The sequence below is a fragment of the Salmo salar genome, chromosome ssa26 (assembly GCF_905237065.1).
Source record: "Salmo salar chromosome ssa26, Ssal_v3.1, whole genome shotgun sequence".
In the NCBI taxonomy this organism is placed as follows: domain Eukaryota; kingdom Metazoa; phylum Chordata; class Actinopteri; order Salmoniformes; family Salmonidae; genus Salmo; species Salmo salar.
In genome coordinates, this window is record NC_059467.1 from 455,576 (window position 1) to 599,754 (window position 144,179).

General features: G+C 40.8%; 1 protein-coding gene and 2 long non-coding RNA genes across 5 annotated transcripts; 2 read left to right on the forward strand and 1 right to left on the reverse strand.

Annotated features, from left to right (window-relative positions):
- The first annotated feature begins 37,052 nt into the window (after positions 1 to 37,052).
- On the forward strand, positions 37,053 to 38,025 carry LOC106603754 (uncharacterized). The gene is made up of 3 exons (XR_001328493.2): positions 37,053 to 37,248; positions 37,354 to 37,452; positions 37,541 to 38,025. It is a non-coding gene; the product is annotated as an uncharacterized lncRNA (long non-coding RNA).
- Positions 38,026 to 39,942: 1,917 nt separating this feature from the next.
- LOC106603688 (uncharacterized) lies at positions 39,943 to 83,590 on the reverse strand. 3 transcript variants are annotated; one of them, XR_006762178.1, is made up of 6 exons: positions 83,342 to 83,590; positions 82,359 to 82,463; positions 77,387 to 77,450; positions 76,034 to 76,101; positions 74,869 to 75,029; positions 66,229 to 67,013 (listed from the first exon to the last, which is right to left on the reverse strand). It is a non-coding gene; the product is annotated as an uncharacterized lncRNA (long non-coding RNA). The 3 variants fall into 3 exon arrangements; XR_006762177.1 differs by lacking the exons at positions 66,229 to 67,013; positions 82,359 to 82,463; positions 83,342 to 83,590 and adding exons at positions 39,943 to 40,823; positions 77,597 to 77,743; XR_001328471.2 differs by lacking the exons at positions 82,359 to 82,463; positions 83,342 to 83,590 and adding an exon at positions 77,597 to 77,741 and having other exon boundaries at positions 66,230 to 67,013.
- On the forward strand, positions 83,543 to 88,186 carry LOC106603687 (heparin cofactor 2). Its single transcript, XM_014197663.2, has 6 exons — positions 83,543 to 83,829; positions 84,028 to 84,671; positions 84,937 to 85,085; positions 85,272 to 85,396; positions 87,169 to 87,313; positions 87,477 to 88,186. The coding sequence occupies exons 1-6, from the start codon at positions 83,543 to 83,545 to the stop codon at positions 87,666 to 87,668; spliced, it is 1,542 nt and encodes a 513-aa protein (XP_014053138.1). The 3' UTR covers positions 87,669 to 88,186.
- Positions 88,187 to 144,179: the final 55,993 nt, after the last annotated feature.

Below are 144,179 nucleotides of genomic sequence, written 5' to 3' on the forward strand. Positions count from 1 at the left end.
AAGGCTGCTATGATTCAAAGGGGTTGGGTTAAATGCGGAAGACACATTTCAAAGAAAATTTTACTAGTCACATGCTCCGAATACAACAGGTGTAGACCTTACAGTGAAATGCTTACTTACGAGCCCCTAACCAACAGTGCAGTTTAAAAAAATACAGATAAGATTACCCTCTATGGGCTAATGCAAGCGTCCCACCTACTCAACAGCCAGTTGAATCCTGTGGCGCGTTATTCAAATCCTTAGATATGCTAAAACTAAAATTTTTCAAAAATATGACTATTTTAAACCATTTTAAAGATAAGACTCTCGTTAATCTAACCACACTGTCCGATTTCAAAAAGGCTTTACAACGAAAGCAAAACATTAGATTATGTCAGCAGAGTACCGAGCCAGAAATAATCAGACACCCATTTTTCAAGCTAGCATTAGCCCATAGAGGGTAATAAGCCAGTTGAATCCCGTGGCGCGTTATTCAAATACCTTAGAAATGCTATTACTTCAATTTCTCAAACATATGACTATTTTACAGCATTTTAAAGACAAGACTCTCGTTAATCTAACCACACTGTCCGATTTCAAAAAGGCTTTACAACGAAAGCAAAACATTAGATTATGTCAGCAGAGTACCCAGCCAGAAATAATCAGACACCCATTTTTCAAGCTAGCATATAATGTCACATAAACCCAAACCACAGCTAAATGCAGCACTAACCTTTGATGATCTTCATCAGATGACAATCTTAGGACATTATGTTATACAATACATGCATGTCTGTTCAATCAAGTTCATATTTATATCAAAAAACAGCTTTTTACATTAGCAGGTGACTAGCATGTGACTAGCATTCCCACCGAACACTTCCGGTGAATTTACTAAATTACTCACGATAAATGTTCACAAAAAACATAACAATTATTTTAAGAATTATAGATACAGAACTCCTCTATGCACTCGATATGTCCGATTTTAAAATAGCTTTTCGGTGAAAGCACATTTTGCAATATTCTCAGTAGATAGCCCGGCATCACAGGGCTAGCTATTTAGACACCCAGCAAGTTTAGCCCTGACCAAAGTCAGATTTATAAGAAAAATGTTATTACCTTTGCTGTTCTTCGTCAGAATGCACTCCCAGGACTTCTACTTCAATAACAAATGTTGGTTTGGTCCCAAATAATCCATTGTTATATCCAAATAGCGGCGTTTTGTTCGTGCGTTCAAGACACTATCCGAAAGGGTAAATAAGGGTGACGAGCACGACGCATTTCGTGACCAAAAAATTCTAAATATTCCATTACCGTACTTCGAAGCATGTCAACCGCTGTTTAAAATCTATTTTTATGCCATTTTATGCCATAATATTCCGACCGGGAAATCGTTTTTTAATACAAAGAGAGTGAAAGTAAAAGCATGCTATCCCCTCATGCACGAGCCTCAGTCTGATGGCCCTCTGATAGAGCACTTGCTAAACGCGCTAATGTGTTTCAGCCTGGGGATGGAATTACATCATTCAGCTTTTTCCCGCCTTCTGAGAGCCCATGGGAGCCGTAGGAAGTGTCACGTAACAGCAGAGATCCCCTGTTTTGGATAGAGATGATCAAGGATGGCAAGAAATGGTCAGACAGGCCACTTCCTGTAAGGAATCTTCTCAGGTTTTTGCCTGCCATATGAGTTCTGTTATACTCACAGACACCATTCAAACAGTTTTGGAAACTTTAGGGTGTTTTCTATCCAAAGCCCATAATTATATGCATATTCTAGTTACTGGGCAGGAGTAGTAACCAGATTAAATCGGGTACGTTTTTTATCCGGCCGTGCAAATACTGCCCCCTATCCCCAACAGGTTAACACCCACCAGCTTAACCAATGTGTTAGAGGAAATACCGTTCAACTGGCAACCAGAGTCAGCCTGCAGGTACCCGGCCCACCTCAAGGAGTTGCTAGAGTGCGATAAGCCAAGTAAAGCCCCACCGGCCAAACCCTCCCCTAACCCGGACGACGCTGTGCCAATTGTGCACAGTCCTATTGGAATCCTGGCCATGACTGGTTGTGGCACAGCCCGGGAATGAACCCAGGTCTGTTGTAACACCTCCAGTGCCTTAGACCGCTGGGCCACTCGGGAAGCCCACTTTTGTAGTTGTTGATGGCTAATGTTCTATCTTTCAAAAACAGCACAGTAGAAAGGGCTATCAACACATACTGAACAGCTCAAGTTACAGGATTGGTATGCTACATGGCATACCAATCCAAACTCATCTCCCCGCATGTCCAGTCCATCCATTATCTCAACCAATCATGGCTAGTGGGAAGGTTCCTTTTCTTTTTCTGTGGCTAAACCAACTAGACTCATAATTTAACAATTTTATTCATATTTATGGATGGAATACAAGTTTGTTATTAAGGCACATGAAAGTTCACATGTTCCAGAAGGCATTTCTGCAAAGAAATGCATTTTGATAAAAAAGAAATGTTTACGTTCAAAGGCTTCTCCTGTGACGTAGTGACGTGAGACATACACCTAGTTTCTTGAAACAATATAAATTCAACATGTAAAGTGCTGGTACCATGTTTCATGAACTGAAATAAAAGATCTCAGAAATGTTACATACACACAAAAAGCTTATTTCTTTCAAATGATGTGCACAAATTTATTTTCATCACTGTTAGTGAGCATGCTGGGTGCTGAGGAAAATTTCTGTCAGTAATAAAGCCCTTTTATGGGGAAAAACTCATTCTGATTGGCTTGGCATTGCTCCCCAGTGGGTGGGCCTGGCTCCCAAGTGGGTGGGCCTATGCCCTCCCATGGCTGCGCCCCCTGAATTTATTTAAATTGACTGATTTCCCTACATGAACTGTAACTCAGCAAAATCTTTGAAATTGTTGCATGTTACATTTAGATTTTTGTTCAGTATAAAACAATTGTAATTTATATTTACAATCCCCTCATCCAAATGGCTTACTCATTTACCTATTTCTTATCAATAGCTCTTATCAATTTGTAAATTACAGTGGAGAATGGTGATATTTCTATCAGAAAAAATACAGTTTGTTCCACTTGGAACCAACATGTTGCTTGACCTTATTAGACACACCTCCGCCATACCTTGATTTTTTCAATCTCCACCCCAAACGAATAGCGTGTGAATTGCATGCTATTCTCATGCTTAAATTCATGGTCAGAATACGAGTAGAGAGAAAAGTGCATGAAAAGGGAATTATGTTCCATTTACACACACTTAACTTGGGTCTGAATTCCACCCTAAATGAATACATTTCTCTAATAAGGCTGATTTAGCATGATGCTATTTATTTAAAGGGCTGAAAGCTGGAATGTATTGGTCAAAATAGGTGGTTAAGCGCTGATCGATGTCACAGGAGGTTGGTGGCACCTTAATTGGGGAGGACGGGCTCGTGGTAATGACTGGAGTAGAATGAGTGGAATGGTATCAAATATATCATTCCATTCGCTCCGTTCTAGCCATTATCATGAACTGTCCTCCCCTCAGCAACCTCCACTGATCAATGTTTGCAGCGAACAAAGTTTCCTATATTTTCAATTCCACTTTTTTAACCTCTCTGGGCCAGTGGGACGCTTGCGTCCCACCTACTCAACAGCCAGTGTAATCCCGTGGCGCGATATTCAAATACCTTAGAAATGCTATTACTTCAATTTCTCAAACATATGACTATTTTACAGCATTTTAAAGACAAGACTCTCGTTAATCTAACCACACTGTCCGATTTCAAAAAGGCTTTACAACGAAAGCAAAACATTAGATTATGTCAGCAGAGTACCCAGCCAGAAATAATCAGACACCCATTTTTCAAGCTAGCATATAATGTCACATAAACCCAAACCACAGCTGAATGCAGCACTAACCTTTGATGATCTTCATCAGATGACAATCCTAGGACATTATGTTATACAATACATGCATGTTTTGTTCAATCAAGTTCATATTTATATCAAAAACCTGCTTTTTACATTAGCATGTGACTAGCATATGACTAGCATTCCCACCGAACACTTCCGGTGAATTTACTAAATTACTCACGATAAACGTTCACAAAAAACATAACAATTATTTTAAGAATTATAGATACAGAACTCCTTTATGCACTCGCTATGTCCGATTTTAAAATAGCTTTTCGGTGAAAGCACATTTTGCAATCTTCTGAGTAGATAGCCCGGCCATCACAGGCTAGCTATTTTGACACCCACCAAGTGTGGTACTCACCAAACTCCGATTTACTATTAGAAAAGTTTGATTACCTTTGCTGTCTTCGTCAGAATGCACTCCCAGGACTTCTACTTCAATAACAAATGTTGGTTTGGTTCCAAATAATCCATAGTTATATCCAAATAGCGGCGTTTTGTTCGTGCGTTCAAGACACTATCCGATGGGTAAAGAAGGGTGACGCGCCCGACGCGTTTCGTGACAAAAAATGTCAAAATTTTCCATTACCGTACTTCGAAGCATGTCAACCGCTGTTTAAAATCAATTTTTATGCTATTTTTCTCGTAAAAAAGCGATAATATTCCGACCGGGAGTCGTTGTTTTCGTTCAAAGAGAGAGAAAGTAAACATGGTGTCGGCTCGTGCACGCGCCTCCAGTCTCATTGTCCTCAGATCGACCACTTACAAAATGCGCTAATGTTTTTCAGCCAGGGCCTGTAAAGCCACCATTCATCTTTCTGGCGCCTTCTGAGAGCCTATGGGAGCGTTAGAAAATGTCACTTCATGCCAGAGATCCCCTGTTTTGGTTAGAGATGATCAAGAAGGCCATGAAATGGTCAGTGAGAGCGCTTCCTGTTTGGAATCTTCTCAGGTTTTGGCCTGCCAAATGAGTTCTGTTATACTCACAGACACCATTCAAACAGTTTTAGAAACTTTAGGGTGTTTTCTATCCAAATCAAACAATTACATGCATATTCTAGTTACTGGGCAGGAGTAGTAACCAGATTAAATAGGGTACGTTTTTTATCCGGCCGTGCAAATACTGCCCCCTATCCCCAACAGGTTAATGCTTGCGCAAATAAAACAGTTGTGTAAATGGCGTTTACGTGCGTTGACCCTTTCCTACACAACTGGTTGCAAGACAGAGCTGGAGATGGAGAGAAAGGTAGAGCTTTAGCCTATTTGAGTTGCAGACACAACTCAACTTCACCAAACCATATGATAAGCACATGGATAGTGTGTTTGTTTGTATGACTATTTATGTATGTCTATGTGCGTGTGTCAGGGGTGTTGATCTCTATGATGTCATAGAGGCGTCAGACACTCACCCGTCCCTGTATAGATAGACAGCAGGATAAAACATGCTAACAGCTGCCGTGGTGGCAACACACATAAACACACACATCAAACAATACCACACCCCCACACTCCCTACCTCAAAACCCATCTGTCCCCCTCAAATCATGCTGGTGCTGAGCACAGGGCTCTGTGTACGTGTGTACATATGTGGATGTGTGTGGACACGTGTGTGTGAAAATTAGAGTCATTGTCGGGACACAGCAGGACTCCTGTCACAACATAGAAAATCTGCAATGGGGGAGAGGGGTTGGAGGGGAGGAGAGGAGTAACAGGAGGGAATGGAGGTTCAAGGCATTACCGGTGAGAAGGTGGGGCTGGGGGGGCAGGGAGGGGAGCGCATCCTAATCCAACTTGACATTGATTAATATCCACACACTCGTACACTCGTACACAAACATTCCCCCCATTTCCCCCGCCCCAGACACACCAACCATAACTACATCCACAACTCTTTATTCCCAGAATCTAGCATACATAAAGACTCATCAACAATACGAAGCCTATTAGTCTATGGGAATTACAGTAGTTTCATTTAGTACAATTATTGTAGTTTTACTTAATCATTATTACAATCATTTTCTGATTCCATAACTCAAGGGTATAGACACAAACCCCCATATTGGCCCCTTCACCTCTCTCTCTGTCATCTCTGTTGATGAATGTGTCCTTGCGTGTAGATTTTAATTACTGTTTGGTTGAGGGATCTGTTCAAAAATAGTGAACTACATAGGGAATAGTGTGCCATTTGCAACGCAAATGCATTCATCTTCTTGTCCTCTATCCTCCTCTCGCTATCTTTACCCCTCCTCCTCTTGTTATCTTTACCCCCTTCTCTCTCCCTCTCTCTTCTCTCGCTCTCTCCTCCTCTCTCTTCTTCTTCTTCATTATTCCTCTGCACTATGAAATGATCTTAACAATCATACCTTTATTTTAATATCTAAAAAGTGAATAGTCACTCTAATCACTCTATACTCCTTCCCTTCCCAGTACTCCCCCCATCACTCTCTCTCTTTCCGCACTCCCCTCCTCTCTGTTGGTATTTTAATGGAGTGTTGGCAGGGGGCCAGGGCTAGCCTTGCTCTTGGTCTCCTTGGCAGAGCTCCCAGAGCTCACACACACACAGACATAAAAACAGAAGCATAGGCTACTGGACAATCCTCAAAAAAGGCTTTTGTTTTTGATATACCCTTACCCGAGGTATAACAAAGCTTACCCGAGGTATAACAATGTTTTTCTATATCTCTAAGGTCTCCCATGTATTAAATGGATGGTTGTATGCAAATATTTTACATAAAAAGTGGTTAAATTGATAGATATTTTGAGACACAAAATCACAATGAGCTCATGCAACCCAAAATGTCAAGGTTTGATATTGCAAAAACACATCAAGTAGTCAGTTGTCTGCCCTACGTACACAAACAAACAACATTAGGATATCTTAATGCATATTGGAAATACAGAACTGTAAACATACAGATACAATATTTGGAAATATCAACTATGAATATTTATAATGCATGTAAACTTCACTTTTTGGTAGCTGTTCAATAGACAACTTTCCAAGTCAAATTTCCTCTCATTCAGTACTGTAATAAAAATAAAAATGTATTTAACCTTTATTTAACTAGGCAAGTCAGTTAAGAACAAATTCTTATTTACAATGACGGCCTACACTGGCCAAACCCAGACGACACTGGGCCAATTGTGCGCCACCCTATGGGACTCCTAATCACTGCTGGTTGTGATGCAGCCTGGATTCAAAACAGTGACATCTCTAGCACTGAGATGCAGTGCCTTAGAATGCTGCGCCACTAAGGAGCCCCATGGCCCCATGATATGGTCCTGCCTGACAAAAGTGCATACAGTTACACAAGCTTTTTTAATGTTTATTTTAATCGGCTCTAAGGTAAGTGGGCTCAGACACTGAACTGGTTAGCAGTGGAGGCTCCTCAGAGGAGGAAGGGCAGGACCATCCTCCTCAGTGAATTAAAAAAAAATTAAATAGTGAAACATTAAAAGAGTTATCCTTTTTATATAAAACTATACAAAAAATATTCACGTCACCAAATAATTGATGAAAATACAATGTTTTGCAATGAAGGTCAACAGTAGCCTCAGCAGCACTCTGTAGGGTAGCACCACAGTTTAGCCAGAGGACAGCTAGCTTCTATCCTCCTCTGGGTACATCGACTTCAATACAAAACCTAGGAGACTCACCCCCTTCCATAGACGTTACACAGTAATTAAGACAACTTCTGGAAGACGTCCTCCAACCTATCAAAGCTCTTGCAGCATGAACTGACATGTTGTCCACAAAATCAAAGGATCAGAGAATGAATCTAGTACTGAAAGCATAGCTACAGCTAGCTAGCACTGCAGTGCATAAAACATGCTGAGTAGTTGACTCAAAGAGAGATAAAGACAATAGTTGAACAGTTTTGAACAAATTCATTTCTTCCAAATGAGATGCGAGAGAGAGAGAGAGAGAGAGCAATATTTGCAAATAAAAATAAAAATGAAATATTACATTTAGCAGCGATTACAGCGTCAAGTCTTCTTGGGTATGACGATACAAGCTTGGCACACCTGTACTTGGGGAGTTTATCCCATTCTTCTCTGCAGATCCTCTCAAGCTCTGTCAGGTTGGATGGGGAGCGTCGTATCACAGCAATTTTCAGGTCTCTCCAGAGATGTTTGATTGGATTCAAGTCCGGGCTCTGGCTGGGACACTCAAGGACATTCAGAGACATGTCCCAAAGCCACTCTTGCATTGTCTTGGCTGTGTGCTTAGAGTCATTGTCCTGTTGGAAGGTGAATCTGAGTGCTCTGGAGCAGGTTTTCATCAAGTATCTCTGGGAACTTTGCTTCATTCATCTTTCCCTTGGTCCTGATTAGTCTCCCAGTCCCTGCCGCTGAAAAACATCCCACAGCATGATGCTGCCATAAGCATGCTTCCCTGTAGGGATGGTATTGGCTAGGTGATGAGCGGTGCCTGGTTTTCTCCAGACGTGACGCTTGGCATTCAGGCCAAAGAGTTCAATCAGCAGACCAGAGAATCTTGTTTCTCATGGTCTTGCAGTTCTTTAGGTGCCTTTTGGCAAACTCCAAGCGGGATGTCATGTGCCATGTGGCCAATCTACCATAAAGGCCTGATTGGTGGACTGCTACAAAGACAGTTGTCTTTCTGGAAGGTTCTCCCGTCTCCACAAAAAAACTCTGGAGCTCTGTCAGAGTGACAATCGGGTTCTTGGTCACCTCCCTGACCAAGGCCCTTCTCCCCCGATTACTTAGTTTAGCCAGGCGGCCAGCTGTAGGAAGAGTCTTGGTGCATCCAAACTTCTTCCATTTAAGAATGATGGAGGCCACTGTGTTCTTGAGGACCTTCAATCTCGCAGATCTTTTTCAGTAACCTTCCCCAGATCTGTGACTTAAAACAATCCTGTCTCGGAGCTCTACGACAATTCTTTTGACCTCATAGCTTGGTTTTTGCTCTGACATGCACTGTCAACTGTGAGAACTTATATAAACAGGTGTGTGCCTTTCCAAATCATGTCGAATCAATTGAATTTACCACAGGTGGACTCCAATCAAGTTGTTGAAACATCTCAAGGATGATCAATGGAAACGGCATGCAACTGAGCTCAATTTCGAGTTTCATAGCAAAGGTCTGAAAACTTATGTAAATAAGGTATTTCTGTTTTTGTTTTATCATTATGGGGTATTGTGTGTATATTGATGAGGAAAACATTTTACTTAACCCATTTTAGAACAAATGTGGAAAAAGTGAAGGGGTCTGTAAAGCCACCGGGGCTCGCCGGTGTAACTGCTAAACTGCTTTCTGGTAGTACGTCGTCTGAAGAGGAGGAGTCATCGGACCAAAACGCAGCGTGGTAAGTGTTCTTGCTTTATTTAATAAACTGAACACTAAAACAAAAATAACAAAGAGAAGAACCGAAACAGTTCCGTAAGGTGCAAAACACTAAACAGAAATTAACTACCCACAAAAACCCTGTGGGAAAAGGCTACCTAAGTATGGTTCCCAATCAGAGACAACAATAGACAGCTGTCCCTGATTGAGAACCATACCCGGCCAAAACAAAGAAATACACAAAACATAGAAAAGGGCACATAGAATGCCCACCCTAGTCACACCCTGGCCTAACCAAAATAGAGAACAAAACCCTCTCTATGGCCAGGGCGTGACACCCTCTTATGATTTCCATGTGCCATATATTTTTCCACTGTGCTTTGATGTTTCAGATAAATTCTTAACCTGTCTAATTGCATAGTATCTACAGATTGTAAGATAAAGATAAATATTTTTACTAAAAGTATTATTATATTGTTGATTGATTGACTATGGTTTTCCATATCTCCCAACAGTGCTATTTGTAGGGTTAATTTTGGATAAATGTTGTGATTTTTCAGCCATTCCTGAACCTGTGACCAGAAACAAGCTACATAGGGGCAATACCAAAATAAGTCTTCTAATGATTCTCTCTCTTCATAGCAAAATCTGCAGAGTTGAGATGAGTTATGCCCCATATACATTTTACATTTTTACATTTTAGTCATTTAGCAGACGCTCTTATCCAGAGCGACTTACAGTAGTGAATGCATACATTTCATATATTTTTTCTCCATACTGGTCCCCTGTGGGAATCGCACCCACAACCCTGGCGCTGCAAACACCATGCTCTACCAACTGAGCCACACGGGACCTATATACTTAAAATTCTGTTTGTGGCAAGAATTTTGTATAATAATTTCAATTGATAAACTAAGTTTTGAATCAAGCGTTGTTTTGCTATTCAGTTCATAAACCATGTGCCATGGAATCTGCAATTTTTTAATTTTTTTTATCAATTAGTATATTTGAATTTAGCCATATTATTTATGGTGATATTTGTTCTGTCTTTTCTGGAGTATGAAACTGGAATTGCTACCAGCTTTGTATGGCTTGTTTTAGAAAAGGTGATATTTTGAAAAAGGTTCTACTTTCAATTAACTGAAAGTGAAAGGTTGTAATCTGGATAAATGGAAAAAGGCATTTTTTTAACAAAGGATGAGCCATTTTTACTAATCTACTCGAGAACCAGTTCGGGTCTAAGTATAACTTGTATGAAATATGCTTTTAGTGAGAGGTGAATTTTGCCCCCGGAACTCACATTCCTTATATAAATTAGCACATTTATTTTGTCTGGCTTGCCATTCCAGAAAAGTGAAAGATCTTTTGCTCAAATATTTTAAAAGACAAATCGTTCGGAGTAGGCAGGGCCATAAAGTGAATAGGTAAACTGATAAGACTAAAGAATTAATCAGGGAGATTTTTTCACAAATAGACAGGTATTTACCTTTCCGTGGAAGCAAGATCTTTTCTATTTTTGCTAACCCGCTGTAAAAATGTGTTGTAATAAGTTCCTTTATTTCATTAGGGATATGAATAAAGAGTATGTCCACTGAATAAAGAGTACGTCCACCATCAGACCATTTTATACATAAACTACACGTTAATGTAAAAGTTAAAAAAATTGCAATGCAATGCATAATACAGTCCTCACTCAAAGGCTAGACAAAATATGTAACAAAGACATTTTCTTATGCGTAATATGCAGTAAAATGTTGCCTAACGGTGACTTTTAAAAGCATGATAATTTTTGATAAGTATTTGATGTGATTTTCGATTTCATTTGCATTGATGTGGTTAAAGGGACAATAGAGCACTGAGTCCCAGGCCATTAGCCCATCGTTTGCAAGTTGGGTACTACCAACGCATGTCCAGAGTGCATAAGAGGAGATTACCATGACTCCACGGTCAAGTGAAATTTGACTGCTGTCATGACTCATGACTGCCGGTGTGGCAGAAATGCAGTTATCGCAACAGCCCTAGCTATAATTCAGAAATGGTCCTGGATGTTATCAGAGTTCCATGGTTCTTTTGCTTTTAAATGCTTCATGTTGATGCTATAGAAATATAATTACTTGTACTAGTTCTAGCTGAAACCAAAAGGGTTCTACCTGGAACCAGAAAGGGTTCTTCAAAGGGTTCTCCTATAGGGACAGCCTAAGAACAATTTTTTACACATTCTCTCATGAACCGGTGCAGTCTGCAGGACTCAGTGCAGACTATCCTGTCCACTGGCATTCTTCTACAGCTGACCTGCTCCTCTCCCCATTGTGTGTATGTCTGTGTGCACATGCACATGACTGGGAGTGTATGTCTGCATGCCCATGCATGTGACAGGGAGAATGTAAGTCTATCTGAGTTTGTAAATGTGGATGACCATGTGAGTGCAGGGGAACTGATTGACTGTGTGTGTGTGTGTGTGTGTGTGTGTGTGTGTGTGTGTGTGTGTGTGTGTGTGTGTGTGTGTGTGTGTGTGTGTGTGTGTGTGGACACACACGCATGAGTGTATAGAGTTGAAGTCGGAAGTTTACATATACGGGCTGGAGTCATTAAAACTCAATTTTCAACCACTCAACAAATTTCTTGTTAACAAACTATAGTTTTGGCAAGTCGGTTAGGACATTTACTTTGTGCATGACACAAGTAATTTTTCCAACAATCGTTTACAGACAGAATATTTAACTTATAATTCACTGTATCACAATTCCAGTGAGTCAGAAGTTTACATACACTAACTTGACTGTCTTTAAACAGCTTGGAAAATTCCAGAAAATTATGTCATGGCTTTAGAAGCTACTGGCTAATTGACATCATTTGAGTCAATTGGAGGTGTACCTGTGGATGTATTTCAAGGCCTACCTTCAAACTCAGTGCCCTTTGCTTGACATCATGGGCAAATCAAAATAAATCATCCATGACCTCAGAAAAAAAATTGTAGACCTCCACAATCTGGTTCATCCTTGGGAACAATTTCCAAACACCTGAAAGTACCATGTTCATCTGTACAAACAATAGTACACAAGTATAAACACCATGGGACCACGCAGCCGTCAAACTGCTCAGGAAGGAGACGCGTTCTGTCTCCTAGAGATGAACGTACTTTGGTGCAAAACGTGCAAATCAATCCCAAAACAACAGCAAAGGACCTTCTGAAGATGCTTGAGGAAACAGGTACAAAAGTATCTATATCCACATTAAAACGAGTCCTATATCGACATAACCTGAAAGGCCGTTCAGCAAGGAAGAAGCCACTGCTCCAAAAACGCCATAAAATAGCAAGACTACGGTTTGCAACTGCACATGAGGACAAAGATCATACTTTTTGGAGAAATGTCCTCTGGTCTGATGAAACAAAAATAGAACTGTTTGGCCATAATGACAATCGTTATGTTTGGAGGAAAAAGGGGGAGGCTTGCAAGCCGAAGAACACCATCCCAACCGTGAAGCACGGGGGTGGCAGCATCATGTCGTGAGGGTGCTTTGCTGCAGGAGGGAGAGTCTTCCAAATGGACATTGACCCCAAGCATACTTCCAAAGTTGTGGAAAAATGGCTTAAGGACAACAGAGTCAAGGTATTGGAGTGGCCATTACAAAGCCCTGACCTCAATCCTATAGAAAATGTGTGGGCAGAACTGAAAAAGCGTGTGTGATCAAGGAGGCCTATAAACCTGACTCAGTTACATCAGCTCTGTCAGGAGGAATGGGTCAAAATTCACCCATCTTATTGTGGGAAGCTTGTGGAAGGCTACCAGAAATGTTTGACCCAAGTTAAACAATTTAAAGGCAATGCTACCAAGTACTAACTGAGCGTATGTAAAGTTCTGACTTCAACTGTAAGTGTGTATTGCAGGATTGCTAAAAAGGCAGGATGGAACTGTAGCATGTTCATTGTATCCTCTCTCTCACACACACACACACACACACACACACACACACACACACACACACACACACACACACAACACACAAACACACAAACACTTACAATTCCTCTGCCCCATTTTCTCTCATCAGCATAAATACTTCACTGGACTGCCATGGCAACGGGCCAACCAGCTCTGCATGTTAAAGAGAGCGGAGGGGGAGAGGGAAAGAGTGGAATTAAAGCAAAGTAAAGTGAGAGAAAGTTAGAGTGTAGCAGTTAGATGTCCCAGAGAGAGAAATTTGTTCTTAGCATATCCCACTCCCCCTGAGACACACCCAAATTGTGGGGTCACGGCCAGGGATCCACCATTATTGACAGCGACCCTGGAGCAATTTGAGTTAAGTGCCTTTCTTAAGGGAACATCAATAGTTTTTTTTCACCTAGTTGGCTCAGGGATTCAAACCAGCAACCGGTTTCGGTTAGTGGCCCAAGGCTACCTACAGCCGCACTAGGCTACCTGTCGCCGAAGTTCTAATTCAATTATCTACCTAAAAAGAGTCTACAACGGAAAGCCATTAGCCTTAGCAAGTAGGCAAAAGTTTCCATTTTAACCACTGATTCTGGTTCAGATAATTTTCAACTACTTTACTCTTCACAGAGTGGTCTGATCCTAGATCTGTGTTTTTGTATTTTACCTTTATTGAACCAGATTAGTCTCGTTGAAATAAAAATATATTTTTCAAGAGAGACATGGGCTTGTTAGCGCACAGATCCCGATGAAGGGATCAAAATCGACAACATCCTGTGAAGCTGAAGTGCGCCAAATTCAAATGACAATATCATAATATTAACCTGTTGGGTCTAGGGGGCAGCATTTGCACGTCTGGATAAAAAAAATGTACCCGATTTAATCTGGTTACTAATCCTACCCAGTAACTAGAATATGCATATACTTATTATATATGGATAGAAAACACTCTAAAGTTTCCAAAACTGTTTGAATGGTGTCTGTGAGTATAACAGAACTCATTTGGCAGGCAAAACCCTGAGACATTTTCTGACAGGAAGTGGATACCTGATGTGTTGTATTGATTTTAAACCTATCCCATTGAAAAACACAGGGGTTTAGGAATATTTTGGCACTTCCTATTGCTTCCACTAGATGTCACCAGCCTTTACAAAGTGTTTTGAGTCTTCTGGAGGGAGATCTGACCGAACAAGAGCCATGGAACGGTGATGTCCCATTAGACACCTGGCGCGCTACTTCATGTTGGGTACCCTCGTTCCAATACGTTATAAAAGGCTATGCATTCGTCCACCTTGAATATTATTCATGTTCTGGTTAAAAAGGCCCTAATGATTTATGCTATACAACGTTTGACATGTTTGAACGAACGGAAATATATTTTTTCCCCTCGTTCATGACGAGAAGTCCGGCTGGCTTACATCATGTGCTAACGAGACGGAGATTTTTGGACATAAATGATGAGCTTTTTTGAACAAAACTACATTCGTTATGGACCTGTGATACCTGGAAGTGACATCTGATGAAGAGAATCAAAGGTAATGGATTATTTACATAGTATTTTCGATTTTAGATCTCCCCAACATGACGTCTAGTCTGTATCGCAACGCGTATTTTTCTGGGCACAGTGCTCAGATTATTGCAAAGTGTGATTTCCCAGTAAGGTTATTTTTAAATCTGGCAAGTTGATTGCGTTCAAAAGATGTAAATCTATAATTCTTTAAATGACAATATAATATTTTACCAATGTTTTCTAATTTTAATTATTTAATTTGTGACGCTGACTTGACTGCCGGTTATTGGAGGGAAACGATTTCCTCAACATCAATGCCATAGTAAAACGCTGTTTTTGTATATAAATATGAACTTGATAGAACTAAAAATGCATGCATTGTCTAACATAATGTCCTAGGAGTGTCATCTGATGGAGATTGTAAAAGGTTAGTGTATCATTTTAGCTGGTTTTATGGTTTTGGTGACCCTGTCTTTGACTTGACAAAACATTACACACAACTCTTGTAAATGTACTGTCCTAACATACTCTAAATTTATGCTTTCGCCGTAAAACCTTTTTGAAATCGTAAAACGTGGTTAGATTAAGGAGATGTTTATCTTTCAAATGGTGTAACATAGTTGTATTTTTGAAAAATTTGAATTTTGACATTTATTTGGATTCAAATTTGCCGCTCTTGAAATGCACCTGCTGTTGATGGAGTGCACCACAGGTGGCACGCTAGCGTCCCACCTAGCCCCAAGAGGTTAACCTCTATGGGCTAGGCGGGACGAATTCGTCCCACCTACGTAACAGCCACTTGTATCCAGTGGCGCGATTTTTGAATCGTTTGAAATACTATTACTTCAATTTCTCAAACATATGACTATTTTACAGCTATTTAAAGACAAGACTCTCGTTTATCTAACCACACTGTCCGATTTCAAAAAGGCTTTACAACGAAAGCAAAACATTAGATTATGTCAGCAGAGTACCCAGCCAGAAATAATCAGACACCCATTTTTCAAGCTAGCATATAATATAACATAAACCCAAACCACAGCTAAATGCAGCACTAACCTTTTATGATCTTCATCAGATGACACACCTATGACATTATGTTATACAATACATGCATGTCTGTTCAATCAAGTTCATATTTATATCAAAAAACAGCTTTTTACATTAGCATGTGACGTTCAGAAAAAGCATACCCCCGCAAACTTCCGGGGAATTTACTAACAGTTTGCTAAATTACTCACGATAAACGTTCACAAAAAGCATAACAATTATTTTAAGAATTATAGATACATTACTCCTCTATGCACTCGATATGTCCGATTTTAAAATAGCTTTTCGGATGAAGCACATTTTGCAATATTCTAACCTGTTAGGGCTAGGGGGCAGTATTGACACGGCTGGATAAAAAACATACCCGATTTAATCTGGTTACCACTCCTACCCAGTAACTAGAATATGCATATACTTATTACATATGGATAGAAAACACCCAAAATTTTCTAAAACTGTTTGAATGGTGTCTGTGAGTATAACAGAAATCAAATGGCAGGTCAAAACCTGAGAGATTCCTTTACAGGAAGTGGCCTGTCTGACCATTTCTTGAACTTGTTTTCCATCTCTATCATTTACTAAGGATCTCTGCTCTAACGTGACACTTCCCACGTCGTCCATAGGCGCTCAGAGCCCGGGAAAAAACAGAATGTCGTCATTCCAGCCCCAGGCTGAAACACATTATCGCCTTTCTCAAGTGGCCGATCAAGGGACACTGGGCTTATGCGCATGACCCGACCGCCCCCGCCTTTGGGATTTTTTCCTCTGTTTGCCGAAAAGGAGATTCCCTGTCGGAATATTATCGCTTTTCTACGAGAAAAATGTCGTAAAAATTGATTTTAAACAGCGGTTGACATGCTTCGAAGTACGGTAATGGAATATTTAGAATTTTATTGTCACGAATTGCGCCATGCGCGCGACACTTCTTTACTATTTCGGATAGTGTCTGGAACGCACAAACAAAACGCCGCTATTCGGATATAACAATGGATTATTTTGGACCAAACCAACATTTGTTATTGAAGTAGCAGTCCTGGGTGTGCATTCTGACGAAGACAACAAAAGGTAATCAAACTTTTATAATAGTAAATATGATTATGGTGAGTGCTAAACTTGCCGGGTGTCTAAATAGCGAGCCCGTGATGCCTGGGCTATGTACTTAGAATATTGCAAAATGTGCTTTCACCAAAAAGCTATTTTAAAATCGGACATATCGAGTGCATAGAGGAGGTCTGTATCTATAATTCCTAAAATAATTGTTATGTTTTTTGTGAACGTTTATCGTGAGTAATTTAGTAAATTCACCGGAAGTGTTCGGTGGGAATGCTAGTTCTGAAAGTCACATGCTAATGTAAAAAGCTGGTTTTTGATATAAATATGAACTTGATTGAACAAAACATGCATGTATTCTATAACATAATGTCCTAGGCGTGTCATCTGATGAAGATCATCAAAGGTTAGTGCTGCATTTAGCTGTGGTTTTGTTTTTGTGACATTATATGCTAGCTTGAAAAATGGGTGTCTGATTATTTCTGGCTGGGTACTCTGCTGACATAATCTAATGTTTTGCTTTCGCTGTAAAGCCTTTTTGAAATCGGACAGTGTGGTTAGATTAAGGAGATGTTTATCATTTAAATTGTGTAAAATAGTTGATTGTTTGAGGAACCTGTTGGGGCTACAGGTTAGCAATGAACCCCGAGCCGGGATTGCTAACAAGGCTGGAAATTCAAAACATCAAAAATCTAATAATTTCAATTTCTCAAACAATCAACTATTTTACACAATTTAAATGATAAACATCTCCTTAATCTAACCACATTGTTCGATTTTCAAAGAGGCTTTACGGCAAAAGCATAAAGTTAGATTATGTTAGGACAGTACATAGCCACAAAAGTACAAACATCCATTTTCAATTCAAGGTCAGGCGTCACCAAAAGCAGAAACCAGCTTGAATTATGCACTAACTTTTGTCAATCTCCATCAGATGACACTCCTAGGACCATATGTTATACAATACATGCATTTTTTGTTCCATCAAGTTCATATTTATATCCAAAAACAGCATTTTACAGTAGCGTGAAATTCAGATTTTTTTCTTCTCTGAAATGCTTCCGGTGAACATAACAAAATTACTATTCGAAAACATTGGTAAATTATAATATTGTCATTCAAAGAATAATATATTATCATCTCGTAATTGCTACCGAATGGCCAGATCTCAAAATAACTTTACTGGGAAATCACATTTTGCAATAAACGGGGTGCTATGCTAAGAACAACAGGCTATGCTATACAGTTAGCATCATCTAAAATCGATAATAACATTGTAAATATCCCCTTACCTTTGATTATCTCCATCAGAAGGCAGGCATCCCAGGTCCGGAAGGCATCCCAGGTCCGGAACAAATGTGGTTTCTTTTGACAAAGTTCATAATTTATGTCCAAATAACACCAAGTACTTAGCGTTCATTATGCTCCCACAAAACGTGGTGGGGGGACTGTAAAATCACGCCGAAAAGCTAAAAAAACTAGTAAATAATCTATTTATGTTCGTTCAAACATGTCAAATGTTGTTTAGCATTAATCTTTTGGTCCATTTTTAACGTTAAACATCAGTAATATTTTCACACAACCTATCCTATGTCTAGATAAACAATGAAGACAAAACTCACGTTTCTCAGATTTATGCGCAGGCGCAAAAAAATGAAGTGATGACATGTTAACTTCCTTGGATTCTAATTTGCTCTCTGTTTATCATAGACGCTTCAAACAACTTTATAAAGATCGTTGACATCTAGTGGAAGCCGTAGGTGTTGCGAAATGAATCCTTTCTCACTATGGTATCTATAAAACAATGACACTAAATAGTACAGTCACAAAATTCACATTTTTTTTAAAATCTATTTTTCACAGGTTTTTGCCTGCAATATGAGTTTTGTTATACTTACAGACACCATTCAAACTGTTTTAGAAAATTCAGAGTGTTTTCTATCCGAATGTGTTAATAATATGCATATCCTAGCTTCTGAGTTGGTGTAGGAGGCAGTTAAAAATGGGCACATATTCTTTTCAAAATGTCTCAATACTGCCCCCGAGCCCCAACAGGATAAAGGAGAGTCTTGTCTTTAAAATGCTGTGAAATAGTCATATGTTTGAAAAATTGAAGTTTTTGTATTTTTGAGGAATTTGTAATTCGCGCCACGCCTATCATTGGATACTGGAGCAGGTGTTCCGCTAGCGGAACGTCTAGATGTAAGAGGTTTAAGGAGGTTAAACTGATGCTAGATCTGTGTCTAAGTGCAGCATGTCTACACAGCGCATTAAATGTGCAGTGCTAACTCTAGAAGGAGATAAAGAGGATTAGACAGAGATAATGTCAATAAAAGTGACCAGGAACTACACACGGCCCACTGGGCTCCCAGTACAATCCCAGACACACTTTCTCAAGAATCTGGAGATGTGTGATGAGGCTTGTTTGTGCTGGGTTGGAATAAAAGCCTGCCCTCCTTGTATCGCTCCAGGAGCAAGGCTGGCGACCACCCCTCTAATCACACATACTAGCCTACTGCTCCAATCATGTCATTCACTTCCATTTGATACTGTACACTTCCTCAATAGTCTGGAGATTCATGGAGAAACCCTGACGGTTTGTCCTAAATGCTGAACTGATCAGTCAGTTGATCACATCTGGTTACATAGGTGATCAATGAATCAGTATCTGATTAGAAGACAAGGAAAGGAAAACCAGCGAACACTGATTCCTCGAGAACCGGACTTGGTCCACTGTGTTAGCACTGGGCTGGAGCAAAAGCCTACCCACCCTGTACTGTACCTCTCGGGGACTAGTGTTGGTGACCACTGCTGTAATCCCTCTTCATCTCATCCCAGGTCTCACCCAGCTCATGATTCGTCCCTGTGGTGGCGTAACCCAATCAATAGCAATATGCTTAAACCAACTGGGTCACTTGCAACTAACATGGAAACAAGATCATCTACAAGTGATCCTAGTCTTCAGGTTTAGGAGTGACAATCTGCCACACTTTTCCTTCTCGTCTTCCTGTCTCCCTCTTTCTCATTCACCACAAGCATATTTCCTCTCTTCTTTCCACTTCCTCCATCTCCTTCTATAACATGTACACTACATTATATGCCTTTTCTCTTTTCTTTTTTCCTCCTGCTCTCCCTATATCCCCAAAATCCCTACTCACCATTACGGTCTCTCCCCTATTCATTGAAATGAATATACTCTGCAAATTTGCTCTTTCCCTCTTTTGTTTTCTATGCAGGACGGTAAATCACTCTTCTGTGAATGTACTGGACTTAGGGCTACCTGGGTAACCTGCAGCCCAGATTACCCTCACGTGCACGCACAACTGACCAGAGCTGCATGTGAGCAGATACACTGAGTATACCAACAATTAGGAACCCCCCCTGATTATCAGTGATTATCCCCTTTGTATGTACAGAGGGCAACAGCACACGTACACATACTGTACAGTGCCTTAAGAAAGTATTCACACCCCTTAACTGTTTCCACATAGTATTTCTTTGTCAATGATCTACACAAAATACTTTGTCATGTCAAAGTGTGATAAAAAATCTAACATTTGTGTATAAAAAACATTTAAAAAACAATAATATATTTTGATTATATAAGTATTCAACTACCTGAGTCAATACATGTTAGAATCACCTTTGGCAGCAATTACCGCTGTGAGTCTTTCTGGGTAAGTCTCTATGAGCTTTACACACCTGGAGTGTACAATATTTACACATAATTTTTTTTTTAATTCTTCAAGCTCTGTCAAGTTGGTTGTTGATCATTTTCAAGTCTTGCCATAGATTATGAAGCCAATTTAAGTCATAATTGTAACTAGGCCACGCAAGAACATTCAATGTCATCTTGGTAAGCAACTACAGTGTATGTTTGGCCTTGTGTTTTAGGTTATTGTCCTGTTGAAAGGTGAATCTGTCTCCCAGTGTCTGTTGGAAAGCAGACTGAAATAGGCTTTCCTATATAATTTTGCCTGTGCTCATTGGCCTCATGGTGAAATCCCTGAGCGGTTTCCTTCCTCTCTGGCCTGTTCATTGTAGTGACTGGGTGTACTGAAACACCGTCCAAAGTGTAATTATAACTTCACCATGCTCAAAGGGATATTCAATGTCTGCTTTCTTTTTTACCCATCTATCAATATGTGCACTTCTTTGCGAGGCATTGGAAAGCCTCCCTGGTCTTTGTGGTTGAATCTGTGTTTGAATTTCACTGCTCGATTTAGGGACCTTACAGATAATTCTATATGTCGGGTACAGAGATGAGGTAGTCATTAAAAAATAATGTTAAACACTTGTATTCTACACAGTGTGTCCATGTAACTTATTATGTGACTTGTTAAGCGCATTTTTACTCCTGAACTTATTTAGGCTTGCCATAACAAAGGGGTTCAATACTTATTGACTCAAGATATTTCAGCTTTAATTCGTTTGTAAAAATGTCTAAAAACATAATTCCAGTTTGACATTATGGGTATTGTGTGTAGGCCAGTGACACAAAATCTCAATTTAATCAATTTTAGATTTGGGCTGTAACAAAGCAAAATGTGGAAAAATTCAAGGGGTGTGAATACTTTCTGAAGGCACTGTATGTACAGCCCCATGCATACTATAACAACTAGACTATGGTCTCTGTTCAATCTGTATCGTGTAAGTTCAGCATTACAGCGTGATTGAAATTTAAAGGCAATGTTCCAGCGTTAGCGAAGACTGCATTCACGGTAAACGCTGCATGTGTCAATCGGAAAATAGCTTAACATTTCTAGCGTGCAATCTGTAACACTTCAGCGATACAGATTAAATAAGGCCCTTATAAAAACATGCATGCATTTTCTTACAGAAACTGCGTGTTGGCGTAAGATAGTAGTTTATATGTTTACATACGAATGTATGTATCTACTGATGTCGGTAAAATTTATTTAACAGGAGAATCATTGTCAAAAACTTCCACCGGCCATTATTTTCTCAAAGCCCCCACAATGGCCCAATTATATTATTATCATAATATCTGTATCATCATCATAAATGTAATTCTGCGCAAAACCCGGGATAAACCTGCAATTTAGAAAGGCCCACTGAGCTAAAGATCGACCAGCCAGAAATCCCCTATGGCCAGTCCATTTCTGCCTTCCAGTAGTGCAATGTGTCAGGTATGAATAAATCTAGTTGGGTTTAGAATGTAACGGCTAAAGGCCCAATAATTTCTGGGTAACAATTAAGCACCTTACTGTGATTGTTTTCAATGAAAATTGTCCAAAATAAAAAATAATAGGTTCTTAGCAAATCATTTTTCTGTCTGGGAGTGGTCTGAGCCAGGGGCCTAATTGGACGAACCTAATGGGAGGAATATGTAACCTCAAAATTAGCTGTTATTGGCAGATACATTTGAAACTCTATTTGTTATTGGTCTATTAATTTAGGGCTCTATTTATTCAGATTCGCTTGACATCCGTATAGTGTTTGTTTTGGTGGTGTCGGAGGTGGAACTGCATTAGAGCTGTCAAATCCACAAATACCTAAAGTAGCCATTGCCATTGGCTGTACGGAGTCACATTAAGAGAAATCCCATGCAGCCTTGTTTACAAGTTTGAACACTGGAATGCAGTTAGGCTGATAGATTTGAAATTTGAGCATCATTATTTCTAAATAGCCTCCACTTTCTCATTCTGAACTTCTAACATGAGTGGGACGGGTGTGGCTTTGTGACAATGATCAAGAGCAGCTGCTCACTGATTTGACAGCTGCAACGCAGTTACCACTCCGACACCGCCAAAACATCAGCTATGCGAGTGTTGGCTATTGCCGGTTAACACTTCTGATTGAATCTAGGCCTTATGTTACCAGGCAGGCCAAAACTCCATCCCACCAAAACTGGCTGAAATTACAGTCTTTTCAAACAGCTCATACACTAAAACAGCATTATCATAATTTTTTTAATTTCACAGTATTATTCCAACCAATATGTGGAAAGATATATAAAACACAGAAAAATCTAGTTTTGGACTGCGCTGGGCCTTTAAGTCCTGTTGCATTCTGTGCATCTAAAGTGGTGAGGTTTGTTATGACAATAGCTGCTTTTCACACACACACACACACACACACACACACACACACACACACTTGCTCTTGTTCTGGGATTGATTTGCACTTTTCGCAACAAAGTACATTCATCTCTAGGAGACAGAACGCGTCTCCTTCCTGAGCGATATGACGGCTGCGTGGTCCCATGGTGTTTATACTTGCATACTATTGTTTGTAAAGATGAACGTGGTACCTTCAGGAATTTGGAAATTGCTCCCAAGGATGAACCAGACTTGTCTTCAATTTTTTTTCTGAGGTCATGGCTGATTTCTTTTGATTTTACCAGGATGTCAAGCAGAGGCACTGAGTTTGAAGGTAGGCCTTGAAATACATCCACAGGTACACATCCAATTGACTCAAATGATGTCAATTAGCCTATCAGAACCTTCTAAAGCCATTACATAATTTTCTGGAATTTTCCAAGCTGTTTAAAGGCTCAGTCATCTTAGTGTATGTAAACTTCTGACCCACTGGAATTGTGATACAGTGAATTATAAGGGAAATAATCTGTCTGTAATCAATTGTTGGAAAAATTTAGTTTTAAGTTTTAATGACTCCAACCTGTGTGTATGTAAACTTCCTACTTCAACTGTATATTGTTCCGATATATTTACAACATACATGTTGGTGTACTGTAATCAAAATAAACAAGTTAAATTATTGAAAGAAACATACAATTTAGCAGGCACTAGCTTGCATCAAGCCTGACTCTCATAGGCATCGCAGTCAATGTCATCATTGTTATGCACCTGGGGAAAAACCTTTTGCTAATCCAAGCCTGACATAGGCATCCATGCAATGACATACACCTTCCACCTGTATTGTAATCATGTATTGTGCTTTAAGGTATTGTATTGTAACTATGTATTATAGTGGTCCTGTGTGGCTAAGTTAGTAAGAGCATGGCACTAGCATCACCAGAGTGGTGGATTCAATTCCAACTGGGGTCACATACAAACATGTGTGGACTCACTAGCCCCGTTTACACCTGGTTTTAACTTCTGTCCTTTGTCCTGATCATGACCAGATTCTGATTGTGCCCACATTTTTAGACAGGTGTAGACAACCAAAATACCTGTTTTTGCTTGGAAATGTTGATACTGGAGACTGTTATAAGAAGAAACTGTGTAACCATAGCATTTATAGTGGCTAAGAAATGCATTGGATGTCACAATGGATGGCAGAAATGTGAAGTTATGTATCACTACATGTGATTTATTACAAGATTAAGGGTATACTGTGCAACTTGCATAGGGTCTGGGTGCCTTATATGGAATACTATATGACAAAAGGGGTCTGTATTGAAAACATTAGATTTTTTTGGTCTGTTAATTCACATAATTTCTAATCTGCAATGTTTATTTGGTTACGGGACTTTCTGTTAATGCATTCAATATATTATTATTACATTAATTTACTGTTTCATTGTCAGAGTGGACATGTGTTTTGCAGAACTCACAACCTATATTTTGCAGAACTCACACTTGTGAGTAAGAAGTTTTTGTTTATTTCATTTCATTTACGAGTTCTCTGAATTTATTAATCGTCTTTTGTTTGAAATGCTCTTATCAATGTTGAGTAAGAATGCACACCTGATTACACATATCGAAGTAGGACTAGTCTACCTGGCCTGCACGCAAATGTTGGCATATAAATGTGCCCATTTGGGGATGTCTGATACTATTTGTGATTGTCAACTCACCACCACTAATGAGCTGTGGAGCTTCTCAAAGTATTTGTTCTTCACTTCAAACAGCAAGTAAACAAAGTCTGTTTTTAGAATAAATTCAGAATGATAATAGATAATAGCAAAGTTCTCCTTCAACAGGGTGTTCAAATTAAGATCCTCTATCAATACACACACATGTACACATACAGGGGTCACTTTCAGTCAAAAGGCCTGTGGTCCCTGAAGGCCAGTAGTGGTCTCACGGCCCGATGGTGCTGTGCTGGTGGTAGGGAGGTAATCTATATTCATTGGTCAGATTTGGAGGGGGCCTGCTGTCATGGCCTCCCCACCCCCATGACAGGCCAGACCAAGGGACCACTGTGAGTGTGTCTGTGTATGTGTGTGTGCACGTGTGTGTGTGCACCAGTAGTAATGCCGGCTGACTAAGATTAATGGTTGTGGGCCGCTAGGCTACAGAGACCATGGCTCACAGTGCAAAGACAGGAGGAGGGTGGTCATCTCCATATAGAGGGGGCGAAAGAGAAGGAGAGATGGAGGATGGGTAAAGAGAAAGACAAAGAGAGAGAGAGAGGACAGGGGAGAGAGGAGGATGGGAAAAGAGAGAGAGAGAGGATGGAGACAGACTAGGATAAATCAATGAAGGTTCAAGCTGAAGGAACCAGGGCCTATGGAGGACAGATGGGAAGGAAAGACACTGGGGAAGAGAGAAGAATAGTGGGGTATTGGGGGAAATTATAGATAAAGAAAGGGGGTTAGAGATATGAAAGTAAGAGTAAGGGGGAGGGTTATGAATACGGGTGAGCGAGGATCGAGATAGTGGGAGCGAGGGAACCACAGGAGGGATGGATAGAAGGATAGAGAAAGGGGGAAGGTACCATTAATATTAATCAAACATTGGTGACAGGTTCTAATGAAAGTTTCATCTGGAGGGTTCGTCATGGTTATTCATGACTGAAAGCTGCCAGAGTGCGTGGGGACATTGCTTGCATCCGCTATGACAGGCTCATTGTCCACCCTCCCTCCCAAAAGCCCGGAAGGGATGAGAGAGCCGAGCCTATGGGTTCGTAGCGTCAACCCCACAGCACACACACACACACACACACACACACACACACACACACACACACACACACACACACACACACACACACTGATTAACTTCTCTAGGGCCGGGGGGACGAAATCGTCCCACCTACATAACAGCCAGAGGAATCCTGTGGCGCGTTATTCAAATACCTTAGAAATGCTATTACTTCAATTTCTCAAACATATGACTATTTTACACCATTTTAAAGACAAGACTCTCGTTAATCTAACCACACTGTCCGATTTCAAAAAGGCTTTACAACGAAAGCAAAACATTAGATTATGTCAGCAGAGTACCCAGCCAGAAATAATCAGACACCCATTTTTCAAGCTAGCATATAATGTCACATAAACCCAGAAGACAGCTAAATGCAGCACTAACCTTTGATGATCTTCATCAGATGACACACCTAGGACATTATGTTATACAATACATGCATGTTTTGTTCAATCAAGTTCATATTTATATCAAAAACCAGCTTTTTACATTAGCATGTGATGTTCAGAACTAGCATACCCCCCGCAAACTTCCGGTGAATTTACTAAATTACTCACGATAAACGTTCACAAAAAGCATAACAATTATTTAAGAATTATAGATACAGAACTCCTCTATGCACTCGATATGTCCGATTTTAAAATAGCTTTTCGGTGAAAGCACATTTTGCAATATTCTCAGTAGATAGCCCGGCATCACAGTGCTAGCTATTTAGACACCCAGCAAGTTTAGCACTCACCAAAGTCAGATTTACTATAAGAAAAATGTTATTACCTTTGGTGTTCTTCGTCAGAATGCACTCCCAGGACTTCTACTTCAATAACAAATGTTGGTTTGGTTCAAAATAATCCATCGTTATATCCAAATAGCGGCGTTTTGTTCGTGCGTTCAAGACACTATCCGAAAGGGTAAATAAGGGTTACGAGCATGGCGCATTTCGTGACAAAAAAATTCTAAATATTCCATTACCGTACTTCGAAGCATGTCAACCGCTGTTTAAAATCAATTTTTATGCCATTTTTCTCGTAAAAAAACAATAATATTCCGACCGGGAATCTGCGTTTATGTAAACAGACGAAAGAAAATAAAGCATGGGGTCGACTCGGGCACGAGCCTAAGCCCATAGTACTCTGATCGGCCACTTGCCAAAAGCGATAATGTGTTTCAGCCAGAGGCTGCCTCGATATCGTTCAGCTTTTTCCCGGGCTCTGAGAGCCTATGGGAGCCGTAGGAAGTGTCACGTTACAGCAAAGATCCTCAGTGTTCAATAAAAAGAGCCCAGATGAACAACAACTTGTCAGACAGGCCACTTCCCATATAGAATCCTCTCAGGTTTTTGCCTGCCATATGAGTTCTGTTATACTCACAGACACCATTCAAACAGTTTTAGAAACTTTAGGGTATTTTCTATCCCAAGCCAATAATTATATGCATATTCTAGTTACTGGGCAGGAGTAGTAACCAGATTAAATCGGGTACGTTTTTTATCCGGCCGTGTCAATACTGCCCCCTACCCCCAACAGGTTAATGGACTGCTGAATTATTACATTTACCTTTACATTTTAGTCATTTAGCAGACGCTCTTATCCAGAGCGACTTACAGTAGTGAATGCATACATTTCATACATAAAAAAAAATAAAAATAATTGTACTGGCCCCCCGTGGGAATCGAACCCACAACTCTGGCGTTGCACACACCTGTGGCTCTACAAACTGAGCCACAGGTAAGACTTGCCCTGGAGGTAGGTTGGCATTTATTGTCATGAATCTTGCCCTGGAGGCAGGTTGGCATTTATTGTCATGAATCTTGCCCTGGAGGCAGTTCAGCAAAGCGGTTACTAGCCGGCACAGGCAGAAAGTAATACAATCAGATTTTAATCCTAACCTCAACCCTAACCACACTGCTAATCCTTCCCTTAACCTGTTAGGGCTAGGGGGCAGCATTTGCACGTCTGGATAAAAAAAAATTACCCGATTTAATCTGGTTACTAATCCTACCCAGTAACTAGAATATGCATATACTTATTATGTATGGATAGAAAACACTCTAAAGTTTCTAAAACTGTTTGAATGGTGTCTGTGAGTATAACAGAACTCATTTGGCAGGCAAAACCCTGAGACATTTTCTGACAGGAAGTGGATACCTGATGTGTTGTATTACCTTTAAACCTATCCCATTGAAAAACAAAGGGGCTGAGGAATATTTTGGCACTTCCAATTGCTTCCACTAGATGTCACCAGCCTTTACAAAGTGTTTTGAGTCTTCTGGAGGGAGATCTGACCGAACAAGAGCCATGGAACGATGATGTCCCATTAGACACCTGGCGCGCGAGTTCATGTTGGGTACCCTCGTTCCAATATGTTATAAAAGAGTATGCATTCGTCCACCTTGAATATTATTCATGTTCTGGTTAAAAAAGGCCCTAATGATTTATGCTATACAACGTTTGACATGTTTGAACGAACGTAAATATATTTTTTCCCCTCGTTCATGACGAGAAGTCCGGCTGGCTTAGATCATGTGCTAACAAGACGGAGATTTTTGGACATAAATGATGAGCTTTTTTGAACAAAACTACATTCGTTATGGACCTGTGATACCTGGAAGTGACATCTGATGAAGAGAATCAAAGGTAATGGATTATTTACATAGTATTTTCGATTTTAGATCTCCCCAACATGACGTCTAGTCTGTATCGCAACGCGTATTTTTCTGGGCGCAGTGCTCAGATTATTGCAAAGTGTGATTTCCCAGTAAGGTTATTTTTAAATCTGGCAAGTTGATTGCGTTCAAGAGATGTAAATCTATAATTCTTTAAATGACAATATAATATTTTACCAATGTTTTCTCATTTTAATTATTTAATTTGTGACGCTGACTTGACTGCCGGTTATTGGAGGGAAACGATTTCCTCAACATCAATGCCATAGTAAAACGCTGTTTTTGGATATAAATATGAACTTGATAGAACTAAAAATGCATGCATTGTCTAACATAATGTCCTAGGAGTGTCATCTGATGGAGATTGTAAAAGGTTAGTGCATCATTTTAGCTGGTTTTATGGTTTTGGTGACCCTGTCTTTGAATTGACAAAACATTACACACAACTCTTGTAAATGTACTGTCCTAACATACTCTAAATTTATGCTTTCGCCGTAAAACCTTTTTGAAATCGTAAAACGTGGTTAGATTAAGGAGATGTTTATCTTTCAAAGGGTGTAAAATAGTTGTATGTTTGAAAAATTTGAATTTTGACATTTATTTGGATTCAAATTTGCCGCTCTTGAAATGCACCTGCTGTTGATGGAGTGCACCACGGGTGGCACGCTAGCGTCCCACCTAGCCCATAGAGGTTAAATTAAGACCATAAAACAACATTTTCCACAGCCAATTCTGACTTTGCAGCTGACATATCTAGAGGAAATCGCACAGTTCTGCCTCCAGGTCATTATTAATATATATATATAATATATATAATATAAATTATTATAATATATTTCTTGCTTTGTTTGTTCTTTCCATGTTATGTCTATCTCTGAGAAGCTACCCAGGAAAGGGCTGAAAATATTAATATATGTAGCCTTAGAAATAACATTCATGAAATCAATAACTTGCTTATATCAGATAACATTCATATGTTAGCCATCTCTGAGACTCACTAAGCTACTGTAATTCCTTTGATGATACAGCAGTAGCAATGCAAGGATATAGCATTTATAGAAGAGACAGGAAAGTTTATGGGGAAGGCGTTATATATTTAGAGCCATATCCCTGTAATGCATATAGAAGATCTCATGTCAAGTGTTATTGAAGTGCTGTGGTTGCAGGTTCACCTTCTAGATTAAAAGCCTATAATTTTAGGTTGTTTCTAAATGCCACCAAGTGCTAGTAGTCAGAATCTAAATAATTTCTGTGAAATGTTTGATTGTGTATGTGTTGTAAACAGAGAGGTCTACTTTCTTGGGGACCTGAATATTGACTGGTTATCATCAAACTGTCCACTCAAAAGTAAGCTTTTCACTGTAATCTGTCCATCTCTCTAAAAACAAGTCTCTCACCGTTGCCGCCTGCTATAGACCACCCTCTGCCCCCAGCTGTGCTCTGGACACCATATGTGAACTGATTGCACCCATCTATCTTCAGAGCTCGTGCTGCTAGGTGACCTAAACTGGGACATGCTTAACACCCCAGCCATCCTACAATCTAAGCTTGATGCCCTCAATCTCACACAAATTATCAATGAACCTATCAGGTACCACCCCAAAACCGTAAACACGGGCACCCTCATAGATATCATCCTAACCAACTTGCCCTCTAAATACACCTCTGCTGTTTTCAGTCAAGATCTCAGCGATCACTGCCTCATTGCCTGCATCCGTAATGAGTCAGTGGTCAAACGACCTCCACTCATCACAGTCAAACGCTCCCTGAAACACTTCAGCGAGCAAGCCTTTCTAATCGACCTGACCTGGGTATCCTGGAAGGACATTGACCTCATCCCATCAGTAGAGGATGCCTGGTTATTATTTTTAAATTCCTTCCTCACCATCTTAAATAAGCATGCCCCATTCAAGAAATTTAGAACCAGGAACAGATATAGACCTTGGTTCTCTCCAGACCTGAATGCCCTTAACCAACACAAAAACATCCTGTGGCGTTCTGCATTAGCATCGAACAGCCCCCGTGATTGGCAACTTTTCAGGGAAGTTAGAAACCAATATACACAGGCAGTTAGAAAAGCCAAGGCTAGCTTTTTCAAGCAGACATTTGCTTCCTGCAACACAAACTCAAAAAAGTTCTGGAACACTGTAAAGTCCATGGAGAATAAGAACACCTCCTCACAGCTGCCCACTGCACTGAGGATAGGAAACTCTGTCACCACCGATAAATCCACTATAATTGAGAATTTCAATGAGCATTTTTTTACGGCTGGCCATGCTTTCCACCTGGCTACCCCTACCTCGGTCAACAGCACTGCACCCCCCACAGCTACTCGCCCAAGCCTTCCCATTTCTCCTTCTCCCAAATCCAGTCAGCTGATGTTCTGAAAGAGCTGCAAAATCTGGGCCCCAACAAATCTGCCGGGCCAGACAATCTGGACCCTTTCTTTCTAAAATCATCTGCCGAAATTGTTGCAACCCCTATTACTAGCTGGTTCAACCTCCCTTTCGTGTCGTCAGAGATTCCCAAAGATTGGAAAGCAGCTGCGGTCATAACCCTCTTCAAAGGGGGAGACACTCGTGACTCAAACTGCTACAGACCTATATCTATCCTACCCTGCCTTTCTAAGGTCTTCGAAAGCCAAGTCAACAAACTGATTACCGACCATTTCGAATCCCACCGCACCTTCTCCGCTATGCAATCTGGTTTCAGAGCTGGTCAGGTGCACCTCAGCCACGCTCAAGGTCCTAAACGATATCGTAACCGCCATCGATAAGAAACAATACAGTGCTGCCGTATTCATTGACCTAGCCAAGGCTTTCGACTCTGTCAATCACCACATCCTCATCGGCAGACTCAACAGCGTTGGTTTCTCAAATGATTGTCTTGCCTGGTTCACCAACTACTTCTCTGATAGAGTTCAATGTATCAAATCGGATGGCCTGTTGTCCGGGCCTCTGGCAGTGTCTATGGGGGTGCCACAGGGTTCAATTCTTGGGCCAACTCTTTTCTCTGTATACATCAATGATGTCGCTCTTGCTGCTGGTGAGTCTCTGATCCACCTCTACGCAGACGACACTATTCTGTATACTTCTGGCCCTTCTTTGGACACTGTGTTAACAACCCTCCAGACGAGCTTCAATGCCATACAACTCTCCTTCCGTGGCCTCCAACTGCTCTTAAATACAAGTAAAACTAAATGTATGCTCTTCAACCAATTGCTGCCTGCACCTGCCCGCCCGTCCAGCATCACTACTCTGGACGGTTCTGACTTAGAATATGTGGACAACTACAAATACCAAGGTGTCTGGTTAGACTGTAAACTCTCCTTCCAGACTCACATCAAACATCTCCAATCCAAAGTTAAATCTAGAATTGGCTTCCTATTTCACAACAAAGCATCCTTCACCCATGCTGCCAAACATACCCTCGTAAAACTGACCATACTACCAATCCTCGACTTCGGCGATGTAATTTACAAAATAGCCTCCAATACCCGACTCAATAAACTGGATGCAGTCTATCACAGTGCCATCCGTTTTGTCACCAAAGCCCCATATACTACCCACCACTGCGACCTGTACGCTCTCGTTGGCTGGCCCTCGCTTCATACTCGTCGCCAAACAGACTGGCTCCAGGTCATCTATAAGACCCTGCTAGACCCTGCTAGGTAAGACCCTGCTAAGTTCCCCCTTATCTCAGCTCACTGGTCACCATAGCAGCACCCACCTGTAGCACGCAAGTAAAACACCTGCTCCAGCAGGTATATCTCTCTGGTCACCCCCAAAGCCAATTCCTCCTTTGGCCGTCTCTCCTTTCAGTTCTCTGCTGCCAATGACTGGAACGAACTACAAAAATCTCTGAAACTGGAAACACTTATCTCCCTCACTAGCTTTAAGCACCAGCTGTCAGAGCAGCTCACAGATCACTGCACCTGTACATAGCCCATCTATAATTTAGCCCAAACAACTACCTCGTCCCCTACTGTATTTATTTATTTATTTATTTTGCTCCTTTGCACCCCATTATTTCTATTTCTACTTTGCACTTTCTTCCACTACAAATCTACCATTCCAGTGTTTTACTTGCTATATTGTACTTACTTTACCACCATGGTCTTTTTTGCCTTTACCTCCCTTATCTCACCTCATTTGCTCACGTTGTATATAGACTTATTTTTCTACTGTATTATTGACTGAATGTTTGTTTTACTCCATGTGTAACTCTGTGTTGTTGTATGTGTCGAACTGCTTTGCTTTATCTTGGCCAGGTCGCAATTGTAAAGGAGAACTTGTTCTCAACTTGCCTACCTGGTTAAATAAAGGTGAAATAAAATTTTTTAATAAAAACTGTGTGACCTTACATAGACAGGTGTGTCCCTTTTCCAAATCATGTCTAATCAATTGAATCTACCACAGGTGGACTCCAATGAAGTTGTAGAAATCTCAAGGATGATCAATGGAAACAGGATGCACCTGAGCTCAATTTCGAGTCTCATAGCAAAGAGTCTGAATACTTATGTAAATAAGGTATTTGTTTTTTACCCCAACCACTACCACCCTTAACCTGTCTGGGAACGTGGGACGCTTGCGTCGTGCGAAATACAAAACCTCATAAATGCTATAACTTCAATTTCTCAAACATATGACTATTTTACACCATTTTATAGATGCACCTCTCCTGAATCGAACCACGTTGTCCGATTTCAAAAAGGCTTTACAGCAAAAGCAAAATATTAGATTATGTTAGGAGAGTACCCTGCCAGAAATAATCAAACTGCCATTTTCAAAGCAACTAGCATGCATCACAAATACCCAAAACACAGCTAAATGCAGCACTAACCTTTGACAATCTTCATCAGATGACACTCCTAGGACATCATGTTACACAATACGTGCATTTTTTGTTCGATAAAGTTCATATTTATATATAAAAACAGCATTTTACATCGGCGCGTGACGTTCAGAAAATATTTTCCCTCAAATGCTTCCGGTGGATCAGCGCTACAATTTACAAAATTACTATTCGAAATCATTGTTAAAATGTAATATTGTCATTCAAAGAATTATAGATTAACATCTCGTGAATGCAACCGCATTGCCAGATTTAAAAATAACTTTACTGGGAAATCACACTTTGCAATAAACGACGTGGTATGCTCAGAAAAATAGGCTAGGCGATACATGTTAGCGCCATCTTGGAACCATCTAAAATCAAATATACTATTGTAAATATTCCCTTACCTTTGATTATCTTCATCAGAAGGCACTTCCAGGCATTCCAGGTCCACAACAAATGTAGTTTTGTTCAAAAAAGTTAATAATTTATGTCCCAATAGTTCCTTCTTGTTAGTGAGTTCTGAAGGCTACTCATAATGTACTGAAGCACGCGGGACTTGTCGTCACGAATGTGCAAAAAAAGTATATTTATGTTCGTTCAAATATGTCAAACGTTGTATAACAAATCTTTAGGGCCTTTTTCAACCAGAGCTTCAATAATATTCAAGGCGGACGATTGCATTGTCTTACTAAACGTTTCGAACAAAAGGGTTCCCATGGGCGCCGCGTCATAGTAGTAATGGCCCTCCCCCTGTGACCAACTTCCCAAGCCTCTCTTTGAGTCAGTTTCTACCATAGAAGACTCAAACCACTTTGTAAAACTGTTGACATCTAGTGGAAGCCTTAGGAAGTGCTAAATGATTAATAAGTCCCTGTGTGTTTCAATGGCAAAAGTTTGAAGTGATTCCACACATCAGATTTCCACTTCCTGTTAGGATTTGTCTCAGGGTTTTGACTGCCATATGAGTTCTGTTATACTCACAGACACCATTCAAACAGTTTTAGAAACTTTACAGTGTTTTCTATCCAAATCGACTAATTATATGCATATTCTAGTTACTGGGCAGGAGTAGTAACCAGATTAAATCGGGTACGTTTTTTATCCGGCCGTGCAAATACTGCCCCCTATCCCCAACAGGTTAAACTATTTCCGTTACCATTACCCTACTACCCTTATGACAACTATTTTAAATAATAATCACGGCAATAATAACAATAACAACAACAACAATAGTAATAATAGCAAGTGTTACTGCTTATTGATATTTTATTAGTTACTCAATGACTCTCAGGCTATTGCAGGCAAATACAGTATACAAATACATATTGTTGCTCCTTCACCTCTGGGTTTAATAATGAAAAATGATTAATAAATGTAGCAATTTCTTTGAAGAAAGACTCTCTTGATGAAGAATATTTTTGCAAAGGAGGAGGAAGTGCATCTCTGTCGTGCAGTGACCACACACACACTCCTCTTTGTGTAGCAATGTCTTTTTCATGTCTCCCTTTTTCTATAGCCAATTGGTGGTCACGGAGCCTGTATTTGGGCAGGATCAGTCTCTGTTTTGTATCTCTGACAGAGTAGAATTTTTTTGTTTATTTTGTGTATTTTTTGTTAATTTTCCCAATTTGTCAAATATGAGGTTTTAATTGTAATCTCTCTCTCTCAGCCAACACCACCACACACATACACACACTCACATCCACAGGGTAGCTCTGGCGGCGGTTCTAGTGTGTTCATGCAGCATATGCACCATGCTGTTTACCATTATAGCCATGCGGCTCCCTCTGTCTCCTCCAGTCATCGCGATTACCACTAACACGTCACACTAATGGACAGGGAGAGATAGAGAGGAAAGGGATAGAAAGTGGGAGAGAGAGAAGGGAGGAAAGAGAGAGGGAGAAAGAAGGAGAGAGTGGGGGGGAGAAAGGAAAGACAGAGGGTAGCGAAGGAACGAGAGAGAGAAGAGAGCGAGAGGTTTACTGGAGAGGCAGAGAGAGAAAGAGGCGAAGAGAGAGCAAGGCAGAGAGAATAAGAGATGTATGAGAGAGAGAGAGAGAGAATGATGGAGAGAAGGAGGTAAAGAGAGAGGGCTTATTATGGAGGCTGGAGGTGTGTCAGGGTTCACTCAGTTCCCCTGGTCTCCCAGTTGGTAGTGGTTACGATAGCGGCAGGGGGGCTCACCCCTGTGTTGTGAGGAGCATCCATGTTTCCAAACCTGCATGTCAGAGGGCCAGCGGAGGACAGGGAGGGAAGAGAGGAGAACCATACTGTATATACAGTAGATCAAAAATATAAATATCCTCCATGGTTGGTTACAAATTCCGCAACAATGACACTTCACAAGAATGTGATTTAGAATGAAATCTACTGTACACATTTTGATACATACACTACAAGCATTTCGCTACACCTGCAATAAAATCTGATAAACACATGTATGTGACCAATAAAATTTGATTTGATTTGCTTGCTAAGATTCTAAATGGAATTCCAACGGGCTTGTGGTGTTGGCATTCCGTGTTCTTCGATGAAAGAGAGAACCCCAGCACTTGAAATATGCCTGTGTGTTTAAACAGCAAACTAATGCATGTACAATGTCAAATTTGACCACATCATGCATTTATGTTTGTGAATGATGATCAGTAATAATTCCATCAGCCATTTATAAATAATTTACTCCCGCTCCTCGCTCTCCAGCCAAGATTACTAGATTCAATTGGTGAGATGGGGGCAGGGGGGGATGGAAAACGATCACCAAGGTAACACTAGCCGTGGCACTCAGTAAGACAGTGGGGCTGCCTAGGTTAGCTGTGCCAACATTTATAAATTATCCCTGGATTTACCCCAGGAAATTAGGCGGTGTGTGTATGATGCACACTTGAATAATGACAACGACTATCAAGCATATAGAAGTGAAGAACGCTGACTTTTCTTTTCTGAAATCACAAGACATACATGGGACATCAGACATGCTGTCTATCATCACTAGTCCTCGTTCTGCTGACGGTCAATAATCTCTGTTTCACAAATATGTACATTCTCATAAATGAAATAAACTTGTACAAAACACTTCCCTTACATGAACAAACAAACACTTATTTTAGCTGTTCCAGACACATGTGCAGTCATTTCTCATTCACCCTATCTTGGCACTGTTCCAGCTCCATACTCTCTGTGTGCATGCTCCCCCTTTTCCTGCGGAGATCACACGACCACTGTCAATCAAGATCCAGTTACATTTTTAGCTGCTACGGGCAAAAAATGTGTCTAATGTTTTGCTTTCGTTGTAAAGCCTTTTTGAAATCGGACAGTGTGGTTAGATTAACGAGAGTCTTGTCTTTAAGCACACCTGGACTTCATCACCACCCTGATTACTTCCCCTTCATATATCCCTTTCATATAGGCCTCAACAATCTCAGTCATCAGGCAGCAGAATCATGCAAATCAAGAAATACTGAGATAAAAGCAGAGAGCTAAGAAAAATGACCTCCAAGATACACAATTAAGACTACCCCAAAGAGAAGTACTTCTGAGAAATTCATTCAAGTAATGCTTCTGTTTGAAGAAATCTGAGTGTGTTTGAATTATATTGATATTTACCACTTGGTTCCTGTTTCAGTAATAATGAAATCAGACTTTATTGTTGAGTATCTGATAATCTACCATTTTAAAGGTGTGGTTAAAACATGCGAATAACGGTCCTTTTAGTACATCAAAAAGGTTTGGTATACCTCAACTGATATACCATCCAGCCCAGTTCCTCCATATGTTTGAGAAATTGAAGTAATAGTATTTCAAAAGATTCAAAAATCGCGCCACTGAATTCAGGTGGCTGTTACGTAGGTGGGACGAATTCGTCCCGCCTTGCCCATAGAGGTTAACCGTGTGTGCTCGCTTGTTTTGTACTGTTCCTTAGTTTTGACCCAATGATTCGTCTGACAAACAAAGACCTTGCATCCTGCAGGCCCAGGCATGGATCAAAGCTGGCGAGACGTTCAATGAGCCATCATCGCAGACGAATCAACCGTGGCCCTTGAGCAATTAGCTCAAAATTGCTACAGAAAAAAGTAAGATCAAGCAAGCCAAGTCTCAAGCATCCCTTCAAACTCCATGTGTGGGGGGCAATTTCTCGCCAGGGACCAGGCCCATTTTTTATGTTTGATGGTAAGTTTAGCTATTTACAAATCAAAATGTGCATAAAATATTGAAGCCTACACCTCACAGACGGCTATGTGTTCCACAATAATTCACTGTTGCCTTATTTTTCAGGTATCACGGCTCAAGATTTCTTTGAGGAAGAAATCTTCAATAGGTATACTTAACCCTATGTCAGAGAGGTGTTTCTGGGACCACATCGTTTCTTTCAAGGTAGGATTATAGCAATATTGTATATTTCTGGTATTGTACCTAATGTTAGCTGTTAGACTAAATGTATTTTTTTCTTCTTCAAATGCAGACAATGACCCAAACCAAATTGAGGGACAACACTGGGCCAATTGTGTGCCACCATATGGGTCTCTCAATCACAGTTGGATGAGATACAGTCTGGATTCAAACCAGGGACTCTAGTGATGCCTCTTGCACTGAGATGCAATGTCTTAGACCACTGCGCCACTCGGGAGCCATGACCAATAGGACCAATATATATTCTCCAGCTAATAGCCCATCCTAGAAACATGCTCGTGCTATGCTTGTGAAAAACATGGTTAATAATAATAATACTTTTTCCCCCTTCCACTTGTTAAAGTTTCCAATTGATAAAGTTTTTTTTAATCAATTAGTATATTTGAGTTTAACCACAATATTTGTTGTATTATTTGTTCTGTCTTTTCTGGTGGATTAAACCAACTTTCTATGGCTTGTTTTAAAAAATAACAATATTTCGGAGAATATTTTATTTTCAAAAAACCTAAAGTGAGCGAGAAAAATGCCATTCTTGAACATGGGGTGAGACATTGTTACTAATTTGTAAAAAAAAGCCAGTTTGTTATTTAGAATGATTTTTTTTCTGTTTATATTTTATTTATTTATTCATTTTTTACCCCTTTTTCTCCCCAATTTCGTGGTATCCAATTGGTAGTTACAGTCCTGTCCCATCGCTGCAACTCTCGTACGGACATGGGAGAGGCGAAGGTCGAGAGCCGTGCGTCCTCTGAAACACAACCCAGCCAAGCCACTCTGCTTCTTGGCAACTGTATCAGCGTGCATTGCACCCAGCCCGCCACAGGAGTCACTAGTGCGTGATGGGACAGGAACATCCCTGCTGGCAAAAACGTTCCATAACCCGGACGACGCTTGGCCAATTGTGCGTAGTCCCATGGGTCTCCCGGGTGCGACAGAGCCTGGACTCAAACCAGGATCTCTAGTGACACATCTAGCACTGTGATGCAGTGTTTATTTCTGTTTTTAAAGGGAGAGAAACCAAAAGCCTACTGTTGTCTCATGGGTCTCAGCTGGCACGGGTATCAAACCAGCATCTGTAGCAACTCAGTTTGCACTGCGTTTGCACTGAGATGCAGTGCCTTAGACCGCTGCGCCACATGGGCGCTGTACAATGTGACAGGTTGGGAGTAGGCTACAGTACTACAGTAAGAGAAAAAATCATCCTAACATTTCCACTCCCTAATTGTAGTCTAAGTTTCTCTTAGAATAAAAACCTTAGTGTAACAACAGTTTTAGTAAGTAATACTGATGAGTAGTATCAAAAAAAGAAGTGTATTTTTTTCAGGTGCGCGTGCAGGACATAGGAATAGCAATTCTTACACTATTGTTCTAAATTCAGTCACCTTCTTCATCCTCATCATTCAGTTCATTAAAATTCAATAAAAATGTCATAATGAAATCATATCACTGTGGAGTAAGCAACTTTTACCAAACCTGTTTTGCAAGACCTAGGCCTTCACCAGTGCCTGCTAATGTTTTTACATAGACTAGCAGAAACATGTAAGCACAGGTAAGCCGCCATTCACATTCACCAGACATTTGTAGGCTACTTCAAAAGCATAGAGAGAGTGTGCGAGAGTGAGAGAGCATTGTTTTCTGTTTGGTTTCATGTTAGGTTTAACAGGTGTAACTTTATGGCTTTTCCCCCTCCTTTTAGCGCTCTGAGTCGGGACCTACTAAATCCAGCTAGTGTTTGAAGAATCATTCTGATATCCTTTTCAGCACCATTATAGTCTCACCTATCAACAGACCATTTTAATTTTAAAAAGTGTTTATTTATTTATTTTTATTGCTGCTTCAGCATGTCTTTCTTTTAATGTAGTGTTTGTGTGCCTGAGACCATAGGGTCTTTCTCTGAGAATGGTGATAGAGTATGTTGTGATGTGTGCTGCTACCTGCTGGTGAAAAAGTGAATTCATCTCATGTTTCATCTTGGCAGTTTTTAAATTCTGTTTTGACCTTCCAAATTAACAAAACCATACTGCAAGCAAATTAATTATACAATATTAACAAGAATGACAAATAGTTATTTAATTGAATAGATCTTTATTTGATTTCATATCCTAGACATTCACATACAAAAGGAATGAAGATCGAAAAGGGGACAGAAAATGCATCATAGATATAAATACAATGCCTTCAGAAGAATTCACACCCCTTACCCTTTTTCACATTTTGTTGTCTTACAGTTGTCTTTAAAATTGATTAAATTTAGATTTTGTGTCACTGGCCTACACACAATGCCCCATAATGTCAAAGTGAAATTATGTTTTTTTAAATCTTTAAAAATGAATTTAATATTCAAATCTGAAATGTCTTGAGTCTATAAATATTCAACCCCCTTGTCATGGCAAGCCTAAATAAGTTCAGGAGTAAAAATGTGCTTGACAAGTCACGTAATAAGTTTCATGGACTCATGTTTGTGCAATAATAGTGTTTAACATAATTTTTGAATGACTACCTCATCTCTGTACCCCACACATACAATTAACTGTATGTCCCCTCAGTCGAACAGTGAATTTCAAACAGATTCAACCACAAAGACCAGGGAGGTTTTCCAATGCTCTGCAAAGAAGATACAGATGACGTCGAAGTAACAACAGTTTATTAATAAAACAGGGGCAGGCAGAAGGCAGGTCAAGGGCAGGCAGAGATCAGTTATCCAGATTGGTGGGGCAACAGTACAGGACAGCAGGCAGGCTCAGGTCAGGCAAAGGTCAGTAATCCAGAAAGGTGGGGCAAAGGTACAGGATGGCAGGCAGGGTCAGGGCAGGCAGAATGGTCAACACCAGGAAAACTAGGAAACAGGAGCAATTGAGATACAGGAGCAGAGGGATAACCGCTGGTAGGCTTGATGAAACAAAACGAACTGGCAACAGACAAACAGAGAACACAGGCATAAATACACAGGGGATAATGGGGAAGATGGGTGACACCTGGAGGGGGTAGAGACAATCACAAAGACAGATGAAACAGATTAAGGTGCGACAAATACAGAATACAATGGGAATGGAATGAGCTGGCACTTCACGCTCTATTCCGCAGTGGACTGCGCGAAGAGGTCCAGACGGACTTGGCATGTCGGGATAACCTTCTTCGGGAGCATCGGTGTCCACCTTGCCACTCACCTCCCTCCTTTGGCTGTCCTGAGGCAGAGCCTGAACCCATGGAGGTAGGGGTCACATACCTCTCCGCGGCAGAGCGGTGTCACCGGAGACAGCTTGGGCTCTATCCCTATTGCAGCCAGGAGGGGCACCAGCTTCAGTGGTGTCCGGTGCGTCCTAACCTGGGGTCCACTAGAACAGAGAGACAGGGTAGGCATGAGTATCCATTGTCATCGTTTTCCGCCAAACCCTTTCTGGTTCCCATTTCACCGGCTGGCTGTCCCTCAAGTGTTGTCTCTACAGCTCTAGTGGACTCTGGTGCCGTGGGGAACTTTATCAACCAGGCCCTCACCTCCTCCATGAACGTCACCGGTCTACTAACCACCGGACCTGGCAACCTACATTGCGCACAGCTGGCAACCATCTGTAAAGGTCTGGCTGTAGCTGGTGCAGAGGAGTCAGGCGCAGGACAGTAGAGATGAGTAATAAAAGTAACTTTACTCAATAATATACATTCCATGAAGTAAATACCAAGCCCACACAAAAGGACCAAAATACACAAAACAAACACGCACAAAAACCATGGGGAAAACAGAGGGTTAAATAATAAACACGTAATTGGGGAATTGAAATCAGGTGTGTAAAACAAAGACAAAACAAATAGAAAATGAAAAGTGGATCGGCGATAGCTAGAAGGCTGGTGACGTCGACCGCCGAACGTCGCCCGAACAAGGAGAGGAACCGACTTCGGTGGAAGTTGTGACACCATCGTTGCACACATGGAGCAACTTGCTGAAAAGTGTCCACAGTGTTCCTATCATCTAGTTTAAACAGTACTGCAAAAAAATTACTTACAGAGTGCATCAAACATGATTTAGACCTTGTTTATGGAAAACTGTTTATTTCTGTATTTCATGTTTGCAACTTAATGAAAAGTGTCCACAGTGTTCCTATCATCTAGTTTAAACAGTACTGCAAAATGTTTACTTACAGAGTGCATCAAACATGATTTACAGAGTCATTAAGCACACCTGTACTTCATCACCACCCTGATTACTCCCCCTTCATATAGCCCTCACCAACCTCAGTCATCAGGCAGTATTGGTTCATGTCCTGACAGTTCTCTTGATTTGTACTCTTCATGTTTGTTATTATTAAACTCAACATCTGCACCTGCTTACTGACTCCCTGCGTCTACGTTACACTGGGAGAAAAATTCCCCTTTCAGCAGGACAATAACCTCAACCCTTGTGTAGTCTTAACATTCTGTGTACTCCCTTTGTCCTAAGCGTCAAAAATTACCTGCCTTCACTAAACCCCTAAAATAAAGCGTCTTAATTGAATTGTATATATTTTTTGCATGACACAACAACCTGTCATTCTTCACAAACTTTGTGAATATCTGGGTTTTCCCTCTTCACAATGCAGAAAGACTGCATTTAATCAGTGGACACCACTTGTTTTTATTACAACACACCTGTCATAATTGTTTTCTTTACTAAAGTAGAGGTTTATTATTATTATTATTATTGAAGGAACTGCACAGGTGTAAACATATATTTTTTAGCAAGAGATAGCACTTGTGTTGGCTTAAGAAAGTAGCAGAAATCTGCAGAAAGTAATTTTGAATGCACTTTATTCAAGGGAAACATTAACAGTCTTGAACATTTTTGGCAACACAGTGATATGTTATTATATACTGTACAATGAGAAATTCAACTACAAAATACTGGACTTCTCCCATTTTTTGAACCAGTGCCCCCACCCACAAGGTGTATAAACAACAATAAATAAGAATAAAATAATATAATAGATACAAAACAAAAATGTGAAGAATATAAATCAAGCAACTTGAATTAGCACATGTAGGACAGTATTCAAGCTGTGCATGGACTTTGCAGATGTATTTCTCACATGTGCAGCACATAGTATTTGTTTTACAGTCCTTCTTAGGGGGCAGAATTGGAATCTCCTCCTCTTGCCTGCCCCAGCTACAGCCTCAGGTGGATCAGGACAAGATTCAGCCCCCTGAACAGCTTTCACAAGTGCTGCAGAGGCTGCTGTGCAGGGGAGGCACTCACTTCTTTGAATGTGTGTTGTTACAAGTGCCTTTCCCAGCTGCTCCAGGAACACCCTCCTCTTGTTCTGCTTATCAGGCATCCAGGTAGGGCTCCATATCACAAAGGCATTGTATGAGGACACATCAATGATGTTATGGAAGATGACCAGGGGCCAGCGGGCAGTCATCCTCCTGCAGCTGTAAGTTCCAATCATCTTGTCCAGGTTGTCCACACCTCCTTTGTTGTGGTTGTAGTCGAGGATGATGGCTGGCTTTCTGTCCTCATGATCACTGATCTCAGCCGTTTTTTGCAGTATTCTCAGGAGGACCACATTCTTGTTCCTCTTTGGGAGGTAAGAAACTAGAATGGTGGTCGGGGTGTAGGCAACTTTGATGAGAAGGCCTCTCTCCCCCTTGTTGTGAGGAGTGCAGGGGGAGCTCAGGCTTGTTCTTTCTAACTGTGCCAACCATGGTGATCTTCCTCTTCAGGAGCTGCTGGCTGAGGTCATGAGAGGTGAAGAAATTGTCACACGTGACATTGTGCCCCCTCAGTCCATCTGTCACATCAAGCACTACCCGCATCCCCTGGTTCTTCTCCGGACCTCCACTGGTCGGCTTCCCTGTGTAGACTTACATCTTACAAGCGTAGCTGGATTGTGCGTCACAGGTCACCCATATTTGATGCCATACTTTGCTGGCTTGCTGGGCATATACTGCCGTGAAGAACAGCAACCTTTTGACAAAAGAGATTACTATCAGTAATTAACCTCTTACATCTAGACATTCCGCTAGCGGAACACCTGCTCCAATATCCAATGATAGGCGTGGCGCGAAATACAAACTCCTCAAAAATACAAAAACTTCCATTTTTCAAACATATGACTATTTTACAGCATTTTAAAGACAAGACTCTCGTTAATCTAACCACACTGTCCGATTTCAAAAAGGCTTTACAACGAAAGCAAAACATTACATTATGTCAGCAGAGTACCCAGCCAGAAATAATCACACACCCATTTTTCAAGCTAGCATATAATGTCACAAAAAACAAAACCACAGCTAAATGCAGCACTAACCTTTGATTATCTTCATCAGATGACAACCCTAGGACATTATGTTATACAATGCATGCATGTTTTGTTCAATCAAGTTCATATTTATATCAAAAAACAGCTTTTTTACATTAGCATGTGACGTTCAGAACTAGCATACCCCCCGCAAACATCCGGTGAATTTACTAAATTATTCACGATAAACGTTCACAAAAATTATTTTAAGAATTATAGATACAGAACTCCTCTATGCACTCGATATGTCCGATTTTAAAATAGCTTTTCGGTGAAAGCACATTTTGCAATATTCTCAGTAGATAGCCCAGCCATCACGGCTAGCTATTTAGACACCGACCAAGTTTAGCCCTGACCAAACTCCGATTTACTATTACAAAAGTTTGATTACCTTTGTTGTCTTCGTCAGAATGCACTCCCAGGACTGCTACTTCAATAACAAATGTTGGTTTGGTCCAAAATAATCCATCGTTATATCCAAATAGCGGCGTTTTGTTCGTGCGTTCTAGACACTATCCGAAGTGTAAATAAGGGTTACGAGCATGGCGCAATTCGTGACAAAAGATTTCTAAATATTCCATTACCGTACTTCGAAGCATGTCAACCGCTGTTTAAAATCAATTTTTATGCCATTTTTCTCGTAACAAAGCGATAATATTCCAACCGGGAATCTGCGTTTAGGTAAACTGAGGAAAGAAAACAAAGCATTCTGTCGACGCGGGCACGCGCCTGAGTCTCACAGTACTGTAACCAGCCACTACCCAGACGCGCTACTTTTTTTCAGCCAGAGCCTGCAAAGCCACGATTCAGCTTTTTCCCGCCTTCTGAGAGACCATGTGAGCCGTAGGAAGTGTCACGTAACAGCAGAGATCCTCTGTAATGGATAGAGATGGCAAAGAAGGCCAAGAAATGGTCAGACAGGGTACTTCCTGTACAGAATCTTCTCAGGTTTTGGCCTGCCAAATGAGTTCTGTTATACTCACAGACACCATTCAAACAGTTTTAGAAACTTTGGAGTGTTTTCTATCCAAAGCTAATAATTATATGCATATTCTAGTTTCTGGGCAGGAGTAATAATCAGATTAAATCGGGTACGTTTTTTATCCGGCTGTGAAAATACTGCCCCCTATCCATAACAGGTTAGTATCAGTGTCACAGAAAACAGTCACATAAATTAATGATATTACAGTAATACATAATAAAATGAACAGTAAAAATCGCTTACATTACAGATATGAAAATACAAATTTACCTCTGAATGGTACATTCAGATGCTCATCCACTGTTACTTCAGTCCCAGGGTTGTAGAGGTATGGCAGATGCTCCACCCACTTCTCCAAGACCTCTCTTATGGCCGCCAGTTTGTCTCTCACACATCTTGCAGGTCTTGACTCACGGTTATCAAATCGTAGCATTCTTGAGAAAGTGTGAAAGACTTTCAGTGGCATCGTGCCATGGAAAATCGCCCTTCCACTCTCTGCATCCCATGTTGCCTCGCCTCGGGACCTATACACACCCGCTAAGATTAGCAGCCCTATGTAGACATGCAGGTAAATCCCATCCATCATTTTCCAGTTGTCTCCATATTTACAAAAACCCTCAAAATTTGACATCTCCAGAATGATTTTTTTGATGACTGGTGTGATGAACATGTAGAATGTGGGCATGGGCATGGGCAACTGCATGTCTTGTGGGCCCTGGGGTCATCCTTATGACATTTTGTGCTACCATTCTGCCCTGGTTGTCATATGCTGACAAGGACCATGTTATTTTGCTGTTCTTTGACAAAAATGTCTCTCTTTCAGCTTGGGGGATTTCTTCTTCATCTGAAGATGATGCATCATGCTTTGGGTTGAATTCTTCCCCATCTTCTTCTTCAGATACCTCCTCCTCTTTTAAATCATTGTTCCCTTGTACCTCCTGGACATTTGAAAAAATCTGATCTACGACCTGTTGGGCACTAAAACGTGCACTCATGGCTTCAGCAAAGAGAGAACTGGGGGGACTGTCATCTGCAGCACCTTTATAGCCTCTGACTGCATTCCCCGTTAGTAAACAATGCTTTCAAGAAATGTTTATTTTGTCTGAAATTGTTTTTCATTTGTCTGTGAACTTGAGTCATGTGTGGTGTCGTGGAGGGGAGATGCTGCACATGTACAAGAACGTTTAGTTTTGTCTGAGTTCAATCAGTAGCACAGATCATCAACATTTTTCATTGTGTATGTGTGTGTGTGTCTTTGTGGTTTTTGTGGTGAGTAAATTATTTTATATCTGCCGGTTCAAAAATGACCCTAAGACAATATTTGTACCCTGGTGGTGTACAGCTTTCATGGAAATATGAACAAAGACAATGTTTCATTTTTTCTAATGCTGGGGTCACTCTAGGAAAAGTCATCAAATTTCAAGTTGAAAAAATATCATTTAGGGGGTTTTCTCTACTGTTAAACATAGTGGCGGTGTCACGGCTGTCGTAGGAAGAAGAGGACCAAAGTGCAGTGTGTGTGTCGTTCCACATTTTATTTATACTGTGAAACTATGCAATACATAAATACACTGAATGAAAAAACAACAAACCGTGACGCAGAGATGAACACATACACAACTCAAAATGAATCACCTACATAACCCAGGTGAACCCCTACTTAAGTATGATCTCCAATTAGAGACAACAAGGACCAGCTGCCTCTAATTGGAGATCATCCCAAACAAAACCCCAATATAGAAATACAAAACTAGAACCTAAACATAGAAATAGAAAACATAGAAGAAGAAAAAACTGTCACGCCCTGACCTACTCTACCATAGAAAATAACATCTTTCTATGGTCAGGACGTGACAGGCGGGTCATTTTTTACCTTTAAGAAAACACAAGGGTTAAACAAAAGGCCCAATATACACTGGAGTTGCTTACCAAGATGATGTTGAATGTTTTTGAGTGGCCTAGTTAAAGTTTTGACTTAAATCGGCTTAAAAATCTATGGCAAGACTTAAAAAATGGCTGTCTAGAAATGATCAACAACCAGTTTGACAGAGCCTAATGTGCAAATATTGTACAATCCAGGTGTGCAAAGTTCTTAGGGACTTACCTACAAAGACTCAGCTGTAATCGCTACCAAAGGTGATTCTAATATCTAATAGGGGTGTCAATATTTATGTTTTTTAAAACATGTTCACTTTGTCGTTATGAGGTATTTTGTATTTATTTAATCCATTTTGAATTCAGGCTGTAACACAACCTGAACACAATAAGTCAAGGGATACTTTAAATACTTTCTGAAGGCACTGTATAAAGTACAAAGAGAAGGATTTAACCAAGGCTGGGTCTACCCCTATAGACATGGATGGCCATATGGATAAAACTTTTAAACTAACACTATGTAACATGCGTCGTATAGAGGGGACCAAGGCGCGGCGTGTTGAGTGCTCATGATATGCTTTAAATGAAAACTAAACACTTTTACAAAGAAACAAAATGACAGCAAACAGTTCCATCAGGCAACAAAACGGAAAAACAACTACCCACAAACACAATAGAAAAAACCCCAACTTAAATATGATCTCCAATTAGAGGCAACGAGGACCAGCTGCCTCCAATTGGAGATCAACCCAAAAAACAACATAGAAATAGAAACCTAGAATATAACATAGAAATAGAAAACATAGAAAACCACCCAAAAACACACCCTGTCACACCCTGAACTACTCTACTATAGAAAATGACATCTTACAAGGGTCAGGACGTGACACACTAAGATTAAGATTACTTCATTAGTCAATTGCACAAAAGGGCCACCCGAAATCTGACTTACGCTTTTAACCCAACCACTCCGAAAGACATACACATACACAAAAGACATACACATACAGTGCCTTCAGAAAGTATTCATACCCCTTGACTTATTTCACATTGCGTTGTGTTACAGCCTGAATTCAACATGGATAAATATACTTTTTTTCTCACCCACCTACACACAATACCATAATAACAAAGTGAAAACATGTTTTTTAAATCTCATTTACATAAGTATTCACACCCCTTTGCTATGAAACCAAATTGAGCTCAGGTGCATCCAATTTCCTTTGATCCTCATTGAGATGTCACTACAAATTGATTGGAGTCCACCTGTGGCAATTGTTTGGACATGATTTAGAAAGAAACGCACCTGTCTATTTAAGGTCCCACAGTTGACAGTGAATGTCAGAGGCTTAATCTGGCCTGGTTTTTCATTTGGAGCGTGAAATCTGGTGGAGGTGGTTGAGCAACAATGGGCTGTGACTGGAGCAGAGATGGATAGAAATATAGGGGATTAGTAGTTGAGGAGGACAGGATGGAGCGTAGTGGTGGAGTGGAAAAAGGTGGAGGTAGAGTAGTGACGAGGGAGGTTCGGTTTGCAGTGTTGTATTAAAAAAAGTGGAGTTCACTGTGTTGGGGAAATTTAAGGACGTGGGTGGAGTCACAGCGGCGAGTCCGATCACGTTGACTAGGGATTTGGAGAGTAAAGTAGGAGAGGTTGTGTCTGCTAAAGTTCTTAGTGTTGTAAATTTGGTGGTGGTGTGTATCAATGCTAAACAGTATGAGGCACTCAAACTCAAACATTCAAAAAGGCACTCAAACTCAAGCAGGTATGTACACGTGTGGTTGATAGTAGCATGCCGGATCAAACTAGACGGCAGTGGGTGAAGGGAGTTATTACAGGAGTTCCGGAAATTGTGATGACACGAGATGGGGAAAAAGGTGGATATCCTGTCAGTGCTACTAAACTTTGAGGATCTGGTACTGACAAAAAAAGTTAGGATTGATTATATGAGTTACTATGTGCGAGCTTATGTTCCAAAGCCATTGCATTGCTGTAACTGTGTTATAAAGGTTTGGGCATGTGGAGGCGGTGTGTGAATACAAAAGGAGATGTGAGAAGTGTGGGGGAGAACATGCATATGAGGAATGTGGAGACGGGGTCCAAACCTCTTACATCTAGATGTTCCGCTAGCGGAACACCGCTCCAATATCCAATGATAGGGCGTGGCGCGAATTACAAACACCTCAGAAATCCAAAAACTTCCATTTTTCAAACATATGACTATTTTACACCATTTTAAAGACAATACTCTCCACATTGTCCGATTTCAAAAAGGCTTTACAACGAAAGCAAAACATTAGATTTTGTCAGGAGAGTACCCAGCCAGAAATAATCACACACCCATTTTTCAAGCTAACATATAATGTCACAAAAACCAAAACCACAGCTAAATGCAGCACTAACCTTTGATGATCTTCATCAGATGACACTCCTAGGACATTATGTTATACAATACATGCATGTTTTGTTCAATCAAGTTCATATTTATATAAAAAAACAGCTTTTTACATTAGCATGTGACGTTCAGAACTAGCATACCCACCGAAACTTCCGGTGAATTTACTAAATTACTCACGATAAACATTCACAAAAAAAAACATAACAATTATTTTAAGAATTATAGATACACAACTCCTTTATGCAATCGCGGTGTCAGATTTTAAAATAGCTTTTCGGTGAAAGCACATTTTGCAATATTCTGAGTAGATAGCCCGGCCATCATGGCTAGCTATTTTGACACCCACCAAGTTTGGCACTCACCAAACTCAGATTTACTATAAGAAAAACTGGATTACCTTTGCTGTTCTTCGTCAGAATGCACTCCCAGGACTTCTAGTTTACACCCAATGTTGTTTTGGTTCCAAATAATCCATAGTTATATCCAAATAGCGGCGTTTTGTTCTTGCGTTCAAGACACTATCCGAAGGGTGACGCGCCGGCGCATATCGTGACAAAAAAATTCTAAATATTCCATTACCGTACTTCGAAGCATGTCAAACGCTGTTTAAAATCAATTTTTATGCAATTTTTCTCGTAAAATAGCGAATCTTCCGACCGGGAGACGTCGTTTTCGTTCAAAGACTGAAAATGTAAAATGGACTCTTCACGTGCACGCGCGCACCCATTTCATTGTATCTCTGATCGACCACTATCCAAATGCGCTACTGTTTTTCAGCCAGGGACTGCAGAGTCATCATTCCCCGTTCTGGCACCTTCTGAGAGCCTATGGGAGCCTTGGAAAATGTCACGTTACAGCAGAGATCCTCTATTTTCCATAAAGAGGCTATAGAAGGCCAAGAAATGGTCAGAGAGGGCACTTCCTGTATGCAATCTTCTCAGGTTTTGGCCTGCCATATGAGTTCTGCTACTCACAGACACCATTCAAACAGTTTTAGAAACTTTAGGGTGTTTTCTATCCAAATCAAACAATTATATGCATATTCTAGTTTCTGGGCAGTAGTAATAACCAGATTAAATCGGGTACGTTTTTTATCCGGCCGTGCAAATACTGCCCCCTACCCTAGAGAGGTTAAGACGGAATATACTGTGTTTTCAATAGCGGATAAAAACAACGTGTAGCGAGCTCCAGGTTGTGCGCAAAACACAATAGAGTCCACATGGCTTGACACTCACATTGAACAGCCGTACTTCTTCATTTCTCAAAAGAAAAACATCAACCAATTTCTAAAGACTGTTGACATCTAGTGAAAGCCATAGGAACTGCAACCAGGTGCCTCAAATCTAGTTTCCCATAGAAATCAAATTGAAAGCACAGTGACCTCAAATTGTTTTTTTCCTGGATGGTTTGTCCTCGGGTTTTGCCTGCCAAATAAGTTCTGTTATACTCACAGACATAATTCTAACAGTTTTAGATACTTTAGAGTGTTTTCTAACCACATTTACCAATTATATGCGTATCCTAGCTTCTGGGCTTGAGATGCAGGCAGTTTACTCTGGGCACACTTTTCATCCGGATGTGAAAATAGTTCCTGCTAGCACAAAGAGGTTTTAAAGAACACAATCTGTGTTCTGTTAGACAAGTAACTCTTTATCCACATTATAGCAGGGGGGGTAAAGCCATAACACATACGTTTTTCCAGCAGTAAACTATGATCAATAATGTCAAAAGCTGCACTGAAGTCGAACAAGACAACCCCCACAATCATTTTATCAACGTTTTCCTTCAGCCAATCATCAGTCATTTGTGTAAGCTCTTTGCTTGTTGAGTGTCCTTCCCTATAAGCATGCTGAAATTATGTTGTCAATTTGTTTACTGTAAAATAGCATTGTATCTGGTCAAACCCAATTTTTTCCATAAGTTTACTACGGGTTGGTAACAGGCTGATTGTTCGGCTATTTGAGCCAGTAAAGGGGGCTTTACTATTCTTGGGTAGCGGAATGACTTTAGCTTCCCTCAACGCCCGAGGGCACACGCTTTCTAGTAGGCTTAAATTGAAGATGTGACAAATAGGAGTGGCAGTATTGTCTGATATTATCCTCAGTAATTTTCCATCTAGATTGTCAGACCCTCATGGCTTGTCATTGTTGATAGACAAAAAAAGAATTCACCTCTTCCTCACTGACTTTACGGAATTCAAAAGTACAATTCTTGTCTTTTATAATTTGGTCAGATATACTTGGATGTGTAGTGTCAGCGTTTCTTGCTGGCATGTCATCCCTAAGTTTGCTTATCTTGCCAATGAAAAAGTCATTAAAGTAGTTTGCAATATCAGTGGGCTTTGTGATGAATGCGCCATCAGATTCAATAAATGAAGGAGACGAGTTGGCTTGTTTTCCCAAAATTTCATTTAAGGTGCCCCAAAGATTTTTACTATCATTCTTTATATAATTTGTCTCATAGTGTAGTTTCTTCTTCTTTTTATTTAGTTGAGTCACATGATTTCTTAATTTGCAGTGTGTTTTCCAATCAGTTGGGCTGCCAGACTTAATTGCCATACCCTTTGTCTCATCCCTCTCAACCATACCATTTTTAAATTCCTCATCAATCCAAGGGGATTCAACTATTTTTTACAGTCATTTTCTAAATGGGTGCATGCTTATTAGTAACTGGAATTAGTAGTTTCATAAATACTTCTGGCTGCTTCTCATTACACACCACAGACCAGCAAATATTCTTTACATCATCAACATATGAATCAATACAAAACTTATTCTATGACCTCTTATACACTATATTAGGCCCAGCCTTTAGAACTTTAGTTTTTCTAGATATGACTATTATATTGTGATCACTACATCCTATGGATTTGGATACTGCTTTAAAGCAAATATCTGCAGCGTTAGGAAAAATATGATTTAATTCCTGTGCTGTTTTTAAATACCCTGGTAGGTTGACTGACAACCTGATCCAGGTTGCAGGCACTGGTTACAGTTTGACATTTTTTCCTGAGTGGGCAGCTTGATGATAGCATGTGAAAATTTAAATCACCCAGAAAATATACTTCTCTGTTGATATCACATACATTATCAAGCATTTCACACATATTATCCACATACTGACTGTTAGCACTTGGTCTATAGCAGCTTCCCACAAGAATGGGCTTTAGGTGAGGCAGATGAACCTGTAGCCATATTACTTTAACGGTATTTAACATTAGATCGTCTCTAAGCTTTACAGGAATGTGGTTCTGAATATAGACCACAACACCACCTCCGTTGGCATTTCTGTCTTTTCGGAAGATGTTATAACCATGTATTGCTACCACTGAATAATCAAAGGTATTATCTAAGTGAGTTTCAGAGATAGAATATGAATGTCATTTGTTACAAGCAAGTTATTGACTTCATGGTCCTTGTTTCTTAGGCTACATATTTTAATATGGGCAATTTTTTTGCACTTTTCTGAGTTACTTGATTGTTTTTAATGCTTTACTGGGAAGCTTATCAGAGGTAGACTTACTCATGTTATTTACATTGGAGCTGACAGTGCAGGTTGAGCTACAGAAAGTGGTCTTCCTACTATTGTACAGCCAGTTGAATCCTGTGGCGCGTTATTCAAATCCTTAGATATGCTATTACTTCAATTTTTCAAAAATATGACTATTTTACACCATTTTAAAGATAAGACTCTCGTTAATCTAACCACACTGTCCGATTTCAAAAAGGCTTTACAACGAAAGCAAAACATTAGATTATGTCAGCAGATTACCGAGCCAGAAATAATCAGACACCCATTTTTCAAGCTAGCATATAATGTCACATAAACCCAAACCACAGCTAAATGTAGCACTAACCTTTGATGATCTTCATCAGATGACAACCCTAGGACATTATGTTATACAATACATGCATGTTTTGTTCAATCAAGTTCATATTTATATAAAAAACAGCTTTTTACATTAGCATGTGACTAGCATGTGACTAGCATTCCCACCGAACACTGCCGGTGAATTTACTAAATTACTCACGATAAACGTTCACAAAAAGCATAACAATTATTTTAAGAATTATAGATACAGAACTCCTCTATGCACTCGATATGTCCGATTTTAAAATAGCTTTTCGGTGAAAGCACATTTTGCAATATTCTCAGTAGATAGCCCGGCATCACAGGGCTAGCTATTTAGACACCCAGCAGGTTTGCGGGGGGTATGCTAGTTCTGAACGTCACATGCTAATGTAAAAAAGCTGGTTTTTGATATAAATATGAACTTGATTGAACAAAACATGCATGCATTGTCTAACATAATGTCATAGGGTTGTCATCTGATGAAGATCATCAAAGGTTAGTGCTGCATTTAGCTGTCTTCTGGGTTTTTGTGACATTATATGCTAGCTTGAAAAATGGGTGTCTGATTATTTCTGGCTTGGTAATCTGCTGACATAATCTAATGTTTTGCTTTCGTTGTAAAGCCTTTTTGAAATCGGACAGTGTGGTTAGATTAACGAGAGTCTTGTCTTTAAATAGCTGTAAAATAGTCATATGTTTGAGAAATTGAAGTAATAGCATTTCAAAGGTTTTGAAAATCGCGCCACAGGATTCAACTGGCTGTTACGTAGGTGGGACGCTTGCGTCCCACCCTAATCAACAGCCAGTGGAATCGCGTCGCACGAAATGCAAAACCTCATAAATGCTATAACTTCAATTTCTCAAACATATTACTATTTTACACCGTTTTATAGATACACCTCTCCTGAATCGAACCACGTTGTCCGATTTCAAAAAGGCTTTACAGCAAAAGCAAAACATTAGATTATGTTAGGAGAGAACCCAGCCAGAAATAATCACACAGCCATTTTCAAAGCAACTAGATGCATCACAAATACTCAAAACACAGCTAAATGCAGCACTAACCTTCGACAATCTTCATCAGATGACAATCTTAGGACATCATGTTACACAATACATGCATTTTTTGTTCGATAAAGTTCATATTTATATATAAAAACAGCATTTTACATCGGCGCGTGACATTCAGAAAATCTTTTCCCTCAAATGCTTCCGATGAATCAGCACTACAATTTACAAAATTACTATTCGAAAACATTGTTAAAATGTAATATTGTCATTCAAAGACTTATAGATTAACATGTCTTGAATGCCACTGCTTTGCCAGATTTAAAAATAACTTTACTGGGAAATCACACTTTGCAATAAACGACGTGGTATACCCAGCAAAATAGGCTAGGCTATACATGTTGGAGCCATCTCGGAACGATCAACCATCAAAAATACTATTGTAAATAAAACCTTACCTTTGATTATCTTTATCAGAAAGCACTTCCAGGAATCCCAGGTCCTTAACAAATGTAGTTTTGTTCGAAAAAGTTAATCATTCATGTCCCAATTGTTAGCGCGCTCCGAAGGCTACTGAAAATGTACCGTGCTGAGTAGGACTTGTCGTCACGAATGTAAAAAAAAATAATATTTAAGTTCGTTCAAACATGTCAAACGTTGTATAACATAAATCTTTAGGGCCAGAGCTTCAATAATATTCCATGGGGACGTTTGCATTGTCTTTCAAAACGTTTCGAAAGGGGAGGGTAGCCATGGGCGGCCGCGTCATAATGGTAAATGGCCCTCCACCTGTGACCACTTTCCACAGCCTCTCTTTCAGTCAGTTTTGATAGTAGGAGACTCAAACGACTTTGTAAAGACTGGGGACATCTAGTGGAAGCCTTAGGAAGTGCTAAATGATTCATAAGCCCCTGTGTGTTTCAATGGCAAATGTTTGAAGTGATATCCACACATCAGATTTCAGTTTCCTGTCAGGATTTGTCTCAGGGTTTTGACTGCCATATGAGTTCTGTTATACTCACAGACACCATTCAAACTTTAGGGTGTTTTCTATCCAAATCAAACAATTATATGCATATTCTAGTTACTGGGCAGGAGTAGTAACCAGATTAAATCGGGTACGTTTTTATCCGGCCGTGCAAATACTGCCCCCTATCCCCAACAGGTTTTAAAACATAAAAGTACAAGATGGAGATTAAAAATATGAAAATAAACTTCTATAAGAAAAACGCACACTCACAGTTTATAATAAAAAGTTAATGTAATGTGCATTTAAACTGTCTTACCGGCACCAAAACATTTAACTGGAGTTCTCTCTGCAATTAATTCCAGGAGTGTGGAGCATGATATTCAAATGCCGTTTTGCTTAATTATCTCAGAGTGAATCTCTAGCACTAGCATGTCCTGTGACCGAGTCTGATAAATACTGTTTGAACACTGGATTTTTGAGGTAAGATAATTAGGAAGTTTCTGTAAGTGTCACAGAAATAGCCGTGTTGAAGTGACCAAATCGCAGGCGGGATGTGAATACTCATCTTTTAATGGTAAAGAATCAAGCAAACACGAAAAAACAATAAACAAGAACGACTCAAGACAGGCTATACTTACAAAAATAGCAGTGCTAACGAAAACAACCCACAACCCCAAGAGAAAAACACACACCTAATATATGACTCCCAATCAGGAACAACAATATCCAGCTGTTCCTGATCGGGAGCCACACAGACTAACACAGAAACAGAACAACTAGAAACTACATACAACACACAACCTCTGCCACGTCCTGACCAATACTAAACAACACTCCCTCTGCTGGTCAGGACGTGACAGTAAGACAGCGTTATAGACAAATATCAACCAGTGTCTGGCCTTCTAAAAGTCAGGGAGTCCCAGCCAACCGAAGTGTACAAAAAAGGCAATGATGTGTGCAAAAGTTTGCACCAGTAACAAAGTGCAACGCTGCATGATACACTGCATCCAAATTCTTCAGTACTGATGTTGATTCATGCATATATAAAACATCACCACAATCAAGCACTGACATAAAAGTGGCCTGTACAATTTCCTTTCTGTGCTGTGATGACAGACAAGATTTTTTTCTATAAAAAAAGAACATTTTCAATTCCAGCTTCTTTACCAGCTCAGTTATATGAGTTTTAAAAGAGAGATTATCATCTAACCAAATTCCAAGGTATTTATAGGTGGGAACACGTTACAAAAGAGAGCCATCATGGGTAGTAATGTTCAGGTTTTCCAATTGTATAATTTTGGATCGTGAAAATACCATACACTTAGTTTTACTTGAATTAAGCACCAGCCTAACACGGAACCCAAACCGTCTGCGCACGTGCGCCATCGTGCATAAATTTATTTTGTCCCCCCACACCAAATGCGATCACGACACCAAGGTTAAAATATCAAAACAAACTCTGAACCAATTACATTAATTTGGGGACAGGTCGAAAAGCATTAAACATGTTGGCAATTTAGCTAGCTAGCTTGCACTTGCTAGCTAATTTGTCCTGGGATATAAACATTGAGTTGTTATTTACCTGAAATGCACAAGGTCCTCTACTCCAACAATTAATCCACAAATAAAACGGTCAACCGAATCGTTTCTAGTCATCTCTCCTCCTTCCTGGCTTTTTCTTCTCTGGACTTTGTTGTGATTGGCAACTTTCATAAATTAGGTGCATTACTGCCACCGACCTCATTCGTCTTCCAGTCACCCACGTGGGTATAACCAATGAGGAGATGGCACGTGGGTACTTGTTTCTATAAACCAATAAGGAGATGGGAGAGGCAGGACTTGCAGCGCGATCTGCGTCACAAATAGAACTGACTTCTATTTTAGCCCTCGGCAACGCAGATGCTTGTTGGCGCATGTGAGCAGTGTGGGTACAATAATTGAATAACATAGATTTCTAAATGTATTTTGTAATGCTCGCGCACAAGATGCGAGCGGTGTAGTCAGGGTATAAGATCTACAAGTGCATCTTGAAACAATTGAAAGTCAAACTGCAGGAATGCTTGAGCGAGTGATGGGGTTGTGACATATAGTACTGTGTCATCAGCATATAAATTAAGTTCCTTTTTTTCACTGAGTTAGAGATATAATTTATGTATATAGTGAATAATAAAGGACCTAAAATCAAACCTTGTGGAACTCCTTTGTGAACAGTGACATCTGATTTGACTCCATGTGCAATAATAGCCTGAGATCTATAACTGAGATAATTCTGAAACCACAAACATATATCGGAGGCCAACCCCAGTGAGGTCAGTCTCTTCAGCAGAAGAGAATGATCAATGGTACCGAAAGCCTTTGACAGGTCAACAAACAAAGCAACACAGTTCAACTTCTTATCCAAAGCTCTTACAATATCATTTACAACCAGTGTGGTGGCTGTAATAGTACTGTGCCCAGGTCTAAAAGCGGACTGAAATTTGTTCAGTGTGCATATGTCAGACAAGAAAGAGCGCAGCTGTACATTGACAAATGACTAACATTTTTGCAAGACAAGACAGCTTAGAGATTGGTCAATAATTATCAAGGTCACCAGTATCCCAGCACATAGGCAGTGTTCCAAATCTTAGGTATGACCCCAGATGTCAACGTGAGTTAAAAATATGAGTAAGAACACCAGAGGTAAGTGGTGCAGCTCTAGCCAGCAACCCTGGGTCAAGTTTGTCAGCCCCTGTTGTTTTCTTAGTGTCTATGGCTAGCAAGGCATAAATAACTTTCTCCTCTGTGAAGAGGCTTAGTGAGAAACCCTGACCATCAGCATCAGCATACTCATGCATAATACCTTCATATGCATCTTTTCTTCCTTCTCCCTCCATCATATATTTTGATTTGTTTAACCCTTTTGGTTACTACATGATTCCATATGTGTTATTTCACAGTTTTGATGTCTTCACTATTATTCTACAATGTATTATTCGACAATGTAGAAAATAGTAAAAATAAAATAAAAACCCTTGAATGAGTAGGTGTTCTAAAACTTTTGACTGGTAATGTAGATAATTGTATCCCCCAGGGAAGTGTCATTAGTCATTTGTTGTTCTCCATTATGATTGACGACGTATGTCTCTTTTGCCTGATCAGTGTTTGTAGCTGAAAAGCTTTTGGTGGATTTTTGTCTCCAATTACCTTTGTTTCATCTGGCTGTGAAACATTGGACAATAGTGAAATATTGCATACAGAGTTTTTAAGGAGTCATTCAAAACAGGTCTACTGAAACTCTTGACGCCTACTTGGATATACCTGGGTACCAGTGGAGGCTCCTCAGAGGAGGAAGAGGAGGACCATCCTCCTTTTTTTAAATTGTAAAACATTTAAGAAGTTATCCTTTTTAGATAAAACTACTAAATATAATCACGTCACCAAATAATTGATTAAAACACACTATTTTTCAAAGAAGGTCTACAGTAGCCTCAACAGCACTCTGTAGGGTAGCACCATAGTGTAAACTTACACAGTAATTATGACAACTTCCGAAGGACGTTCTCCAACCTAACAGAGCTCTTGCAGCATGAACTGACATGTTGTCCACCCAATCAAAGGATTAGAGAATGAATCTAGTACTGAAAGCTTAAGCTATAGCCGGCTAGCACTGCAGTTCATAGGATGAGGTGAGTAGTTTACTCAAAGAGAGAGAAAAAGAGTAGTTGAACAGTTTTGAACTAATGCATTTCTTCCTAAGTGAAGGAGAAGCAAGCAAGAAATATATATATAGAGAGATTGTAATTTTTTTCCAGTTTCACTTAGCTAGTTTAGCCTAACGTTACTGAAATACACCTGCTCAAGCAGAGGGATGCTATGTTAGCCAGTTGGCTATGACTATCCAACACAACACTGGAACTCTTCCAAGTCAAGGTAAGCTTTTGGTTTTAGTCATTTATTGCCACCGGAGCCCGCCAGTGTAACTGCTTATTGACTGTACACTGTTCTATTAGCTATGCTGACTATGACATTACTTTAGCTAATATAGTGACAACGATGTAGGCTGTGTGTAGCGGTTTGTCTTGGAAATATTTTTTTGCCTGGTCGTATACAGCTGCTGTGTTGTGCATTGAAGTCCACAAGCGAAGGGAAGAGGTGAGAGGAGAAGAGTGCATAGATGCGAGAAGGAATACAATGTGGCTGTGTTTCTAAAACCTCTACAGGATCGGTGTCCCCCCCCGCGGGACAGTTGAGCTAACATGTGCTAATGTGATTGGCATGAGGTTGTAAGTAACAAGAACATTTCCCAGGATGTAGACATATCTGTTATAGGCAGAAAGCTTAAATTCTTGTTAATCTAACGGCACTGTCCAATTTACAGTAGCTATTACAGTGGAAGAATACCATGCTATTGTTTGAGGAGAGTGCACAGTTATGAACTTGAACATGTATTAATAAACCAATGAGGCACATTTGGGCAGACTTGATACAACCTTTTGAACGGGAATGCAATGGTTCATTGGATGAGTCTAAAACTTTGCACATACACTGCTGCCATCTAGTGGTCAAAATCTAAATTGTGCCTAAGCTGGAATAATACAATGTGGCCTTTCTCTTGCATTTCAAAGCTGATGGAAAAAAAAACATTAATTTCACATTTCCACAAACTTCAAAGTGTTTCCTTACAAATGATATTAAGAATATGTATATCCTTGCTTCAGGTCCTGAGCTGAGCAAATCCTTAGATTTGAGTATGTCATTTTAGGTGAAAATTGAAAAGGGTCCGATCCTTAAGAGGTTTTAAGCGTGATCAGGGGTGTATTCATTCCGCCGATTCTGTTGAAAAACGTTTCTTAACATCTGTCACTGTCTGTCACCTCAAATTTGTCTGTCAACCTATGTGCACCTACTTGAATGGAATATGAATGAGAGTCATCCAATATGTTGTAATAGAAATAAGGCCATGCTCATGAAAAAAAATCTGTCCTCCCTCATCTTAAACGGCACTGACCACCACTGCTGGGCACCCTACTTTGCACTGGGGCCTGCACTGGGGTATTACCTGAGCAGACGCCTACCTACTGTTGCTTTTATCCTTCCACTTGACATTGTGCCTTGGACATTTTTGGACTACTGCCAAACTTGAACTCCACTTGGATTTACTCTTTTTGGACTTTCCACCGGCCTGTACTGGAAACTACATCCCCTCAAAGGTGTTTCTCTCCTGGCTATCCTACTGGTAACACGGCCTCCGTTACGTTGCTTTTTTGATGGGTCTCAGCATTTAATCGCATTGAGCAAGTCACCACTCTCTCCTTGCTGTTATGTTGGCCAATTTTGTGCCTTGGTTGTGTTAATTGTGGGTCCTAGTGCTGGCTGGTTTCTAGTCTGTGGTTGGGTTATAGCTTGCTGTTGTGGTCCAACAAACTGTGTGATTCAGTCTTACTATCACACTGTGTGGATTGATAGAATTTTAGCTGATTCCTCGACAACCTATTTTATTGGATTTTAACTGAATTTTTCCAAAATGGCGTCTACCACTTTCCTCCAAACTGACTTTTTCCAGATAGGCCGGCCAAATTTCCAATGTGGTAACTGTCAGTTTATTGAAGAATATATGTCTGAGTTGGACGTCCAGAGTAATCAAATAGAGACATTAAAGTGTATCCTGGATAGGTCCCACTCTAAGACCTTTTCTACTCCTCAGCTTGGTCATCGTACCACTGCACCACACGCTACCGTGTTGCCACTCTCTGAACGACTGGCCAGAGCTGCCCTGCAGAGACCCCTCCCTAGTGCAGTCTCCTCTCCCCTGCCATCTCAACTGTCCTTCACATCCTACCCCAACCTCTCATCCCGCTGTCGCTGTTGGCATAACTTTTATTGACAATTTAGATACTTTTTGGAAACAAAAGATGCTCTACAGGGATGATGGACTCCACCCAAACCATCCAGGAGACTGGACCCTCTCTTCCTACAGTATTTCAAGGCTGAGTTAAGATATTGACTCAGAGACAGACCAAGCCCTGCTCAGGTAATATCTCTAATCCACTCCACTAAGCGTTATTGTCAATACTGTATTTCACTGCCAGGGGTGTTTTCAGTTGTAATGTTGTACCCGCTCATTTGAACTCCACTCTTAGATCTGCTCTTCTTAGCTCAAATGAGGAGCCCACTGTGGTCTGCTCACCCAGTGCTTTTAGTCCAAATGTGAATTACATTCAATTTAACACCCCGGTTTTCAAATCACGTAGAGTGCTTAGGCTGTTGCATGATAGCAACCAAAGCCCATGGAAGTCAGTTTATAACATTCTATCATTGCTTACTCTGGGAGTTCCTCATATTGGCATTGGCTGCGGCCTCAGGTCCTATGGTGTTAACCTTGGAAAAGTAATCTCAATTTCCTCTCCTTTGTCTTTTACTAATAGGGATACACCAAATGGTGCAGTTCTATGCAGTCTTAAAGCCATACGGTCACACTCTGACCTAGGAGAGCTGTGTTTTCTCTGTTTAGTTTAGGTCGGGGTGTGATAGGTGGGTGAGCATTCTATGTTTTTTGTGTCTATGTTTAGTTCTTGTTTTTCTATGTCTATGTTGAGTTTTGGGATGATCTCCAACTAGAGGCAGCTGGTTCGTGTTGTCTCTAATTGGAAATCATATTTAAGTTGGGGTTTGTCTATGGGGTTTTGTGGGTAGTTGTTTTCTGTTTTGTTCCTTGTAACCTGACGGAACTGTTGACGGTCGTTTTGTTGTTTTGATTTAGTGTTTTCATTAAAGTAAAATATGAGCACTTTACACGCCGCGCCTTGGTCCCCTTTGTGTAACTCCCTCCAGTAACCACGAGCACAACCGTTCCTTGATTTTAACTGGCGGCTTTATTCTGTAGTTTAGTCAGAATTATCACCTTCCTTGAGAACTATAAAGTAAATGAAAATACAGTTTAAGCACACTCTTACACCTTCTTGTCTTATGAGTGACTTATTAGCTTGGTATAACTCTAAAGTAATTACATACATAAACAGTGACTTATTAGCTTGGTATAACTCTGAAGTAATTACATACATAAACAGTTTAGCCGGAGCTATAACAGTATCAGATTGAGCACACGAATAAAGGAAAAAATACCTCATTGGCTGCTTATTACAGAAGGGAGGAAATCAAACTTCACACTTATATTCCTGGCATGAATTCACGCTTCATCCTAACATACACATATCAACCTTTACGAACTACACCCGGTAACATGAAAACTTAGCTAACATCGCACGGGAAAGCCTTCACCCCCAAAGATGTGTTGCTACGATAATGATCCCCGTTACAACAGTTATTAGCCACGTAGTTCCACCTGTCTTATCATTTCCCCCGTATGGCGAACACGTAAACAATTCAAACAAAAAACAACGACATAGTCTTACAGATTAACTGTCAGTTACACTTTGTACGACCCTTGTTACAGAACTACCCACCATGACTGGTTCAAGCGGCGTGCCCGGGCAGAGATGGACACCTGGTCACACATGGAATGGATGGAGAGAAGAAACTGGACTTGGGGGCAACTCATTGACAGATATCGGAGCCTACCGGGGAAGAACGAGAGGCAGCCCCCCAAATTTCTTTTGGGGGGGGGCACACGGGTAGTTTGGCTGGGCCAAGGGGTGAGCCCTGAGCCAACTCCCTGTGCTTATTGTGGTGAGCATGTGCTTTGAGCACTCGGTCCTCAGTGCGACTCCCCAGTCGGGTGAGACCGATTCAAGCTCCCCGTAGGAACCCTCCGGTGTTAATCCATAGAGAAGAGGCTGGGGATGCTGTGGATGGCCCACCTGATGGGGTTTCAGGATCAACAGCCGGTGAAATTGCAGGGCGCCAAATTCAAACAGAAATCCCATAATTAAAATTCCTCAAACATACAAGTATTATATACCATTTTAAAGATACATTTCCTGTTAATCCAGCCGCTGTTTCAGATTTCAAAAAGGCTTTACGGCGAAAGCACACCTTGTGATTATGTTAGGACAGCGCCTAGCCACAAAACACCATACAGACATTTTCCAGCCAAGGAGAGGACTCACAAAAGTCAGAAATAACGATTAAATTAATCACTTACCTTTGAGCTTCATCTGGTGGCACTCCCTGGACTCCATGTTACACAATAAATTTTCGTTTTGTTCGATAATGTCCCTCTTTATGTCCAAAAACCTCAGTTTTGTTGGTGCGTTTAGTTCAGTAACCCAAAGGCAAAAAGCGCCCTCTCAACATCCAGACGGCAAGTCAAAAAAGTCCAATAAAAGTTTGTAGAAACATGTCAAACGATGTATAAAATCAATCCTCAGGTTGTTTTTGTAATGAATAATCAATAATATTTCAACCGGACAAAAGCTTCGTCAATAGAAAAGGACAAACAAGAAAGGCGCATTCCCGATCACGCGCTGGACTCGTCTGGAAATTTCCACTATCCACTCATTGGAAGTGCTGTATCTCCCTAATTTTTCAGAATAAAAGCCTGAAACAACGCCTAAAGACTGGCCACATGTAGAAGAAGCCATAGAGATCGTGAACTGGGTCCTAAGTCTTTGTATGGTGGATAGGCTTTCAATGGAAAAACAGCCTTTCAAAATAATAGTCTTCCTGGATGGATTTTCCTCAGGTTTTCGCATGCCATATCAGTTCTGTTATACACAGACATTATTTTAACAGTTTTGGAAACTTTAGAGTGTTTTCTATCCAAATCTACCAATTATATGCATATCCTAGTAGCAGGCAGTTTAATTTGGGCATGCTTTTCATCCAAAATTCTTGTTAAGTTAAAGCGAATGAAACAAAATGAATAAATACACACAAAAATATATACAAAATATAGCTACCACGCCTTAATAATCTAATATGACTATGTCCACTGTCTTCGCTAAATGACTCTATCATGGCATTGTCTCTATTGTCATATCTAAGGTGATCCTACTTGAAGGTGGGTAGTTAAGGCACTCTCTAAAATGGCACCCTGAATGACAAAGCTTACATTGGAGACACTACAGGGCTGACCTAGGGAACTCTGGAGAAGAGGCTGGGGATGCTGTGGATGGCCCACCTGATGGGGTTTCAGGATCTATTGCCAACTTAGTTAGAGTCCACATTAACAGGTTAGGGGTAAAATAGAAATCTGGATTGTGTTCCTGATAGGCTACAACTGGGGGTGTAGCGATTTTCACATGGGTGCTGTCACGCCAAAACCGTACGTTTATAATCGTTTTCAATCTATAGATATTCTCCAGTTCAACAACCGGCTGTGTCAGTAAAAATCCCACAGTTCGGTCATTACAGCTGCCAAAAAATGGGTTCTTCTGTCGTTGTCCACGGTTTCTCCTGGCAGGCCAAAACAACTGAAAACGTGGTTGAGCAAAAGAACGGCTGTGGTTTCCGCTGTGTCATTGGTTGTGGGCAGGCACTCCAACCAGTTTGTGAATTCGCAAGTCACTGTGAGGAGATACTTGTTGCCTCTTGCTGACCTGGCAACTGGGCCTACCCAGTCAATCAGGGTCAGCCCAGTTGGTTGGGTCGGCGCTGCAAGGGTGCTTTGTGAAGTGGCTTGGAGGGTTGAAACTGGCAGCAAACTAGACACCCCGCACGCATTGTGCCACTTCTTGTTCCATGTGAGGCCAGTGCAACGTTTCACATGTGGCCTTGACCCCCCTTATGGGGTACACATGGCTTGTCATGGGTATGAGCTATCATTACACCCCTCTGTGTTTTATGAACCACCCAGCTTTGTGTGGCGTCGGTTTCTGAAACATAAACCAGTAGGTCATCTACAAGTGTGAGGTGCTGTTTAGTTGCATACAGCGAACGCAATTCGTGTGAGCCTGCCAAACCCAGCTCATACACTGGATGATTGACAGGATCAGACAAGAAAGCCATCAAAGTGGCAAGGGACTCATCTTGGTGTTGCTTAGTATAAATGATAATACAATAATATACTGCTCAAAAAATTAAAGGGAACACTTAAACAACACAATGTAACTCCAAGTCAATCACACTTCTGTGAAACCAAACTGTCCACTTAGGAAGCAACACTGATTGATAATAAATTTCACATGCTGTTGTGCAAATGGAATAGACAACAGGTGGAAATTATAGGCAATAAGCAAGACACCCCCAATAAAGGAGTGGTTCTGCAGGTGGGGACCACAGACCACTTCTCAGTTCCTATGCTTCCTGGCTGATGTTTTGGTCACTTCTGAATGCTGGCGGTGCTTTCACTCTAGTGGTAGCATGAGACGGAGTCTACAACCCACACAAGTGGCTCAGGTAGTGCAGCTCATCCAGGATGGCACATCAATGCGAGCTGTAGCAAGAAGGTTTGCTGTGTCTGTCAGCGTAGTGTCCAGAGCATGGAGGCGCTACCAGGAGACAGGCCAGTACATCAGGAGACGTGGAGGAGGCCGTAGGAGGGCAACAACCCAGCAGCAGGACCGCTACCTCCACCTTTGTGCAAGGAGGAGCAGGAGAAGCACTGCCAGAGCCCTGCAAAATGACCTCCAGCAGGCCACAAATGTGCATGTGTCTGCTCAAACGGTCAGAAACAGACTCCATAAGGGTGGTATGAGGGCCCGACGTCCACAGGTGGGGGTTGTGCTTACAGCCCAACACCGTGCAGGAAGTTTGGCATTTGCCAAAGAACACCAAGATTGGCAAATTCGCCACTGGCACCCTGTGCTCTTCACAGATGAAAGCAGGTTCACATTGAGCACGTGACAGACGTGACAGAGTCTGGAGACGCCGTGGAGAACGTTCTGCTGTCTGCAACATCCTCCAGCATGACCGGTTTGGCGGTGGGTCAGTCATGGTGTGGGGTGGCATTTCTTTGGGGGGGCCGCACAGCCCTCCATGTGCTCGCCAGAGGTAGCCTGACTGCCATTAGGTACCGAGATGAGATCCTCAGACCCCTTGTGAGACCATATGCTGGTGCGGTTGGCCCTGGGTTCCTCCTAATGCAAGACAATGCTAGACCTCATGTGGCTGGAGTGTGTCAGCAGTTCCTGCAAGAGGAAGTCATTGATGCTATGGACTGGCCCGCCCGTTCCCCAGACCTGAATCCAATTGAGCACATCTGGGACATCATGTCTCGCTCCATCCACCAACGCCACGTTGCACCACAGACTGTCCAGGAGTTGGCGGATGCTTTAGTCCAGGTCTGGGAGGAGATCCCTCAGGAGACCATCCGCCACCTCATCAGGAGCATGTCCAGGCGTTGTAGGGAGGTCATACAGGCACGTGGAGGCCACACACACTACTGAGCCTCATTTTGACTTGTTTTAAGGACATTACATCAAAGTTGGATCAGCCTGTAGTGTGGTTTTCCACTTTAATTTTGAGTGTGACTCCAAATCCAGACCTCCATGGGTTGATAAATTGGATTTCCATTGATTATTTTTGTGTGATTCTGTTGTCAGCACATTCAACTATGTAAAGAAAAAAGTATTTAATAAGATTATTTCTGTCATTCAGATCTAGGATGTGTGGTTTAAGTGTTCCCTTTATTTTTTTGAGCAGTGTACATTGTCCTCTTTGGAACAGCTTTTTCCAATCAGCCCTAATTAGAAGAGGGAGTGGTTACTGAATTGATTGGACAACACCTACTAAGCAATACTATACACATTAAAAAGTGAAATACTGTAAATATGTTATAAAAAAAATTTACTCCATGCTAGAAGAATCAGAACGCCTATAAAGGTAGTTCTAACATTAAATATGACTGTGCAAAGTGCCAAGAAAAGGAAGCAATATTTTCCATAGTGCACTAGAACACAGCAAACATGGACAACAACAGTCTAAACATAACTGAGGGCAATAGAGCAAAATGTCCACTAGATGACAGCAAATGGACCTATCACGACCCTACAGAAAAGGTGAGAAATCCATATCATCATTTAAACTAGGGTACTTAGTGGCCTGTAGTTAGTAAATTTCAAAACTTTCCCTTTGGTTTAGCCGTTTAAGACGGTCCCCTTTTATAATTGAGGCCGGAACATGATCAATACCCATTGCTTGTAGGGTTGCCATGGTGTAAGGACTTGTAGTGCATTGCCATGGGGTTGTCTTCATTTCCTTCCCTTATGGCGTACTTGTGTTCCGCTAAGTAGTCTTGAAGGTGTCTCTTTATCCGTCCAATGTAGAACACCTTGCACTGTGGACATTCCAATCTGTAGATGACATGAGTGGTTTTGCAGTTAATGAAATGCTTGATGTGATACTACATTTTAGAAGCTGTGTCAACAAAATACTTTTTCTGTGCAATATTTCTGCAATGGTTGCACTGGTTGCATTTAAAAAGGGCCTTGGGTTTGTGGCCTAGCCCCGCTTTTTGAGAGTCACCAGGAAGATAGCTGTGGACTAATTTGTCATTTAGGGTAGGACATCTCTTAATGCTTATGACTGGTGGCGCTGGGAAAACTTGGTGTGGTAGCGTATCGCTTTGGATGACTCCCCAATAATTTTTTATGATTCTTTTAATGTTCTCTGCTTCAGTGCTGTATTTTTTAACAAAGTACACTCTCTCTGATGTACCACATGGCACTCCCCTTCGCAACAAGTTCTCTCTGTCAAGTCGTCCGGCCCTTATACCTACATCTTTCAGGACCTGAGCGCTGTAGCCCTGATTCAAGAAGCGATTCTCCAATTCAGCAGATTTGACACTGTAGTCTGTTTCCTGATCGCACATTCTGCAGACTCTTTGGAATTGGCCATATGGAATGTTCTCTTTTAGCCTTTTGGGGTGAAGGCTGTCTGCCCTCAGAATGGTATTCCCATCTGTAGGCTTCCTAAAGATTGATGTGTGCAAACAACCTTTGTCATTTTTACTGATGTCAACGTCCCAAAAAATGAATGTTATCCTTGCTGTACTCCATAGTTAGTTTGATGTTAGGGTTAATACTGTTAAGGTATTGGTGTAAGGAAATAAGTTAATCTTCTGAGCCGGACCAGAACAGGTAAACATCATCAATATAGCATCTTGTTCCATGTCAGGCCAGTGGACCACCTGTCGCAACATTTCACATGTAGCCTTGACCCCCCCTATGGCCTACACATGGCTTGTCATGGGCATGAGCTATCATTATCCCCCTCTGTGTTTTATGAACCACCCACCTTTGTGTGGCGTCGGTTTCTGGAACATAAATCAGTAGGTCATCCACAAGTGTGAGGTGCCGTTTAGTTACGTACAGTGAACACAGGTTGTGTGAGCCTGACAAAGCCAGCTCATACACTGGATGATTGAAAGGATAAGACAAGACAGCCATCAAAGTGGCAAGGGACTCATCTGGTGTTGCATTGCTACCAGGTCACCATTCAGGAATGATGAGTTACCAACACGTTTTTCGCGGTGCTACATGGCTACACGTTACCGCAGACACCATGGACGCCTCGGTGATCATTGTATCCTGAGTGTCGAACATCCAAATTTCGCCATGCTGTCGGCATGGTCGTTGCCAAGTTTGTCACGACCAGGTGATTTGGAGTGTCCCTTCACTTTCTTCCAATACACCTGTATGTCGTGTTTGGTTATGAGGTTATCACAAGCTAGAATGAGCTCTTTGTTTTTCACTTCTTTGCTACTCAAAGTAGTCATGTGCTTTTGTTTCCAATACGGCAAGTGGCATAAGAAGGTGAGTATGGCATAGTTTGAGTCGGTGCAGATTGCCAGTTCTGACAAGTCGTGTTTCACCGCCATTTGCAGTGTGATAAGTACGCCAGCAACTTCTGCGAACTGGCTGGTCTTGTTGCCTAGCTGAAATTGAAGCTGTTTGCACCGAATGTCGTTGTGCCAAACCAATCCCACACCAGCTTGCAAGTGGTCTAGATGACGGTAAGAACAGCCATCCACAAATGCCATCGGCATGCCAAGACACACATTTTCTTCGAAGTAGTGAGGGTTTGAAGGCAATGGCAGAGCTACGTTATACGTAGGGTGTGCGAAGTCGGGGTGTCATCATCACCACAGCGTTGACACACTGCTGAAGCCCCGCCCAAAGGGAGGTTTTTCACTTTTGCGTAGTTGGCTACCACATCATGGCTCTGCAGCGTCATTAGCCAAGCCGCTATCCAGCTGTTGTGTACAGCACCTTCACGGATTCGTTGCCTTTTCAGAAAAGTCGTTTCTATGATCACCTTTTGTCTGCCGACATAACTGGTGAAGTGCTTGACCGCCCAGACTGTCGACAGCAGCGCTTTTTCGCAGTCTGAGTAATTGTGTTCAGCATGGTTGAGTGTTTTGCTCGTGTAAGCAACCACACGTCTGTCTTGATCGTATTTTTGGTACAACCCAGCACTAAGGCTGAGAAACTGACTTCCAAAAAGAGCGTCTTTGTTGGGGTATACCAGGCAGGGTCACTCAAAAAACAGGTTTTTCAAGGAAGTCACAGCTTCGTCGTGAGTGGCATCCCAAACGAACTTCTGAAGAAGACGGGTCAAAGACTTTGACAAGTCGGCATATTTTTTGATGAATTGACGGGCGTAATTACATACTCCCAAGAAGCTGCGCACCTCATGAAGGTGTGTAGGTGTTTTGATGTTGCAAACTGCTTGGATTCTGCTAGACTGTGGCAGGATGCCCTCAGCACCCACCAGCACCCACCAGCATAGTTTACCTTGGTCCTGCACCATTGTCCTTCCATGATAGCCAACTTAGCCCGTGCCACCCTGAGTTGGGTAAGAACGTGGTCCATCTCGTTGAGGTGATGTGACCAAGTCTCACTCGTCATGTGAACATCATCCACATAGATTATCGTCCCCCTGGTGGCTACGTCTTTGCTTTGTGCAGGAAGATGTTGAACTCTGAGGGGAAGTTCACATACCCGAACAGGCAACAATTGAACGTGAAGAGCTTGTTTGAGAAAGAGAAAGCCAACTTGTGTTGGTCAGGAGTGTCGAATGTCATGGTCCAGGAACCATTTGCCACGTCAACGGTGGAGAAGTAGTTGGAGTTTGCCACCTTTGGCAACTCTTGGTTGCGCTGCGTCACTGGCCAACGAGACAACGGAACCAGCTTGTTTAGTTGTCTATAGTCAATCGTAATACACCATTTACTCATTGGTAAGGCCACATGGGAGCGCTGTACGTACTGTTACATTCCCTGATAATCTGTTTAGCTAATAGGGAGTCGATAATCTCTTTTACCATCGAGTACGCTGCAAGTGGAATTTTGTAGTGTCTCAAACGTTGGAGCAGCTCCGGGTAGCTTAGGAATACGCATCATATGAATACCCGTAACACCGCAATCCATCGAGTCTGTTGACCAGATCTCTCTGTGTTTGTTAAACAATTCCCGCAACTGATGTCGTTCAGTGTCATTGTCAAGTGCGTCTGCCACCGACAGTAGCTGTACATGGAAACCAGGATATGGTTCGGCGACATCGTACGTCTTCATCAGGTGGTGATGGTTGGGGAATCATCGGCTGTTACCTCATCCGTTTTTATCTCACATGCAGAAGGAGATGCGGTATCATCCTCAGTGACGATGGAGTATATCAACAGCTCGTTGTCAGAATCGACATCCAGCCTGAACGTTGATGTGTCGTCAAGTTGCAATACGGAAGTTATTGCGATTGCCTTTGACGGACAATTAAAAAGCGTCCCTCCATCACCACATAGGTCTACGGAGGAAGGAAGAGGCCCAATCACGGGAACAACAAGTTCAAAATCATGGAAGGAGTAATCAATCAATGTTCCTAGCTGAGTGTGCCGAGGAATGGAAATATCTGCTTGAGTCAGATTCTGCACCAAGAGGTAAGGGAATCTAGTGTTTAATCATTGATAATTAGCCCCAAGTTGAATAGTCATGGAGAGGGTTGGATGACCTCAGTGGTGCCTTCCATCCAGTAGCCGGGCACCAGGTTCAGTCTTACAGAAACCTCCGTGGTTCTTGTCGGTATCACCCCGGCGGACTCAGTTATCACTTTGCAAGCTTCAGGAATAGTCTGCCTGGATGCCATTCACCTGGGAAATCTATCCCAATCAGCATCTGCTTCGTATCAATGCTAGTCACTTACACAGGGTGGATAAGTGACATGTTTTTTGAAGTTCAGATTTAGTAGGAGACGCTTGGTTGGAGGCGAGGTAGCTTGAGTGAAACCTCAAACTGTCGTGTCACAACGTTCCGTTTTTAACCTCTTGGGGCTAGGTGGGACGCTAGCGTGCCACCCGTGGTGCACTCCATCAACAGCAGGTGCATTTCAAGAGCGGCAAATTTGAATCCAAATAAATGTCAAAATTCAAATTTTTCAAAAATACAACTATGTTACACCATTTGAAAGATAAACATCTCCTTAATCTAACCACGTTTTACGATTTCAAAAAGGTTTTACGGCGAAAGCATAAATTTAGAGTATGTTAGGACAGTACATTTACAAGAGTTGTGTGTAATGTTTTGTCAAGTCAAAGACAGGGTCACCAAAACCATAAAACCAGCTAAAATGATACACTAACCTTTTACAATCTCCATCAGATGACACTCCTAGGACATTATGTTAGACAATGCATGCATTTTTAGTTCTATCAAGTTGATATTTATATCCAAAAACAGCGTTTTACTATGGCATTGATGTTGAGGAAATCGTTTCCCTCCAATAACCGGCAGTCAAGTCAGCGTCACAAATTAAATAATTAAAATTAGAAAACATTGGTAAAATATTATATTGTCATTTAAAGAATTATAGATTTACATCTTTTGAACGCAATCAACTTGCCAGATTTAAAAATAACCTTACTGGGAAATCACACTTTGCAATAATCTGAGCACTGTGCCCAGAAAAATACGCGTTGCGATACAGACTAGACGTCATGTTGGGGAGATCTAAAATCGAAAATACTATGTAAATAATCCATTACCTTTGATTCTCTTCATCAGATGTCACTTCCAGGTATCACAGGTCCATAACGAATGTAGTTTTGTTCAAAAAAGCTCATCATTTATGTCCAAAAATCTCCGTCTCGTTAGCACATGATGTAAGCCAGCCGGACTTCTCGTCATGAACGAGGGGAAAAAATATATTTCCGTTCGTTCAAACATGTCAAACGTTGTATAGCATAAATCATTAGGGCCTTTTTTAACCAGAACATGAATAATATTCAAGGTGGACGAATGCATAGTCTTTTATAACGTATTGGAACGAGGGTACCCAACATGAAGTAGCGCGCCAGGTGTCTAATGGGACATCACCGTTCCATGGCTCTTGTTCGGTCAGATCTCCCTCCAGAAGACTCAAAACACTTTGTAAAGGCTGGTGACATCTAGTGGAAGCAATAGGAAGTGCCAAAATATTCCTAAACCCCTGTGTTTTTCAATGGGATAGGTTTAAAGTCAATACAACACATCAGGTATCCACTTCCTGTCAGAAAATGTCTCAGGGTTTTGCCTGCCAAATGAGTTCTGTTATACTCACAGACACCATTCAAACAGTTTTGGAAACTTTAGAGTGTTTTCTATCCATATATAATAAGTATATGCATATTCTAGTTACTGGGTAGGATTAGTAACCAGATTAAATCGGGTACATTTTTTTTATCCAGACGTGCAAATGCTGCCCCCTAGCCCCAACAGGTTAACCAATGTTTTGCTGGGTCCACTGCCCTTTTGACTTCATCCAGTGAACATTTTACATTTACATTTTAGTCATTTAGCAGACGCTCTTATGAAGAGATGTACTGCAGCGGAAGAAGTTTGAGAAAGAGATCAAGGATTAGACACCATGACTAGGTGTAAAATTGCCGGAGAACGTGTCTGCCGAAATTCACTCCATTTGCGAGGATGTGAATGTTCACATTACACCCGCCTTCACTCAAATCCCAGTCCAGGGCCCGCTCGATCTAGACACAAGCCCACAGGTGTGTTAATTTACGGTTGGACTGAACCCCTTACGCAGTTCTAGAGTGTGAAACATTAATTGGCCAGCAGGTGGCACAATAACCCAAATAAAATGGGGTTTCTATAAACAAACATATCCTTTTCCTAAATAAAACTCAACACACTGTACATTTTGTTACACAATTCTTAAACAATTTATTTTGTCAAAAATGACTCTACAGTTAACACATTATCTTAGTAAATACCATCCAAATACCACCTTAAACCGGGCTGTAAAATAATTCAAAACCAAAGCAACATTTGGTATTAACCTTTTCACAAGGAGCAACAAAAAGGTGTGATCATTCTACAACGTACGCTCAAACCGGTGTGATTAGAGCGCTTATTTAGAACGTCCAGTTTCGATTGACGCAACAGTCAGCATTTAACACTGTTTTGGGATGTCCCGGCAGTCAATCACATAACCTCTGACTCCCACTCTGAGCCATTCAGTGTTGTTGTTTATGTAGTTAGTAGGCTAAGCTGCAGCATTAGCAATCTCCTTCACAAATAGGGAAATTATGGAGATTTTTATAAATTCTGACAGTGAGTCTGAGTATGAAAGTCAGGAATCAGATTCTGATAGTGACAGTGAGGAGCTGCCCCCAACCTTGTAGCCATTGAGAACCCTGAATCTGAGGACCCCTTGTCCACTGACAAAGTCCCAGGTCCCTTTGAGGATGCTGGTGGTGATGGAGGCAGACCGACAGTGGATGAAGTACAGGAGGTCTATGGTAAGTGGAAGGCCGCCAGCAATTTCACCCCTCCATGCCCTGCTGTTTGCTTTGAGTCCCAGTCTGAAGTGCAAAGCCCCTTGCCATTTCCCTCTGAGGCAGAGTGCTTCAAGCTGTTTCTGACAGAGGAGCTGGTGGGAGAAATAGTAGAGGACACCAATCGCTATGCCTTAGAGCTACAGGAGAAGAGAGAGCCAGGAGAGAGGGGGAAACTCGCTAAATGGGTGACAACCACAATTTGTGAAATGTATACCTTCCTGGTGACAGTCCTTATGGGAATAGCAAAGAACTCCCTAAGAGAATACTGGATCACAGATCCTATGTTTGCAACTCCCTTCTTTGCCACCATCTTTTCCATAGACCACTTCCTAGTTCTGCTGCAATGCCTGCATTTCATCAACAATGCTACTGCCAAGCTAAATGACCCGTCACACAAAATAAGAAATGTCCCTGATGTTATGGAAGAGTAGACTGGCGTTCCGTCAATATATTTCTTCCAAAAGGCACAGGTTTGGGGTCCAGTTCTTTGTTATGTGCGACGTGAAGACAGGACATTATAGTCTATACAGGGTCCACCACTGACATCCAACATTATGAGGGGCTTGGGGTGTCCGGGTCCACGGTGATGACCATGTTGGCTCCTCATCTCGGCAAGGGACACACTTTGTATGTAGACAGTTGGTACAGCAGTCTCACACTCTTCCAGCATCTGCTCTCCAACAGCACAGGGGCCTGTGGCACAGTCAGGTTGAAGAGGAAGGGGATGCCGGCATTCGGATGCAGCAGAGGGGTGGCTGGAGTTCAAGGAGAACGGTCAACAGCTGGCAGTAAAGTTGCATGACAAACGAGACGTCCGTGTCCTCTCCACTGTCCATACAGCAACCATGTCACTAGCCCTCCTGGTTTTGACCCTTGCCTGTCCTGACGCCGAACCCGCCTGCCTGACCACTCTGCCTGTTCTGACCTCGAGCCTGCCTATCCCCTTGTACTGTTTGGACTCAGACCTGATCACTGAACCCCTGCCTGTCCTGACCTCGAGCCTGCCTATCGCCTGGTACTGTTTGGACTCTAACCTGGTTATGAACTCTCGACTGTCCCCAACCTGCCTTTTGCCTCTAATATTGGAGCTCAACCATCTGGCTCCTATGTCTGCATTTGGGTCTCGCCTTGTGCCCTTATAAAGCATTATTGAGCACATCTGCAGCAATTACTGACAGGTGACTTGAACGGTAATCTGTCATGATACTATGATTTAGAGGTGGGGGGTGGAAATGCAGTTGTTGTTCAATCACTGCATGAATATGAATTATCGGTTATGCATATTCATAAGTTGTCAGTCTTTTCTTGCATTTCTTTTCCTCTAGGCAAAAAAGTTTTTGTTGTTGTTCAACCACCACCAATAATTAAATAAAATAGATGACTTACATATATCCCTATGTGTTTTCTTGCTGTGTTTTCATCCAGTGAAACTGTTAAGGAGTGTACGCTAGCGTACAAAAGCTGGCCTCAATCTTCAGCTCGAAGGATTTCCAGTTCCAGTTACGATATTGGCAAATAATGTTCAATACCGTTTGTGTGTGTGTTTTCTGAAAGTACAGAATAAAGAGGACTTATTAGTAATTACATTACAATATCAGGATATAGCAATTAAACAATATTACAAAGAAGTAACATAACTCTGCTATCAAAAGAATAAATTGCATTGACAAAATCACAAACATGAGTTATATAACAGTAAAAAACAGTAACTGTTGAGCTCCACAAGGGGGCAGGGCAGAACAGAGCTATGCTAAACAGGCCAAATAAAAACAACCCATCATCATAAGGCCAGGGTAGCTTCAAAAGACAACACAACTAATGTTTCCCTGTCGCAATTAGCATTGTTTTACAGAGCTAATAGAAGAATGTAGCTAGCTACATAAGCACGACTGAGCATAACACCATAAATGTTATGAAGTTAGTAATGTTACCTTGCATGTCCGCGGTTATAAGGAATACAGACAAATATATTATGCTTAATACATACAGTGAGCAACAGTAAAAATGGCATACAGAAACTATTATAACGTAATAAGGCATTTACTTTGATAGAAACGCACACATCTCCAAAGTTATTATCATGTAGTAATGAAAACAACAATGAAGGTGAAGCGGGCACCAGACGGAAAATGTTAAAAAGTTTATGCAGGTTCTGTTCTGACTGGAGATATGCAAATGTCTGCATACTTGATCTGCGTAAACGATGGCAAAGTGCTTGGGGGAGTTTTTCCGGCTCAGTAATGCCCCAAAAAATGAATTGTCCACAAAAGTGAAATGGCCTACTTTTATGTGAATTAATGAGGCGGAACACATCTTAATTCAAACTGTTGTTAGAAAATAAAACTTGAAATTGACAACTTGAAAACAGCCTATAAATAAAAGCAGGCAGAGTGCCTTAGTTTGAGGGCAGCGCAGATTAACTGTCCTGTTGAGTAACAATCACATTTTGGAATAGTGAGCACATTTTGACATCACGTATAAAACACTCACGCTGGGATGACCCTTAGAGACATTTGGAACTCACATGTGAAAAGGTTAAGAGCACACCTACCTTTTCAGCCATAATTTTGAGGAAGACATTGAAGATTATCAGCAACACAGATCACACCCTCATCGAACCTAATGATACATTGAATCAGAAACAGAAAAAAACCCTGGTCATCTACCTCACGAGGAGCAAAAACGAATATACAATCAATATAAAACATTATAACACAGATAACAGTGTAGCTGTTTAGGCCCCTTGCTTTTTTCTATTTTTACTAACGACAGGCCACTGACTTTGAGTAAAAGGTAAAGAGTTTCTATGTATTCGGATGACTCAACACTATACACGTCAGCTACTACAGTGACTGAAATGACTGCAACACTTAACAAAGCGCTGCAGTTAGTTTCAGAGTGAGTGGCAAGGAATAAATTAGCCCTATATATTTCTAAAAATAAAAGCATTATATTTGGAACAAAACACTCACTAAATCCTAAATGTCAACTAAATCTTGTAATAAATAATGTGAAAATGGATCAAATTGAGATGACTAAACTGCTTGGAGTAACACTAGATTGTAAACTGTCATGGTCAAAACATATTGACGCAGTAGTAGCTAAGATGGGGAGAAATCTGTCTATAATAAAGCGATGCTCTGCCTTAACAACACTATCAACAAGGCAGGTCCTACAGGCCCTAGTTTTGTCGCACCTTGACTACTGTTCAGTCGTGTTGTCAGGTGCCACAAAAAAGGACTTTGGAAAATGTCAATTGGCTCAGAACAGGGCAGCACGGCTGGCCCTTGGATGTACACAAAGATCTAATATTAATGATATGCATGTCAATCTCTCCTGGCTGAAAGTAGAGGAGAGATTGACTTTATCACTACTTTTATTTATGAGCGGTATTAATATCTTGAATGCACCAAGCTGTCTGTCTAACTACTGGCACACAGCTCGGACACCCATGCATAACCCACAAGACATGCCACAAGAGGTCTCTTCACAGTCCCAAATCCAGAACAGACTATGGGAGGCACACAGTTCTGCATAGAGCCATGACTATGTGGAACTCTGTTCCATATCAAGTAACTGACACAAGCCGTAAAATTAGATTGAAAAAACAGATAGAAAACACCTTATGGAACAGCATGGACTGTGAAGCAACACAAACATTGACACAGACACATGCATACACAACACAATCACACACACACACGCACTGTAGATATGTACTGTAGATATGTGGTAGTTGTGGAGTAGGGGCCCGAGGGCACATAATGTGTTGTGAAATCTGTGAATGTATTGTAATGTTTTAAAATAGTATAAACCGCCTTAATTTTGCTGGACCCCAGGAAGATTAGCTGCTGCTTTGGCAGCAGCTAATGGGATCCATAATAGATAATAAAATTACACCCACCTGATTTGTCCTTCTGGATGGCTTTGTCCTCAAAGTACCGGAACATCACCTCATGTACTCTAGCCTGTAAACAGACAGTAGGTACGTTGACATGGCGAAGTCTAGTTTGTTGATCAGAGCAGATCCTTCATGGGAGGGGTCCAACAAGTTGATGGATTGTAGGTCACTAAGCTCAGCCTTGATGATAGACAGGTAGTTAGTTATACTTACAGAAAGGAGACAGGTAAAGTTAGACTTCGAACGGGACAAGTAGAGTTCCAGTAAAGATACAGGTGCCATCATTTAGGGTAGGTGACTTGACCACCTGACTGTGCTGGTCTTTGTGTGTGTCTGTGTGTGTGTGTGTCTGGCAGAGTTGTACTCTCGGAGTGGAGCGGTTCACCGATAGGGAAGATCAGGAGAGGACACTTGGTGGCAATCTCACACACTCCCTCATACCACTACTCTGGCCACAGATCCAAGCCCTCCACAGTAAAGGCCATGACAACAGCGGAGATGCAAACTAGTAACCTTTTGGCGAAATTAGCCATTTTGGATCCAAAATAGGGGATCTACATGATTCGCATAGATCCGATGAGAAGTTTGGAGCAATACTGGCTGTATCCAAGGATCAGCCAATGATTCTCATAACAGAATGCATCACGCGACTGAAGAGAGGAGACAACCAATTTGCTAGTTACAGCATCAGCTCGTGCTCTGGAAAGACAGCAGAGAGTGGAAAAGCAGTTTGCCAGTTACAGCAGGGTGTCTCCTGAACAATAACAAAGAGGTAGGTGAGAAGCCTGACCATGGAGACTGTGATGAAGTGTACTTCATGAGCTGTAACCGAAAAACAACTAGCATTTGGAAAGTTTGAGGTGAGGGAGAAAGTGTGGTGGAACAAGTATTGTTAGCATTGTTAAGTATCTTGCTAGCTGGATCAAATTCTCCGTTAGCTAGCCAGAGAAATGTTGAGCAACATTAGCCAACTTAACTGATCAAATAATTGAGTTTATGTTGTGAAAATTTGCTGGCTAATAAAGACAGACATCTAACGTTAGCTAGCTAACGTTACAACATCAGATGAGCTAACGTTAGTAACCAATTCGCTATAGTATTAACTGGTATATGACTCCTTGCCGTTCCTCAAGTTATAACGTGTTAGTTGCTTACTGGACCCTGGCAATCTGTGTGAAATGTTAACTAGCTAATGAACTAACTACTATCTGTGAACTGCTACAGTATGTGGTTAATTTTCAGAATGAGAGAATTTGGTGAAATTTTGACTTTGCTTGTTAAAACCTGTTGGGGCTAGGGGCAGTATTTGCACGGCCGGATAAAAAAACGTACCCGATTTAAACTGGTTACTACTCTTGCCCAGAAACGAGGATTTGGATAGAAAACACTCTACAGTTTCTAAAACTATTGAATGGTGTCTGTGAGTATAACAGAACTCATATGGCAGGCCAAAACCTGAGAAGATTCCATACAGGAAGTGCCCTGTCTGACAATTTGTTCTCCTTCTGTGGCATCTCTATCAAAAACACAGCATCTCTGCTGTAACGTGACATTTTCTAAGGCTTCCATTGGATCTCAAGAAGGCGCCAGAATGTGGAATGAGAGCTCTGCAGTCTCTGGGCTAAGTACAGCAGCTCTGTTTGTTACTGGTCAGGCAGGGAACAATGACACTGGAGTGCACGTCCACGAGAGGACTCCATGTTTTTCTTTCAATCTTTGAATTAATACAACATCGCCCGATTGGAATATTATCGCTATTTTATGAGAAAAATCGCATAAAAATATATTTTAAACAGCGTCTGACATGCTTCGAAGTACGGTAATGGAATATTTTCTATTTTTTTGTCACGAAATGCGCCGGTGCGTCACCCTTCGGATAGTGATTTGAACGCACAAACAAAACGGAGCTATTTGGATATAACTATGGATTATTTGGAACCAAAACAACATTGGTTGTTTAAGTATAAGTCCTGGGAGTGCATTCTGACGAAGAACAGCAAAGGTAATCAAATTTTTCTTATAGTAAATCTGAGTTTGGTGAGTGCCAAACTTTGTGGGGGTATCAAAATAGCTAGCCGTGATGGCCGGGCTATATACTCAGAATATTGCAAAATGTGCTTTCACCGAAAAGCTATTTTAAAATCTGACACCGCGATTGCATAAAGGAGTTCTGTATCTATAATTCTTAAAATAATTGTTTGGTTTTTTGTCAACGTTTATCGTGAGTAATTTAGTAAATTCACCAGACGTTTTCGGTGGGTATGCTAGTTCTGAACAAAACATGCTAATGTAAAAAGCTGTTTTTTGATATAAATATGAACTTGATTGAACAAAACATGCATGTATTGTATAACATAATGTCCTAGGAGTGTCATCTGATGAAGATCATCAAAGGTTAGTGCTGCATTTAGCTGTGGTTTTGGTTTTTGTGACATATATGCTAGCTTGAAAAATGGGTGTGTGATTATTTCTGTCTGGGTACTCTCCTGACATAATCTAATGTTTTGCTTTTGTTGTAAAGCCTTTTTGAAATCGGACAATGTGGTTAGATAAAGGAGAGTCTTGTCTTTAAAATGGTGTAAAATAGTCATATGTTTGAGAAATAGAAGTTATAGCATTTATGAGGTATTTGTATTTCGCGCCACGCGATTCCACTGGCTGTTGCAGGGAGGTTAAACAAGTGGATTCAGGGATCAAGTATAGCTGAAGCTGGGCCTGGCTTAAGCTGGATGCCGCTATGGTTAAAGGAACACCACACACTTCCCCTCTTTCTCACTTTTTCAATACAGTGGATGAAAAGGATATGCCAGGTGTACTCTCTGCCTGAAAGAGAAATTATGCCCACAAAGGGTATCATGCTCTGCGGGCACATTGTACACTTTCTGCCTGTGGACATCTGTTCTACAATGTAATCGTGCAGTGTAGCCCGAAGATATTGCTTTTGTTGTATTGAACTTGACAGTAACACTTGTGTGTGAGTGAGGGGGGATTATTTAATGTTTTACTAAGTGAATGTTATTTAAAACAAACTCTGCAGGGACTTTTCTGCTGACCTACAATTGAAAAAATGTATGAACTGAGTCAGAAGAATAAGGACCTTTGTTAGCTTTCAGTAAATACATTTTGACTTCTGAATAAAACATATCTGAGCTAGTTTAACCTGTCTGGGCTAGGGGGCAGTATTTTCACTGCCGGATGAAAAACGTACCCAATTTAAACAGGTTACTACTCTGGCCCAGAAACTACAATATGCATATTATTAGTAGATTTGGATAGAAAACTCTGAAGTTTCTCAAACTGTTTGAATGGTGTCTGTGTATAACAGAACTCATATGGCAGGCAAAAACCTGAGAAAAGTCAACCAGGAAGTGGAGGATCTGAGAATTGTAGTTCTTTCTAGTCCCTTTCGAAACTACAGTATCCGTGGGGTTACGTTGCACTTCCTAAGGCTTCCATTGGCTGTCTAAAGCCTTCAGAAAGGGGTTTGAGCATTCTCCTGTCACTGGGCAGAGTATAGGAGCTCAGTTACTGAGTGGTCTGCATGGCAACAAAGGGATTGGATATGCACAGTCACGCGAGCACGCTGTTCCTTCTTTTTCTTTTTGAATGAATGCGCTATTGTCCGGTTGGAATATTATTGCAATTTTACGTTAAAAATACCATAAAGATTGATTTTTAAACAGCGTTTGACATGCTTCTAAGTACGGTAATGGAACATTTTCACTTTGTCTCTGGTTCCACGCTCGCTCGTTATGCCTTTGGATAAGTGATCTATACGCACGAACAAAATGGAGGTATTTGGACATAAATATGGATTATTTGGAACAAAAACAACATTTCTTGTGGAAGTAGCAGTCCTAGGAGTGCATTCTGAAGAAGATCAGCAAAGGTAAGAGAATATTTCTAATACTAATTCTGAGTTTAGGTTGCCTCGAACGTGTCTGTATAGCTCACCGTGATGGCTAAGCTATGTACTCAGAATATTGAAAAATGTGCTTTCTCCGTAAAGCTATTTTAAAATCTGACACAGCGGTTGCATCCAGGAGTAGTCTTTCTTTAAATAATTGTTATATATTTTGTCAATGTTTATGATGAGTATTTTTGTAAATTGATGTGCACATTCACCGGAAGTTTTGGTGGGAATACATTTTCTGAACATCACGCACCAATGTAAAATGCTGTTTTTTGGATATAAATATGAACTTGATTGAACAAAACATACATGTATTGTGTAACATAATGTCCTAGGAGTGTCATCTGATGAAGATTGTCAAAGGTTAGTGCTTCATTTAGCTGTGTTTGGGGTTTTATTGACACATGCCCTTGCTTGGAAAATGGCTGTGTGATTATTTTTGTCTATGTACTCTCCTAACATAATGTAATGTTTTGCCTTCGCTGTTAAGCCTTTTTGAAATCGGACAATGTGGTTACATCAAGGACAAGTGTATCTTTAAAATGGTGTAAAATAGTTGTATGTTTGAGAAAGTTGAATTATGACATTTTGTTTTTGAATTTGCTGCCATGATATTTCACTGGCTGTGTCCAGCAGGTGGGACGCTAGCGTCCCACGTAGCCCATAGAAGTTAATTTGACACTTGATCGATGTCTACTATATTGGCCACTATAATAGAGCAAAAATAGAATGCCTTTTTGTTTCATTCTACTTCAAGATGTTTTTTTCCCAAGTGCAATATTTAGATGTGTGTGGTCACAAGCATTCTATTATAAAGGCTGTCATGGCTAACTGTAAAATGAATGTATTTTTTCTCAAGACTTGAGTGTCATTTGCAGTAAAGTCTAGGCAACAAATAACATTGGATTGCTTTCTTTACATTTTTTAGCTGTGAGTTAGTTTCACATGAACTACGTTTTATTTTAAACACAGAGACTGATCATGTAGATCATTTTCTTTGTTTAATTAGTTAAAACCTGCATTTCCCCCTAGCAGGGATGTTTTTTTGCATGTTTCAGTCACCTTTTTGGGGCCTCACCAGTTTGCATCCCTGCAGCAGAGTACAGCCAGAAGTCCCCGAAGAGCTTCTGAAGGAGTGGGCTAGCCTCAATGATTGGCAGCAGCCGTCTGGTCAGCAGTAAAGAAAGAGAAAAGGGAGATGATAGAGAGATTTTTTTAATTTCACACTTTATTCAGACAGCTGCAAACAAAGGGGAGACAGGCTGGGATCGTTACCGCTAGCCCACAGGCTTTGCACAGGTATAGATGGATGACAGAGGGAGAGACAGAGATTGAATGTCACTGAGGAGAACTCAGTGGTCCACAGTGCCACTTTTTTTTAAATGAAGGCCAGTGAATCTGGATTGCAATGGCATTGTAAAATCTAGAGTAACAATGTATGGGCATATCATTAACATGTAAAACTTTTTTTCACAAAATAGCACATTTTAGTGTATTAATGATTAAACATGTAAAACTGTAATCTCCAATAATTGATGTCGACGTATCAATTAAAGTTACCAGTTAAATGGACAAAATTCAGACAAAAAATACAGATAGGGTATTAAGTGATCAAGTGACTGGGGCAGAGTTAAAGATTTCAGACGGATGCAGCACTTTGTACACTTTGTTGTTTGATCTGAGCTATTTGTTCAGGGTAAGAGGACATCAAAGTTCAGTTTGGGCTTTCTGCTCTTTCTTCACAGTGTTGCAAACAGACCAGTTCCCGCCATCACAGAGAAAGCACAGGTAAGCCATTTTAGAGTCCTTGACTGACTGCCGTCAAATACGTGAATCCTAACAAGATAAAGACTATCACTGTCGTGTTCGTACATAACTCCTATTTATTAACTGAAAAGTTCCTCTGAAATTAAGCAGAAATGTTTGCGAGTTTTGAACAACTGCTGAATACATTTTTGAAGAATTTTGGATGTTCTTTAGTGTGTATGCCTTCAACCAAAAGAAGGCTAAGCATGTTGCTATTGATCATGGTTCTTGATAAATACCTTAGGTCAGTGTTTCTCAAATGGTGGGTCGTGACTGATTCCTTTTCTGAAGACAGACTAGAAACACTGGCTTTAGGTTATTTTGAGTCACAATAGAAAAGTTTGATCAATCTCCTCGAGCTCTGTCTGTTGTGATGTTGACGGTGGTTTGTTCTAGATGAATAAATGCCTTCTATATCTGTCTGCTGTGTCTGGGCCAGGATGTGGGTTGTCACGGTCATCGCTGTGTCCTGTGTCCTTGTCGGTCCCTCTCTCGCCGGGGTCAAGGACCTGGGCTCTCACTTCAGCTTCTATGACCAGAGTCCGACCCCAAACACTGAGCCGGACCCACGAGGCCTCGGCCAGGGTGGAGCTCTGGACATGGAGAACATTCCTCTGGAGTTCCACAAAGAGAACACTGTGACCAATGATCTGCCCATGGAAGGCTTTGAGGACGAAGACTACATCGACTTTGACAAAATCCTGGCTGAGGGTGGGGACGACTACAGGTGGGTGATACACACTTTACTAACACTGTAACGATGTCAAGGGATTTAAGCACTGGGACGCTCCATAGACACAGAATCCATTGAATGCAGTGGTTGGAGCATGGTGCATGCTTGTGGGTTTGATTGACTGTGTAAATCATTTTGGATTAAAAACTTCTGCTAAATGACCATATTTTCATAATATTTATATTATTACAGTGAGGCGGATGAGATTGATGAGATCGCAACTCCCGCTCCGTATATCGACATCTTCGCTGAACCCTCAGATCCAAAAATGCGGCGCGCCCGACTCCTGAGCCTATTTCACGACCGCTCACGCCTCCAACGAATCAACGTGGTCAACGCCCACTTTGGCTTCAACCTCTACCGCAGCCTTCGGAACAACGTCAACCAGACCCACAACATTCTGCTGGCGCCCGCCGGAATCTCCATTGCCATGGGCATGATGTCACTGGGAGCGGGGCCTGGAACACATTCTCAGCTCTACCGGGTGCTGGGATTTGCCAATTTCGTCAATGCCAGCAATCACTATGACAACGCCACGGTGCACAAGCTGTTCCGGAAGCTCACACACAGACTCTTCCGACGCAATTTCGGGTACACGCTGCGATCCGTTAATGACCTGTACGTGAAAAAGGAGGTGACGGTGGAACCGAGTTTCCGGGCAGACACCAAGGCATACTATTTTGCAGAGCCCCAATCGGTGGACTTCAGGGACAAGGCGTTTCTGGACAAGGCTAACCGGCGCATCTCGAAGCTGACCAAAGGACTGATCAGAGAATCACTAAAAAATGTGGACCCCAATATGGTGCTGATGCTACTCAACTACCTCTACTTTAAAGGTAAAGACAACAGAGTAATAAGCCCCAACTATGCCATTTCTATGGACCAAGCACCAAGTATCTGTCTGTCTCTGATTATATTTTGTCAACATTAAGTAAAATCTTTTAAAGCGATACATTATGGTCTATATTACATTTCCATTAGGCCTAGACTTTAACAACAAACTTAAAATCCTCTCTTTGTAAGAAAATTGAGAAACATCTTATTGACACAAGCCAAACAATCTCACCCACACAAACAACAAATCCCCACCCACACAAACAGGTACGTGGGAGCAGAAATTCCCAAAGGAGATGACTCACTACCGGAACTTCCGTGTGAATGAGAAGATAAATGTTCGAGTGCCAATGATGCAGAACAAAGGGAACTACCTGGCGGCTGCAGACCATGAACTGCAGTGTGACATCCTACAGGTGGGTGATAGACATTTAGTTCAGGGAAGTGAGATATGTATATATAAAAAAGAAGATTCAGTGCAGTGCAATATAGGCCTACAGTATAGGGCTGGCACAATTACCGTATAAATGTGTAACCAACGGTTATGGATAAAGACCGTCATAAAAAAGATCATCATATCATTATCGTCATGATTATTCTAGCTCCCCTATGTGGGGAACATCAGCATGCTCATCGCCCTGCCCAGGAAGATCTCCGGCATGAGGAACCTGGAGCAAGAGATCTCCCCCACAGTGGTCAACAAATGGCTCAGCAACATGACCAACAGGTGAGAACATATGACCACATCTGACCAATAGGTAAGAACCTGACTGACTGGCATACATGATAAAAGAGAACAGCACACATGACCATACAAGACAACAGGTGGCCATTCCAGACAAAACTTGACCAACATGTGAGCAGACCTGGCCCAAGGTGAACAGGAATAAACACCGTAAACGGTATGAACAAAAGATGACCACTGGGTTAGAGTATAGGGCCAAAAACGACCAAATTATGGAAGCTATGGGATAAGAAACACAGTGCCTTCAGAAAGTATTCACACCCCTTCACTTTTTCCAGATTTTGTTGTGTTACAGCGTGAATTTAACATTTATTAAATTGAGATGTTTTCTGTCAATGAATGGCCTACACAAAATACCCCATAATGTCAAAGTAGAATTATGTTTTTTGAATTTTTTACAAATGTATAAAAAGTGAAAAGCTCAAATGTCAATAAGGATTCAACCCCTTTATGGCAAGCCTAAATAACTGAAAATGTGCTTAACAAGTAACATAATACGCTTTTTGGACTCTGTATGCAATAATAGTGTTTAACATGATTTTTGAATGACTACCTCATCTCTGTACCCCACACATAAAATTATCTCTAAGGTCCCTCAGTCAAGCAGTGAATTTCAAACACAGATTAGTAGATAAAAAACTATTAAAAAAACAGACATTGAATATCCCTTTGAGAATGGTGATAAATAAATAATATAAATTACACTTTGGATCATGTATCAATACAACCAGTCACAACAAAGATATTGGCATTCTTCCTAACTCAGTTGCCGGAGAGGAAGGTGACAGCTCAGGGATTTTCACCATGAGGCCAATGTTGACTTTAAAACAGTTACAGAGTTTGATGGCTGTGATAGGAGAAAACCAAGGATGGATCAACAACATTATAGTTACTCCACAATAGTAACCTAGTTGACAGAGTGAAAAGGAGGAAGCCTGTACGGAATACAAATATTCCAAAAAATGCATCCTCATTGCGATAAGGTACTAAAGTAATATTGCAAAAAATGTGGCAAAGCAATTACGTTTTTTCCCCTGAATTGTAAAGGTCTGGGTGTAGCTGGTGCAGAGGAGTCAGGCACAGGACAGCAGAGATAAAAGTAACTTTACTCAAAATTACCAAGTATATGTTGTAATACCAAGCTCACACAAAAGGACCGAAATACATAAAACAAACACGCACAAAAACCATGGTGAAAACAGAGGGTTAAATAATGAACATGAAATTGGGGAATTGAAACCAGGTGTGTAAAACAAAGACTAAACAAATGGAAAATGAAAAGTGGATCGGCGATGGCTAGAAGGCCGGTGACGTCGACCGAACAAGGAGAGGGACCGACTTCGGCGGAAGTCGTGACATGAATACAAATAGTTATGGGCAAATCCGCTTACTGAGTAGCACTCTCCATTTTTTCAAGCATAGACATAATGGAGCCAAGCACAGGCAAAGTCCTAGAGGGTAAATGTTGCACATTTCAGGTGTTGAAAGGTCGTAGAGACTTACCCAGAAAGACTCACAGCTGTAGTCACTGCCAAAAGTACATCTACAAAGTATTGACTCAGGAGCGTGAATACTTATGTAAATTCGATATTTCTGTATTTCATTTTCAATACATAAAAAAAATATATAACTTTGTCATTCTGGGGTATTGTGTGTAGATGGGTGAGATAATGTAGAAAAAGTCAATGGATATTAATACTTTCTGAAACCACTCTGTGTCTAAAGAGTATATTCTGTATTGGTCTCTACCCAAGGACGCGTGAGGTGGTGTTCCCCAGGTTTAAGCTGGAGCAGAGTTATGACCTGATAGACAACCTTAAGGAGATGGGCCTCACAGACCTCTTTGAGGAGAGGGGTGACTTCACTGGGATGACTTCAGAGAAGATCGCAATTAACTGGGTAAACAAACCTCCAAGAAAGCAAACACCACAATCTTAACTTTCATTGCTCGATGCTAACACCAGCAATATGCTGTCAAAGCCAAATAACTTTTTAGCTATCTAATAATGTTAGATAAGATAACCATTGGGTCATAACTCGATTCTATCTCTATCCCCACCAGTTGAAGCACCAGGGGACGATCACGGTGAACGAGGAGGGGACGGAGGCTGCGGCCCTGACCCAGGTGGGCTTCATGCCCCTCTCCTCACAGATACGATTCGTTATAGACCGGCCCTTCCTCTTCCTCATCTACGAGCACCGCACAGACTGCCTCGTCTTCATGGGCCGCGTGGTCGACCCCTCACAGAGCTAAACGCTTGGTAACTCTGTAGTTCATTCTATCTAGAAAAATGTACCTACTAACATGAATAATTATTTTAGGATTGTATTAACAGTGGACTAATTAGCAAAATACAAAAAAAAATGTATGAACTCTTTTTAAATGTCCTTTTTCAGATAGCATTCACCCAAAGTAGGAAGCCATTTAAAAAATATTGGCCTGGTAACCAATTCTGCTGATCCTACAATGGGACTGCTAGCTGTCATGGCGAACTGTATGAACCTGTGTCTGAGAGAGGTTAGTCAGGAGTGTTGATATTTGCTGTCTGTTAATGTTCCATCTCTATGCATCTACAGTGGAAGGTGTTCGACTAGAAACACTAAGCTTTGGCTATTCAATAAATGTTTTAGGGGAAAACAATAGTCAATTTGACCATGACTTTCATGTTTATTTTTATTTTTTATGTTGGATGTTTGGATTTTCTGAAGTGTTTAGCTACTGTGTATGTAAAGTTCTGTCTAGAACGTTAGATAAAATGAAATACAAAAGCATTTGAGACTGTTGAAAATGCTTTTGTGTTGTATGACAAACATTTAAATGGCTTTACAAGTTAAAATGCAGGTGCAACATTTCTCTCTAGTACATTTTCAGCAATACAAAAGAAATTACCTAATTCAAAATTGTCCGGTCTGGCTCAGTCGGTAGCGCTTGCAATGCCAGGATTGTTGGTTCGATTCCAGTAGCCACCCATATGTAAAATGTATGACTAAGTCGCATTGGATAAAATCCTCTGCTAAAATGACCTATATTATGTTAAAATAAAGAAAACTTACAAATACAGTAAGCTTTCCAATAAAGGGTGAAAACAAAAACTCCAAGATAAAAACCCAGTAACATATTTTGCAAAGAGTAAATATTTGTTGGCTGAGTTAAACTCTAATTAGATGGAGCTCAGATCTTTTTGGGTTGGTATGTAATGGCACCATCAGATCCATCACACACAAAATATTCTATATTTTAGATTCTTCAAAGTAGCCACCCTTTGCCTTGATGATAGCGTTGCACAAGCTTGGCATTCTCTCAACCTGCTTCACCTGGAATGCTTTTCCAATAGTCTTGAAGGAGTTCCCACATATGATGTGCACTTGTAGGCTGCTTTTCCTTCACTCTGCCATCCAACTCATCCCAAACCATCAGGTAGCCTAGTGGTTAGAGCGTTGGGCCAGTAAATGAAAGGTTGCTAGATTGAATCCCGAGCTGACAAAGTAAAAATCTGTCATCTGCCCCTGAACAAGGCAGTTAACCCACTGTTCCTAGGCCGTCATTGCAAATAAGAATTTGTTCTTAACTGATTTGCCTAGTTAAAGGAAGGTTAAAAAACATTGGGTTGAGGATAGGTGATTGTGGAGACCAGGTCAGATTTTTTTAAACATTTAATTAGCTAGGAAAGCCAGTTAAGAACAAATTCTTATTTACAATGACAGCCTACCCCGGCCAACCCCTAACAACGCTGGGCCAATTGTGCGCCACCCTGTGGGACGCCCAATCACGGTAGGTTGTGATACAGCCTGGAATCGAACCAGGGTCTGTAGTGACACCTCTAGCACTGACATGCTGTGCCTTAGAGCGCTGCGCCACTCGGGAACCAAAAATCTGAGGCTGCACTCCATCACTCTCTTTCTTGGTCAAATAGCCCTTACATAGCCTGGAACCTAATGGGTCATTGTCCTGTTGAAAAATAAATGATAGTCCCACTAAGTGCAAACCAGATGGGATGGTGTTTTGCTGCAGAATGCTGTGGTAGCCATGCTGGTTAAGTGTGCCTTGAATTCTAAATAAATCACTGACAGTGTCAATAACAAAGCACCCCCACACCATCACACCTCCTCTCCATGCTTCACATTGGGAACCACACCTGCAGAGATCATCCATTCACCTACTCTGCGTCTCACACGGTGGTTGGAACCAAAAATCTCAAATTTGGACTCAACAAACCAAAGGACAGATTTCCACCGGTCTAATGTCCATTGCTCGTGTGGTTTCTTTGCAGCAATTCGACCATGAAGGCCTGATTCACGCAGTCTCCTCGTGACAATTGATGTTGAGAAGTGTCTGTGACTTGAAGTCGGTGAAGCATTTGTTGGGCTGCAATTTCTGAGGCTGGTAACTCTAATGAACTTATTCTCTGCAGCAGAGGTAACTCTGGGTCTTCCTTTCCTGTGGCGGACCTCATGAGAGCCAGTATCATAGTGCTTGATGGTTTTTGCGACTGTCCTTGAAGAAACTTTTTCAAGGTTATTAAAATTTTCCGCATTGACTGACCTTCATGTCTTAAAGTAATGATGGATTGTCATTTCTCTTTGCTTATTTGAGCTGTTCTTGCCATAATATGGACTTGGTCTTTTACCAAATAGGGCTATCTTCTGTATACCACCCCTACCTTGTCACAACACAACTGATTGACTTAAACGCATTAAGAAGGAAAGAAATTCCACAAATGTACTTTTAACAAGGCACACCTGTTAATTGAAATGCATTCCAAGTGATTACCTAATGAAGTTGGTTGAGAGAATGCCAAGAGTGTGGAAAGCTGTCATCAAGGCAAAGGGCTAATTTGAAGAATCTCAAATAAAAATATATTTCGATTTTTTAGAACACTTTTTTGGTTAATACGTAATTCCATATGTCTTCACTATTATTCTACAATGTAGAAAATTGTAAAAATAAAGAAAAACCCTTGAATGAGTAGGTGTGTCCAAACTTTTGACTGGTACTGTATGTATGGATATATATATACACACACATTACCATTCAAAAGTTTGGGGTCACTTAGAAATGTCCTTGTTTTTGAAAGAAAATCACATTGTCCATTAAAATAAGATCAAATTGATCAGAAATAAAGTGCAGACATTGTTAATGTTGAAAATGACTATTGTAGCTGGAAACGGCTGATTGTTTATCGAATATCTACATAGGCATACATAGGCCCATTATCAGCAAGCATCATTCCTGTGTTCCAATGGCACATTGTGTTAGCTAATCCAAGTTTATCATTTTTAAAGGCTAAATGATCATTGGAAACCATTTTGCAATTATGTTAGCACAGCTGAAAACTGTTGTCCTGATTAAAGAAGCAATTAAACTGGCCTTCTTTAGACTAGTTGAGTATCTGGAGCATCAGCATTTGTGGGTTCGATGACAGGCTCAAAATGGCCAGAAACAAAGACCCTTCTTCTGAAACTCGTCAGTCTATTCTTGTTCTGAAAAATGAAGGCTGTTCCATGCGAGAAATTGCCAAGAAACTGAAGATCTTGTACAACGCTGTGCACTACTACTTTCACATAACAGCGCAAACTGTGAAATGAATGTAGGATATTATAATATCATTAGATCTGGTAAAAGATAAAAGAAAAAAACATGTTTTTGAAAGTTTTTAAAGCTAATTTCCTGCAATTCTACACATTTTGCAATTTGGCTGAAAGAAAATTAGCAGTTTTAAAATTCTACACATTTTACCATGTTCTCATGCAATTTGAGTGAGGAAACATTATAACAAAATCAATTTGGAGGCCCCATGCCATGACATTTTTTTTTTATGTTAGATTTTCTGACAGTCTAATTTCATTGGTGATTGTTAGTGTTCAACGATGATCTCATTTAAAAATACAGTATATAGCTCCTTTATCTTTTCTACAGTGAGGGGAAAGTATTTGATCCCCTGCTGATTTTGTACGTTTGCCCACTGACAAAGAAAGGATCAGTCTATAATTTTAATGGTAGGTTTATTTGAACAGTGAGAGACAGAATAACAAAAATAAAATCTAGAACGCATGTCAAAAATTTTATAAATTGATTTGCATTTTAATGAGGGAAATAAGTATTTGACCCCCTCTCAATCAGAAAGATTTCTGTCTCCCAGGTGTCTTTTATACAGGTAACGAGCTGAGATTAGGAGAACACTCTTAAAGGGAGTGCTCCTAACCACAGCTTGTTACCTGTATAAAAAGACACCTGTCCACAGAAGCAATCAATCAATCAAATTCCAAACTCTCCACCATGGCCAAGACCAAAGAGCTCTCCAAGGCTGTCAGGGACACGATTGTAGACCTACACAAGGCTGGAATGGGCTACAAGACCATCACCAAACAGCTTGGTGAGAAGGTGACAACATTTGGTGCGATTATTCACAAATGGAAGAAACACAAAATAACTGTCAATATCCCTCGGCCTGGGGCTCCATGCAAGATCTCACCTCGTGGAGTTGCAAAGATCATGGGAACGGTGAGGAATCAGTCCAGAACTACACGGGAGGATCTTGTCAATGAGCTCAAGGCAGCTGGGACCATAGTCACCAAGAAAACAATTGGTAACACACTACGCCATGAAGGACTGAAATCCTGCAGCGCCCGCAAGGTCCCCCTGCTCAAGAATACATATCCTCTTCAGCGTCTGATCCCGTTAGCGGGATCAAAATCCAGCGAAAAATCATATCGCCAATTAGCATTAAAAAAATATCATAATTAAAAAAAAAAAAATAATAATATATATTTTTTTTTTTTATAGATACACCTCTCCTGAATCGACCCACGTCGTCCGATTTCAAAAAGGTTTTACAGGAAAAGCAAATCATTAGATTATATTAGATGAGTCCATCGTAAAAAGCAGCTTCATAGCCATTTTCCGACCAACCACTTGCATCAGATAACAGGCCCGTCTGAAGTTTGCCAATGAACATCTGAATGACTCAGAGGACAACTGGTGAAAGTGTTGTGGTCAGATGAGACCAAAATGAAGCTCTTTGACATTAACTCAACTCGCCGTGTTTGGAGGAGGACGAATGCTGCCTATGACCACGGTTGACAACTCCATTGTGTCCTCCTCCCAGAGTGCAAAGAGCCTTGGCGTGACCCTGGACAACACCCTGTCGTTCTCCACTAACATCAAGGCGGTGATCCGATCCTGTAGGTTCATGCTCTACAACATTCGCAGAGTACGACCCTGCCTTACACAGGAAGCGGCGCAGGTCCTAATCCAGGCACTTGTCATCTCCCGTCTGGATTACTGCAACTCGCTGCTGGCGGGGCTCCCTGCCTGTGCCATTAAACCCCTACAACTCATCCAGAATGCCACAGCCCGTCTGGTGTTCAATCTTCCCAAGTTCTCTCATGTCACCCCGCTCCTCCGCACACTCCACTGGCTTCCAGTTGAAGCTCGCATCTGCTACAAGACCATGGTGCTTGCCTACGGAGCTGTGAGGGGAACGGCACCTCCGTACCTTCAGGCTCTGATCAGTCCCTACACCCAAAGAAGGGCACTGCGTTCATCCACCTCTGGCCTGCTCGCCTCCCTACCTCTGCGGAAGCACAGATCCCGCTCAGCCCAGTCAAAACTGTTCGCTGCTCTGGCACCCCCAATGGTGGAACAAGCTCCCTCATGACGCCAGGACATCACCACCTTCCGGAGACACCTGAAACCCCACCTCTTTAAGGAATAGGATAAAGTAATCCTTCTAACCCCCCCCGAAAAAAAAGATATAGATGTACTATTGTAAAGTTGTTGTTCCACTGGATATCATAAGGTGAATGCACCAATTTGTAAGTCGCTCTGGATAAGAGTGTCTGCTGAATGACGTAAATGTAAATGTAAGAACACCATCTCCACCGTCAAACATGGAGGTGGAAACATTATGCTTTGGGGGTGTTTTTCTGCTAAGGGGACAGGACAACTTCACCGCATCATTTGACGGGGCCATGTACCGTCAAATCTTGGGTGAGAACCTCCTTCCCTCAGCCAGGGCATTGAAAATGGGTCGTGGATGGGTATTCCAGCATGACAATGACCCAAAACACACGGCCAAGGCAACAAAGGAGTGGCTCAAGAAGAAGCACATTAAGGTCCTGGAGTGGCCTAGCCAGTCTCCAGACCTTAATCCCATAGAAAATCTGTGGAGGGAGCTGAAGGTTCGAGTTGCCAAACATCCACCTCGAAACCTTAATGACTTGGAGAAGACTTGCAAAGAGGAGTGGGACAAAATCCCTCCTGAGATGTGTGCAAACCTGGTGGCCAACTACAAGAAACGTCTGACCTCTGTGGTTGCCAACAAGGGTCAAATACTTATTTCCCTCATTAAAATGCAAATCCTTTTATAACATTTCTGACATGCGGTTTTCTGGATTTTTTGTTGTTATTCTGGCTCTCACTGTTCAAATAAACCTACCATTAAAATTATAGACTGATCATTTCTTTGTAAGTGGGCAAACGTACAAAATCAGCAGGGGATCAAATACTTTTTTCCCCTACTGTAGAGGTCTTGAGTACGGAGCGAGAAATTCTGTGATGAGATTTCCTCTGCTTGCTTAGAAATCAATATTTCCATCTTCATCACCTGAGTTCTCTCATCATTCATTTGGTCAGCGACTTCAATGAGTTCTGCTGATTTGTCATCCAACTTAGTCATTGTGTTCATTAACTGATCGTATTTGGTTTGCAACATTTGGACTAGAACATTATTGCTTTGAGTAACGTTCATCAAAACTGCCTGCATGTTATTAAATTGTGCGCTCCTGTTTGCAGATAAATCGACAGATTTATCTAGTTTGGAGTGGACTACATCGTATTCTAAATCGAGTTGTTCCTGCAGAAAATGATTTTGTTGAATAGTTTGTGCTCGTTCATCGTCATAAGTATTTGCGATTACTTTTAATTGTTCAGATTTGAAATGCAGTTCCTCAGCTAGTAGAATGTTTTCATTTCCTGCTTTTGTTGATAGCAGGGGGTGTAAAGCTATAACACGTACGTTTTTCCAGCAGCAGACTATGATCGATAATGTCAAAAGCTGCACTGAAGTCTAACAAGACAGCCCCCACAATCATTTTATCATCAATTTCTCTCAGCCAATCATCAGACATTTGTGTCACTGCTGTGCTTGTTGAGTGTCCTTCCCTATAAGCATTCTTAAATTCTGTCGTCAATTTGTGCCCCAAAGCTTTTTACTATCATTCTTTATATAATTTATCCTTGTTTCATAGTGTAGTTTATTTTTATTTGTTTTTAGTATAGTCACATGATTTCTTAATTTGCAGTACGTTTGCCAATCAGTTGGGCTGCCAGACTTAATTGCCATATATTTTGCCTCATCCCTCTCAACCATACAATTTTTCAATTCCCCATCAATCCAAGGGGATTTAACCATTTTTACAGTCATTTTCTTAATGGGTGCGTGCTTATTTTTAGAACACTTTTTTGGTTAATACGTAATTCCATATGTCTTCACTATTATTCTACAATGTAGAAAATTGTAAAAATAAAGAAAAACCCTTGAATGAGTAGGTGTGTCCAAACTTTTGACTGGTACTGTATGTATGGATATATATATATACACACACATTACCATTCAAAAGTTTGGGGTCACTTAGAAATGTCCTTGTTTTTGAAAGAAAATCACATTGTCCATTAAAATAAGATCAAATTGATCAGAAATAAAGTGCAGACATTGTTAATGTTGAAAATGACTATTGTAGCTGGAAACGGCTGATTGTTTATCGAATATCTACATAGGCATACATAGGCCCATTATCAGCAAGCATCATTCCTGTGTTCCAATGGCACATTGTGTTAGCTAATCCAAGTTTATCATTTTTAAAGGCTAAATGATCATTGGAAACCATTTTGCAATTATGTTAGCACAGCTGAAAACTGTTGTCCTGATTAAAGAAGCAATTAAACTGGCCTTCTTTAGACTAGTTGAGTATCTGGAGCATCAGCATTTGTGGGTTCGATGACAGGCTCAAAATGGCCAGAAACAAAGACCCTTCTTCTGAAACTCGTCAGTCTATTCTTGTTCTGAAAAATGAAGGCTGTTCCTTGCGAGAAATTGCCAAGAAACTGAAGATCTTGTACAACGCTGTGCACTACTCCCTTCACCTAACAGCGCAAACTGTCTAACCAGAAGAGAAAGAGGAGTGGGAAGCCCCGGTGCACAACTGAGCAAGAGGACAAGTACTTTAGACTGTACTTCAGTGTAGATGAAGTGGAGGAGACTGGTTAAGGATCAAACCCTTTTTTTAAATTTTTGCCGAAAATGACATACCCAAATCTAACTGCCTGTAGCTCAGGACCTGAAGCAAGGATATGCACATTCGTGATTCCATTTGAAAGGAAACAATTTGAACTTTGTGAAAATGTGAAATGAATGTAGGATATTATAATATCATTAGATCTGGTAAAAGATAAAAGAAAAAAAACATGTTTTTGAAAGTTTTTAAAGCTAATTTCCTGCAATTCTACACATTTTGCAATTTGGCTGAAAGAAAATTAGCTGTTTTAAAATTCTACACATTTTACCATGTTCTCATGCAATTTGAGTGAGGAAACATTATAACAAAATCAATTTGGAGGCCCCATGCCATGACATTTTTTTTATGTTAGATTTTCTGACAGTCTAATTTCATTGGTGATTGTTAGTGTTCAACGATGATCTCATTTAAAAATACAGTATATAGCTCCTTTATCTTTTCTACAGTGAGGGGAAAGTATTTGATCCCCTGCTGATTTTGTACGTTTGCCCACTGACAAAGAAAGGATCAGTCTATAATTTTAATGGTAGGTTTATTTGAACAGTGAGAGACAGAATAACAAAAATAAAATCTAGAACGCATGTCAAAAATGTTATAAATTGATTGTCATTTTCTTAATGGGTGCGTGCTTATTAGTAACTGGAATTGTCACGCCTGTCCCTGTGATTGTTTCCCACCCCCTCCAGGTGTCGCTTATTTTCCCCAGTGTACTTATCCCTGCGTTTCCTGTCTGTCTTTGCCAGTTCGTCTTGTATGTTTAGTCAAGTCAACCAGCATCTTTTTCCCCGTACCTGTTGGACTCCGAACTGGTTTTGACCTTTTGCCTGTACACAACCATTCTCTTGCCTATGCCTTTTTGGATTAAATAACATTAATAAACATAATAAACAGACTCCAAATATCTGCCTCCTGTGTCTGCATCTGGGTCTCGCCTTGTGCATTGATAGGAATAAGTAGTTTCATGAATGCGTCAAGTGCAGCGTCTGGTTGCTCCTCATTACACACCACAGACCAGCAAATATTCTTTACATCAACATATGTATAGCTAAGATTTTGAAAGTATGTTGTTGACGTGATTTGATTTGACATCATTTTATCTCTGGCAGAGAGAATAAAGTAGACGGCATCGGTCAAAATCGAAAATGACGCGTACATGCCCAAAGAAGTGCATCTGGTCAGGACATCCTGGCGGGAAGGTGTCACGTGGTTAGGGTCATATAGTTGCATCCTGTTCTGTCACGTGTTAGAGTGTGTGTTATTTTATATCTATATTGCATCTATTCCTATGAAGTGGTCATGATGATTGATGTGTAGGGACCTCGTTGAGCTGGGGGGGTTGTGTTTGAACATTTCAAAGAGGATGGCCCCCATACCCCACCTATTTTATTGCTCTTAGGGTTGTTGTCTATGAATTAGGAATGTCCGGGGGGCTATGTGTTGGAGGCAGACGTCTTATAAATACGCCCCAGACACACATGCGGCCCCAGAACACTAAACAAGATTTTAAAAATAAACATGGATTTTGGTAAAGCAGTGATGACCGTAACAACGGAAGCAGGACCGCGGTTGAAACATAGAGAAATGACCCAGTATAAAGCAACAATATACGATGCGCCAAAAAAGCGGTTTCTATGTGTGTATAACACCCCAATACCGCCCGCAACTGCACTGAAAGATCAAGTGATGATGTCTAATGGACAGCACTGGGGGTATCAGTTTGATTACCCGGCCCGTAGAGTGAAACTCTATACCGTAGCCGAAGGTGGAGAATATACAGACCAGACTTTATGAGTGGACTATAGGGCTGAAGACTGGTCGGGTTTTTGCAAGGTTTTGTGTCCCGAACTGAGAGTTATCATCAAGGGGTATAGCTTGTTCACGGGCTACGAGACCCGTTGGGAAGGTACCCTAGTCTCCTCAGGAAGAGTATTTCACAGGGTGAAAATACAGAGAAAGAATGGACTTCCTTGTGGATGCGTGGAGTTCTATATCAGCAACGAGGAAACCTGCAACCAAAACATTCGTGATGGTGGCCTGACTGGGGATTTCAGGTTGCGCATGCTTATTCCTTTTAAAAGTTGGGACGTAATGGAATTGAAAATGTTAGAGTTGTTGGACATTCTTTTTGTACAGAGCCAACAGTGCATAATATATACGAATCCTGAGGATTATGATTCAAAGGAATCCCAAGAAGGGTCATCTTCAGAAGGGTCAGCCCCCGAAGAAAACTAAGTATGCGGCTGCGTTAACCACGCCCTGACCCCCCAAAGGACTGGTTCTACAATAAAAGGAGGTCCCTGAAAGCCTCCAGTTCTTCATTTCAGCATATACCATGGATATTCCTACAACATACCTGGACTCTGATACGTCATGGGGGCCAGACCCTAAGGACTGTATGCCTCGCAGCCAACCATTCTACTCCCCCCAGCCAAGACCCCCGACACCCCCTACATGTACACAGCCTGAGGATGTGTTTGATGGGGTGGTCAGTACTATTTTTGTGGACACCATCAAGGCCTCTGTAGCCACACTTTTAAACGTGGTGATTGGAGAGTAAACTATCATCTCGAAAACAAAACGTTATTCCTTTTACATTGCACAACCTTCAGTGTTATGTCATAATTACGTAAAATTCTGACAAATTACCCAAAGTGTTGCATATACACTGACTCTGCGTGCAATGAACGCAAAATGACACCATTTCACCTGGTTAATATTGCATGCTAACCTGGATTTAATTTAGCTAAATATGCATGTTTAAAAATATATACTTCTGTGTATTGATTTTAAGAAAGGCATTGATGTTTATGGTTAGGTACAGTCGTGAAACGATTGTGCTTTTTTCACAAATGCGCTTTTGTTAAATCATCCCTGTTTGGCGAAGACGGCTGTCTTTGTTAGGAAGAAAAAGTCTTCACAGTTCGCAACAAGCCAGGCGGCCCAAACTGCTGCATATACCCTGACTCTGTTTGCAAGAGAAGTGACACATTTTCCCTATTTAAAAGAAATTCATGTTAGCAGGCAATATTAACTAAATATGCAGGTTTAAAAATATATACTTGTGTATTGATTTTAAGAAAGGCATTGATGTTTATGGTTGGAGCAACGTGTACCTAAGCGATTATATGCAACGCAGGACAGGCTAGATAAACTAGTAATATCATCAACCATGTGTAGATAACTAGTGATTATGATTGATTGATTGTTTTTTATAATATAAGTTTAATGCTAGCTAGCAACTTATCTTGGCTTCTTACAGCATTCGTGTAACCTCGTGGAGTGCAATGTAAAGCAGGTGGTTAGAGCATTGGACTAGTTAACCGTAAGGTTGCAAGATTGAATCCCTGAGCTGACAAGGTAAAAATCGGTCTTTCTGCCCCTGAACAAGGCAGTTAACCCACCGTTCCTAGGCCGTCATTGAAAATAAGAATGTGTTCTTAACTGACTTGCCTAGTTAAATAAAGGTAAAAAAAAAAATGTATAAAAAAATCGGCCAAATCGGCATCCAAAAATACCGATTTCCGATTGTTATGAAAACTTGAAATCGGCCCTAATTAAACGGCCATTCCGATTAATCGGCCGACCTCTAGTCATAAATCACAATTTTGACCGATGCCGTCTACTTTATTCTCTCTTCTGGCCAATGACCTTGAACCTTCTTGGATGGGCACTTCTAATGTGACTCTATGGCAGCAACCAAGGGGCTTGAATTTTCTAGCTCTACCCTTAAACTTGGCGGTGACGTAGTGTCCCCATGAGTGACAGAACACTGAGCCAATCACGGCAACTGGCGAGCTGACACAGTGGCAAACTTCCACCAGACCAGAGCAGCGTCCGGCTACTTGGGTGGAAGAAAAATAAAAAGTAGGTGGGAAGTTTGAGTTCCCAAGTAGCTTATGTAGGTTTGCTACTTTCTTGCAATTTAGCCAAACATAAAAGTATATAAAAACACTGTCAGGTTTTAAACCGAGGTCTTTATTTCAGGTTTCAGTGTTTGACAGGTATGGTGTTTGACATTTTTGGCGTTCAACAACAACAAACATACGTAGCGCTCTGATGACATGTGAGCTATACACAGGGATGCTGGAGTGATTTAGGTGTTGTGTTGTAGTGTTGTGTTGTCTCTAGCACTGCGATGCAGTGTCTAAGACCGCTGCGCCACTCAGGAGGTCCATATGACATCTTTTCTGACCCCCATACGATGAGTGGGCAAAACTTGGTTGAAAATATATATTTTTTATGACCGCCATACAACAATTTGGTCATAATTGTGACCGCTGTCTGACCAGCTTGTCATAATTATGAACACTATATTATGTAGCTTCCTGGTCATAGTTAATACCTCATCATAACCTAGTAATCACGACCTGACTACAGCTTATTACCTACACCCTTAGAAAAAAGGGTTCCAAATGGGTTATTCGGCTGTCCCTATAGAATAACCTTTTTGGTTCCATGTAGATCTCTCTGGGGAAAGGGTCCCAAAAGAGTTCTCCTATGGGGACAGCTGAATAACCCTTTTAGGTTCTAGATAGCACTTTTTTTCTAAGAGCGTACTGTAAAAAGTTTTCCAGAGGATAAAGCTGGATACTGAAATCATTTTTCATTACATTTCTATTACATATCTAATTACCAATTAAAGTTAATCTGCAACTTATTCTTACATTTAAAATAGATCAAGCAATGGCAAAAACAAATGTACATCAACATTTTGCATACAGTAATTGCTTCATTATTCACACACAGAAATTACATGCATAGAAATACTGGGAGTATATAAAGGCCCATTGTTTTATTTGATTAATCACGGCACAATGCTCCGTATTTTCTTCTGGCTTGCCTCACCACCACAGAAAGCAATGAGCTAAGCTGAAACACCTGCATTTTAGAGATGCCTTACTCAAGAAAACAAAAAAAAGGCCATGTTGGCGGCTTTATTAACTCAATTATATTTTTTTTACGTTGTTTGCAAACTGATATGTAAAATAGTAAAGAGAGTCGCACAGTCTTTGTATAAACTCTTGAATTACTTGAATTATAAATTACTGGGAGTTTATACACAGAGTGTGAGACTCTCTTTACTATTTTCATAGCTTATAGTTTATTAGACGTTAGTCAGCACCTCCACATACAATTATTTTCTCTGGGTGTGCACCAGCTCATGTTTTTTATGAAAACTGATATGTGACACGTATTAATTCCAAAATAACATGGAAAACAGGAAAGCAAAAAAATGTGGGGCTCAAAACAGGTGGGACTATGCCCCACCTGCCCTGAATGACGTGTCGCAACTGACTCTTAGAAAAAAGGGTTCCAAAAGGATTCTTTGGCTGTCCCCATAGAATAACCCTTTTTTGGTCACAGGTAGAACCCTTTTGGATTCCATGTACAACCCTCTGTAGAAAGGGTTCTACATGGGACCCAAAATAGTTATACCTGGAACCAAAAAGGGTTCTTCAAAGGGTTACCCTATAGGGACAGCCGATGAACCCTTTTAGGCTCCAGATAACACCTTTTTTTCCTAAGAGTGTAAGATCAGACAATCATGGGCAGCTGGGGAATCCAGTCTCTGTGAGACCTGATGCAGAGAAAAAAATGTCATGATCATCAGTATAGCTAGTACAAACCTCGCTCTTACAACGCTGGTTAGTAGGAATCAATAGACATTGAAGATCAGAGTTTCAAACATTAACAATTTGCACAAAACTTACTGTCAATGAGTATGGATTCAAGGAGGGGTGATTCTGCTCTCTCCTTTTCATGGGATGTGGCAGAATAGGTCACTGGTAACTGAGTGGGGGGCCAAGCACTTCGAAAGAGGCCATGCATCAGATCACTGACATGTTTCAGGAACTGTAAAGACAGATACGAATCATGATTAACCATTACTTAAGGTCTTCACTAAGCTAGACTTAGCTTAGGAAGTTTATTGACTGTGTTGTCCCTCAGCAATCTGGAAGTCAGGCAGACAGACAGACAAATAGAGATAGAGAGATAGATAGCAAAGCATAGGCTATTTACATTTCTTAGTCCGCAGGCAGGATAGCTTCTGTATTATTTTTTATTTGTTCCCTCCATCCATCCATCCATCCATCCATCCATCCAAGCTATAAGATTCCTGCAAAAACAGAGAATCAAGAATTGAAAAAGGCAGTTGAGAGGTGTAATGTTAAAATGCGCATTGGGGGAAGCAGATATAGGCGAAATGTATGGAATTAAAAAAATATAAATAAAATGATCTCTGATAAATCAAGAAAATCTTCACGTCCATATTGGGGGTACAAGTTTCAAAAATTAACCAAGCTTACTGTCTTACACACTTAAATAATCAATGTTTAGCATGTTAATGTGCCGCTCACTCACTCACTCATTCACAGTTTTCCTGCATTTTAATGGCAGTGACATGTTGTAAGTGTATCCCGTATTATTATGCATGTTTATCTTACATGCTGTTAACCTCTCTAGGGTAGGTGGCACCAAATCGTCCCACCTACGCAACAGCCAGTCTAATCCCGTGGCGCGATATTCAAATACCTTAAAAATGCTATTACTTCAATTTCTCAAACATATAACTATTTTACACCATTTTAAAGACAAGACTCTCCTTTATCTAACCACACTGTCCGATTTCAAAAAGGCTTTACAACGAAAGCAAAACATTAGATTATGTTAGGAGAGTACATAGACACAAATAATCACACAGCCATTTTCCAAGCAACTAGATGCATCACAAAAACCCAAAACACAGCTAAATGATGCACTAACCTTTGACGATCTTCATCAGATGACACTCCTAGGACATTATGTTACACAATACATGTATGTTTTGCTCGATAAAGTTCATATTTATATCCAAAAACAGCCTTTTACATTGGCGCGTAATGTTTAGAAATGTTTTCCCTCCAAACCTCACGGTGAATCAGCACAATGAACACACATATTACAGAAATACTCATCAAAATGTTTGATCAATATAAAAGTGTTATGCACAGAATTATAGATACACTTCTCCTAAATGTAATCCCATTGTCAGATTTCAAAAAAGGTTCACGGTGAAAGCACAATTTGCAATAATCTGAGTACAGCCCAGATGACACGAACAACTAGCAAACAGAAACCTGCCATCTTGGAGTCAATAAAACTAACAAATGACATTATAAATATTCACTTACCTTTGATTATCTTAATCAGAAGGCACTCCCAGGAACCCCAGCTCCACAATAAATGTTTGATAAAGTTCATAATCAATTTTGTTCGCGCGTTAGGTTCACTATCCAAATCCACAATGCGCGTGCTTACTTAGTCCAGACGAAAAGTCCAAAAAGCTATACTACAGTTTGTAGAAACATGTCAAACGATGTATAGAATCAATCTTTAGGTTGCTTTTATCATATATCTTGAATAAAATTCCAACCGGACCTATACGTTCTCTTTAGTAGTGAATATGAACTCAGCTCGCTCCCAAGTCATTGCGCGTGACTGAGCCCATGCCTTATAATGGGACACCTACTTGGGCTGTAATTCCCATCAAATTCACCATAGAATCCTCAAACACCGTTCTAAAGACTGCTGACATCTAGTGGAAGCTTTAGGAAGTGCAAAATGAACCCTAACTCACTGTATACAGTCAAGGCATTCACTTTAAAAAACTACAACCACAGACTTTCCACTTCCTGCTTGGAATTGTCTCAGGTTTTTGCCTGCCATATGAGTTCTGTTATACTCACAGACACTATTAAAACAGTTTTAGAAATGTCAGAGTGTTTTCTATCCAAATCTACTAATAATATGCATATTCTAGTTTCTGGGCCAGAGTAGTAACCTGTTCAAATTGGGTACGTTTTTCATCCGGCCGTGAAAATTCTGCCCCCTAGCCCCAAGAGGATCTATAGGACCGCCGAGACTGCTACGAGACCCTAACCTGCTTTGGTGCGCTCTGCCGCACTCTGACAGCTGTTGTTTGCCAAGTGTGCTAAGCTGAGTCATGCAAACCCTTCTGAAAAAGGATATTACTCCAATTGTAATAATTGTAATGGTTCTACTGTCTTATACGTATGCAATGGTTGCATAGCCCTCAAACACTATGCACATAGCTGCGGGAAGTAGGGGTGCTGAGGGTGCTGCAGCACCCCCCCCAAAAAATGTAAAAATGACACCGTTCTTATTAGTCATTAATCAAATAAATGAATTAATACAATGTTATAAAAATATATTAAAAAACTCACAAAAGAGGTGCACTTGGCCTTTACCAGTATTAGCAGACCGATATAGACGCCCACCTGTAGCGCGTGAATGTTTTTTTTTCAGCATCTCCACTTGGGCAAAAAACGGTAGTTGTATAATTAAGAACAGTATCTTGCAGGATTCAATAGACGGACTAACTGAATGAGTTGCATGCCTTGTCCCTTTCTCTGCAATTGCCATTATAATGGAATCCAGAAAGAACAAAACCCTCTCCTCAAACATTTAAATCAAAAGATGCAAAGTTCCAAAACATCCACATCAAATTAAATATTTTTTATTGATCAAATAAAATAGAAAACAACCGCTTTTTGTGCAGTATTAATTTACCATCCTTACAAACCACGTAATATAAATGTACATTACTTTATTGTAGATAGGCTGGTCTTCTAGGTTTGTACTTGTAGACTTTCCATCACCATGAAGAAAAACAATGAACAATACAGTAATAGAGTACATTGAAACATCAAGTGGTTTGTGATGATGTGATGTGGCTCCCGAGTGGAGCAGCGCTCTAAGGCACTGCATCTCAGTGTTAGAGGCATCACTACAGACCCTAGTTTGATTCCAGACGGAATCACAACCAACCGTCATGTCTGGGTTTTGCCGGGGTAGGCCATCATTGTAAATAAGAATTTGTTCTTAACTGACTTGCCCATGTAAATAAAGGTTAAATATATATTATTTTTTTGGTTGAAATAAATGTGATGTGATGATATGGCTCAGTTGGTAGAGCATGGTACTTGCAAAACTAGGGTTGTGGGTTCTTTTCCCATGGGAGACCAGTATGAAAATGTGTCCACTTGCTGTGGATAAGAGTGTCTACAAAAATGGAAAAGGAGTGAATAGCCGTTTTCTATTTTTACATTGGTTATAATTATGACTGTAGATGCGTTTCAAAATCTCACAATTATAGGCATGAAGAAAGATAGGATTACAGATGTACATTTAAAAAAAATACTATCTAGCAAGCTAGCTAGTTAAGTTTACTTGCTAACAGTGAGGAGAAACAATAATACAACAATTTAGCTTTTTTAAATCTCTAAAACTGAAAAACTGGTTTTACTATAAACATATTTGCCTAGGCATGCCTGTTAGACATGGCTCTAGCTAGATACTATCTGCCTACCTACCTAGGTACATTTGTAAGATCTGGTCACTGTGCAACGGTTGAGGGTTATGCCATATTTCTTTCTATTAGGCTGGATATTGTTCTAAATGTAATTCCTGTGCCTATGCACATGTATGCATGTTTAACCTGATGGTGTTTTGCTGGCACAGTTCAACTGTTGTTCAATGAATTTGAATTTTGTCAGCTTTTTTGTCTTAAAGACGATACCGTGTGGCTCCTGGGCTTCTTCCTGGCGTGGATTCTTGGAGAGAAATAGAATTCCTTTGCCGGCATGTGTCATTTTAGAAGAACTGTATCCCTCTTGGTGGTTTGGACATTATGCTGGATTTCAATCAGAAGATGACTCAAAAAGAGTTGAATGGCAGTTTGATCATGAATGCACTCCTCCCACATCTGTACAAGTGTTCCCTGAATTTACTGTACGTTTCTTTGGAATGTTAATTTCATCATGACCACCTCTCCAATCAGCTGCTGATCACCAGTTCTCTGAGGCTACAGATTGGAACACCAGATAATGTGATCTTATCAAAGATTTTTCATATCCATTACTGAGAGTCACAGGATAGTGTTTGGTGTAGCACATAATTTTTAACCCATCCTTTGTGATGCTGTCTTGTCCTCAATTCGTGGAAACAGGAGTCTCAAAAACAAACTCTGTTATTAACCCTTTGACACGTACGAACACAAGGGTTTGATCATTCTACAGTGGTCCCTGCAGCGTACGCTCAAATCGATGTGATTAGAACATTTATTTAGATCGTCCAGTTCCGATTCACGCAACAGTCAGTGTTTGAGCTGGCCACACAGTTTTTTCAGAGAAATATTTTGCAACATTTATAACGTTATGTCCATTTGAGCAGTTTATTTTTCGATGCAATGTTCAGACATTCACAGAAGTAGCGACAGCATAACTTAATTCTCATCCAAACCGGATAATTTAGGCTACATTAGTTGTAGAGCTAACTGAAGAAAGAGTGACCTAACACAAGCGGTCATAGTTAGCTAACTCTCGGCTGACAGAAACCATAAAATGAATTAGCTAATAGCAAATACTATTTACAGTTCATTACAAGGGTGACCTCACTAGTTTACTAAGTAATTTGAGTAAAACACTTAATCCGATGATGGGTAGATTGTGTGCTCTGCCATGTTTGTTTTTTCGGGTCAACCAAAACATAAGAGGTTACAAGATGATTTGGGTCTGTTTGGCTCTCGTCATAGAGAAAAGTTTGTCCGGCTCAGTAATGCTTCAAACGTAAATTGTCCTCATCAGTGAAATGGGCTACTTCTACATGAAATAATGAGGAGACGGAACACACCTCAATTCAAACTATTGTTAGAAAATAAAACTTGTTAGAAAATAATTTCAAATTTACAAGTTCAAACATAGCCTACAGATAATTAGCAGGTAGCGTGCCTTGGTTAGAGAGCAGTTGTCATGTCCTAACCATAGAAAGCTTTTATTTTCTGTGGTAGAGTAGGTCAGGGCGTGACAGGGGGTTTTGTCTAGTTAAAATTTTCTATGTTGTGTGGTTCTAGTTTCTGTATTTCTATGTTTTTTTTGGGGGGGGGAGGATCTCCAATTAGAGGCAGCTGGTCGTTATCTCTAATTGGGGATCATATTTAAGTTGTTGTTTTTCCCACTAGGGTTTGTGGGAGATTATTTTGAGGTAGTGTATGTTTCACCTTTTTGTCACAGTTTGTTATTTTAGTAGTTTATTTGTAGTAGTTTATTTGTATGTCTTGCATAGTTTTACAGTTATAATAAAATGTGGAACGATACACACGCTGCGCCTTGGTCTCCTTCATCATACGACAAACGTGACAGCAGTGTGGATTCATTGTCCTGTGTTTAAACAATTACATTTTGGAACAAGGAGTGCATTCTGGCATCACGCGCATAAAGAAACTCATGCTGGGGCGACCGTTAGAGATATTTGGAACGCATGAAATTTTTAAATAAATAATTGTTTTGTTCCATGAAGTAATCCAACAATATGTACACCACCATCTTGTTAATTTCAAGTTTTCTGTCATTGCCCAAGACAGGTGTTTGTCAACATGTCATGTGGCACTTAAGGGTGAACACTCACCTGTCTCGGTCAATGAGAGACAGGTGACCTTTCTGGTTATAACCTTTTTCGGCAAGACAGATCTTCCAATGGTGGTGGAGTGACAATCTTTACCAAGGAACACCTTCAGTGCTCAGTTGCCTCCACCAAGTCTGTCCCCAAACAATTCAATGTGCTGGTTTTATGCATTAAACTTTCAAATAACTCTTTGTTGACTGTTGCTGGGTGTTATCTGCTACCATCAGCACCGGCCTGTACCCTAAATACCCTAAGCTCTCTCCTGGCCCCTTACACTAAGTCTAAATTTGTCCTGCTAGGTGACCTAAACTGGGACATGCTTAAATGCTTTATTATCCAAATGATTAAAGTGTGTGTGGGCGACAGCGAGAAACAAAATGGTGCAGTTTGAGGCCATAAGGCAGAGAGTGATGCCGGCGCTGGAGATGGGGGTGTGAGCAGGTGGGTCTGGGCAGGTTTGACGTAGTTGTCTTTTGTATGTGTATGTTCTGTATTATCTAAAAAGATAAAATAAATGAGTACAAAAAATAATAAGGAAAAATAAAGCTTGCAACACACCTCATTAATCATTATGAATAGGATTTATTTTGTTTACATTCTTCATTGTAAATGTCACAGATTCCCCCGGTACTGCTGCTCATTCTGTTCATCAGCTCTACTTCACCGACCTTCTAGGCATCACTGAACTGGATTATTACCACCAACCAAGGACTGTCTTGTCTCATTAATCACACCTGGTTCCCATTCCCCCTGATTAGTATGTGTATATATGTGCCCTCTGTTCCCCATTGTCCTTGTTGATTATTGTTCCATGTTCGTTGGTTTTGTATTTGTATTTATTATGGATCCCCTGCTTTGGCAGCAGCTACTCTTCCTGGAGTCCAGCAAAATTAAGGCAGTTTATACAATTTTAAAACATTACATTTACAGATTTCACAACACACTGTGTGCCCTCAGCCACCTATTCCACCACTACCACATACTATCTACAGTACTAAATCCATGTGTATGTATAGTGCGTATGTTATCGCGCGTGTGTGTGTATATGCATGTGTCTCCGCCAATGTTTGTGTTGCTTCACAGTCCCCGCAGTTCAATTAGGTTTTGGTTTTAATCGGTTTTTTAAATCTTATTTTACTGCTTGCATCAGTTACTTGATGTGGAATAGAGTTCCATGTAGTCATGGCTCTCTGTGTACATCCAAGGGCCAGCCGTGCTGCCCTGTTCTGAGCCAATTGCAATTTTCCTAAGTCCTTTTTTGTGGCACCTGACCACATGACTGAACAGTAGTCAAGGTGCGACAAAACCAGGGCCTGTAGGACCTGCCTTGTTGATAGTGTTGTTAAGAAGGCAGAGCATCGCTTTATTAAAGACATTTTAGCTACTACTGCATCAATATGTTTTGACCATGACAGTTTACAATCTAGTGTTACTCCAAGCAGTTTAGTCATCTCAACTTGCTCAATTTTCACATTATTTAATAAAAGATGTTGTTGAGGTTTAGGGTTTAGTGAGTGTCGTGTTCCAAATACAATGCTTTTAGTTTTAGAAATATTTAGGGATAATTTATTCCTTGCCACCCACTCTGAAACTAACTGCAGCACTTTGTTGAGTGTTCCAGTCATTTCAGTCGCTGTAGTAGCTGACGTGTATAGTGTTGAGTCATCCGCATGCATAGAAACACTTTACCTTTTTCTCAAAGTCAGTGGCATGTTGTTAGTAAAAATTTTAAAAATCAAGGGCCCTAAACAGCTACCCTGGGGAATTCCTGATTCTAACTGGATTATATTTGAGAGGCTTCCATTAAAGAACACCTTCTGTGTTCTGTTAGACAAGTAACTCTTTATCCACATTACAGCAGGGAATGTAAAGCCATAACACATATGTTTTTCCAGCAGCAGACTATGATCAATAATGTCACAAGCTGCACTGAAGTCTACCAAGACAGCCCCCACAATTATTTTATCATAAATTTCTCTCAGCTAATCATTAGTCATTTGTGTAAGTGCTGTGCTTGTTGAGTGTCATGCTGAAATTCTGTTGTCAGTTTGTTTACTGTAAAATAGCACTGTATCTGGTCAAACATAATTTTTTCCAGAAGTTTATTTAACCTCTCTGGGCTAGGCGGGACGAATTCGTCCCACCTACGTAACAGCCACTTGCAGCCTGTGGCGCGATTTTCAAAACCTTAAAAATCCTATTACTTCAATTTCTCAAACATATGACTATTTTACAGCTATTTAAAGACAAGACTCTCGTTAATCTAACCACACTGTCCGATTTCAAAAAGGCTTTACAACGAAAGCAAAACATTAGATTATGTCAGCAGAGTACCAAGCCAGAAATAATCAGACACCCATTTTTCAAGCCAGCATATAATGTCACCAAAACCCAGAAGACAGCTAAATGCAGCACTCACCTTTGATGATCTTCATCAGATGACAACCCTAGGACATTATGTTATACAATACATGCATGTTTTGTTCAATCAAGTTCATATTTATATCAAAAACCAGCTTTTTACATTAGCATGTGACGTTCAGAACTAGCATACCCCCCGCAAACATCCGGTGAATTTACTAAATTACTCACGATAAACGTTCACAAAAAAACATAACAATTATTTTAAGAATTATAGATACAGAACTCCTCTATGCACTCGATATGTCCGATTTTAAAATAGCTTTTCGGTGAAAGCACATTTTGCAATATTCTCAGTAGATAGCCCAGCCATCACGGCTAGCCATTTAGACACCGACCAAGTTTAGCCCTGACCAAACTCCGATTTACTATTACAAAAGTTTGATTACCTTTGGTGTTCTTCGTCAGAATGCACTCCCAGGACTGCTACTTCAATAACAAATGTTGGTTTGGTTAAAAATAATCCATAGTTATGTTCAAACAGCGGCGTTTTGTTCGTGCGTTCAAGACAGTATCCGAAGTGTAAATAAGGGTCACGAGCATGGCGCATTTCGTGACAAAAGATTTCTAAATATTCCATTACCGTACTTCGAAGCATGTCAACCGCTGTTTAAAATCAATTTTTATGCCATTTTTCTCGTAAAAAAGCAGTAATATTCCGACCGGGAATCTGCGTTTAGGTAAACAGACGAAAGAAAACAAAGCATGGGGTCGACTCGGGCACGCGCCTGAGTCTCACAGTACTGTAACCAGCCACTACCCAAACGCGCTACTTTTTTTCAGCCAGAGCCTGCAAAGCCACGATTCAGCTTTTTGCCGCCTTCTGAGAGCCCATGGGAGCCGTAGGAAGTTTCACGTAACAGCAGAGATCCTCTGTAATGGATAGAGATAATCAAGAAGGGCAAGAAATTGTCAGACAGGGCACTTCCTGCATGGAATCTTCTCAGGTTTTGGCCTGCCAAATGAGTTCTGTTATACTCACAGACACCATTCAAACAGTTTTAGAAACTTTGGAGTGTTTTCTATCCAAAGCTAATAATTATATGGATATTCTAGTTTCTGGGCAGGAGTAATAATCAGATTAAATCGGTCACGTTTTTTATCCGGCTGTGAAAATACTGCCCCCTAGCCATAACAGGTTAAGGTTTGTAACAGGCTGATTGGTTGGCTATTTGAGCCAGTAAAGGGGGCTTTACTATTCTTGGGTAGTGGAAGGACTTTAGCTTCCCTCCAGGCCAGAGGGAACACACTCTCCATAATAGGAGCAGAGGCCTAGATTCCTCCTTCTTCTATGTGCTGCCTCAGGCAAACGTGCAGAGCCCACCTCCATCGGCTCTGGCCATGGTGCAGGTGATGCCATGGTCTCCGGATTCCGTGCAGGTCTTTGTCGGAATCGTAGGAGGTTGTCCAACCGGATCGCCATGCTGATGAGCTGGTTGAGTGACAGGTTGTCATCAAGGCAGGCTAACTCCATCTGTACCTCCTCCCACAGTCCGTTGTGGAAAACGGTGGAGGCCGCGATGATCCAGAACTCCAGGGCAAACTCTGAGGCGGTCCTAGATCCCTGGCGTTGTCGGAGAAGGTGCTCACCCCCCTTTCGGCCCTCCACAGGAGGATCAAACACGGAAGAGGAGGGTGAAGCGCTTTGTAGGACTCGACTTCGGGTCCGCCCATTTTCCAGACCGCGGCACCCCAGTCCAGGGCCCGCCTGGTCAGTGCCGAGATGACGGTGGCAACCCTGTCTCTCCCAGAGATAGCCTCTGCGTAGCGAGCAAGGTACAGGTTGCATTGCAGAAGGAATCCCTTGCATCTCGCTGGTGCGCTGTCAAAGCGTTCTGGGAGGGAGAGGGGTATACCGCGGACTGGCTCAGATGGGACGGAGGCAGGTAGTGGTGGTGTGGGAGCTGGTGCCGAAACCGGTGCTGGAGACTAGAAGGACTGCACATTCCCCTCCAAACGCAGGATGGTTGCCAGTAAGGTGTCCATGATGCTGTCGAGTATGGAGAGACAGTCCTCATGATGCTGGACTGTCCCTACGATGGTTGCCAGCTCGGCCTTTCCCGTTGTCTCCATTAGATGGGTTGATTATTCTGTCACGTTGTACAATGATCGGAGACAGGCGCAGGAAATTGAAATTATATTTTTTATTTCACTACCCAAAATAGCATAGGTCATGAACATGATGGGGGCGAAGCCCAAAACAAACACGTATATATATAACACAGGGCTGTAACCCAAACAAAGAGCGAGGTATTACGGTGTAAACCCGTGTTAACAAGTGCACACTAACAGGGTAACACGCAAGGTGATACAACAGAGCAAAGGTACTCAGCGGAGGCGATGTTGTGGTCTATATTCAGAACCATATTCCTGTAAAGCTTAGAGACGATCTAATGTTAAATACTGTTGAAGTAATATGGCTACAGGTTCATCTGCCTCACCTGAAGCCCATTCTTGTGGGAAGCTGCTATAGACAACCAAGTGCTAACAGTCAGTATCTGGATAATGTGTGTGAAATGCTTGATAATGTATGTGATATCAACAGAGAAGTATATTTTCTGGGTGATTTAAATATTGACTGGCTATCATCAAGCTGCTCACTCAGGAAAAAACATCAAACTGTAACCAGTGCCTGCAACCTGGATCAGGTTGTCAGTCAACCTACCAGGGTAGTTACAAACAGCACAGGAATTAAATCATCAACATGTATTGATCACATTTTTACTAACGCTGCAGATATTTGCTTTAAAGCAGTATCCAAATCCATAGGATCACAATTTAATAGCCATATCTAGGAAAACTAAAGTTCCAAAGCTGGGCCTAATATAGCGTATAAGACGTCATACAAGAAGTTGTGTTGTGATTAATATGTTGATGATGTAAATTAAGAAATCATGTGACTAAACGAAATACAAATTAAAATAAACTACACTGTGAAACAAAGATAAATTATATAAAGAATGACAGTAAAAAGTTTTGGGGCACCTGAAACGAAATTTTGGGGAAAAAAGTCAACTCGGCTTCTTCATTTATTGAATCAGATGGCTCAGATTCATTGAATCAGATTCATCATAAAGCCCAGTGGTATTGCAAACTACTTTAATTACTTTTTCTTTGGCAAGATAAGCAAACTTAGGGATGACATGCCAGCAACAAACGCTGACACTACACATCCAAGTATATCGCACCAAATTATGAAAGACAAGAATTGAACTTTGAATTCTGTAAAGTCAGTGTGAAAGAGGTGAAAAAATCATTGTTGTCTATCAACAATGACAAGCCACCACGGTCTGACAATCTAGATGGAAAATTACTGAGGATAATAGCAGACGATATTGCCACTCCTATTTGTCACATCTTCAATTTAAGCCTACTGGAGAAAAGGGTAATTTCTCCCCCGCCTGCCATCTATCCACTTATAGGCGAGGAGGTGACAAGCCAGGGAATTCCCCTGCTCCAACCTAGGCAAGATCTCCTATCCTTTTCTGTCAATTCAACCAGTGTGTTTTCCCATTAAATTCCCTGAATATCCGTTAGCTCTGATTGATTCCGGAGCTGCCGGGAATCTTTTAGATAGCACACTGGCCTCTGCATTACGCATTCCTTTGGTTCCCTTACAGTCACCCATTCCGGTTCGAGCCCTGGATGATCGTCCAATAGGGTCCGGGCTCGTATATATCACATCACTGTTCCCGTTTCTCTGCTGACCCATGACACTCATTTAGAACAGATCACCTTTTTCATTATAGACACCCCCACGCACCCCATGGTTTTAGGTCTCCCATGGTTGAGTTCGCATAACCCTGTTATTTCCTGGTCCGAGAAGATACTGTTGGGTTGGTCGCAGGAGTGTCAGGGGAGGTGTCTCGTGGTGTCTGTCAACACCACTACGGTGGAAAGTCTGGACCACGCCACTCAAGTGGATTTACCGGAGGAATACCAGGATCTGCACAGGGTTTTCTATAAGACCCAGGCTACACGCCTGCCTCCTCATCGCCCCTGGGACTGTGCCATTGACCTGCTGTCTGACGCAGGCCTCCCAAGAGGACACGTCTACCGCCTCTCCTATGCGTAGACCGAGGCCATGGAGACCTACGTAAAGGAGAGCCTCCAGCAGGGTTTTATCCGCACCTCTACGTCACCAGTCTCCTCAAGCTTATTTTTTGTTAAGAAGAAAGAAGGGGGACTGCAGCCCTGCACTGTTTAGTGAACAGTGAATAAAGCCACCGTTAAGTTCAGATATCCTTTACCCCTCATTCCAACCATCATCGAATAAATGCACGGGGTGCAGTACTTCACGAAACTTGACTTGAGCAGCGCCGACAATCTGGTGCCCATTCCTGCAGGCGACCACGAGTCCACCTGTGGTAAATTCAATTGATTGGACATGATTTGGAAAGGCACACGCCTATCTATATAAGATCCCATAGTCAACAGTGCATGTCAGAACAAAAACCAAGCCATGAGGTCAAAGGAACTGTCCGTAGAGTGCCGAGACAGGATTTTGTCGAGGCACAGATCTGGGGATGGGTAACAAAATATTTCTGAAGCATTGAAGGTCCCCAAGAACACAATGGCCTCCAACATTCTTAAATGGAAGAAGCTTGGAACCACCAAGACTCTTCCTTGAGCTGGCTGCCCGGCCAAACTGAGCAATTGAGAGAGAAGGCCCTACGCTACTGTGTTCTTGCTGCCTGGAATACGCTTTCAATTGAAGTTGTATGGTGCCGGCTAGGCAACTAATCTTTGCTTGCAAGAGTCCAGCTTGGGTTTTGTCATGATGTACGTTAACAGGTTACTACAGTTGAAGTTGGAAGTTTACATACACCTTAGCCAAATACTTTTAACCTGTTGGGGATAGGGGGCAGTATTTGCACGGCCAGATAAAAAACGTACCCGATTTAATCTGGTTACTACACCTGCCCAGAAACTAGAATATGCATATAATTGTTTGATTTGGATAGAAAACACCCTAAAGTTTCTAAAACTGTTTGAATGGTGTCTGTGAGTATAACAGAACTCATATGGCAGGCCAAAACCTGAGAAGATTCCAAACAGGAAGCGCCCTCTCTGACCATTTCTTGGCCTTCTTTGTCATCTCTATCCAAAACAAAGGATCTCTGCTGTAACGTGACACTTTCAATGGCTCCCATAGGCTCTCAGAAGGCGCCAGAACGTTGAATGATGACTCTGCAGTTACTGGCTGAAAAACAGTAGCGCATTTGGTAAGTGGTCGATCTGAGAACAATGAGACGGGTGCACGCGTGCACATGAAGAGTCCATTTTACTTTCTCAGTATTTGAACGAAAACAACGACTCCCGGTCGGAATATTATCGCTATTTTACAAGAAAAATTGCATAAAAATTGATTTTAAACAGCGTTTGACATGCTTCGAAGTACGGTAATGGAATATTTTGAATTTTTTTGTCACGAAACACCCTTCGTTACCCTTCGGATAGTGTCTTGAATGCACGAACAAAACGCCGCTATTTGGATATAACTATGGATTATTTGGAACCAAACCAACATTTGTTGTTTACGTAGAAGTCCTGGGAGTGCATTCTGACGAAGAACAGCAAAGGTAATCCAATTTTTCTTATAGTAATTCTGAGTTTGGTGTGTGCCAAACTTGGTGGGTGTCAAAATAGCTAGCCATGATGGCCGTGCTATATACTCCGAATATTGCAAAATGTGCTTTCACCGAAAAGCTATTTTAAAATCTGACACGGCGATTGGATAAAGGAGTTCTGTATCTATAATTCTTTAAATAATTGTTATGTTTTTTGTGAACGTTTATCGTGAGTAATTTAGTAAATTCACCGGAAGTTTCGGTGGGTATGCTAGTTCTGAACGTCACATGCTAATGTAAAAAGCTGGTTTTTGATATAAATATGAAGTTGATTGAACAAAACATGCATGTATTGTATAACATAATGTCCTAGGAGTGTCATCTGATGAAGATCATCAAAGGTTAGTGCTGCATTTAGCTGTGGTTTTGGTTTTTGTGACATTATGTGCTAGCTTGAAAAATGGGTGTGTGATTATTTCTGTCTGGGTACTCTCCTGACATAATCTAATGTTTTGCTTTCGTTGTAAAGCCTTTTTTAAATCGGACAATGTGGTTAGATAAAGGAGAGTCTTGTCTTTATAATGGTGTAAAATAGTCATATGTTTGAAAAATGGAAGTTTTGGGATTTTTGAGGAGTTTGTAATTCGCGCCATATTGGCGAGGCGTTCCGCTAGCGGAACATCTATATGTAAGAGGTTTTAAGGTTTCGAGGCTGACGTTAGGCAACTCGAACCTTCAGCTCCCTCCACAGATTTTCTATGGGATTAAGGTCTGGAGACTGGCTAGGCCACTCAAGGACCTTAACCTCTATGGGACCGGCGGGACGAATTCGTCCCACCTACGTAACAGCCACTGCCAGCCTGTGGCGCGATTTTCAAAACCTTAAAAATCCTATTACTTCAATTTCTCAAACATATGACTATTTTACAGCCATTTAAAGATAAGACTCTCGTTAATCTAACCACACTGTCCGATTTCAAAAAGGCTTTACAACGAAAGCAAAACATTAGATTATGTCAGCAGAGTACCAAGCCAGAAATAATCAGACACCCATTTTTCAAGCCAGCATATAATGTCACCAAAACCCAGAAGACAGCTAAATGCAGCACTCACCTTTGATGATCTTCATCAGATGACAACCCTAGGACATTATGTTATACAATACATGCATGTTTTGTTCAATCAAGTTCATATTTATATCAAAAACCAGCGTTTTACATTAGCATGTGACGTTCAGAACTAGCCCCGCAAACTTCCGGGAATTCGCTAACATTTTACTAAATTACTCACGATAAACGTTCACAAAAAGCATAACAATTATTTTAAGAATTATAGATACAGACCTCCTCTATGCACTCGATATGTCCGATTTTAAAATAGCTTTTTGGTGAAAGCACATTTTGCAATATTCTAAGTACATAGCCCAGGCATCACGGGCTCGCTATTTAGACACCCGGCAAGTTTAGCACTCACCATAATCATATTTACTATTATAAAAATGTCATTACCTTTTGTTGTCTTCGTCAGAATACACACCCAGGACAGCTACTTCAATAACAAATGTTGGTTTGGTCCAAAATAATCCATCGTTATATCCGAATAGCGGCGTTTTGTTCGTATGCGTTCAGACACTATCCGAAATAGTAAAGAAGTGTCGCGGCTGGCGCAATTCCTGACAATAAAATTCAAAGTATTCCATTACCGTACGTCGAAGCATGTCAACCGCTGTTTAAAATCAATTTTTACGTCATTTTTCTCGTAGAAAAGCGATAATATTCCGACAGGGAATCTCCTTTTCGGCAAACAGAGGAAAAAATCCCAAAGGCGGGGCGGTCGGGGTCACGCGCATAAGCTAGTGTCTCTTGATGGGCCACTTGAGAAAGGCGATAATGTGTTTCAGCCTGGGGCTGGAATGACGACATTCTGTTTTTTCCCGGGCTCTGAGAGCCTATGGAAGACGTGGGAAGTGTCACGTTAGAGCAGAGATCCTTAGTAAATGATAGAGATGGAAAACAAGTTCAACAAATGGTCAGACAGGCCACTTCCTGTAAAGGAATCTCTCAGGTTTTGACCTGCCATTTGAGTTCTGTTATACTCACAGACACCATTCAAACAGTTTTAGAAAATTTAGGGTGTTTTCTATCCATATGTAATAAGTATATGCATATTCTAGTTACTGAGTAGGAGTGGTAACCAGATTAAATCGGGTATGTTTTTTATCCAGCCGTGTCAATGCTGCCCCCTAGCCCTAACAGGTTAATGTGCTTCTTCTTGAGCCACTACTTTGTTGCCTTGGCCGTGTGTTTTGGGTCATTGTCATGCTGAAATACCCATCCACGACCCATTTTCAATGCCCTGGCTGAGGGAAGGAGGTTCTCACCCAAGATTTGACGGTACATGGCCCCGTCCATCGTCCCTTTGATGCGGTGAAGTTGTCCTGTCCCCTTAGCAGAAAAACATCCCCAAAGCATAATGTTTCCACCTCCATGTTTGATGGTGGAGATGGTGTTCTTGGGGTCATAGGCAGCATTCGTCCTCCTCCAAACACGGCGAGTTGAGTTGATGTCAAAGAGCTCCATTTTGGTCTCATCTGACCACAATACTTTCACCAGTTGTCCTCTGAGTCATTCAGCTGTTCATTGGCAGACTTCAGACGGGCCTGTATATGTATTCTTGAGCAGGGGGACCTTGCGGGCGCTGCAGGATTTCAGTCTTTCACGGCGTAGTGTGTTACTGCCTTGAGATCATTGACAAGATCCTCCCGTGTAGTTCTGGGCTGATTCCTCACATTTCTCATGATCATTGCAACTCCACGAGGTGAGATCTTGCATGGAGTCCCAGGCCGAGGGATATGGACAGTTCTTTTGTGTTTCTTCCATTTGCGAATAATCGCACCAAATGTTGTCACCTTCTCACCAAGCTGCTTGGCGATGGTCTTGTAGCCCATTCCAGCCTTGTGTAGGTCTACAATCTTGTCCCTGACATCCTTGGAATGCTCTTTGGTCTTGGCCATGGTGGAGAGTTTGGAATCTGATTGATTGATTGCTTCTGTGGACAGGTGTCTTTTTTACAGGTAACAAGCTGCGGTTAGGAGCACTCCCTTTAAGAGTGTGCTCCTAATCTCAGCTCGTTACCTGTATAAAAGACACCTGGGAGCCAGAAATCTTTCTGATTGAGAGGGGTTCAAAAACTTATTTCCCTCATTAAAATGCAATTCAATTTATAACATTTTTGACATGCGTTTTTCTGGATATTTTTGTTGTTATTCTGACTCTCTCTGTTCAAATAAACCTACCATTAAAATTATAGACTGATCCTTTCTTTGTCAGTGGGCAAACGTACAAAATCAGCAGGGGATCAAATACTTTTTTCCCCCACTGTACTACCCACCTCTGCGACCTGTTTGCGCAGACTGTATAGATTTTTCTATTGTGTTATTTACTGTACGTTTGTTTATCCCATGTGTAACTCTGTGTTGTTTGTGTCGCACTGCTTTGCTTTATCTTGGCCAGTTCGTAGTTGTAAATGAGAACTTGTTCTCAACTGGCCTACCTTGTTAAATAAAGATTAAATAGAAATAAATACATGTGTGGGGCAATTTCTCACCAGGGACCAGGCCCATATTTAATTTTTTATGATAAGTTTAGCTATATACAAAGCAAAAGGTACATAAAATATTGTAGCCTACACATCACAGGCTGCTTTGTGTTCCACAATAATTCACTGTTACCTCCTTTTTCAGGTGTCATGGCACGAGATTTCTTTGAGGAAGAAATCATCAAGAGATATACTGGACCCTATATCAGAGAAGTGTTTCTGGGATGACATTGTTTTTTTCAAGGTAGGATTATAGCAATATTTTGTTATCTTTAGGCCTATTTACATGTATATTTATAGTATTGTACCTAATGTTGGCTATTAGGCTAAATGTCCTTTTTTCTTCTCCAAATGCAGACAATGACCCAAAACACACTGCCGCCCGAGAAGCATTAGCTGTATAGCCGAGTGATCATTGGGTCAAAAGAGCAGCAATAGATGAGTCAGGGTGCCGTTCACTAGTCACTTGTCAGACTGCAAAGTAGCTTAATTAACATATGCATTTTAAAACAGTTTAAAAAAAAATCTAATTCAATAATATATTTCTACCACTGTAGATGCTGTGTCTTTATTTACAGTTGTTATGTACAGCTGGAGGCATTTTGAAAACATGTTTTCAAACACAAACAATGTGTTCTTGATGGGATAGCTGCAGGATGATAGACTCTTGCTGAGTTTAGGGACTTTAAATGCACAGTATTAATGGATGTTTGCGAGGCATGTCACTTCTCACATCTCTTTTGCATAGCCCACTAAATGCACTGTTTTCTAACCACATCTGGAGGGAACCATAACGAATTACTATGGGAATAAATATCACTGAATGACAGCATGGGGACTGGTCTTTATAAATTAATCAAATTTTTATGTGGAAATGTAAGGATTATTTTACTCTTTACTTGCAGTCACTTAGTAGCCTAGGTCTTCTTCCAACCGGTCACTTTGTACAGCGCCATATTTTCCTAACTGAAACCTTTAGGCCTACACCGGCTACAGTAAGAAATGCATTTTTGTTTTTATTGGAATAGAAACACCATAATATTAATGAAATTAATTAAGCTACAATTCAAAAAATCTATCCCATATAGTTTGTTCTAATAAAAAAGGATTTAAAGTTTTGAGTACAGCCAATATTAAAAACTGTCAAATGCATTCATGTATTAAATCGCTTTAGCCGTGATTGTAAAATTAACCAAGGCTTCCTTTGTTATTTAGTTTTATAACTAAAATGCTTGACTGTATTTAAAGACATGGATGTCTTGTATGTTGTGTGATGATATGCACAAATGAATGAGCAATTTAATAACTTAACCTCTCAAAGATGCCCTCTGGTGGGCTAACTAGCACTAACTTCCATTAATGGCAACAATGGCTGACATAAAGTGTCATAGAATTCTGCGGCACCCCGCAAGCTGTGCTGCAATACGCCGCAACTTTTAAAGGAAGAACCGCTGTAGATAGAAGCTGTTAATCAGTGTCTCAGTCCCAGTTTTGATGCACCTGCACTGTCTCCTCCTTCTAGATAGTAGAGGATTGAACAGGCCGTGGCTCGGGTGGCTGAGGTTCTTGATGATCTCCTTGGCCTTCCGGGTGCTGTAGATGTCCTTGAGGGCAGGTAGTGTGCCCCCAATGATGCGCTGGGCTGACCGTACCACACTCTGGAGAGCCCTGCGGTTGCGGATGGTGCAATTGTCGTACCAGGCAGTCATACAGCACGACAGGATCCACTCAATGGTGCATTTTTTGAAATTCGTGAGGGTCTTAGGGGCCAAGCAGAATTTCTTCAGCCTCCTGAGGTTGAAGAGGCACTGTTGATCCACAGTGTCTGTGTGAAATGACTATTTCAGGTCGTCAATGATGAGCATGAAGAGGAACATGAAGATTTTGACCCTCTCTACTGTGGCCTCGTCGATGTGGATGGGTGTGTGCTCTCTCTGCTGTATGCTGTAGTCCACAATTATCTCCTTAGTTTTGTTGACGTTGAGGAAGAGGTCATTTTCCTGGCATCGCAGTCATGGGTGAACAGGGAGTAGAGGAGGCTGAGTAAATAGCAGCAGGAAGTAGGGGTGCTGAGGGTGTTGCAGCACCCCCTGAAAATCAGAATTTAAAAAATTATTAATAAAGAATATATCCACTACCGGTCAAAAGTTTTTGAATACCTACTTATTCAAGGGTTTTTCTTTATTTTGACTATTTTCTACGTTGCAAGACATCAAAACTATGAAACAACACATATGGAATCATGTAGTAACCAAAAAAGTGTGAAACAAATCAAAATATATTTTATATTTGAGATTCTTCAAAGTATCCACCCTTTGCCTTGATGACAGCTTTGCACACTCTTGGCATTCTCTCAACCAGCTTTACCTGGAATGTTTTTCAAACAGTCTTGAAGGAGTTCCCACATATGCTGAGCACTTGTGGCTGCTTTTCCTTCACTCTGCGGTCCAACTCATCCCAAACCATCTCAATTTGGTTGACGTCGGGGGATTGTGGAGGCCAGGTCATCTGATGCAGCACTCCATCACTCTCCTTCTTGGTCAAATTGCCCTGACCCAGCCTGGAGGTGTGTTGGGTCATTGTCCTGTTGAAAAACAAATGATAGTCCCACTAAGCCCAAACCAGATGGGATGGCATATCACTGCAGAATGCTGTGCTAGCCATGCTGGTTAAGTGTGCCTTGAATTCTAAATAAATCACAGACAGTGTCACCAGCAGAGCACCCCCACACCATAACATCTCCTCATCCATGCTTTATGGTGGGAAATACACATGCGGAGAACATCCATTCACCCACAACACATCTCACAATGACACAGCGGTTGGAACCAAAAATCTCCAAGTCTCTTCCTCTTATTGGTTTCCTTTAGTAGTGGTTTCTTTGCACCAAATCAACCATGAAGGCCTGATTCACACTGTCTCCTCTGAACAGTTGATGTTGAGATGTGTCTGTTACTTGAATTCTGTGAAGCATTTATTTGGACTGCAATTTCTGAGGTCAGTAACTCTGCAGCAGATGTAACTCTGGGTCTTCCATTCCTGTGGTATTCCTCATGAGAACCAGTTTCATCATAGCGCTTGATGGTTTGACATTTTATTGAAAGTCATTGACATTTTCCAGATTGACTGACCTTCATGTCTTGAGGTAATGATGCACTGTCGTTTCTCTTTGCTTATTTGAGCTGTTCTTGACATAATATGGACTTGGTCTTTTACCAAATAGGGCTATGTTCTGTATACCACACCTACCTTGTCACAACACAACTGATTGGCTCAAACGCATTAAGAAGGAAAGAAATTCCAGTATCCTACAGGATTCAATAGTTGGAATATTAAGAGTTGTTGACCTGTTTGTTTCTTTGCGATTGTCATTTTAATGGAATCCAGAAAGAACAAAACCCTCTCCTCAAACATTTGCATCAAAAGTTGCAAAGTTATCAGCAAAGACACAAAACAGCCACATCGAATTACATCTTTTTATTGCTCAAATAACATGGAAAGGGCCTTCCCCAAACTGTTTCCACAAAGCTGTATCATTAAGATTTCCCTTCACTGGAAGGGGCCTAGCCCAAACCATAAAAAAACAGCCCCAGACCATTATTCCTCCTCCACCAAACTTTACAGTTGGCACTATGCATTGGGACAGGTAGCGTTCTCCTGGCATCCACCAAACCCAGACTCATCTGTCGGACTGCCAGAAGGTGAAGCGTGATTCAACTCTGACCCCTTCTGGTGGCATTTTCCAAAAAAAACATATTATTGTATACTACCCTCATAAAGTAGTTCTTATGACATTGCCAGCAGTAACATTTTAGATACATTTCCAAAAAGACAACGCCTGTAACCTTCAAATATGTCACTTTCTATTTTCTGATGAGGGTCCAAAAATAATTTTTAGAAGATCCTCCAACTCTGGGTATGCCTGCATGACTTTCTTCAAATTTGGCCAGTATTTGCATGCAACATCGCAGCAGAAGAGGCCCACCGTGCCAGCAGAACACAGTTCCTTCTGCAAGTACACTGCGTAGGCATATATCTCGCCTCAGTACATGTTGAGGGCCTTGAGGAGCACGCAGTGTCGGTAAACTGCTATCTCAAAGCCCTCCTCATCTACTTTGGCAGATCATTTTCTTTAGCCGCTGTCCAGTCTTGACGTGCAACACACTCCTTTGCCTGGCATCTACAACATAAAAAGTGAAAAAAGTTACCATCGTAGAAGCCATTCTCAGCATTATATAGAGAGTTAGACTGTAATATTATATCACACAATTACACATAAAACCAAACCAACAAGGGGTCTAACGCTCCAACCACTAGGCAGGTAGCCTAAAGGTTAAGAGGTGGGTTGCTGGTTGGAATCCCAGACATCTGACTGTGTTGCTCCAACCTCTCTGTGTATGTCTCGAAGGGGTTTGGATAAAGCAAAAAGACATCACTGTCCCACAATTGTTCTTCATGGAAAATTACCTTCTAGTTTTTTTTACCTTTACTTAACCAGGCAAGTCAGTTAAGAACACATTCTTATTGACAGTCTAGGAACAGTGGGAATATAAGCCTTGTTCAGGGACAGAACAACAGATTTATACCTTGTCAGCTCGGAGATTTGAACTTGCACCCTTCCGGTTACTAGTCTAACGCTCTAACCACTAGGCTACGCTGCCGCCCTAGTTGACAATTAATCTTCTGAAAAGAAGACCAACTGCAGTATATCATCACAAACATACTTCATGACAAAAAGAAGACCAGAATGCACTTTTAGAAGGTATAATTATACCTTGAACAAAACATCAACACATAAGAACTAGTACAAACCCTGAGGTTTTCCGGAAGCGATATTGCTTGCGATTCCCATCCACTGATATAGCATGCATCTCCTCTGAGCAGGCAGGACGATGGAGGAGATCGCTTCAACAAAGCTTGTCTGCTTCAAACCGCCTGTACGTCCACTCGGGAATGCCTTCTGGAATGTGTCACCACATATCTTCCCACTCTAATAACATGCAAAACATACATAGGCAATTTTGATACAAATATGAATCACTAATTCATGAAAATCATAATTTGATGAGTATATACACACTTACCATGCCAAAGTGCCATGTTCTTCCATCAAGCATTCCCACTAAGGTTTGATGGGAGAATCATGGGGCCAACTCTTTGATGTCTTCAAAGGACTTGAAGAGGTCCAATGTGAAAATGGTCTGGCGAGTCACAGTGACTGGCCAGTAGGCAGTCTTTACAATGTTTGTCCAGCGTCTCAGACACCCGGAGCAGTTCAGAGCAGAAAGGGACAGGTTTTAGCGCCCTGAGTCAGGATTAATTATTAGGAAGTAATTAAATTCTTAAAAAATGTGAATATAAGTCCTCCCCACAAAACAATCTATTCTCTACTTTCCCCAAATAACTGTTCTTCTCTATGAACTAATGATCGAAGTAGCTAATGCCAATGGGCTACATGGACTCTGAAAAGACGATTCAAAGGGGGAAATATAGCATGTATGTCAATAACTGTTCTATGGATATGAGTGATATGTTTGGCTTGGGATAGAGGAAAGGAAGGATTTAAGTACATTACAATGACATTTTATCTATTCTGGACAGATTAGGAGACGATGTTGAGTCATTATTATTCCTTGTTTGTCATTATCGCTATGATTTAATAGTGGTTATTGGTGAGAGTGGAGAGAGGCTCTATCCGAGGTATTGGGACTGGGTGATTGGGAGGGCATCAGGCACTTCTCTGAAGTATGCGTGGGTACTCTCTCCCACCAGCCACTATATTTAATAATAGAAACTGACCACTTTTCAGGGAAGTTAGGAATCAACATACACAGGCAGTTAGGAAAGCTAAGGCTAGCTTTTTCAAGCAGAAATTTGCATCCTTTAGCACAAACTCAAAAAAGTTCTGGAACACTGTAAAGTCCATGGAGAATAAGAGCACCTCCTCCCAGCTGCCCACTGCACTGAGGCTAGGAAACACTGTCATCACCGATAAATCCACTGTAATTGAAAATTTCAATAAGCATTTTTCTACGGCTGGCAATGCTTTCCACCTGGCTACCCCTATCCCGGTCAACAGCCCTGCACCCCCCACAGCAACTCGCCCAAGCCTCCCCCATTTCTCCAAATCCAGATAGCTGATGTTCTGAAAGAGCTGCAAAATCTGGACCCCTACAAATCAGCTAGAACCTCTCTTTCTAAAATTATCTGCCGAAATTGATGCAACCCCTTTTACTAGCCTGTTCAACCTCTCTATCGTATCATCTGAGATTCCTAAAGATTGGAAAGCTGAAGCGGTCATCCCCCTCTTCAAAGGGGGAGACACTCTAGACCCAAACTGCTACAGACATATATCTATCCTACCCTGCCTTTCTAAGGTCTTTAAATGCCAAGTTAACAAACAGATTACCGACCATTTAGAATCCCACCATACATTCTCTGCTATGCAATCTGGTTTCTGAGCTGGTCACGGGTGCACCTCAGCCATGCTCAAGGTCCTAAACGATATCATAACCGCCATCGGTAAGAGACATTACTGTGCAGCCGTATTCATCGACCTGCCCAAGGCTTTCGACTCTGTCAATCACCAAATTCTAATCAGCAGACTCAACAGCCTTGGTTTCTCAAATGATTGCCTTGCCTGGTTCACCAACTACTTCTCTGATAGAGTTCAGTTTGTCAAATCGGAGGGCCTGTTGTCCGTACCTCTGGCAGTCTCTATGGGGGTGCCAGAGGGTTCAATTCTCGGGCCGACAATCTTTTCTATATACATCAATGATGTTGCTCTTGCTGCTGGTAATTCTCTGATCCACCTCTACGCAGACGACACCATTCTGTATACCTTTGGCCCTTCTTTGGACACTGTGTTAACTAACCTCCAGACGAGCTTCATTGCCATACAACTCTCCTTCTGGTCTTAAATGGTCTTAAATGCAAGTAAAACTAAATGCATGCTCTTCAACCAATCGCTGCCCGCATCTGCCCGCCCGTCCAGCATCACTACTATGGACGGTTCTGACTTAGAATATGTGGACAGCTACAAATACCTAGGTGTCTGGATAGACTGTAAACTCTCCTTGCAGACTCACATTAGCATCTCCAATCCAAAATTAAATCTAGAATCGGCTTCCTATTTTGCAACAAAGCATTCTTCACTCATTCTGCCAAACATACCCTCGTAAAAATGACCATCCTACCGATCCCCGACTTTGGCGATGTCATTTACAAAATAGCCTCCAACACTCTACTCAACAAATTGGATGCAGTCTGTCACAGTGCCATCCGTTCTGTCACTAAAGCCTCATATACTACCCACCACTGCAACCTGTACGCTCTCGTTGGCTGGCCATCGGTTCATACTCGTCGCCAAACCCACTGGCTCCAGGTCATCTACAAGTCTCTGCTAGGTAAAGCCCCGCCTTATCTCAGCTCACTGGTCACCATAGCAGCACCCACCCATAGCACACTCTCCAGCAGGTATAGCTCATTGGTCACCACCAAAGCCAATTCTTCAAAAGTGACCGCAAATGTGATTATGCATGAAATGCTTTTATTATAGGTGCATTTTTATGGTGAAAATGATCTTCCCCAAACGTGAAACTCACGTGCTGCTTATGTATGCCAGTTAGGCTCTATACCCCTTGTAAAGTGGATTAATATTATGTTGCCTACAGTGGATTAACAATGGATTTCTGGTAGGAGTCAAATTTATGGATGTTATTGTTAACATTGTCATTGAATAGAATGACAATACAGAGCCCAGCAATTCACATTCTAAGCTGGTTGATGATTCTACAAGATTAGATTATTGAGCCAAAAACTATTTTATTGTCATCCTATGATGATAGCCATGAGTTATAATAAAGAAATATAGATTTACTGGTAAATGAAAACCTGTATAGTCTGTTTGGTGCTTAATAATCAGTGATGGAAAAAGTACCCAATTGTCATACCCAAGTAAAAGTAAAGATACCTTAATAGAAAATGACTCAAGTAAAAGTAAAGTCCTACTTGGGTAAAAGTCTAAAAGTATTTGGTTTAAAATATACTGTTAGGAGTGTGTATCGGAGGCTTAGTCAGGTGCAGGAGAGCAGAGTGTAGTGAACAGGTGCATTTTTATTCCGGTCAAAATGACAGCACAAAAAAATAACATAAATTGTGCCCAAAACACGGTACAGAGACAAAAAGTACTGTGCTTAACAATATCCACAATTTCAAAATACACGTAACACAAACAATTCTACACAAAGACATGATGGGGAACAGAGGAATAAATACAAATGAATTGATTGGGGAATGAAAACCAGGTGTGCAGGGAACAAGACAAAACAAATGGCTACATGAGAAATGGAGCAGCGATGGCTAGAAAGCCGGTGACGTCGACCGCCGAACGCCGCCCGAACAAGGAGAGGAGCCGACTTCGGCGGAAGTCGTGACATATACTTAAGTATCAAAAGTAAATGTATAAATAATTTCAAATTCCTTATATTATTATTTTTTTATGGATAGCCAGGGACACGCTTTCACCCTCAGACATAATTTACAAACAAAACATGTGTTTAGTGAGTCTGCCAGATCAGAGGCAGTAGGGATGACTAGGGATGTTTTGTTGATAAGTGTGTAAATTAGACCATTTTCCTGTCCTGCTAAGCATTCAAAATGTAGCGAGTACTTTTGGTTGTCAGGGGAAATGTATGGAGTAAAAAGTACATCATTTTCATGAGGAACGTAGTGAAGTAAAAGTATAAAGTTGTCAAAAATAGAGATAGTAAAGTACAGATACGTAAAAAATGTGTGCTTTCAAGTATTTTTACAAAAGTACTTTGCATAACTGCTATTAATAAGCCTTCAACAGTAATTATAATAAGCCTTATTAACAAAACACTATTTTATTGTCATCAGATGATAGCCTGAAGAATGTTAAATATATCATATATATTGATTTGTTTAACACTTTTTTGATTACTACATGATTCCATATGTGTTATTTAATAGTTTTGATGTCTTCACTATTATTCTACAATATAGAAAATAATAAAAATAAAGAAAACCCCTTGAATGAGTAGGTGTGTCCAAACTTTCAACTTGAACTGTATTTACCCCTGTTGTGACATATATTAAAAAATTTTCATGGCTGGTTATGTCACCAACATAAGTTATCAAAACCCACATTTATTCAAATGTGTTTTCTCCCTGCCAAGTTCCCTTTCGTTTGAAAGTTTGTTTCTTAAGTTGTTGTTGTAATGAATCCATTACAGTCATGTTTTTTTCATCACATTTTAAATAACTTGTAGAAAATACACTTTATGACACTGTCCTGTGTCAATTTACATGGACAAAGAAAATATACGTTATGACACTTCTGAAGCATTATGACCATCCTCTGTCATTTTATTTGGACTAAGAAAATACACTTTATGACACTGTCATGAAGCATTATGACATCATAATCATATTAGCCAGATATACATGCCTTTATGTCAGTCATCAGTCACAAAGAGGGTGTCTTGTCCTGTAATTGAAATCTGCTCCTGTATTTATCCCATTCATCAAAAACAGAGCATTGGGGTAGGTGTATGTCTGACATTAATGTGTGCACAATTACAATGATAATTTAAAATTTCAGAAAACGTTATTTAACATAAACATACTGTGTGTGTCACGGCTGTCTGAAGAACGGGACCAAGGCGCAGCGTGTGTATCGTTCCACATTTTTATTATAACTGTGAAACTATGCAAGACATACAAATAAACGAATAAACAAAACAACAAACCGCGACGAAGAGATGCAACATACACTTACTCAAAATAATCTCCCACAACCCCAGGTGGGAAAAACAACCACTTAAATATGATCCCCAATTAGAGACAACAATGACCAGCTGCCTCTAATTGGAGATCATTCCCCCCAAAAAAACATAGAAATACAACAACTAGAACCCCACATAGAAATACATAAACTAGACAAAAACCCCAACATAGGAAAAAGAAACTAGAACCAACATAGACATAAATAAACTAGACCAAACCCTCTGTCGCGCTCTGACCTACTCTACCATAGAAAAATAAAAGCTTTCTATGGTCAGGACGTGACAGTGTGGTAGGTTTTCACACTCTTATCTAAGGGTCATAACCACCCATGAAATAACTACTGTGGTAGGTTTAGTGGGTTTTTATACTCTTATGTAGGTGTCATAACCAGCCATAAAATAACACTATATATGTCACAACAGTACAACAGTACTAAATATATGTAAATAAGTATAAATACGATACTAAATATATGTCTCATATGTGTCATGACAGTGTTATGACCAAATTATGACAGGTTATGATAAGGTTATGACAAGTCAGCTGTTATGACAAATTATGACATGTTTATAGTTATAAAGCGAGGAGGAGAAAAGCCTGCTTTGGGTGAGCTATCTAAAACCACGTTAACTAGCTAGCTACTATAACTAACTTATATATATTGTTTATTTAAAAAAAAATATTTAACCTTTATTTAACCAGGTAGGCCAGTTGAGAACAAGTTCTCAATTACAACTGCGACCTGGCCAAGAGAAAGCAAAACAGTGCGACACAAACAACAACACAGAGTTACACATGGAATAAACAAACATACAGTCAAAAACACAATAGAAAAGTCTATATACAGTGTGTGCAAATTAAGTAAGATTAGGGCGGTAAAGGCAATAAATAGGCCATGGTGGCGAAATAATTACAATTTAGCAATTAAACACTGGAGTGATAGATGTGCAGAAGATGAATGTGCAAGTAGAGATACTGGGGTGCAAAGGAGCAACAAAAAAATAACAATATGGGGATGAGGTAGTTTGGTGGGCTATTTACAGATGGGCTATGTACATGTGCAATGATCTGTAAGCTGCTCTGACAGCTGATGCTTAAAGTTAGTGAGGAAGATATGAGTCTCCAGCTTCAGTGATTTTTGCAGTTCTTTCCAGTCATACTCAGCAGAGAACTGGAAGGAAAGGCGTCCAAAGGAGGAATTGGCTTTGGGGGTGACCAGTGAAATATACCTGCTGCAGCGCGTGCTATGGGTGGGTGCTACTATGGTGACCAGTGAGCTGAGATAAGGTGGGGCTTTACCTGGAAAAGACTTATAGATGACCTGGAGTCAGTGGGTTTGGCAACAAATATGATGTGAGGGCCAGCCAACGAGAGCATACAGGTTGCAGTGGTGGGTATTACATGGGGCTTTGGTGACAAAACAGATGGCACTGTGATAGACTACATCCAATATGCTGAGTAGAGTGTTGGAGGCTATTTTGTAAATGACATCGCCGAAGTCAAGTATCGGTAGGATGGTCAGTTTTACGAGGGTATGTTTGGCAGCATGAGTGAAGGATGCTTTGTTGCGAAATACGAAGCCGATTCTAGATTTAATTTTGGATTGGAGATGATTAATGTGAGTCTGGAAGGAGAGTTTACAGTCTAACCAGACACCTAAGTATTTGTAGTTGTCCACATATTCTAAGTCAGAACCGTCCAGAGTAGTGATGCTAGACGGGCGGGCAGGTGTGGGCAGCGATCAGTTGAAGAACATGCATTTAGTTTTACTTGCATTTAACCTGTTATGGCTAGGGGCAGTATTTTCACGTCTGGATAAAAAACTTACCCGATTTAATCTGGTTACTACTCCTGTCCTGTAACTAGAATATGCATATAATTATTGGCTTTGGATAGAAAACACCCTAAAGTTTCTAAAACTGTTTGAATGGTGTCTGTGAGTATAACAGAACTCATATGGCAGGCAAAAACCTGAGAAGATTTCATGCAGGAAGTGGCCTGTCTGACAAGGTGTCGTTCTTCTTGTCTCTGTTTATTGAAGAGTGAGGATCTTAGCTGTACCGTGACACTTCCTACGGCTCCCATAGGCTCTCAGAAGGCGGCAAAACGCTGAATCGTGGCTTTGCAGGCTCTGGCTGAAACAAAGTAGCGCGTTTGGGTAGTGGCTGGTTACAGTACTGTGAGACTCAGGCTCGTGCCCGCGTCGACCGAAAGCTTTGTTTTCTTTCCTCTGTTTAGCTAAATGGACATTCCCGGTCGGAATATTATCGCTTTTTTACGAGAAAAATGGCATAAAAATGGATTTTAAACAGCGGTTGACATGCTTCGAAGTACGGTAATGGAATATTTAGATTTTTTTTGACACGAATTGCGCCATGCGCACGACCCTGATTTACCATTTCGGATAGTGTCTGGGACGCATGAACAAAACGCCGCTATTCGGATATAATGATGGATTATTTTGGACCAAACCAACATTTGTTATTGAAGTAGCAGTCCTGGGAGTGCATTCTGAAGAAGACAACAAAAGGTAATCAAACTTTTATATTAGTAAATCTGATATTGGTGAGTGCTAAACTTGCCAGGTGTCTAAATAGCTAGCACGTGATGGCTGGGCTATGTACTTAGAATATTGCAAAATGTGCTTTCACCAAAAAGCTATTTTAAAATCGGACATATCGAGTGCATAGAGGAGTTCTGTATCTATAATTCTTAAAATAATTGTTATGCTTTTTGTGAACGTTTATCGTGAGTAATTTAGTAAATTGTTAGCAAATTCCCCGGAAGTTTGCGGGGGGTATGCTAGTTCTGAACGTCACATGCTAATGTAAAAGGCTGTTTTTTGATATAAATATGAACTTGATTGAACAAAACATGCATGTATTGTGTAACATAATGTCCGAGGTGTGTCATCTGATGAAGATCATCAAAGGTTAGTGCTGCATTTAGCTGTCTTCTGGGTTTTTGTGACATTATATGCTTGCTTGAAAAATGGGTGTCTGATTATTTCTGGCTTGGTACTCTGCTGACATAATCTAATGTTTTGCTTTCGCTGTAAAGCCTTTTTGAAATCGGACAGTGTGGTTAGATAAAGGAGAGTCTTGTCTTTAAAATGCTGTGAAATAGTCATATGTTTGAAAAATTGAAGTTTTTGTATTTTTGAGGAATTTGTAATTCGCGCCACGCCTATCATTGGATATTGGAGCAGGTGTTCCGCTAGCAGAACGTCTACATGTAAGAGGTTAAGAGCAGTTGGAGGCCATGGAAGGAGTGTTGTATGGCATTGAAGCTCGTCTGGAGGTTAGTTAAAACCTGTCTGGGCTAGGGGGCAGTATTTTCACGGCCGGATGAAAAACGTACTCAATTTGAACAGGTTACTACTCTGGCCCAGAAACTAGAATATATCCATATTATTAGGAGATTTGGAAAGAGAACACTCTGAAGCTTCTAAAACTGTTTTAACCTCTATGGGCTAGGTGGGACGCAAGCGTCCCACCCGTGGTGCACTCCATCAACAGCAGGTGCATTTCAAGAGCGGCAAATTTGAATCCAAATAAATGTCAAAATTCAAATTTTTCAAACATACAACTATTTTGCACCCTTTGAAAGATAAACATCTCCTTAATCTAACCACGTTTTACGATTTCAAAAAGGTTTTACGGCGAAAGCATAAATTTAGAGTATGTTAGGACAGTACATTTACAAGAGTTGTGTGTAATGTTTTGTCAATTCAAAGACAGGGTCACCAAAACCATAAAACCAGCTAAAATGATGCACTAACCTTTTACAATCTCCATCAGATGACACTCCTAGGACATTATGTTAGACAATGCATGCATTTTTAGTTCTATCAAGTTCATATTTATATCCAAAAACAGCGTTTTACTATGGCATTGATGTTGAGGAAATCGTTTCCCTCCAATAACCGGCAGTCAAGTCAGCACCACAAATTAAATAATTAAAATTAGAAAACATTGGTAAAATATTATATTGTCATTTAAAGAATTATAGATTTACATCTCTTGAACGCAATCAACTTGCCAGATTTAAAAATAACCTTACTGGGAAATCACACTTTGCAATAATCTGAGCACTGCGCCCAGAAAAATACGCGTTGTGATACAGACTAGCCGTCATGTTGGGGAGATCTAAAATCGAAAATACTATGTAAATAATCCATTACCTTTGATTCTCTTCATCAGATGTCACTTCCAGGTATCACAGGTCCATAACGAATGTAGTTTTGTTCAAAAAAGCTCATCATTTATGTCCAAAAATCTCCGTCTTGTTAGCACATGATCTAAGCCAGCCGGACTTCACTTCATGAACGAGGGGAAAAAATATATTTACGTTCGTTCAAACATGTCAAACGTTGTATAGCATAAATCATTAGGGCCTTTTTTAACCAGAACATGAATAATATTCAAGGTGGACGAATGCATTCTCTTTTATAACGTATTGGAACGAGGGTACCCAACATGAACTCGCGTGTCTAATGGGCCATCATCGTTCCATGGCTCTTGTTCGGTCAGATCTCCCTCCAGAAGACTCAAAACACTTTGTAAAGGCTGGTGACATCTAGTGGAAGCAATAGGAAGTGCCAAAATATTCCTCAGCCCCTGTGTTTTTCAATGGCATAGGTTTAAAGGTAATACAACACATCAGGTATCCACTTCCTGTCAGAAAATGTCTCAGGGTTTTGCCTGCCAAATTAATTCTGTTATACTCACAGACACCATTCAAACAGTTTTAGAAACTTTAGAGTGTTTTCTATCCATATATAATAAGTATATGCATATTCTAGTTACTGGGTAGGATTAGTAACCAGATTAAATCGGGTACATTTTTTTATCCAGCCGTGCAAATACTGCCCCCTAGCCCTAACAGGTTAACCTCTCTGGGCTAGGCGGGACGAATTCGTCCCACCTACGTAACAGCCACTTGAAGCCTGTGGCGCGATTTTCAAAACCTTAAAAATCCTATTACTTCAATTTCTCAAACATATGACTATTTTACAGCTATTTAACCTGTTAGGGCTAGGGGGCAGCATTGACACGGCTGGATAAAAAACATACCCGATTTAATCTGGTTACCACTCCTACTCAGTAACTAGAATATGCATATACTTATTACATATGGATAGAAAACACCCTAAATTTTCTAAAACTGTTTGAATGGTGTCTGTGAGTATAACAGAACTCAAATGGCAGGTCAAAACCTGAGAGATTCCTTTACAGGAAGTGGCCTGTCTGACCATTTGTTGAACTTCTTTTCCATCTCTATCATTTACTAAGGATCTCTGCTCTAACGTGACACTTCCCACGTCGTCCATAGGCGCTCAGAGCCCGGGAAAAAACAGAATGTCGTCATTCCAGCCCCAGGCTGAAACACATTATCGCCTTTCTCAAGTGGCCCATCAAGAGACACTAGCTTATGCGCGTGACCCCGACCGCCTTATCTTTAAATGGCTGTAAAATAGTCATATGTTTGAGAAATTGAAGTAATAGGATTTTTAAGGTTTTGAAAATCGCGCCACAGGATAGCCGTGGCTGTTACGTAGGTGGGACGAATTCATCCCGCCTAGCCTAGAGAGGTTAAAGACAAGACTCTCATTAATCTAACCACACTGTCCGATTTCAAAAAGGCTTTACAACGAAAGCAAAACATTAGATTATGTCAGCAGAGTACCAAGCCAGAAATAATCAGACACCCATTTTTCAAGCTAGCATATAATGTCACAAAAACCCAGAAGACAGCTAAATGCAGCACTAACCTTTGATGATCTTCATCAGATGACAACCCTAGGACATTATGTTATACAATACATGCATGTTTTGTTCAATCAAGTTCATATTTATATCAAAAACCAGCTTTTTACATTAGCATGTGACGTTCAGAACTAGCATACCACCCGCAAACTTCCGGGGAATTCGCTAACATTTTACTAAATTACTCACGATAAACGTTCACAAAATGCATAACAATTATTTTAAGAATTATAGATACAGACCTCCTCTATGCACTCGTTATGTCCGATTTTAAAATAGCTTTTTGGTGAAAGCACATTTTGCAATATTCTAAGTACATAGCCCAGGCATCACGGGCTAGCTATTTAGACACCCGGCAAGTTTAGCACTCACCATAATCATATTTACTATTATAAAAGTTTGATTACCTTTTGTTGTCTTCGTCAGAATGCACTCCCAGGACTGCTACTTCAATAACAAATGTTGGTTTGGTCCAAAATAATCCATCGTTATATCCGAATAGCGGCGTTTTGTTCGTGCGTTCCAGACACTATCCGAAATGGTAAAGAAGGGTCGCACGCATGGCGCAATTCGTGACAAAAAAATTCTAAATATTCCATTACCGTACTTCGAAGCATGTCAACCGCTGTTTAAAATCAATTTTTATGCCATTTTTCTCGTAGAAAAGCGATAATATTCAGACCGGGAATCTCCTTTTCGGCAAACAGAGGAAAAAATCACAAAGACGGGGGCGGTCAGGTCACGCGCCTAAGCCCAGAGTCCCTTGATCAGCCACTTGAGATAGGCGATAATGTGTTTCAGCCTGGCCTGGGATGACGACATTCAGGTTTTTCCCGGGCTCTGAGCGCCTATGGACGACTTAGGAAGTGTCACGTTAGAGCAGAGATCCTTAGTAAAAGATAGAGATGGAAAAGAAGTTCAAGAAATGGTCAGACAGGCCACTTCCTGTAAAGGAATCTCTCAGGTTTTGACCTGCCATTTGAGTTCTGTTATACTCACAGACACCATTCAAACAGTTTTAGAAACTTCAGGGTGTTTTCTATCCATATGTAATAAGTATATGCATATTCTAGTTACTGGGTAGGAGTGGTAACCAGATTAAATCGGGTATGTTTTTTATCCAGCCGTGTCAATACTGCCCCCTAGCCCTAACAGGTTAATGGTGTCTGTAAGTATAGCAGAACTCATATGGCAGGCAAAAACCTGAGAAAAATACAAAGCAGGAAATGAAAATCTTGTGCCTGTACTTATTTCAAGTCATTGCCAATTGAACACACAGTGACTAAGGATTCATTTTGCACTTCCTAAGGCTTCCACTAGATGTCAACAGTCTTTAGAAAGTTGTTTGAGGGATCTATGATGAACAGAGACCGAATGAGAAGGCTGGGAAGTTGGTCACCCAGGGAAGGACATCACTTCATTGGCGCACTTTCACGAGAGAGGAAGCTCTGTTCCAAAATGTTTTTCAAGACACAGGAATGGTCCGGTTGAAATATTACTGAATCTTCACATTCTAAAGGCCCTAAAGATTGATGCTATACAACGTTTGACATGTTTGAACGAACGTAAATTGATTTTTTTTTACCTTTCGTTGTCACATTTTCCGCGCGCTTCCTACATTCGGAGTAGCTGAACTGAACGCGCGAACAACAAGGAGTTATTTGGACATAAATTATGAACTTTATCGAACAAAACAACATTTGTTGTGGACCTGGGATTCCTGGAAGTGCCTTCTGATGAAGATTATTAAAGGTAAGTAAATATTTCTAATGCTATTTATGCATTTAGATGACTCCAAAATGGCGGCTATCCGTATTGCGTAGTGTATTTTTCTGAGCACAGTACTCAGATTATTGCAAAGTGTGCTTTCCCAGTAAAGTTATTTTGAAATCTGTCAATGCGGTTGCATTCAGGAGATGTTAATCTATAATTCTTTGAATAACAGTTTAATATTTTATCAATGTTTATGACGAGTATTTTTGTAAATTGTAGTACTGATTCACCGGATGTTTTGGGGGAAATACATTTTCTGAACGTCATGCGCCGATGTAAAATGCTGTTTTTGGATATAAATATGAACTTGATAGAACAAACAATGCATGTATTCTCTAACATCATGTCCTAGGAGTGTCATCTGATGAAGATTGTCGAAGGTTAGTGCATAATTTTAGCTGGTTTTCTGCTTTTGGTGACGCCTGTCCTTGCATTGAAAATGGCTGTGTGTTATTTTTTGTCTATGTACTGTCCTAACATAATCTAACTTTATGCTTTCGCTGTAAAGCCTTTTTGAAATCGGACAACGTGGTTGGATTAAGGAGATGTTTATCTTTCAAATGGTGTAAAATAGTTGATTGTTTGAGAAATTGAAATTATTAGATTTTTGCTATCTTGTCAAGCAATCCCGATACCGGGATGAGAACGGGAAGGGGGTCCCCTAGAGGTTAACACAAAAGAAGGGTCCAAACTAGGGCTAGAAATATACAAAATGGTGTCGTCTGCGTAGAGGTAGATCAGAGAATCCCCAGCAGCAAGAGTGACATAATTGATGTATACAAAGAAAAGAGTCGGCCTGAGAATTGAACCCTGTGGCATCCCCATAGAGACTGCCAGATTTGACACACTGAACTTTGTCTGAGAAGTAGTTGGTGAACCAGGCAAGGCAGTCATTTGAGAAACCAAGGCTGTTGAGTCTGCCGATAAGAATGCTGTGATTGACAGATTCGAAAGCCTTGGCCAGGTCGATGATTATGATTACAGCTGCACAGTATGTCTTTTATCGATGGCGGTTATGATGTCGTTTAGGACCTTGAGCATGGCTGAGGTGCACCCATGACCAGCTCGGAAACCAGATTGCATAGCAGAGAAGGTATGGTGGGATTCAAATGGTCTGTGATCTGTTTGTTAACTTGGCTTTCGAAGACCTTAGAAATGCAGCATAGGATAGATATACCTATACTTGAAATCACTGGCCACTTTAATAATGGAACACTAGTCACTTTAATAATATTTACATATTTTGCATTACTCATTTTAAATGTATATACTGTATTCTATTCTATTCTACTGTATTTTAGTCTATGCCAGTCCAACATTGCTCGTCCAAATATTTATATATTCTTAATTCCATTCCTTTACTTTGGATTTGTGTGTATTGTGTATATTTTTGTGAAACTGTTAGATATTACTTGTTAGATATTACTGCACTGTTGGAGCTGGAAACACAAGAATTTTGCTACACCCACAATAACATCTGCTAAACATGTGTATGTGACCAATAAAATTGTATTTTATTTATAATATCTGATTAAAAAAAATCAGGAAAAGCATGGAGAGAGCTAGTAATTGCATTATTTTAATTGGATATTTGTATAGATTATTTGTGTTATTGCTATAATGTGTAGTGTAATGGGAATTTTGATGTTTGTGATTTTCTTATAACTCATTTCTGTGTTCTATTAATGTGCTGTTCTATAAACCAATTTCTGTGTTCATGCAAGTGGCTCACTGAATGAATCCTCACTATCGGCGGCTGCAATTTAGCAGTACGCCCAAACATTGTTTTGAGAACGAAAGATATCTCAAGGTCTCAAAAGCCTTGTGAGGTATTGGTCTGTGAGGTATTGGTTTGTCTAGAATCTGGTTGAATTTACCTTTTTATCTCTGAGCAGTTAGCTCTCATCTCATCTAGACACTGCATCAGCCAGATGAAGCAACGGCAAATCTAATCTTCTTCCCCATCCCCTAGCCTGTTCTCCTAAAACCTTATTAGCAAGCTAGCTAACGTTAGAAAACCTAAGCAGAGATCTCAGCTTGCATTCTAGCAAAGCCCTGTCCACCAGAGCTTGTGTATTTTTTTTGTACAACTACAAAACTTTTGGCTGAGGTTAGTCACAAAATTAGTGCCAAAACTCTGGCCGCACAGATTTGACATTGGCAAATGTCATTTTGATTCACAGAAGAAGATTCACCAGTCGCAATTTAGTAAACAAGTTGCATTAATTCTCAAATGTAGTTGCGTGCTTGCAAATCTTATTTAATTTATTCACATATCAGCTTACGTCTTGTTGCATTTATTCTCAAAAGAAGTTACATGTTTGAAAATATTTTTAGCAACTAGAAAACTGATTATACAGGTGCAACTAGGGCTGTGGTGGTCATAAAATTTTGTCAGCCGGTGATTGTCAAGCAAATAACTGCAGGTCTCACAATTTACCGTTAATTAGCATAAACAAGTTTAGCATCTCCTGGCTTCCATGCATAGCCTACAAGCCACTGATGCAGACCTTTGGAACATCTACATTTTAAAAAGTCTAATTAATCCATTAATATAGCGTACACAGTCACAATACATCCATCATTTATTTTAGACAGTTCTAAAGAAACATGATATGAAGAAAATATAGTCTATTTCAGAAGAACAGAATAGCATACTCTGAGTTCTCCTTATGTTAGGTCTTGAAATGGCTATGTCATATGGCTGTGGGCTACACTAGTTCATTTAGCAGAGAAAAATTTGAATTCCGTGGCATAATTTTTTTTCTTATTTTATTGTTTGAGGAATACAATTTGTATTTGTATTTATTATGGATCCCCATTAGCTGCTGCCAAAGCAGTAGCTACTCTTCCTGGGGTCCAGCAAAATTAAGGCAGTTTATACAATTTTAAAAACATTACAATACATTCAAAAATTTCACAACACACTGTGTGCCCTCACTCCACCACTACCACATATCCACAGTACTACATCCATGTGTATGTATAGTGCGTATGTTATCATGTGTGTGTGTGTCTGTGTGTCTGTGTGTGTGTGTGTGTGTGTGTGTGTGTGTGTGTGTGTGTGTGTGTGTGTGTGTGTGTGTGTGTGTGTGTGTGTGTGTGTGTGTGTGTGTGTGTGTGTGTGTGTGTGTGTGCTAATGTTTGTGTTGCTTTACAGTCCCCAGTGTTCTATAAGGTGTTTTTTATCTGTTTTTTAAGTCTAATTTTACTGCTTCGTCAGTTACTTGATGAGAAATAGTGTTCCATGTAGTCATGGCTCTATGTAGTACTGTGTGCCTCCCATAGTCTGTTCTGGACTTGGGGACTGTGAAGAGTCCTCTTGTGGCATGTCTTGTGGGGTATGCATGGGTGTCCGAGCTGTATGCCAGTAGTTTAGACAGACAGCTCGGTGCATTCAACATGTCAATACCTCTCATAAATAAAAGTAGTGATGAAGTCAATCTCTCCTCCACTTTCAGCCAGGAGAGATTGACATGCATATTATTAATATTAGCTCTCTGTGCACATCCAAGGGCCAGCCATGCTGCCCTGTTCTGCCCTGTTCTGAGCTGCCCTGTTCTGAAATTTTCCAAAGTCCTTTTTTTGTGGCACCTGACCACACAACTGAACAGTAGTCAAGGAGTGACAAAACTAGGCCTTGTAGGACCTGCCATGTTGATAGTGTTGTTAAGAAGGCAGAGCATCGCTTTATTATAGATAGACTTCTTCCCATCTTGGCTACTACTGCATCGATATGTTTTGACCATGACAGTTTACAATCTAGTGTTACTCCAAGCAGTTTAGTCATCTCAACTTGCTCAATTTCCACATTATTTATTTCAAGTTTTAGTTGAGGTTTAGGGTTTAGTGATTGTTGTGTTCCAAATACAACGCTTTCAATTTTAGAAATATTTAGGGGTAACTTATTCCTTGCCACACACTTGCCACAACAAAGAGCTGAAACTAAGTGCAGCTCTTTGTTGAGTGTTGTAGACATTTCCGTCACTGTAGTAGCTGACGTGTAAGGTGTTCAGTCATCCGCATACATAGACACTCTGTCTTTACTCAAAGTCAGTGGCATGTCATTAGTAAAAATGTAAAAAAGCAAGGGGCCTAAACAGCTACCCTGGGGAATTCCTGATTCTAACTGGATTATATTTGAGACCCTTCCATTAAAGAACACACTCTGTGTTCTGTTAGACAAGTAACTCTTCATCAACATTATAGCAGGGGGTGTAAAGCCATAACACATACGTTTTTCCAGCAGCAAACTATGATCAATAATGTCAAAGCTGCACTGAAGTCTAACAAGACAGCCCCCACAATTATTTTATCATACATTTCTCTCAGCCAATCATCAGTCATTTGTGTAAGTGCTGTGCTTGTTGAGTGTCCTTCCCTATAAGCATGCTGAAATTATGTTGTCAATTTGTTTACTGTGAAATAGCACTGTATCTGGTCAAACACATTTTTTTCCAGAAGTTTACTAAGAGTTGGTGATTGGTCGGCTATTTGAGCCAGTAAAGGGGGCTTTACTATTCTTGGGTAGCGGAATGACTTTAGCTTTCCTCCAGACCTGAGGGCACACGCTCTCTAGTAGGCTTAAATTGAAGATGTGGCAAATAGGAGTGGCAATATCGTCTGCTATTATCCTCAGTAATTTTCCATCCAGATTGTCAGACCCCGGGGGTGTATCATTGTTGATAGACAACAATAATTTTTTCACCTCTTCCACACTGACTTTACAAAATTCAAAAGTACAATTCTTATCTTTCATAATTTGGTCGAGTATATACTTGGATGTGTAGTGTCAGCATTTGTTGCTGGTATGTCATCCCTATGTTTGCTTATCTTGCCAATGAAAAAGTCATTAGAGTAGTTTGCAATATTACTGGGCTTTGTGATGAATGAGCCATCTGATTCAATAAATGAAGTAGCCAAGTTGGCCTTTTTCTCAAAAATTTTATTTAAGGTGCCCCAAAGTTTTTTTCTATCATTCTTCATATAATTGTCCTAGATATGACTATTATATTGTGATCACTACATCCTATGGATTTGGGTACTGCTTTAAAGCAAATATCAGCAGTGTTAGTAAAAATGTGATCAATACATGTTGATGATTTAATTCATGTGCTGTTTGTAACTACCCTGGTAGGTTGACTGACAACCTGATCCAGGTTGCAGGCACTGGTTACAGTTTGAAGTTTTTCCTGAGCGGGCAGCTTGGTGATAGCCTGTCAATATTTAAATCACTCAGAAAATATATTCTCTGTTGATATCACATACATTATCAAGCATTTCACACATTTTATCCAGATACTGACTGTTAGCACTTGGTGGTCATATAGCAGCTTCCCACAAGAATGGGCTTTAGGTGAGGCAGATGAACCTGTAGCCATATTACTTCAACAGTATTTAACATAAGATCGTCTCTAAGCTTTACAGCTTGGCATTTCTGTCTTTTCGGAAGGTGTTATAACCATGTATTCCTACCAATGTATCATCAAAGGTATTATCTAATTGAGGTTCAGAGATATTCAGAATCTGATTGCCATCTGTTACAAGCAAGTTATTGACTTCATGGACCTTGTTTCTTAGGCTACATATGTTAATATGTTCTATTTTTAGCACTTTTGTGGGTTACTTGATACTATTTAATGCTTTACTGGGAAGCTTATCAAAGGTAGACTTACTCATGTTATTTACATTGGAACTGATGCAGGGTGCAGGGTGAGCTGCATAAAGTGGTCTTCCTACTATTGCACACCGCCTCAGTGCTAACAGTGTAACTCTGGTTTATAGGCTCATGATTATTGCTTACAATAGCTGTTGCATAAACATATGTATTCGGCGCAATTAGGAGTACATAAATGAAATTACTTACATTGTGTTTGCCAATGCCCCTAAAATCATGTACATTTGATGCAGCATTATTACAACTTAGTGTCACAATGGTAGGGATTAACTGAGCTGGTCTTGGTTCATTTACGTCATTGTTTCAACGCAGCCTTGAAATATATGGACAGAGTCCAGGAGCCAAGATGATTTAGATGGACTCCGTCATTCCTGTAGAGTATCTTCTGTTTCCAGAAGGTGTCAAAGTTATCAATAAAAGTGACTCCAGCAGAGCTATAGTAGTCTTTTAGCCAGATCTGTAATGCCAGCAGTCCACTGAATCTGTCACACCCGCGGCCCAACGATGGTACTGGACCTGAAATTATTGGCCTTTTTTGGTCTTTTAAATGTTCTGAGCTAGCCCTCCTGATGTCGTTGGACCCCACATGGACTACGACAGTGTCAGCTCCCGGCATCTGTGGTAGAACAGTCGGAAGCAGCCTTGTTATGTCCTGTACTTGTGCTCCTTGGTAGCACAGGGTTTTTGCCTTGGGGCCTGAGATGTTTCTCACCATAGAGCTGCCTATGATGACAGCTGGTGATGTAGAATGGGCCAGTCTCTCAGGCAGCCTCACGGTCTGGTGAGGCTGGGAGCTCCGAGGATCTGAACCCAAAGTAGAAGCCACCGGAAAGGAAGACAGAGCCGAGGACGAAGACGCGGTACCTCCAGATCCGATCTTGATTGGAAGGCCACCAAGGACGAAGGCGCCGGAACCTCTGGATCCAGGGCGGCAAAGCTGTTTCGGGTCTGTGTCAGTTCCGGGCTCAACATCTCCATGGAGACCCCCGTTGCCAGAGGACACCTTCTTCAACTTCCACGGTGAGTGACGTATCTCCATGGCTGGTTGGTTGGGTTGGGATCAGCTCCGTTCTCCAGGGAAGGGGGAGACCCCTTCGGGGATGGAACCCTGCCTTGCACCAGCCCATTGCCTGTGGAGAGCCGACACGGCGGCAAAACTTCCACCAGACCAGAGCGGCGTCTGGCTACTGGGGTGGAAGAAAAAGAAAAAGTAGGTGGGCGTGGGTTCCCCAATAGCTTATGTAGGTTTGCTACTTGCTTGCTAAAAGATGCTACTTCGCTCCTGTTATCCTCCGCAAGCAGTTGCTATATTGAAAGTCAGTGCGGTCCACATTGTCCCGGAACAAAGCAATGTAAACACAGCTCCTGCAATGCTGGAAACGTTCAATAGCGGCCTCCATTTGAGACACCGAGCCAGCTAGGCTAGCTGGGCTTTCGCATCTCTCCCCCTATATAGAATCTGGCAGGATCCCGGGACAGATAGCAATGCTCAAAGAAATTTTGCCCAACATAGCTGCAGGATTAAAAAATAAATAAAAGTATATAAAAACACTGTCAGCTTTTAAACTGAGGTCTTTAGTTCAGGTTTCAACTCAATTAAATAGAAAGGATCTTTTCTCCAAACTATTGCAAAGGAAGTGCGCACATGCGGCTATTCTATGTTGAGCGGTTAACCTCTCTTGGGTAGGGGGCAGTATTTTGACGTCCAGATGAAAAGCGTGCCCAAGGTAAACTGCCTGTTACTCAGGCCCAGAAGCTAGGATATGCATATAATTGGTAGATTTGGATAGAAAACACTCTAAAGTTTCTAAAACTGTTAAGATTATGTCTGTGAGTATAACAGAACTGATATGGCAGGCGAAACCCCGAGGACAAACCATCCCCCCCCAAAAGAAATTCGGCCTACCACTATTTTCAATGGCTGTCACTTTTATTATAAGGCCAAGTCCTCCCAGATTGCAGTTCCTAGGGCTTCCACTAGATGTCAACAGACTTTAGAAAGAGTTTCAGGCTGGTTTTTGGAAAAATTTGCCAGAAATTGTAGAATTTCTAGGTGGCTCCCATTTTGGCTGTAATGTTTCCAAGTGCGTGGAAAAGAGCGTATTCTTTGGTGTTTTTCTCCGGTAAAGACAATAACGATTCTCTGTCTTAAATTGTATCATTTATTTACGTATTAGGGTACCTAAGGTTTAATTATAAATGTTGTTTGACTTGTTTGTAAAAGTTTATTAGTGTCACATTCTTCTTCGTCAGATGATAAAGAAAAATCATTGACGGACCAAAATGCAGCGGGGTTATGTGCACTTATCTTCTTTTATTAAATTGGCAAAGAAGGAAAAACCAAAATAAACACGTACACAAAACATAATGACGAATAACAGGCCAGTAAG

Bases quoted from the DNA above. Each gene is read 5' to 3' on its own strand.
- LOC106603687 (XM_014197663.2), top strand. From the start codon at position 83,543: ATGTGGGTTGTCACGGTCATCGCTGTGTCCTGTGTCCTTGTCGGTCCC. The intron at 85,086-85,271 runs GTGGGTGATAGA...TGATTATTCTAG, and splicing joins TGCAGTGTGACATCCTACAG to CTCCCCTATGTGGGGAACAT. The intron at 85,397-87,168 runs GTGAGAACATAT...TCTCTACCCAAG, and splicing joins CTCAGCAACATGACCAACAG to GACGCGTGAGGTGGTGTTCC.